Genomic DNA, 144,179 nt, shown 5'->3' with positions numbered 1-144,179 from the left:
GTGTTAATGACTCACTTGGTGAATGTTAGTGAATTCTGTTGTGTCCATATGTTCAATATATCTTTCTTGCATTGTTTAATTATTCCCTAGTGCCTTCACAACCCATACACAAGGGATAAGACCACTAAAAAAAAATTAAATTCCAATAAGTGAGATTCTTTCATTGTTTAGTCACTCTTAATGTTCGTTTTGCTATTTTGCTGTGAAAAACTAAATTTTAATATTAACTATAAAGAATTCTGAATGAGAATCATTTGAATTGCCATTAACTGTAACTGTTTGGTGTTTTTTTTTCTTTTTCTGAATATAAAAACCAGACTGTCTCTAATTAACTTCCAAAGTACTCCTTTTTACACAAAGGCTATCCCAGGGGAGACTTGGCAGACCTCCCCGTTGAGCTGTTTTTCCACATTCCTGTAAGAAATGCAGAAATGCAGTGGATGATTAGTGTAAAGCCACACCATTTGTTTGCTATGAGACTTCCCTTAGATGTGAATGTTTTCATAAAGATGCTACCCAAGGAAGTGGAACTTCCTGGTCATGCACTGAGGTCTGGAGGGTGAGGTTGTGAATATTTGTTGAGATGAGCACAGAGGAATGCAGGGTACTTGAAGAGATGTCAATACCTGGGTAATACCAGGGTATTTGTAGGAACTGCTTGCAAAAGTAAGTTAGTACAGAGGATTACCTTCATCACGCAAGTAATTAATTTTCCTCTCTTAATTCTTACTGCCTGGGATGCTTTCTCCTGTTTGTTCTGTCCTCTGTCCATTTCACTGTCAGATCTTGGGGTAGTTAATGTGTACTGTAGGCACAGGTTAATCAAACATAGTCTTGAGTTTGAAAGCTGACCCAAGCATCTGCATAAATATAGCTTCAGAAAAAGAGATAGGTCACCTACAGGAACCACAGCTGTGGTTGAATTGCTGTAGTGATATGTTTAAGTTACTATATGTTGCTACATCATATGACGATTAAAGTCATTTTCGAAAGTGACAGTACTGAAGTAGTGAGAACTGCATCTGGCGAAACAAGATGTTTAGGAGAGGAGCATAGGTAGAAATATGAGCTAGAATTGCAAGATTAAAAAATAAAATAAAATTCAGTGATATGCCCTTAACTGGTTACCTGTATGTTCAGTTAGTTGGCCGCTGTTTTCCTTGTCTAATGTTTGCATTCACTCTTCCTTGGGCTTAGCATCACCTTCTGCCATTACTGAGGTTGGCATCCAAGCCTGAGAATCAGTGAGCTTGGCAATTCTGTAGTTTTTGCTGTTCAAAATGTATTCGTTGATGCTGAACTGATAGTCTTGGGAAGACCTGTTTAATTCTCATACGCAGCGGGAGTGCTGAGTGATTACACCAAATGGATCTGAGTCTTGATGTCTGACCAGCTGGTTGATTTTAGTCAGCTAACCCAGGAAAGCAAGTTCACTTACCAGTGAACAGGATTGAAGTTAAAAATGGTTGACAGTAATCATGTTGATGTTTTTAGTATTTTTAGTACAGTTCACAAGACACACCAAGCAGTTAAGAAGTTTTGCCTTTCTGGTATCCAAATTATTGTTCCCCCATTACTTATCGTATCCGAGACATGCAGCTGGTACCACTGTTAATACCACTCTTGAATTGCGTGTGTTCAGTTTTGTAGAATTAAATATTTTGTTTCCTACGGAGAAAATTGTTTTATAAATAAACTCAACTGATTTGTTTATGTGGGAGATAGACTATACAATTCTAATGCTTTTTGTATCTTTCCTAAGGAGACAAAATGTCTTATTTTGTATATTTTTGTATGAATGTTTTTCCACTGATGTCTTCTTTTTGTCTAATGCTTCAGTACAAAGCTGTGTTAAAAATATAGTTCAAAGAAAAATGATATTAAACTAATCCTTTGAGTCAATTAAATAATACTGTTCTCAGTAGAACATCCATTAGCGTACAAGTGATGTTACTGCTAATACAGCATGAATTCATTACAGCCAGGGGTAGCCCAATGAATTCCAGATGAATTCACAATAGCTGGATTCTTAAAATGCTACCAGGTTTACTTCAGGTTTTCTGTTTCCATGCATAATTAATAACAGAACCCCGCACTGCTACCTGCTCCTATATAAAAAATAAAAGTTGGATTATCATTTACATAAAATCAAACTGAATATTTGAATAGGTGAGTCTGAGTCATGGGATTAACCATCTGAAATACCAGTTTTGATGCCAGCTGAAGGCATTAATTTTATCTAATAAAAATTTGTTTGTTTATCTCTGTCAGCACAAACCCAAACAGACAAAATGATCCAAACTGTTTTAATACAACAGATCAATAGCTTATGTGAAAAATAATTTGTTTTGTATTTTGTGATATTGAAGTGTGAAATTGGCTACCAAGCTATACTTCAAAGAAGTATATTGTTTGTGAAAATAAAAAGCATCTTCAGAGATACTAATCCCAGGTAGGTACCTAGCAACTTCTTTTCTGTAGGAGTGGCAAAATCAGGTCCAGTTGGTACTTCTTTTAAAGAAAGAAAATAATTCCGTTTCACCCTGTGACAGTTTGTACTGATAGACTATTAATAATTTTTAGAAATATTTTATGATTTTTGGAAACTTCAGTGAATCATAGAATAGCTTAGGTTGGAGGAGACCTTAAACGTCATCGAGCTTCAGCCCCCTACCATAAGCAGGGCTAACACCTGCTAGCTCAGGCTGCCTGGGGCTGCACCCAACCTGGCCTTGAGTACCTCCAGGGATGGGACATCCACAACCTCTCTGACCAGGCTGAGCCAGTGCCTGCCCACCCTCTGAGTGAAGAATTTCTTCCTGACATCAAATTTAAGTCTACTTTCTTTTAGTTTAATGCCATTCACTCTTGTCCTATCAAATATCAGACCGTGTAAAAAGCTGGTCCCCCTCCTGCTTGTGAGCTCCCTTCGAGTACTGGCTGCAGTGAGGTTTCCATGTAGCCTTCTCTTCTCCAAGCTGAACAAGCCCAACTCCTTCAACTTTTCCTCATAGGAGGAGTGCTCCAGCATTATGATCATCTTCATGGCCCTCCTCTGGACCCAGCTCTGTTTCTTCCCTGAACTGGGGACCCCAGACCTGGACACAGTACTCCAGCTGGGGCCTCACAACGGCAGAGTAGAAAGGGACAATCACCTCTCGCCCTCTACTGGCCACCTCTCTTTTGATGCAGCCCAGGATACAATTGGCATTCTGGGCTGCAAACATACACCGATGGCTCGTGTCCAGCTTTTCATCCACCAGGACCATCAAGTTCTTCTCCACAGGCCTCTCTCAGTGAGTTCTTTTCCCAGTTTGTACACACATCTGGGATTGCCTCAACCCAAATGCAGCACCTTGCACTTGGCCTTGTTAAACCTCATTTGTTTATCATTTTTCAAGGACGTCCAGATCCTCTGGATGGTGTCCCTCTCTTGTATTTTGTCAGCATTTCATGTAGCACGTTACACATCTCACTAGATTCTCCTGCTGTTTTTGGACCCATATATCATCATGCACTTTTAATTACATTATCCCAGCTTGTTACTGGCCATTACCAGAAACAGACTTCCACCTCTGGCTTATGTATTTACATTTGCAGATTTCACTTTCAGATTTCATATTCACATTTGCAGATATCAGCCATTACCACACGGTTCGCACAATAGCTTAATAGACCAGATGTGTGTTTTGTGCACACTTTGTCAGAAGGCACTGCATCAAGGACATGGAAAAAATAGTCTCCAATACCTATTTAATGTGTCAATTATGTGATGATGTAAATCAAATCATGATCCCACGAGGGCTGTTTCTTTTTCTGCAGTGTGGAGAAGATGCACTCATAACATGAATCAGAAAGCAAGCTGCAACTTAAGATTCTTTTTTTTTTCTCTCTTTTTTTTGGTGGTGGTGCTGCTTACTCGTATAATACAGGTATCCTTCTACCATATTTGTGAAACTAGCCATTTTTAACTTCCAGCTCTTGTCCCAGCTGAACTTTGTAGCACTGGAGTCAGATGTGTCAGATTTATGCCAGCGCTCTTTTCTTAAACTTTACTTATCACTGACAGCCAGGAAAGTTTGCCAAGGTCCCCTCAGCTCTATCTGACAACAGCTTAGGGAAGGGAATGAGGGTGAATATAAGACATAGGTAAGGTATGAATTGACAGAGGACAATTCCTGCTTTTCCTAAAAGCACATTTGCTACAGTTTATAACTCATGGTGGAGAGAGAACTGGACACTTTTTCCTTTCACAAGTATAATATAAATAGAAGTGCCACATGAATGTCTGTGAAGTAGTGCTAAATGACAAAGACTTTGTATTAACATTCTTATCCCTAGGACTCAGTGTTTTCTTTTCTGGTAGAACATACAGACTATAAGCAGATTTCATTTTTCTTCTGTAAAAGAGACCAGAAGACTTATTTTTAATGTGAAACATGTTAAGAAGTGCCATAAAGTCATATTGCTTCATAAAAGCGACAGGATGAGATTTGGGTTAAATGAGCAGAAGCAAATGTGGCCACGTTGGCTCTTTGTATTAGTAGGCACCAGTTCTCATGTACTTGGCTTACCAGAGTTTGGAGAAGTTATCTCCATCCAAGTAAACCACTGCCTGGCTTGAGCGAGAAGTACTCTTCCTGGAAGAAGTATACGAAGTAATAGAGCTAAATACCCACTTGGTTCTCAGGTTGGATATTAGGAAGATTTTCTTCTCTTAAAAGAGAGGTCAGGCACTGGAATGGACTGTCCAAGGGAGGTGGTGGAGTCACCATCCCTGGAGGTGTTCAAGAAACGTTTAGATGTTGTACTAAGGGGGCAGGGGGTTGTGTGGAAATATTAGTGGTAGGTGAAGGCTGTTGGACAGGATGATCTTGGAGGATTTCTCCAAACTTGATGATTCTATGATTCAGTATGCAAGAAAAGATAGTTCCTGCTTTTTACTGCCCTTGTTTGGGTTGTACCACCTTGTGTGAAAGCTCAGGACAGAGCTGGGTGGTGTACTGATGCAGGGCTGTCAAACATCAAGAATATTGCATTAGGATTTGCTGCTGACACATCTGTATCAGTAACAGCAACGTTCCTTTAGCATCTATTTAAGCACTTCTTTTATGCAGGTGTTTCCTTGATTCCCTTGAGAAAAAAGGCAATGCACTGGCTTGTTTAGAAGAAATTATTGTGGCTAATGTGTACTGGTGCTGACAGAACGAATACTCCATAATGTTATTCCTTAGTCCTGCCATGTACTTTGTGCTCTCCACATTCAGGAGACTTTTGGAGACTGGTAACTTTTAAAAAAAGTCATGAGAGAGGGGTGGTGCGGAAGCAGTGACTAAATAAACTTATGTAAATTAGCAACATAAAGGAGGCAAAGAAAGAAATAGAGAAGAGAGAAGGACCCCTCCCAAAAACAAACAAACAAACAAAAAACAGTCCACTAATTCATGAAGTTTTAGGCCTGATATTGCTGAACACAAGTGCAATTGGACTAGTAGATTTGTACCTCAGCAGAGCTGCACTGCAAGTAACACACTATAAAAGACCACAGAATGTCTTTTCTCAAGATGAAACAGTGTTATATCGTTAGAGTTTGTTGCTGTCCCTGTATGGCTGTTTTGGAGTCTGTCTATAAGAAAAGAGAAATACTGCTGCACAGCACATTCCTTCACAATACTGCTGAAAACGTTTCTTGTTTTAATGTAGAAACCCCTCAGAATTAACTACTGGATGCATCATTTGAAAAACCTGTGAGCTAATGATATTCTGGCTTGGGACTTTTTCAGTCAAAACCACATGCACATTAAATTTTCTTGTGAACATTGGACCGCAGAGAGGATTAAACACTCACAAAAATCACTCCGGCAAACACAAAGATAGAAGAAGGCAAAGGCATCTGGGGTTTGCGCCTTTTTCCTGTCAGGCTGGAGGAATGAACTACAGGCTGTTGATTTAATTGCGCTAAGTGCTACAGGCCCTCTGCCACGCTCCCCACGCTCTATGACGAGCAGCTGTGCTGCTGGCTGGGAGGCCAGCCCCACTGTGGCCTGCCTGTGCTCCCTGGGGCTGGGGCCGCAGGGTCAGGCCAGAGGGCCTTTCAAAGCTGCAGACTTCACCGCCTGGAGGAATGGCCTCGTTTCCTTTAATTTTATACCCGCTGTAAAATCAATTCCAAATAATGATATCTAACCTATTATTGACACTTTATCCTGTGGGGAATAGCGGGTTTTGACTGTTATAAGCAACCACTGATTTTCCCCAGGCCCTCAGGGCCTCCTGTTGCGTCTGAGGCAAATGTTGCTAATAAACGCCTCCTTCAAAGTGACTTTTCCAGCTGAATCGGAGGGATTCCAGTCACCCATTTGATGGAACTTTAACCAGAAACGTGTTAGACAAATTAAATACGGGTTAGCCTCTTGCTCTGGACTATATCAAGAGGCTATAAATGCAAAATGTTTGTGTCACAGAAGACTGTGCTCTGTAATTAACTATTGTAACTCTCCTTACAAATCAAAAGCAGCCTAACGTGAAGAGTTCAATATGTCAAGACATGGGTACTAGAATGGCCTAAAGAAAGAAGAGGGAAAGGTAAACAAGAGTTTGCCTATATGTGTATTGCCATTAGCTAATATTGTGAGGCTTGGACTTCTCAAATGGTTACAGACAAGCAAAGAGCTCAAGTGCTTTAATGTGCAGACTCACATTTGATATCTAGTTAATCTTACTGAGTCAAAAATGGAAGTTTTCAGACTTATCCACTTGGAAAGTAATGAAAAACTGGAAAGGTTTTGCAACTGGATGTATTGTTTTTTTCTCTCATTTGGGCTGCTCCTGAAATATTTACACTTCAGTTTAAAATCTGGCAAGTTAAAAATGGCAAGGCCACTGTCGGCAGCTGTGATGGAGTTAAGAAGGCTGAGGCTGACTCTGTTTTCAGATTTCAATTTGGAAAGAAAGACTTTCTGAAGTGGGTACTTAGTAGCTTTGTTCTGGTTCTAGTCAGGAGTTTAGTGTGTCAAAACATGGAAGAAAAAGGATTTGATGAGCAAATAGAATTGTAGAAATGGCCTGGGTTGAAAAGGACCTCAAAGATCACAGTTTCAACCCCCCTGCCATAGGCTGGGTCACCAGCTGCTAGACCAGGCTGCCCAGAGCCACACCCAGCCTTGCCTTGGATGCCTCCAGGGATGGGGCATCCACAACCTCTCTGGGCAACCTGTTCCAGTGCATCACCACTCTGAGTGAAAAACTTCCTCCTAATATCTAACCTAAATCTCTTATTTAGTTTAAAGCCATTCACTCTTGTCCTGTGAATATCAACACTTGTAAATGGTCATTCCCCCTCCTGTTTATATGCTCCTTTAATGTAGTGGAAGGCCACAGTGAGGTCTCCCTAGAGCCTTCTCCAAGATAAACAAACCCAGTAGTTCCCTCAACCTTTCTTCAGAGGAGAGATGCCCTCTGATCACCTTGGTGGCCCACTAATACTGAGCCTGATGTTTTAACTGGACCTGAAATATAATTTTAATCCAAGTACAATGAAAGATTTCTTGGAACATTTGCTTAAGAACTTCTGTCTTAAATTCTTTATTCATGCTATTTGCAAATGTGTTATTATTTCTGCATCCGCACTTGCCAGACGCCTAGCAAGCATTTGATGTTGATTTCTTAAGCATAAGTTTCTTGGAAGACCTCTGAAATTGCAAGTTTTGAAGATATTCATACACATGTATTTCATCAGCAATTAATGTGATATTTGTGCAGAAAAACTATTTATCAAAGACAATACTTTGCTTATTGTATAGCAGCTGCTGAGTCACAGCCTGATTGAGCACCTGGAGAAAAGACCCAGTCAGTTCTGGGAGCACAGGTGAAGGCAATTCATTTGTGCAACTGGAAGGAGTGGAGTCAGGCTCAACCCCTCTTAGACCCCATTTAAGAGCTGACAGCAATGGAGGAAGGATCTCTTGTTGGAGGTTCCTTTGTGGAATTTTTCCCTGCAAGCCTTGATCCTCAGAGACAGGTGACCCTTCCATTTTTTCCTTTCTTTATAACATCTTGTTGTGCTGGTTCTGTTGCCATTATACCATTTCTCTTATCTGTTTTTCTTAACTTATAAGTAAAAGCTGACAAAATAGTACATTCTCTATAAGTATAATTTGTTGTTTTTTTGTGTTGTTTTTATTTTTCTATAAGCATGATATTTAAGCTTCCTTCATTATTATATCCGCAACAACTGCATCCAGAAAGAAATAAAGAGCTGTTTAATAACTTGTGTGCACGTAGCTGTAATTCTAAATGGAGTAAATAATCTCTGGCTCTCTCACTTTGTTGTACTGATTGCTTCAGATAGTCCTTTGTGATTATCTAAATCTTTGTGTTGTACGCGGCAGGGGTGCTGATTTGTGACTGTTGTTTCAGAAAGTAGTTACCTTATCAAGAGCAGTAATGCACTTACTGTTTCTGTCATGTGCTGCGTTAGTCTTCAGACCTTCTCACTTGCTAAAATGGAGGGTGAAAAAGAGTGACTTTATTTAATCTCCATTCTTTTTGATAACACTTTTTCTATGTTACTCACATAGTTGTTTGGTCAAAGGGAGCTCAATCTATTGACTTTGTAGATTCAAGCTGACCACAAGTATAGCAAGCTGAAGAAATATTCCTTTTCTCAGAAGTACAAAAGGAGTATTTTTTTCAATTAGATAACATCTAGGCGTATAATACCATGGCTCTTTGTTTGGAAGCAATAAAGGAGCAATAAATATAAAATCAAGGCAAGACCTAAGCTGAAAATACTCCTGTTGTTAGGTCATGATTTTTAGACTTTGTTTGTTAGTGCTGATATCTTCAATGGGCAGAGCAAGGAGAGAAAGCACCTGAGAAAAGATAATTACTGTGAAAGGCACACCTGCTGTTTTGCTAAATCTTTCTGGATGTAAACATCAGAATATTTGATGTGGATTTGATATTGGACTGGTAGGTCTTGCAAGATGGGGAGTGATGAAGAACTGTGTATTTCCATCTGCCCTCTTCACATCGTAGGCTTACAACTAATTAATCAGTTGTAATTTCCAGATGGCCTTCTAAATTTGCCTAAGGATGTGCAAACTCCAGCAAGGGTGCATGACAGAGCTCTGTTATCAAAGCCTCTGTTGAAAGAAACACAATGTATTGCTTCCTACTGTATGCAGAAGGCTGAGAAACTAGGACCTATAGCTTCAGAGACATGCCAAGTAATGACATTTGCCATGAAACAAGGTTCTCTGTGATGTGTATACTTTTCATAAATCAGGTATTTTAAAACACCCAGAAAAAAGGAAACAGACCTTTCAATATCATGGTAGTACTAGGAAAGTGTTTATCTTTTTGTCTCCACACTGCACCATGTTGGGGACAATTTTGAATGAAATGGATATTCATTGCTTTAATAATTGACCACTTGGGTTTTATCACAAGTGTGATAGTGTGCTGTTAAAAAGTAAAAATGTTAAATCCTATGCTGTAGTGCAGTTGTAGCTATTTGAAAATTGAACATGAGTACCTATAAACTTTGTCTTCGTTCATACACTCAATGGTGGACGTTACAGTCAAATGTATTTTGATGTATATTGACCAGAACCTAGTATTCATGGAAATTCTTTAATGTCATGTCATACTTGACTTTTTCATTTGATGATACCTATTTAGTCACTCTGAACAGCATTTTTTTTCCCCCTCCATTTTAGAAGGATGGATTTATATGCTGAAGGCAATAAACTAAGTTGTTTTTTTTGTAGTAATTATTGCCATGCAAAATGTATGTCATTAAATCTTGAGTCATGTGCCTCTTTTGCTTCAGGGTTCATTATGAAGTTAAGGGTGAGCCTGGACAATTGAGAAAAAGATTGTTTATCATAAACCTTTTAAATCTTAACCAACTAATGGTGTTAAATCCAACTTTTATTAAACTCAGCACCATGGAAAATTTAGGTGAGATGTAGCTGGGGATGTTTATTATGAGTAAAAGGGTTTGTGTGAATTTCTATCTGAAAATTAGATGTGGGAGATACTGACTCCCACAGATATGTTTGCACAAGCCCCTGCAAAGAGAAGTCACCAACTCTGAGGAACTCTATTGCATAGTCTGAATATTTCTATTATCTTCTTGTACTTGATATGTTTTTCATGCCATGACTTTTAGGGACATACATTTATTGCTTGATAAAGTTATGAGAAGAAAGAAAATAGGAGGAATTCTGGAAATTTGTTCTTCCTGTAGCTGTGAACTCGTGAGTAATAAGTGCGTTGAGTTCTGTTGTTATTTTTGGTTTATTGGTTTCTGTAACCAAAAACTCTTTAAAGAACTGTTGATTTTAGAGTAAATCTACTGCTGAGAAGTAATTTTTCTTGTGTTGTTTAAAGTGAGATAAAGTGAGATCTGGTAAAACTGAGCTTTGCTAAACTGGTGGAATATTTGAAACTGTAATGCTGACATACAGTGCAGCATGATCCAGGGAAGTGAGCGTTTTAGATCTACATACTCAAGGTATTATAAGACTTTTCTGCACCCATACATATAAACACAGACTTACCAGGTGAGTAATATCAGAAGTCAGTGCCTAGCTGCCATGCAGATAGCACTGATGTGGTGTCAGTTCCTAAAGAAACACATTTGTGCTGATGCTGTAATTGTAGCAAATCTGATGTAGTGGTAAACTTGGTGGGAGCACTGTGTCCTGTTCTGGGCTCCTCGGTTTAAGAAAGACAGGGATCTAGAGAAGCCAATGGAGGGCTATAAGTATGGTGAGGGGCCTGGAGCATCTCCCTTAGATGAAAAGGTTGAGAGACTTAGGACTGTTTGACCTGGAGAAGATTGAGAGGGGATCTTATCAATGCTTATAAGTATCTAATGGTTGGGAGCCAAGTGGATGAGGTCATGCTTTTCCCAGTGGCACCCACCAACAGGACAGGAGGCAATGGGAGCAAATTGGAACAGAGGAATTTCTATACAAACGTGGGAATGTTACCCTCACAGGAAGGAATTTCTGAGCACCGGAACAGTCTGTTGTTGCATAGTCTCCTTTTCTGGATCTCCAGAAACCTTATATCAAACCTTATATCAGCGTGTTTCTGTGCAGCGTACTGTAGGGAGCCTCCTTTAGCAGTGGGGTTGGACTCAATCTCCAGAGGTCCCTTCTGTCCCCTACAAGTCTGTGATTCTGTGAAACCTGCACTCTGTGAATGAGAAACAATGGAATAAAGGTTATGAACACTTGTTTGCTGTTTCTCGGCTCTTATCCAAGCCTGAACTTCCTGCCCTTATGGAGTGGTAGACCTGACCTAACTGATAAAACTTTGAGTTAATTTTCTATTTAGTGTAAAAGACAAAGTGTGGAGGGGCTGAGAGCCAGACACTCTTCTGATGAGTCCGCAGACTAATTTAATAAATTAATCTAGGTAAACTGTCTGGTAAGTTAGCCCTATGTGTCTTGTAACAGTGGCTTCCTTTTAGGACAAAGTACTCAGCATGTACTGGCTGGAATATTCAACCAGTCTATTTGTTTTAACAGAGAAATTTACTTTTTACTCTCTAGTTTTGGTGTATGTCTTCTGAAATAGCTGTCAATTTTTAAACCAAATGATATGCTTCATGAGGGCTTTTGAGGAATAAAAATTGGCTTAAGATCTTATGGCTGTCTAAGGCAGTATTACAGATTATGAGAAAATTATGCACATTGACACACAGCTGGTAACACTGTTCCTCAAAAACAGTAGTAATAACTAAATGCTGGTATATATAAAATGATATATTTGCATGTTTTGTTCTACAGTTGTTGTGCTGGCCTGTCTGTGTTATTACTTTCTATCCATAACTATCATTAGTAGGAAAATAAAAGTTAATTCACGGTCATCTAATACTTCTTTGCATGGTATACAATATAAAAATGAATTTCCTGGGCAGCTGATACTTATCTGACAAGAGTTTGTATCTTAAATGTGTTTTCTTAATGTAGGCTGTGCCTGTAATAAGAACCTATGTATTGAAGTTAAATTGAATCTAAATAGCTGGATGAATTTCTATGCATATTTTCTTCTATAGTTCTCAATAGAGTATTTTTTTGTTTAAAATGTGATCTGCACTTATAATGTTGTTAGATTAAATGTCAGTATCAGACCGGGTGAGTAAATGGAAAACATTTTTGTTCATTTTTTGTTTTATTTGTAATGTTTTGAGAGGGCATTCTGCATCAGACCTGGCTGTGGGAAAGTTGCTTACTTTTTCTGGTTATATATGGTGAAATCCTGACTTCTTTTGGATCAGAATTGTTAAGCATGTGATAAAAATCTAAGTATGTTATGTACCTTCAGTCTTATTCAAACCTCTTTTGCGTTTCAACCTGGCATTTTGTCTGGTGTTTTTTTTTTGTTTTTTTTTTTTTTGTAGCTCTTATATTGTGCTACATTGATGCTGGTAACATTGTTCTGCCCAAAAATCTTGACAGTTCATGGGGAAATGTAAACGCTAAAAGTGTATGTTTTTCTTGAGCATGCATGGTTATACTGACCCCACTGATGTAACTGACGGAACTGACGTTGGACCTAGTGTAGGTGAAGGTGTTTGTTATGGAATTTGATTGTTTTTGTTGATTTATTCTGTGAATAAAAAAGAATAGGTTTTTATTTTCTTGATCTTTCACTTCATTAGCTCTTAGATCTATGCAGCTGAGATAGGAAAATTATAGTGCAGGGCAGTGGAATTTTCTAGATAGTGAAATGTTAATCACACTTTTCCTAAAGAATTAAAACAAGAAAATGATGTATTGAATCATCTGGGATAGCCACTGTGGATACTGATAGAGCATTAGTACTATTGCTTATAAAATATATAAATATATATATTTAAGTTCTTCATATGTAGGTGGATTTCATGGAATAAAGCTTGCAAATAAATTTTGGCTGATCAGGCCTGCAGAACTAATTTTATTCCTCAAATTAAAATACTACAATGAGACATTCTTGTGAACCATAATAATATGCTACAGTGAGTGTAGTATCTTTCCTTGTAGTATTTTTCAGAGAGCTGGAAACTTTCCTATTGCTTTTTTTCCTCTTGCTTTTTATGTTATTATTTATCGATATTTTCCTTTAATTTTTTTTTCTTTTTTTTACAAATGAGACATAAGACAGAAATATGCCCAGAGGAAGGACAGCAGCTAGTAAGGAGACAAAACTGATTAAGAAACTAAGTAAATATTTAAGACCATGATGCTGAAGAATAACCATGACAAATAAAACCTGTAGTAGAACAGTCAACTAATCTGTGGAAATAAAACTGAAGGGAAAAGAAGAATAGAAGAAAACTATTCCTGTCTTACTCATGGATTTATAAATCATGCAATCACCAGTGTGTTCACCTGTTTATTTCCAGGCCTCAGTGTCTGCTTGTACTGTAGAAAAAAAAACTAAACTCCATCTAAAGACTTTCTTATCCAAAATCTTTAGCAGAGGAGTCCTACTGTTCACATATGATTTCAATTGCTATGGTCTCCAACAGATGGGCCATAAAGCTGTGCAGTACTCAAATCTTTATAACTAAAAATAACAAAAAGAGATGATTATGCTGTGCAGTACAATTCTGTTCCAGTGTGTCTTGATACTTAAATATAGTGCTTATGTGAGCCAAGTCTTTGTTAGTGGCTGTTGCAGCTGCCTCATAACTCAGCATGACTGAAGTTCTATCCCGAGCTTGAGGCGTCTCTAGTCACTGTCCCTGCTCATCCCCTTTGACCCATCCAACTGCTCTTGTCTGCTTGAGAAAGTGTCTACTCTGGCTGCCCTGCCTCTGTCTTCTTCTGGTTTCTCCTATACCACCCTATTTATTTCCTAAGCACATCTTACAACCGGATCCTCTCTGGTTTGTCTCCTTGTGTGGGGCACAAAACCCACAGATTCTGAACTTCTGTGTCTCAACTTTGGTTAATTTCTCAACAAGGAAATACAGTTGTCCCTGTTGGCTCAGACTGAAATCTTTTGTCATTCTCCATTAGCTTCCGTTCTTAAATGCTTTACCTCCAACTTGGCTCAACATCTCAGCTCCTCTTCTCTTCTGCAGTTATTGTACAAGCCACACTGCTCTATCATTGCTCTGCTATTTCTACCAAATATATCTCATGGATATGAGGATATTTTTTGCTGTTAGATTGCCAAGTAAGCATCTTGTAATTTCCACTAAGCTGTCCTTCATGTTTAGAAAGATCTCTACTTGCGTTAGCAAAGTTACTTCAAAGTTCTTCATTAGCCTCTGATATTTCTACTTTGTCATGATGTCTATGGAAGTACTGGGAAAAAAAGGTATGCAGGTGATACAGTGAAACAAGTGGTCATGTTGCTGTCTAATTTTAGTTACTTTTCTTGGAGTTTCTATTGTCTGCGTATTTGGGGGCAGCACCTGTATACTTCCAGTTTATTTGGCAACTGGACTCCTCAATCTTAACCATGTTTTAAGTAACACAAATAATTATTTAGTGCTAAAGTTGTGATGCTGAGTATATGCAACAGGGGTTACAAAACCTAACCTAGGGTATCGAGTAGACTGTATAGTATAGAGACATTTATTTTCACCTGTATAAAAATTCAGTGCATGCTTAAGTCTTTCTGTATTCCATGACATCAGGCTTTTATGTTATATCTCATTGGATATTGCTTTTTCTCCAGCCTTATAATGTGTACAGTTGGGGATACTCCCTAGAGATTGCGGAGTATTGCTTTCAGGTTCTTTTCTAATGTCTTTCATTTGCTTTTCATAGTATTTTAATTCATTGACTTGACTCTACCTCTGTTTTTTTCTTCATCCTTTTAAGGAAATGTCTGCACTACTCTTGTTGTTAAGTTAGTAAGCCAGTCGGACAATGAACTTTGCCAGATCTTCCTTACTGATTTAAAGAACAGAAATCTCCCCATCCTCCAGGGCATGCACTTTTTTTTGAATGTATAATAACCTTATTTACATTGTTCTTTCTTGCTTCTGGCCAAGGAAACCTCTTATTCTCCCAGATGGAGTACCATGAATGCTGGAGCACAGTGTATCTTTTTAGTTGGCTGGCCTTTTGGAGATCTAGGAGTTTATAATCACAAGGGTTTTCTGAATGATTAACGGGCAGTGCATCTGTCCTTTGGACTCCTTTGAGTGACAAAGAGCTGCTCTATTTAAATGCATCTGGGTTTCCTCCATCTGCACAAGATTATTCCCACTGAACTTCCTGTATTTTTCTCATCTACTTCATTTCAGCAAGAATGGAATGTGAAAGGAAGTGAAATTTGGAATAGATTTACAATTAACCTAACAGCTTTGTTGTTGTATTTGACATGTTTAGGCATAGTATTCCCCCAGAATGAAAGTTTTGATCCGGGAAGACATGCTAACGTGGACAGGAACAGCAGTGGTGTTTAAGAGAGACTGAAACTGTAATTTCTTGTGAAAAATAAAGAAAGAACAAAACTCTAGGAATAAATCCAGTGTGGTGCACTACTGCATTCCTACTACGTAACCCTTGACACAAGGTGGGCTTTCTTCCATTTCTTTGAAGGCTTCAGCTCTATTTAAATTTGGTCTATCCGATTCTTGCTTTCATGAGGGGACAATAGTAATAAAAGGACTTCATTCCAGAAACAAAGGTCTGCTACCAAAATTATTGTGAAAAAAATCTCTTTACCTAGGAAAATGTAATTTATTCTTACGTTGTCATCTAATGACACCAAGAGATTTTAAGAAAAACAGGCATTTGGTGTCTTCACAGATTTGCTAAAGTCAACATATGCTCTGTCCTCACATCATCAATGATCTCTGAAAATGCAATAGGAAAAAGATTTCCAACACTTATAATACGTAAGAGCACAGAAAGCTGTATTTTATGTAAAACATAATGAAGAGGTCCTGAGTCCCAACACTGACAAAAATCCCAGAAATTTGTCTACTGGGGCATATTAAAAAAAAGACTGTTTGGTCTGCATATATGCTCACACAATACTTCAGTCTTCCATCATTTTCAGGGACATTTACCATTACTAGTTGCAAGTTTATTGCTGTTTTATCATGAGAATTAATGTAATCGTGTAGCTAGTCCTAAAATCTATGAGTAATAGCAGAAAAGCTATTTGGAACTGACAACAGGCATTTTGGGCTAAATCTGAGGCTTTGTTAAGCTTACTCATCAAACAACAAGGGAAATCTTGCATTTCAACAGTTATGGCTCTGTATACTGTTGGCTATGGAATATGAAGGGTATGCAGTTATTAATCAAATGTATACAATTTTCCAGTAATGCTTGTCTTGAAACCAGCTGATGGGCGAAATGAAAGACTGCAACACGGTACTTCTTGTGCAGCAATGGGATCACAAATATTAGTAATTCCAATGTCATTCTTTGTGCAGAGATTCAGGAAATAAGATATTGCTAGATTATAGAACAAAGTACATGTGGAATTGCATCTGATCAAATAAAAGGACAGTGTGGTTCTGTTTTTTATGCTTTGGGGGTTTTATCTTATTACGTGAATTCTTCTAACCCATGAGGCTTAGCATCAGTCCTGTCCACATTCTGACAGACACTGTGCTTCTCCCATTGTAAGAGAGATGAGTATAAAATATGGACTTTGGTCTTAATATTGCAATTCTCATTTTAATGTCTTCACTATTTTTATGTCAAGAGTTTTAAGGAGACACCTGAAATGCTATATGCTGTTTGCTCTTTAGTCAAATATTCTGCCTTTACTGGTAAAAGGATACCCTGATGTTTTATTGATCTTCTTCCTTACATTCAGTTGAGTGATTAACCTGTGTACTTTGTGGTTGGACATCTGGGGCAACATTTATGATGAGAAAGCCGTAAATTTTACCTTTTATTAGCTGCCCCTTTTACAAACAGATTCTTATCTGGAGATGTAACCCGCACAGGTCACAGAGACATAAATATTTTGGCAAGATTTGCTATCTCGCATTACTCCCAGTTTTTGGTCCACCTCCTTCTCTCTCCAAATATTTGTGCCATCCCAAGCTTTTGTCTTTTATTGTACGGGTCCCACTGTGGTTTGGATCTGGGACGTGGAATTCCCTTCTTCATTTTTTCTCCGCTGCTATTATCTGCCATTGTATCTGGAATGAAGCTTATTACATAACATTGTGTTACCAGGAACTCCTAAATTCTACATGATAGAATGCATTTGTTTGCTTATTGAAGTAAGCAAATTTAGCATCATTCAGCAGACCTGGCTCCCTGTGTATGTTATTGTAAGACTCTGATTCCTTTTAGAATTCTACTAGCTTAGGAATTTTGAGTTCTTACCCACGTTAGTCTGAAACATAAGTATTGATCTGTGATTCCATGGTGAGTCTGCATTTCCTAACTCAAAGGGAGGGTTGCTTGAATAAAGTATTATGCCATGCTTTCAAGTGCTGGCTGCCTACTCCATTTGCTCTTTCTTTTATTGCTCTTGATTTTTGACCTCACACCAGTGCCGTTCTCTTTAAGATTGACTCAGTTACGTATCAAATGATCTCCTTAGGTGTTCTGTACAACTTGTTGCTCTAGTTGCAGACTGACCAAGTACCATCCCTTTGTGCTTGTGCACATTTTTGGCTGCATTTTACTGCTCACTCTTGCGCTGTTGTTACCTCTAACTTCTGTCTCCTCTTCCACGTGTCAGACAGTACAAAGAGAAGTGGTGAGTGTTACTAATCCAGCTCTTCTTCAGTCAGAAGAGCAACTGATTACAGACTGAACATGCTTAAATGTGTGACTGGAATGTCCTGTGTGTGCCAACATTAGTATGATATTTGTGGTTTTCCACTACTGAAAAGGTTGTATACATGGAAAAGTAACCATATGAAAAAAAAACAAAAAAAGGATAGAATTTTATTGTACAAACAGGAAGACTGGAGAAACCCTGTTTAGGAAGCAACAAGAACAGTCTGTTTAACGCACCTGTGAATCTCATTTTGTTCTGATGGCCAGGTGGATTTGTTTTTCTCCCAGCCTCCATATAATTAGCCCTTTTTTTCCAAAGGTAAAAGTCCTTTCTTCATACTGAGAAAATCAGTTTGCCTTCTGTCTTCACTGTCAGCCCACACTGCTTGCTTGCTTTCAAGATTAACTTCTCTTCAGCAAACAGTTTCCATTGCTCATATATATGCTATTAATCTACACTAACAGGAGCCAAAACAAACACATTTCCTACCTAGGAGGTATTGGAGTGGTATGGCCAATCTGACCTTTATCTTTGCACAGAATTCCTGAGGTAATATTGTGCTAACCCTGATTTCAAGGTGGAAGTGTTGTGTTTAAGTGCACACCAAAAAAAGTGCTTTCATTCTTCCATTATCTTACTATGTACATTGTGATGACATTCATTTTGAATTTTAAATGTGACATCATATTTTTAAATTGTTTTTTATCAAGGAGAACAAGTAGTAGACATTGTATTGGAAATGTATTGGAGGCCCATAATTTACTTTGTACCTGGGTGAGATTGCCAGATGGTTCAAAGTGAAACTTAAGTATACCGAAAGAGAGTTCTGCTGTTTCTGCTACTGTTTCTAGTGAAGCAATGTAACATGAAGTGCACAATCAAAAACCATCTCATGTCAAAGGTACGATGTTAGTAGTCCCAGGTGTGTTAATTCAGAGAAGAATGTTTGAAATGTATTGTATCACTGCAATCTGGAGTGAGGTACACTTCCTTAATGAAAAAGGCATTATGATTTTTTCAACTTGGTAATTCCCTGAGGGCAATATTGGAGGTGAAAGTTGCATGCCCCAGCTAAAAGGCTGTTTTGTTGTCATGGTCAGGTGAAAAACAAGAATTGAAAAGCTATATGGAAAACTGGGGTTTGTGTTCTGTGTCTAGAAATGGAACCCTTTACCCTGTTATGAGCCTTCAATGTGCTCTTGTGGCCAAGAAGGCCAATGGCATCCTGGGGCTTATTAAAAAGAGTGTGGCCGGCAGGATGGGAGAGGTAATCCTCCCCCTCTACTCTGCCCTGATGAAGCCAAATCTGGAGTATTTAGTTCTGTTCTGGGCTCCTCAGTTCAAGAAAGACAGGGATCTAGTGAGCCCAGTGGAGGGCTGCAAATATGATGAGGGGCCTGGAGCATCCCCCTTAGATGAAAAGGCTGAGAGACCTAGGACTGTTTGACCTGGAGAAGATTGAGAGGGGATCTTATCAATGCTTATAAGTATCTAATGGGCACAAATTGGAACAGAAGAATTTCCATATGAACACAAGAAAGAAATCCTTCTCTGTGAGAGTAACAGAGCACTGGAACAGTCTGTTGTACAATTTCCTTTTCTGGAGATATTCAAAACTTACCTGGGCACTTTTCTGTGCAACATACTGTAGGGAGCCTGCTTTAGCAGAGGGGTTGGACTCAATCTCCAGAGATCATTACCAGCCTCTGCGTTCTCTTTTTCTAATCACTTTTCTGGTTTTATTCGGTTGATATGAATTATACTTTAAGTATTCTCTTACAGAATTTGATTTTGCTGTGCTTCTGTATCTGCTGAAATTAATTAGTGCTTCCCTTATGAAGTAACCATTAAGTTTTAGTGAAGTTTTGTAATTGATTCTCCTTACAGGATTACCATAATACAAATAGTACTTCCTACAGTCCTTATTAGTGTCTGGTGCTCATTGTGATGTTGTGGGCAGGTATTGTTTTTTTTCTGGTGGGTTTTTTCTGCTCTCAGGAGTGGCCTGATTATCAGGCACTGAAGTGCTGTCCTAGAGGTGTTAAAGAATAATACTTGATGGAGACTGTGGGTTGCACTCACTATGTTTTGCTGCTTGGTTCCATCTTTTGGGAGCTCAAGAAGAGCCTGTGGGCTACTACAGCACTATGGTTTTTGTCTTTCCTCTCTATAGCTCTTTTAGCGATGTTCTTTTGGCTTTTCTTCCAAGAAATTTTTCTTCCAAGAAATTGATGAATAAATTAAATCTGTCTGGTGCTTTCTCTTGATGAGAATGTATAGAGGTCTTGTAGTGGTTGTGGGTAATACCTGTTAAGTATGTAAGCTTGAGGATGTTGAGGGATTTTACATGGTGATATTTAAGGTTATTGTGTTTTGCGTTGGTTTGAAAGATTCTATGAACTCCAATTTATTTGTTAACACTTTCAGAACTTACGATTGCCTCATTTCATCCAAGTAGTGCTCTTTACATTCTTCCCATTTCTTTTTGCATAAACGAAATAAGTGATCTATCTTTGGTCTGTTAGTATAACATATACTTTTATAGTTTTAAATCCAACCACTTTAGATACGACGCACTTGAAGAGGATATCTTGTTTTCTTCTGTGATCTTTCAGGATTTTAAATCCCATTAACTTCCACTACAGAGCATAGAAAGAGATCATATACTCCAGCTATTCATAGAAAATACCTGCTGGTGTGGTGCTACATCTCTGGATGGTTGTCCAAGTCTCATAAGCATTTTATAGGGCATCGTCTGTAGACCCTAAAAACAGGCAAATCAGTATGGATTTTTTTATCTGTATTTCTATTGATATAAAAAGCCTAAATAATGGCTGTTGAACTTGTTCTCCCATTAAGTGGCATTGGAAATATTGTCAACATAGCTCCAAAGAGTAGGAAGAATAAATATGAAAGTACATGTACTTTGATTTTATTTCATGTACATTTACATACAGCAGTATGTTTTTGAGTTTAAATTTGATTTTAGACTCTATAAAGTGACAGTGGTATTCAAGAATTCAGTGGAGATCCTGTGATATAAAAAAGTCAGGAACCACTGTTCATTCACTCAATCAGGACACATATATGTAGGCAGTATTTAAAAATAATGTATATACTCTTTCCTTTAAAAATACTTGCACATTGTGCATTATATCCAATAATTTCCACAGGTAGACACTTAGCTATTTCTCTTCTTCTACATGGAGATTTGGGGTTTATTAACTTTATGAACTTTATGGAAAAATTATTGCTTTTTAGAAGGATTATTCAATTACCCACTTCAGGCAAAATGCAATAAATCTTACAGTATGCTAAAGCCAAGCATTAATCATCAGACCCTGCACACATGATGGCTCTGTTCTTCTCAATGTCCAACAGGCTTAAGCCAATATTCCTTGTCTTCATTCCTCAGAGGTATAAGTAATGAATTTTTATTATTTTTCAGCATTTATTTCTTTACTAAACTTCGTCTTCATCTTCTGAATTTGCAATAACCCCTTGTTGTTCTTACTGATTTTGCTTGCAGTTTTAGTTCTTTGAGTTTTCTGTATTCTTTTGTATAAATACACAGACAAAGGCAAAGTATTACCTATTTTCCTATAAGCTCTTATATTTCTAAAGTGTTTGTCTTCTTTTGATATTCTACCTTTTCTAGTAAACTAAAGCTATGTCTGTGACAGAATGAGATACCCCTACAGTACTTTCCTTGAATACATGAATTTTTGTAGGAGTTTGCTGGTTATGAGACACTTCACGTTTGGAGTCAGTTTCAATACTGCCGTTGTTTAAAAAATTAATAGCACTAATGCTGTTTTCTGTTTCAATGCTGTTTTAATTGTGGCAAGAATTTATGAAACTCCAACTTTCAAGTAACTGTAGCGAATAAGTGAAAATCCAGCATTTAAGTTTTTGCTTACAAATATTTTCAATGTAAGTGCTAATCCAGGAATACAGTTCTTTATTGTTTATGCTTTTTTTTGTGTGTTAATGTATAGCAAATATGTTGTGTCTAGAAAGGGAGAATAAATATTTAAGCTTGAGTAAGAAAACTGTTTTCTAAACTTCGTGTGAAGCTTTTTTCACATATTTTAATGAATTTTGCACAGCTAGGAATGCTCCTGGCAGTTACACTGAAATGGCTTGTTCCTCTTCGGTGTCTGTGTTGGAAAAACTGCTTGCAAAGTCAGTGCAAGCAACTTTTTGTTTATTTATACTAGTTATCTTACAGACTGGAAGGATCCAGTTACATTATATCATTGCATTCTGTTGAATGTCAGCAGTAATAAGAAGCTAAGAAAATATTTTTCAAGGATGTAAGTGAAAACCTTCTTCGTGATGAGAAAATAGAAGTATTCACACTGCGAAAAGAAACTAGGGTGCGTTGTCTCAATTAATATCTTTTTTTGGTCCTCTAGCCAGGCACTTTTAATCACTTTTCAGTAGATGGTGCCAGAGTCAAGGTAACCTTTAACTCTATTTGAAGGACTTTGTTGTGTTTGTCAGTGATGTTAAAATGTAACTTCAAAATACTGTAAAAATGTCTTTAGTGGATACAGATGTGAAAAAATGTTTTTACTGTCAGGGACCTCTTTTGGAGAACATACAGATATTTATTTCATCTGCTTTAAACAGTTGATAGCTGAGCATGGAGAGCAAGGGGCTGGTATGTCACCATTTACAAAGATGCTGGTACTGAGCCATCTTTACCTGACTTCTCCAAATGTTACATGGGAGAGCGCTACTGATGGAAGAAGAAGGAAATAAAAATTATAAAAAATGAGACTGAAAGAAAAGCATCTCAGGGAGGTAAAACTCCCTAGGTGTTCTTGGCTTTGAACATCTCACAGTATTCTGTGGCAACTAATAATATTTATTTCTAACAATTACACAAAATCCTCCTGGTTTGTAGAAAAAATTTCCTGCCTTGCAAGAGGAAGGACAGATTAGCAGCCCTGTGTATTGAGTTGGAGATTGAAGCTCCCCTAATTATGGAAAAAATGGTTTTTGTATTTGATGTGTACACTTCACTTAACAATGTAATAGCTATAAAATGTGCTATAATGGTGAAATATTTTATTTCCTGAGATTTGGAGAGACTGTGATTTAGGATAGTGGTTTATGGAAAAAAAAATACATGAGGATTAAAAAGAATAGGAAATGAAAATTTTCAATGTTTAAGTATATTTCAAGTGAATTTAAGAACAAGCATACTTTGGAGGCCTAAGGTGAGAAGTACAAACAATTGCAGCAGTAGTCAGGGGGCACAACTTTGATATGGTCTTGTGAAGAAAGTACAACTAGTTGTGTTTTTATAACTATGTATTTAAGAGGAAAAGAGCTGAAAATTCAGAAAATTTGGTTTGTCTTGAATCCCACAGTACTGCATGTGGGAGATGTTTAAATGTATTCTTCTACTTAACCTTGTGCTCTAGTTTTCTCCACGGCAGCTGGACCCTGTGGTTTTTGTAGTTGCCCTTTTTCTGTTCCCTCTGATATCACCAAATGATTCAGGTTTACAGGGCAGATATTTTAAATTTACCTGCCAGCTAGCTCCTGGCTTGGCTTCACTTTTGGAACATCTGGGGTCCTCAGGATGAAGCCTCTTGAAATGGCATTCTTAAGGCTAGTGCCCGGTCCAGCTCTTCCGGAAGAAATAACTACATCCCTGTGAGAAATGTTTCTTTCAGGAGAAGTGTGCAATCTGTCAGATATCCTCTAGGATCTTTTCTAACCAGCTCAAATTAGGAATGTTTCTACAAATATGTTCTACTATTATGAACTTCCTGTTCTTCATCTATAGTGCATCCATAGTGTTGTCTATACTACTAGTCTTATTTTGGAATTTCCTTAGGTATTTGTTTGCTTCTGTCCCTGTGCAACATACAGCTCCGCCTTTAGGCTTGCTCAATATTAGACTGAAGATCCTGAATGGGAAGCAGATCTGGATGCAGCACTACAGGTGCAATAGTTCTCATTGAGCTTATCTTGCTGTCATATTCAGATGAGGCATTCATTAGCTTTGGTAAAAGTAACTTTCAAATTATTTTTTTGATGTTAACATCAAAAGGGTTTTTTTAAAACTTTAAAACCAGTTGAGGGAAGATAAATTTTGTTTTATACGTGAGAAGGTCAGTACTTACTTCACAGGGAAGCATAAATATTTTTAGCATTCATCTGCCCTGAAAGGCTCTTCACAGATGGAGAGAAGCAGTGTCAATAGCATTTGCTTCAACGTGTTGGCTTTCTGCCGTGCTTGATTACTATTTGTCTGTTTATATAACCTTGGTTCATATCATTAAGGCTGTAAACTTCTGCTTTCCAGTATTTGGACTGAACTAATGCAGGACAAGCAAGGTCTTTCAGATATGCTACATCTTCAGTTAGGTTCACGCATCCTGACAGCACAGGTGAGCTATCTAGGATCCTTTCAGTGTAGTTCCCACAAATTTAGTGCTGTTTGTTCTGCAGTATCTCATCTATTGCTCTATGGTAACAATCATTTCAAGAGTCTCCTAAATACTGCCATATTGTTGTTCTAGGTACTGCCTTCAGGATGGGACGAAAGGGATTTATGGATGAATATCTGTGGTCCAGTTTTTATCTAGAACAGGCAATTGTCTTTTGTTACCCACTTGGAAATACAATTAAATGAATGGCCTAGTTTAATATACATTGTGATTGAAATTTCAGCCTGGGAATTGATTAATGAAATGAGTTACTCGGGCATTATTCTGTCACTAGTGAACTAGGTCAACCGTCTTCAACGTAACCTGGGATGTCTGGAAGATCTCATCACATACTAACCACCCAGCTTCAGTCAGAATTATGTTTATATCTGACTCCCACTAAAAGGCCTATTCAAATAGGTTAGGTGCTTCTGATTTCACAGCTTTTTGGTCAAATAAACTAAAGCTGTATTTATTTCTGCGTATTGGCCCTGAGTGTCCAAATAAGAACTTAGTGCGAGGTACTCAGCTACTATTCAGTATCTTTCCATTCTGACACCTAAAACACTAAGACAAGTCATGCATTCATCCAGGCATATATGTAGCTGCCTAGAGAAAAGAAATAAATAAATTTAGCCACAATTACATTAAATAGCTGGTAAAAGGTGAAACCAGCTTTGGCCAGTAAAATACTGATGTTGGCTGTCACAGCAGTGCCCTTTTAACCCTTCCTGCAGTTTAGTGGAGTATGAAAAGTGGAATATTCTTTAATAGAAATTACTTTTTACGTATATTTTCATACCCACTCTGTGCTTTGCAAAGAAATGACTAACCCTAGGAGGGAAGTGGCTGATCCATGCTGTGCAGCAGTTCCTGGAATAGAACTCTCTTTCCTGAATGCCATTGTGTCGGCTACAAGGCAGCTTGGAGTTGCTGTTCTAGGCATAACCTGAAAGATTTACATGAATTTATAAACAGAACATCCATATGTTTATGGATATTAATATTTCAGACCATTTGTCTGTCTGAAGGGATTTGTATACAACACTCCACATGACTTTGCTTTCAGGCTGCTCTTCTATTATTATTGTATATTTTTTCAGAACATTCAAGGGGAAGGAAGAATATGTGGCCTTTTGCCGATAGTTAAAGCATATATTACTTTCCAACTTCCTATTTCAGCAGACTTCTATTTAAAGAGAAGAGAAATCTCTCCACACTAACACTGTAAGTTGCAATAAGGAAATAGTATGGCTGTTCAAGTATGTTGAGTCCAGTGCTGGTTTTGCATAGTTAGTTCCCAAGAGCCTAGAAGAGTGTTCCACTAGAAGGGACCACCCAGCTCACTGACTGCAGTCTCCAGTCGCTTGCAATCACTCAGGAGCTGAAGTATTTCTAGTATGTTCAAACAAAATTTTAACTCTAGTCAAAGGTCAGCAGGCAAGAACTATGGTATCTTGTAGGAAGAACATGAGGCCTAGCAGGAAGAAATCAAGCAACACAGATGATTATGTATGTTTCGTCTTGCACTGTGGCATGTGGCCATGTATTTTTTTTTTGTCAAAGTTTTGTGGATAAAATTGGTTGGGCTACAGGAAAAGTGACTGAGGAGACATAATTTCCTAAAACTCCTTTAGTTTCCAACCTTTGAAGATGCAGTACTCTGATGGAAAATATTTGAGGACTGGTTAAACTTGTGCCTGTTGTGACTGAAGATAAAAGATATTTAATAATATGTTCCTGCTGTTGCTCAGCACATTACTGCTCGCATGAAAGCATGTGAAATCCTCTCCTCAGACAGTAGAGGTAACCTAGCCCAATGGGATGGGAAATAGGGTGTCACTGGTTATGATTCAATTGTAACAGAGTGCCTGAGGTTATTCTAGCAGACAGTGTGTACAGTTTCAAGATCTGAAAGGGCTTTGGGTGATTTGAAACATGCAATTGCTAAATGCTGGATTTGATTTGTTTGCTGAAAGCTCAGAGGAAAGAGCATAACTTTAAAAGGAGTGCTAATTCCTTAGACAGGAACAGTTGCCATCTCACCAGAGGCACATGTGTGTAAGATTAGCTGATCTGTAATATGAAAGAAGAATGTTGAAACAAACAGGATCTCTGCTGACCTCCTGTATGAGGGCTAAGACTGGGCACTAACTTTTTGGGTGGTAAAGAAGTTTCCATGAAACGTAGGACCTTCTCTAATAATCTACATTTGTATCATTTCTGGTCATATGAGGTTGGCTCACTAGCAAGGTCAAAGAACAATGTCCCAGCTTCTTCATTGCTACTCTGTTTATTCCCACTTCTTTATGTAATGTTATTTTGGTATCTAAAAATGAGAGCCCTTCCCATGCAGTGTGACTTCAAGTAGAACTGGTATGAAGCAGATTGGAATGAAAGTGTAAAAGGCGCTAATCTTATTATCCGTGTCACTGCCATGTTTGTTTGATGGCAGCTCTAATTGAGTCAAGTGATGCAGAAACAGTATTTAATGCAGTGTCAAAGATGGCTGTGTAACATGTGCTCATTTCATCAGAACATGCACTCATCTCAGTGGAATGATGATTCATCAAGGAAGTGATGAGAACAAAGTCACAGCTCTGACAAAAAGATGAGAAATTGTGGTTTCATGGATGTCCATTGCTGCTTCAAAATCCAACATGTTTAGCCATCATTTAAAAATCTTTGTTTACTGTTTCAAAAGATACAATCTACAGATATTCAGTGGGGGGTTCAATTTTCCCCACATCATGATAAGCTTTTAGATTAATTACCTGCATTTATTTTCCATGGAAATGAAAAATAAAATGTTTGAGGGATATATATACTAATATAGGATTAAAAAAAGTTTTTATTAAAAAATGTTAATTAAAAAGTTTTTAAAATGTTAGTTAATGTTAGTTAAAAAGTTTTAATTAAAAAATTAAATGTAGATATGGGCAAACTTATTCTGACTTACTTTAAATCTATGTGAATATTGCAAGTGTAAAATTGTGACCACACGTGTTTTATTAACACTTTGCATACAAGACTGGTGTGTATGTGAGTCAGAAGTCAGATGCGTGTATGAAGCGAAAATAGAACCAGTTGAAAAAGACTGGAAAGAAGAGAGAAAAAGGTCCAAAATAATATCCTGTGTGTTTGTAGCTAACTAGATAATATGAAATTAGTTATCTAGACCATCTTGCCTTTGTCCAGCATTTGTGAATACTTTCTACAGTGGTTTTAGGTATGAAAAATAAACTTATTTCAAAAATTACTGAATTATTATTTTAGTAAAAATACTTTAGAGAAGGCTTTTATGATACAGGCAGCAGTACTATAATGGACTTCTGGTAGATGGAGAAACGTGAAAAGGAGACATTAAGCCTGTCAGAACTGTGACAGTTTTTCTATTTTTGTTGCAATAGAAATGTAAGCATTCTCTGTAAACCAAGAAAAAAGTGAATGTCAATTATCTTTGAAGGATAGATTGTGTGTCTATTAGTTTTTGGTTTAAACATACATTGCTTCCTCAAAGTGTGTATATGTAGGAAGAAATATTTCAGATGGCATCTTCTTTAGGTTGTGCATTACTTGAATACTTCTCAATTTTGAGCGTCATGTCTTTTTGATGTGTTCTTTAAGTTATTTAACTTAACATCTCTGAAAAAGACTTACAAACCCAGTTTTTCAGATTATTGCAGCTTGGATTTTGGATGACTTTTGCTGGTTCTCATACCATATGCACTTTGAAGTACTTTCAGTGCCCAGAAATCTACTGAACTCAATTGTTTCATCTCAGCTCCTAAAATGGTCTCTAAAGACTAGTCTTTAGCATGGCTTAAGCTACATTTTCATTACAGCAATGCTTAGTACGTGGTTTGAGTGTTTCCTCATGACATAATTGCTGTCATGTTTTGCAAGCGATCATGGAGCAGGCTTTGGGAAGCCCTTGAAACTGTGAAACAGAACATCAGGGGATGTTCTGTAAAATCACCAAGAAAGGAGGAAAAAAATATCAATGTTAACAGAAGGGGGGGAAAAAAAACAGACAACAGTAGTCAAGACTTGAACTCCATTCTTTTTTTTCTCCAGTACATAAACGAAAACTGTTGTTAAATGAGCAAAAATAGCTTTGCTCATTTATTTTTTAGTTTCTGAAGGTCAGATGGTCTCTTAGTTTTGTTTGTTCTTTCCAAGGCTGTTAAGTAGCTAGCTGAATAATGAAAATGATCGATATTCCTTACAAGGAGTGCAAGCACCTTGAAAATGGTTCCTTAGATTTTTCTAGAATTGTGTAAGTTGAAGTGAAGACTCATTTTGATAAGTGGTCTTCATTTGAGGCTATCTTCTGAGGTGTGCAGCTTACAGTGCTGTAGTGGCTTCAAATATACCCATATTTGCCAAAATCATTTCAGTAGCGACCCTAGCAGAGAAATGAGAGCTCCTAGGAAGCATGCACTGCCCCTTTGCATTTATTTCTTAAGAAAAATATTCTTTAACCATCAGGCATAGATAGAGTCATCTCGGGGACTTTGGTCACCTTACTGGCTGAGGGCAAGTGAGTGGTAGATTTCTGCAGAACCTACTACAACCCAAAGCAAATCACCCTATTAGCATGTTTACCACGTTTTGATGGAAAGTGCTGACATTTTAAAGCTTTCCAAATAGGGAATTTTAAAGAAAAGGAAGAACTTTTAGAGGAAGGGCTACCAGCCAGAAACAGTGATAAAGGTAAAAATGTCTTTCATTGTTTCCTTCCCCTCCAGCATAAAGCAAAGGCAGTGACTGTGATGATAATAAAGGCAAACAGTAAATGAAAGAAGGAGCACTTCAACATAATCTAGATAACAGGAAAATTTTAAATGGACAATTTAACATGAGAGTCTGCATGGAATTATTTTTCATTAAACAATCAAAGCTTGTGGTAATGCAAATCAAATCCATTTTTAGCTGCAGGAAATTTTGACAATTTCAGAGGAATAAAAAATGAGAATAATAATATCATGATGGTAATTCACAGTAATTACAGAAGAGCATAATTGCACAACACAAGCACTAATCAAAGCTTAGAAGAGTACTTTGGCAGTCATTAGGATTTCAGAGCTGTTAGCATTTACCTTTGTCATTGGGCACCACACAACAAGAATTATTAATTTCTTGTCAATCTACAGCGTAATTTCCCTGATCAGGTATCAGTTCATAATAACCAACCACAAAGATTGGTTTATCTGACACTAATTTTTGTGAAGCATTTTAGTAAGAAAGCTTTGCTGGTGATTGCTTTGGATGCAGCAATGCTCTTGTGAACTTGTGCTATTTCTCCAAGTTTTTGGGCTGCCCTATTTGTGTACTACTTTCATCAATTTCGTTTGGATATGCTGGCTTGAAAAACCTCCAAAGCATTGTCTGTACTTTTCTCTTGGTTATCTTACAAGTATAATTTTCTGAACTTTACACATCTGGGAGTGTTAGGAACCAAAGTATTATTGAACTGTGCATATATCTTGTGCTGCTGCATAGCTCATAGTTTGTGCTCATTATAATTTACATTCTGATGTGCAGCTTGTCCTAAATTCTTCTGTGCATAGAATTCATGCTGTCTGTTTGCTCTTTTTTGTATGCTTTGATTCATGCTTGCCTTGACTGCCTTGCATGAAGAGAAGAACATTTCACAGTTGACATCATATAGAGATGGAGGTGAACGAAACATCTGAAGTAATCAAATTTGAATTTAAGACAGAGGAATATGTTTCTGGAAAACATACTGTAACCATGGAGAGGTGATCATCAATAAAGAGGAAAGGAGCTGGTTTCCCAGAATCCTCAAGGGAGAAATAAAAGCATGATTAGATAGTTTAAACTGAGAGCAAGTAATTGAAAATTGTCATTTGGATAAAGGATGTCCTGTAGTGACTAAGGTCATGAAGGGTGTATTCCGTTTTTTTTTTCTTGGGTAAAGACTTGAAATAATGGAATTAACTAGAACCCAAACAGCTAAAGCAGAGTTTTTAAGCTGTTACTGCTGATTAGTAGTTGGGATGTGCACACTGTTCTCTTACACTCAATAGAAGAGCAGTGTGCAATAAAAGAAACAGAACAAAGCAAGACCCTAAACATGAAGTGCCAAGTCTCTCTATCTTCTTATGTATATATTAAGTAATTCTATTTTTGTATTGACATTTATGAGTTTAAAGGATGTAGATATATAGCAGTAGTCAATAGTAGAAAACATTGGCTGGTAGATAAAATCATATTTCAGTTTGGATTTCAGCAAAGATACAACTTATCATGCTGGTGAGATCATTTCCCAGTGTCAGAAAGATGAGGCATTTGAGTATCTTCTGTTTCTCAACTGACTCACAGTCACAGAGCTTTTCTTTTGCTTGTGGCAAGATTGTTTTTCTGTTAGCAACTTATTTTTTAACACACCGTTCTGACACCTTGACAGTTCATGTGCTAAATCAAACTTTACAATCACTGGCAGGCAGTTATTAGATGTATTGCACTTAATTAACTTTGCACCTAATTACAAGCAATGCTGGCCGATTACAAAGGGCATAAATATATTAGTGCCCTAGCTGTCACATCGTGAACATGGCTGTTTGAACAAGTCAAGCAAAAGCAATTACCACATTGTGTGCATGGTGAACTGCAGCAGAGTGCAGGAAGAGGAATGAACTGTTTTACTATTCGTCAGAATTTAGTTTTGCCCTTTGAGTTTCAGGTGACCCAAATGAGCAAAGGTTATGAAAAAGATTTTCTTTCATCTGTGTAAATACTTCAGGATTGTTTTGTGTGTAGGGGGAAAGCAACAGTTACATGGTAGGAGATGACTTAGTTTTTCTTAGGTATCTATTTATTGCATCTATGGATGATAAAGTACGAGATTTATAGCATTAAGGGAAACAAAAAAAACCCCTCAACTGTCTATAGATGATAAGCAAAATTTGTTACTCAGAATTGCACTGTGCAACTGTTACTGAAGCAGTAGTTGCTAAAATGAGAACAGAATTTGGTGCCATCTATGGACAAATAGGTTGTAAAGAATAAATGCTGGTGCTTGTCTGGTGTTCTGCAGGAATCTGTCTTCCATTAGCACAGGAAGAAAACATCTCTGCTTGAAGAGTAAGCTAGAAATGCACAGCAAGTTTCTGAATTTCATAACTGACTTTGTAAGTAGTCTGTATGATATGTTTTCTTCTGCATAAAGTATATTTTCTAACCCCCACATGCTGGTTCTCATAGAAGTGTATACAAAGCATGCTACAAGTGTCAATTAATTGTTTCACATACAGCAATTAGAAGGATGTTACCTTCATTTTACAAGAAACCTGGTTAAGGAGGAAAAATGTTTAAATGTATTTAATTCCTTTAGACTTATTCTTTTGCTGAGCAGGCAAATATAGCCTCTGAATTAGGAGTGTTTTGGAACAAAACTAAAGAAAAATGCTTGATTTCCTTTTCAACAAAATTTGGTTCAAGACTTTGTTTATTTGTCAATGCACAGAACCCATCTTAATTACAGTCATAGGAATTTCATGGTCAGCAGTCTGTACCATCTGGTTTGTACAAGGTATTAAATACTTTGCACGAAACAGTGCCTGGGTCACAGGAACCAATTTCATTGGCAGAAATAAAAATCATTAAACTTGATTTTGCTACAGGCAAATGGAGGAAAACGGAAGGAATCACAATGTGGTGCTGAGTTAGTGGCTGTAGGGCCTGCATGCTGTTATTTAGAAGCTCTGAATAAAGTGAGCTGTGAAAATGTATGTAAACCTTTCACAGCCTGGAACAACTATTCATTGTCATTCACTTCTAAATAGGCTGTGTTTTTTCTGATAACTCACGGAAAAAGTAGGTGGCCTTTAACAAAAGCTTTGGATGCCTTTGTGATTGTATGTACATTTAAAAAAAAAAAGTCAATTGACTCTTTTATGTGCAACAGCAAAAGTAAGAAGTGGGGAGATAATGTGTTTTCAAATACAGCATTACATCACTGCTGAAAACATTGATGAATGTGTTAAGAACTTGGGTGGCCAGCAATTTTTACCCAGTTTAAAATTAAAGACATTACTGTAGTAAAATAAACTTGTGCAGGAGAATGGCCTGATGGAGTGATCTCAGGGAAGTACATGCTGTCAGTCAGGTTGCCTGTGCAAGGGCACTTTGGCTGTTAGGCCACACCTTACAAAATAGTCAGGAGCCCAGCTAAATAAGTTAAATCATTGAAGGGTTTGTGTAAAGCTCTGTGATTAGCCTGCAAGGGCAGTATACATGCTACTATGCTTTTCACTGACAAGGAACTGCAGGGTACAAGGAATTAATATGAAAGAATCTCGACTTTATTCTTGCATCGTACAAAGAGAGTTCTGTTCCACACACAGTGTATTGAGTTGTCAATTTCTTACTTGAATGTAGTAGAGCAAGCAAAGTATCAGTAGTATTTAAAAGTAAACCTAAAATCATGCTCCATCCATTTGAGCAAAATCAGCCAAGGAGAATTTGTTATAGTAGAGAATTACCATTTCTTATGTGCTTGATGTCTTTTTTTTTTGATGGTTACTCCTTTGTTGCTATGTGGCTGCTATTTTTTTTTCCTATTGCTTTTATTTAAAATATTCATAGATCAGTTAATATATTATTATTTGTTTTGCATTCTGATGTATTATAGTCCCATGGTGGGGGGTGGAGGGGGAAGTACATGCAAGAATATAAATATTTTTTTAAATAAGCAGGATATCACTCTGTGTGAAGGGGCTACCTCTCCCTGGACAAGCTGAGGGTTGCAGTGAGAGGCACTGCTCAGCAGGACTGGGAGCCAGGTCTCTGGAGAGTGCAGGGGTCCTTCTGTTTCTCAGAACAGAGATTCAGAGCACTGCTGGTATCTGGTGCTCTCACAAGGTAGGGACTTCCAATCCTAGTGGTGATACCTCATCACTTGCAACAAAACTGCTCATTAAGAGCTGGCAATGTGTAAGCGTTGAACAGTTGCTGTATCTTATTCCTGCCTTCCACTCCATTCACAAATGAGGGTATTAATAATATACTAACAGTAACAGTTAACAGTATAATAGGAAAAAGCTAGGAAGCCACTTATGGCAATCAGTTTCCCTGTTGTGTAGTATTTTACTGGCTACTGTTGAGTCTTCAGCTTTTCTGTATGTTTTGTATTTGTCTTAATGGAATGTTGACAGAACTGAGCTAGCTAGTTTTTATTCTCTAGATTGAAATTCCTCAGCTGTGGTTTAGAAAGACTTAGAGCCTTACTGCTTTCTGAAGTCATCAGGCCTTCTACAATACAAGAACGTTATCTTTGCTGGCTTTTTTTTTTTGTCTAAAAAAAATCCTGGAAATTACAGTGATATATGAAGAAAAATGTTTAAATGCCCCCTGACTAGGTTTTACATTTAAGTCTACTTTGTTCATGGAACTGTGTGGCTTATAGTCTGACTCTTATCATCTCTTGTAATGACTCTTTCCATCTGAGTGCATCGTGCTGTAGGAAGCTAATTGACTTTGACTTTTCTGCTGCTGTTCCCAGTGGGATAATACCAGTTGTAATTCTTTTATTGATTGTTTAGAGCAATTAGCAGGAAACAAATTTCTCCGAAGAACGTATAATTTGGTTTTGTTGCTGTTTACCATTAAAACTGAACAATTTGTTATCTGAAAAAAAATAAGAAACACATTCCATCTGTTTATTAGCTGAAGTGCGACAGGTTACCTCATCATTAATGTCATCAGTAATTAGTGCTCTTGTGCTGCCACCATCTGTACCAGTGGTTGGCAATCTGTCAGCAGCTTCAAATGCCAGGGCTGATTGTATTTATCTGTGCCAAACTATGGGCAGACTGAGTGTGATCCTGAAATTTGTAAACAGTAGATGGCTAATGTAATTTAACTAGGCAGTTTTGTTATATGTGTGACAGCAGCCTTGGGAAGGACATGAAGGTTTAAACCTCCAGGGCAATTCCCAATCATTGGGTCTCCAGTTCTAGGCTTGGGATGTCACTCCTGATTAATCAGGCCTCTGATGGCCAGAACTGGTTTTTGTTTCCACTTGGGATGAGGGTCTGGAAAGGTGCTGTGGTCAGAGTGGTGGGTCCTGTGCTCGCATTCCATCAGCATCACTGGCCTCCATGTCAACCAGCTGATAAACCATGATGCATTTCATAGAAGCCTAATTTAATTGGGTAGGCTTCTTAGTTGTTATGTAGTTAGGAACTTCTTATTCTATTCCAGACTGGATTGTTTTACCATGGGTAAAGTTTCCTAAAAAATAAAAAAATAATAAAATAACAATGGGTAACAGAAGTAGTTCTCTAACATTTAGGTACTAACTTTTAGTCTTTTACTGAATTTTGTTCTGTTATTTTTGATCTAAAAAATATATTACATTTGATCTTGAGTTATTTGGGTGGGAAATAAGATCTGAAAAATTCTGATTGCTTCTGAGTGTCAGAGGCTCTCAAGGTCATATATAGTGATTTGAAGACTTGTGTAAAAATAAATTTGGAGAGCTGATTTCCATGCTTAAACTTGCATCACAATAAGTGAATAGACGTATAAGTAGTTAGTGAATTACTTGATAAGTAATTTTTCATTGGTACTCACCTGTTCTGTGCAGTTGATCATACCAATATATACAAGTTCAGGTAGAAATTAAACACTTCCATAGCCTCCATTAAGATATTACTTCAGGTATCAAATGAAGAAATATCAAGACTAGTGAACATCTGTGAATAGTGCTCATTACTAATACCTAGGCATCCAGTTGACATTGTTAGCAAAATCAATTTCATATTTGAAAATTTCATACTAGTATACAACAAACTGATAGATGTGCATGAAGCATAAGTTTGGGGAGTGATCTCATTCTGATGTGAGGACGCATCTGCTATTGAAAACTTTGGATCTCAGTCTAGAGTGAGAGGAATGGTTGTTCATATTTATTCAGAAAATGTAGTTGCACACAGTCTGATCCAAAGCATTGTATTGAACCTATTTTCAATAGGTTACTGAGTAAATCTACTTCATATAAAATTTTACAGGATATGCTGTCTTCAGAGACCACAAGAAGCAGTTTCCAGATATAGGGCTGAATTCTGCTGGAGGTCACTGAAATTGTTGGGAAGACTTATACAGACCTCTTTCAGTGTTAAAACATGGTTGAGGTTGGAAGGCAAAAGTTCAGTGGAAATAAATTGGGGAGGTGAGTTATGGTTCTCAGTTGTGTCCAAGAAGTTTCTACAAACAAGCATTCAGTCATGAGTTGCCTGTGTCACTCTTCTGAGGTATTTCTAAGTGACTGTCCAAACATCAATATGATTTAGCTGTTCTCAGATGTACAAACAATCCTGTGTTTTTTTCTCCTCTGAAGTAAAAAAGCTTAGTGCTGTCATTGTCTCCACAAGGGATGACAGTCATGAGCTGAAATGCAGGAGGCTGAAGTCGTGATAGGTACTCATAAATATCCTGTGTAGGTTTTGAGGGCCAGTTCTGCTACATGATGGAATTGAAGATGTTAAATGAGCGGTCCTTTTAGACCTTACTCTCTGCTCTCATCTTTGTGTTACTCACACTGTAAGGAATATTACTTCATTTTTTTAGAAAAAGATCAGGAAGATAGGGATGTAAATTAGAGGAAGCATTAATGGGTGGGGGTGAAGAAGAAATTACAGTATTCTGCATTTACATTCTTGAATCACTCAGCTCCAGTCACAGAAATTCTGTGATTTGTGTAATCTGAAAACAAAAGATTTTTATCGCTTTTGTATTTTATAAAAGTTACACTTATCAGCTATGAAAATGCCAGAGCCTTGTTTTAGCTAAAATGTGTTCACAAGATAAAACTGTAAAAAAAACTTTCTGTGATTGTTTGATTGATTGATATAATCAGAATACTATGTCTCTGAAATTGAGTCCTTTTTTTTACTAAGGCCAAATTTTTCTTTCTTTTTTTTTTCACAATGCCCACTGAATTGGGATAGATGGAAAAAAATGAGCTCATTACATAGTTTTTCAGTTAGAAGAGTGTAATGTAATCATATTAGACTATTATAAACTGTTTTTTGATTGTAAATAATATACATTCAAACAATGAATAATCCTTTCTAGACAAAGATAAATTAAGAGAAGTCATCTTAGACTCGTCTCTGTGATCCTTGCTGGCCAAATCGTTATATACTTGTCAAATTGTAGTTCAGGAAAGATGGGTTAAATGTCAATGGAGATAGCAGAAATATATAGTTCTTACTATTTTTATTTTATGCTTGTTTGTTTGCTTTCTGATGGTACAACTAAAGCTTGAAGCAATCAGAAATCATTCAAAACACACTTGAAAACCAACTTAATTTTAGTAGGAGATTGACTAAACTGTAGGAATGGGAATGTCTTATCATAGACTCTGATATCTTAAAGTTGTCCATTTTGTGGAAGTGCAAAATAAAACTTAACAAAAATTCCACTTCCTCTAACAAATGGGTGAAGGAATGTCATATAGCTTCACTAAGGGATCAAGAGAGTTTTCAGACCTTTCACATTTGTTTTATAGTGGGACAGTTTCATGCAGCTTTTGGCATGCTTCTCTCCACTCTGAGAAATGTAGCACTTCTGAACTTTCAAATAGTTCAGTTTGAATTTCAACTGCTTCTTTCTTTGCTCAATGGATGCTTTACACAGTACAGCGAGTCAAGAGGAATATAAAGTAGCAGTGTTGTTGAGATTCATATAATGTGCTACCAAAGATAGGACTCTTGAAATGTGTGAGACTCACACTGTATGAATTTTTCTTTAGGGAGTGTAGCAGGGTGGGCAACACTCTGTCTTTGTGAGTGCTCTGAATCATCACATCACCAAATAGATGTTAAGAGAAATATCAGAAATATCTGTAGACAGCAGGATTACTTGCCAAATTGCTAGTTATTAGAACATTTGGGACACATTCTAGTGACTAATTCTGGATATGTTCCCCTGCTCTTACAAGGCTAAGCATATTATCTAGGACTGCTAGGCTCTTATGAAAATTGCCTAACAATTTTTCAATAATGAACATCCACTCCAGACTTTGTAGCCTCTTTTCCTTCCCAACCTTTCTCCTTGCTCTTCACAGCTTTTCTTCATTCTATGCTGTATTTGATTGCATCTTCAGACTTACAGTGTCAATAATCAAGCTTGGAGATTTTTTTTGAGATGTGCTGATGCTGACATTTTCAATGAGTAAAGCTGTCCAGAATGCTTCAATATAACCCTCTTCTGGCAGTGCTGTGAGCACTGTGTCAGTGGTGGGTATCAAATCTGAGCTAATGCATGGTTCTTGATGGTATTTAGAGGGATGGAAAAAATAAAATGGATTTGCCCCACTATATTGCAGCCAATTTCAAATACAAATAAAGGGATCATGAATCTGAATCCCTCATCCATCATAACTTGGGGGCAGAGGATAGCTGGGGCGAAGCCAGGCCCATGTGGTCTAAGTCACGAGCTAAGAAAAAGTGAAGTGGTTAGGAGTGGTTATTGACAGAAATCCACTGAAGGCAGTAGTTACATATTTGCTCTACTGGTATAATCCTACAGCAAAGTTATTTTTCAACTCCTTCGATCTCAGAATGTGAAACGTCACTGTCTGAAGCTTCAGTTTCTTTCTTCCCTTTCTATCACAACCCATTCCATGATGAAGTAGAGAAACAAGTTATGTCCCACACTGAAGAAGAAAACGTCTAGAAAAAACATAAAATTTCTTTCAGCCTTTTTCTTCTGGAAAAGATTAACAGGGACACTAGATGTGTCACTTTGTTTCTGTCACCACTAATATTGACATGTGGGCTGAGGAAATTGCTGTCTCTATGTATTTATATACATATATCTGCAAATGTTTGGATTGTGGTTCAGTCTTGGGTACAGATCACACTTCGTTAAAAGGAGTTACGCTGAAAATATGCTTATTTTATATAAATCAAAGCTGAATCTTGTTGCAGAATGAACTTGCTTCAGTGTCCTGATGGAACTGAATTGACAATAATCAGGCAATCACTCTGCTAATTTAAATTTAGATCGCCACATGCACTCCTCAGTGATAAAAAAGAATGCTTTATTTTGGTTCATCCTCTGAGACAGAATGAGTTTGGAAAATCAGTTTGTGGTGAACAGTTTGACAAGTGCAGGTCTTGAGTGGCCATCACCGAATTCTTTGCACAAATGTGCATGCTTACTTTTGAATGTTAAGTTTAAAAATTCAGTATGGACCCTTTTCTACTCTGAAAATAGAAAAGTTTTGAGACTTTTTTTGGGGGGAATTTTAATCTCACATAGGAAAAGAAGGTAACTATTCCAAAAATGATGCATAGACTACATTGCAAACAGGAATGGAAATTGCCTAGAGAGCTTTTATGCTTCAAGTATGCTGCGTGATTATTTTTATATTCAGCCATGAAGATATTCTGTAGTAGTATTCCACTTCTTCTTATTTTACAGTATTGAATGAAGACTAAGACATTAAAGGCAGGGTGTAAGAAAAAAAAATCTCAGTATGAGCAGCTAATGAAAACCTTATTAAAAAGCCATGCGTGTCAGACTGTTCCTCCTGTAATATATGTTTGTAATAACAGTTCTAAATTCTGGAGGGACCTGTAAGTTATGAAGAAAATTAGTCAAGCAAAAAAAAAAAAATTATTTGGAAACTTGAGTGCTGCTGAGCCCCTTAGCATGCAAACTGTACATCTGCATAAAATAAACCTGTGCTCTGCTGATAGCTTTTATTGTTCCCCATGTATGCATCAATTTGTTTGCTCAGTTGAGCTTACTTGAGTAAATGTCTCCCTGTAAAATCATAAAACTGTTTACGGTTTCCATGAGTAGTTCAGTTCTACATTTTGCCTCTTTACTTAACAAGACAGGTAGCGTCACCAAGGAGATGGTTATTCTCTTACCTATAATAGGAATCCTATATACCTATAATTACCTATAATAGGAATACTCTCTTACCTATAATAAGAATCCATCCAAGATGGTTACTCTCTTACCTATAATAGGAATATAATAGAAATCTTAATGTATTTGCCCCATTTGAGGAATAGAATAACTGGAGTAGAGAGGGGGAATGCAAGTCTTTGATCAAATACTACCTGTGTGACCTAATGTAGGATACCTGCTTGAGCAGGGGAGTTGGGTTCAATCTCTTGAAGATCCTTCCAACCCAACCCTTGCAATTCTGTGATGGTGTGAAATATTCCAAAGGGGAAGCTGTAGTGTGGAAATAAGTCAGAAGATTCCAACATCAAGTGTCAGGCTGCACAAAAAAATAAAATTAAGAAGGAAAGTAAAGTGATAATGAACTTCAGTGAAAGGAAACATTTGCCTACAGAGGCAGAAACGAAAGCGGTAGGAATAGATTCTGAAGTTTTAAAAGAAACAGAACTTATTGATTTTGCAAAAAATACACAAAAGTCGTTCCCTTCAATGTGACAGAGCATCTGAAATTACTAGCTTGAAGCTCTTAGGTTAATGTAAAGAAATGAAAGGAGAACTGTGTGCTCAGTAAAGTTTTGAGATGGGATGAACGTATCTTAACTGGAAAGCCTTGGGCTCTTTCTTAGTTTTACTGTCTGAAAAAAGTTGCTGATCTCAGGTGTGAGGAAACCTGATGATAGTAAGCTGGTGGAAATTATGAAGCTATAGAAGTGAAAGAATGTGAAAAGTTCAGTACTTCTTGCCTTTGAGAATATAGAATAGTAGAAGGCAGGAAGGAAGAGGTGATTAAGACTGCAAAAGATGATGGTTTGTCAGGAAAAAAATAGCTTGCATTCCCCTAGATGACATGTTTTCCATGGTGAATGCAATGCCTACCAGATGCTTGTAAATGTGGTCTAGAACTGTTGTCCTGGACTTCAGCCATAGACTTTTAAGTAAATACTGTTTTGAAAGCATGGCATTACGGAATCTGATTGCACAGAGCTAGCTTTGCAATAAGTAGAGTTTAAGGGATGTACTCTGGGGGAAGAGTATGATTTTATGTACTGAATGATCTTTCCTCTTTTGTCCAATGAATAAATCTTCAGACTGACTAGCAGGTCCAGAGGCAAGGAAGATGCTAGGCTGCTGCTAGAGAGATGATTTGATATGTAGATCGCTCTTCACTGCACACATCATCAGAAAATAGGAGAGAGAATGGTAGGATAGCACATCAGAACAGTGGGGACTTTTTCGGTAGAGTAGATATAGTGTGCACCTCACACCTCACAAATTAGCATTAATTTGTTTGTCCATAAAGAACAAGAATAAGGAAGAGCCCTTATGTGTCCTCTGTATGTGGTATTAGGGTGTATGCTAGTTATAAAATGTGAAAATTACATATTTTTTTACTCCTGAGACAAGTAGAATAAATAAAGGAAATCTGCTCCAACACCATACTAGTTCTTTTCAGCGTTGTACAAAACCCTATTATACATCAAACAATTAGGATTGTGCTTAATGAGAGAAGAGATTCAGGTTAAGGAAGGAATGGCATAGTGGTTTCGTTTGCATTCCCTTAACAACTGTAGGGTATGGAGAAACATGCAAGTTATTGTGTTCAAATGGCTGTTAATGTTATTAGTGACTGCTGATCTGTAATAAGGAAGTAATACCTTGGAAATTTGTAATAAAATGGTACATTACTTTCTCTTTTGGGGAGAATTTTAAGCTATTAGATGGGATGTGAGGTTTGAAAACAGTTTAAATGGATAGTAGTCCAGGTACAGCAAAAGACAAAATACTTTAAAATAGTGATTCTCACTTTTTTTAGCCAGAATATGTTTTCTACTATTCTCGTGTTATAGTTCTGCTCTTTCCCTCTACCAGACTTCCACCAGACATTCCAGCCAGTGTTGATCTTGTTGATGTGTCTGGGGAGTGGAGGGTGAAGACCCTCTGCTTAGTGGGGTCATATCTGAGATGTGCCAAGGCATTCTGGAAGAAATAGTTAGCTTGAGGTGGAATATGTAGCGGTACAAATGCAAGAACTTTCAGTCTTCACTTGCCCTCCATAATATCTACAATAGATTCATAGGTACATTAGGTTGGAAAGGACCTACAAGATCATCTAGTCCAACCATCCTCCTATCACCATCCCTACCCACTGAACTACTAAATCAAATCCCTTAGCACCTCATCTAAACGCTTCTTGAACAGCGCTAGGGATGGTGCCTCAACCACCTCCCTAGGCAGGCCATTCCAGTGCCTGACCACTCTTTCAGAGAAAAAAATGTTTCCTCAGGTCTAATCTAAATCTTCCCCGGCGTTACTTGAGGGAAATTTGACGTGATGTTTTTTGTAAGTTAAATCTTCATTTTTTCAGTCCTAAAAATCGTAAGGACTGGCAACAGACTTAACATTTAAGAACTGAAAGTGGTCTCAAAAGAATAATGTGCTTTGACATATTTCTTTGTTCTTTTGAAGTAAATAAAAATTTGTCCAAATGAATTTCCAGAAGAATTTCTCGCCTGCTGACAAATCATGAATAAGAATAAAAGAATAGAGTGCGGAAAGGAAGAAGGGGTCATTAGGGTCGATCTATGGTTGAGAAACAAAAGCCAGTTTCAGGGACTCTTGAAGCTTGCTGAAATGTTTGGTTTCTGTTTCAAAGTGTTCATTAAGCCAAAAATGTTACAGTAGACTGTATGAACTTCTGCAAAGTGCTTCATGCACTCATTTTGTTTCTGTCTTAAATAACTGATTATCTTCCAGTTTTGTCTAGAACTCTCTGCTGATCCTTTTTATCTGCTAGTAGAAAGCATGTTTCCTTGCAAGTGTAACTTGAATCATACAAGGGCAAGCTGATCTTTCTGCTTGCTTCAGGAACACAAACAGCTAAATCATGTTGCCTAGGGCTTGATCCAGTCTCATCTTGAAAGTTTCCAGGGGCAGGGCAACAACCTCAACTCTGGACAGCCTGTTCCAGTGTCTCACCACCCTCTCTGTAAAAGACTTCTTCCTTATATCCTCTCTTATCTGCTGTCTCTGATCTTGAAGCCATTTCCCCTTGGTCTATCAACACAGATCCTGCTAAGATTCTGTACCCTTCTTTCCTGTAGCTCCCCTGTAGATATTGAAGGATCGTTATTAGGTCACCTTGGAGCCTTTTCTTCTCTAGGCTGAAGAGCCACAGCTCTCTCAGCCTGTCGTCATAGGAGAGATACTCCATTCTGTGGATCTTCTCTGAATGCACTCTAACAGGTCCATGTTTCTCATGTGCTGAGTACTTCACATCTGGATGCAGTACTCCAGATGAGGTCTCACCAGCACAGAGTAGGGGGGGCAAGATCACCTCCCTTGACCTGCTGGCCTTTCTTCTTTGGATGCACCAAGGATATGGTTGGCTTTCTGGGCTATGAGGGCCCATTGATAACTCATGTCCAGCTTCTCTAAGGTCTGGTATGCCAGTCACCTATAAAATGCTGCAGACTGAAACCACTGCTTTTGTAACTCTTTTGACTTCAGTAATTTTCAGGAAGAGAATTTGGTGTTACATTTTAACTATTATAGAGTGATCTTTGCAACTTCCCAGGTTTGCAAATCCCGTAGCCTTTTTTTACAGAGTAATGGAGATTAATTTTAGAAGCAGAAGGCTTAACGGATCCCAAGACATTTTTCTTAACCATTATTTTACTTTGAGTAAGTAGGCTCTCTGGCTAGCTTTCACTTGTGGGGAATTATTTCACAGACATCTTAACAACTAAACCCAATTTAAATTATGAGGCAGTGGGATGTGTCTTCAAGCCCAATAAGTTTACTAGTATTTCCTCTCTGAAAGAAAAAAATCTCAGCATCTTTAAGAACTTGCAGTTGCTAGCGGCTTTCCTGGTGACGGGCAGAAAGCAGGATGTTTTGTTGGAAACTGAGACACATTCTGGGAAGTCTGCAAACCCATTGTTAATTAGATGACTAAGTCTCTTTCCTGGCATGGCTACTTGAAGATGGGCTGTAGACTTTTCTGCCTGAAAGAGATTTCCAGGAGCAGAGAAGGACTGCTGGTTCCTCCCTTGTGGTTTTTAGTAGTCCTTCAGTGCTGGGGAAGTGTGTAACTGGGGTCTGTATCTGTTATGCCCTCCCTGGATGTCCTCACCAGAGGGCTTGCAGAGCTAGGTAATCGTTGCTTTGGAGGTGGTTTAGCTAGTGGGGACTCAGGAATTTCTTGATGTTGCAAGAATTCAGGTGGTCTCTAATTAGCTGCAATTGAGCTGATTGATATTTTGGAGCAAAATGTTGATAAAATTGACAATGTATTTCCTTTTGAAGTAGGATCTCCACTCTCATTTTATTTAAAATAAATATATCCATATCATTTTAAAATAAATTATTCCTGCAACTGTTAAGTTAAAAAATAATAATCTTGCAGTTATTATGTATTTTTTTCCCATGTTCAAAATATTCTCCTCTGTAGGCATCTAGGAATTATGGAAATTAATGCCCCCCCGAACCAAAATGGGAGGCTGATAAATGACGCACAAAAAAATAAATAAAACGAGGAGGAGGAAGTAGATATGAAAATCTGTAAATGAAAGATTTCTTTTTAAGAGAGAAAGCAAAAAGGTAGGAACTTCAAAAAGGGTTAAAAGCTTGAAATCTAGTGAAGTACAAACAGGAAAAACTGTGGAAATGGTTAATGAAATTGCTTTCCGACTTTTCTACCATTTTATCTTGGAAAGGGGAAATATAAAATCAGTGTGTTTCTAAGGCTGAGATTTTAATGTCTCTTTCACAGTCCCATTTCGGTGCTATGGAAGAGAGATCCCAATTTTTATTTCTTTTTTAGACATGTGCCTTGAAATGGAATATGCCCTTTAATGGTAAATAGAGAATCAGCAATGTACTTTATTCTTTTCAGCTTTCTCAGCAAAGAAGATTGGCCTCTTTACATTGGAAGACCTTTTTTGGTGCTGTATGCGTTTCAGAGCACTCACCTTCTTTGTATAAGCTTGGAGAAATACATCAGTGAGTACCATGATTTTCATGTCATATTATTATTTAATCAGAAATAATTAAATGTGAATTCACAGTTCAGTTTAAACAAATCTATGGTTATTACTAATCCAGAATTAATAGAAGATTAATTCAACACTTATTAGCTTTTGTATGTTAACAGATGAAATCGTGTTTTGCATATGAAGTATAGTTCTGCTCATAATTAAATGTTTGCCCTCTCTAATACTTTATCAGTAGAGTGAAGAATAGCTTTATGATGAGCCAAATTAGAGTAGAAGTGTACTATACTAATTCAGTCTTTCTCAAACCTTCCTATTCCCAGTGCAGGAACACACTGCTGAGTGCAAGGGCCATCCTACTACATTTTCAGTATCAGAAAATAATTTATTAATAATAATAAAATAATAAATTATTTATGCTGTACAGGATACATTCCACTGACTTTCTGGTAATGCTAAAATTTAAAAGCCCCTTAGGTTGATTTTAAGCCTGCCTACATGGCATAAAAGGAATGTCTTAAAATTATGTGTGTATATTTAATTTCTATATGGCCTGATCCAATTAACTTAAATCAATTTGGCATATTTGCATTAATTAAAAAGAGAAGGCTGGTTTGGGTACTTGAGACCTCAGGCAGAATGATTGTCCTGAAAGTCTGAGTACGATCATAGGCTTTTGTTTTTCATGACATCCTCTAAGTTGTAGTTACCATAAAGTGTAAGAGGCCTACCTCAACTGTGACATTTTTTCTTCATCTCCACTATTGATAGTTTTGCAACATACTCCACATATTATTCTTCAGAATATTAGAACAGGAACAGTGCATACCAAAAATGTGAAAAATTTTAATGCCCTGTGCAGCATGATCTTTTTCTGTCATTCATTATCTTGTTATCATGATGAAAAAAAATGTTGGGCTCTTCAGATAATGATCAGTTTAAAGCTCTTAAAGTGCCGGTTTTTATCAGTATTAATTGCTTCCAGTGGGGCTAAGTATTAATAAAGGTAAGTCTTCACATCTTCTGGGACTAATGATAGCAAGTAGAAAAGAAAGAGAAGTAGAATGAAAATTGTTCATATTATTGTTAATCTTGCTTAATCATACTACTTGTGTTCTGAATCTAACAGCACTCTTCTCTGTTTATGACTTTGTTACTTTTTAGTATTGTAAACATTACCTAGCTCAGAGGACAATCTTCCTTTATCCATCCTCACTTTTTTGTGTATACATGAAAGCTACAAAGTGCTGCTTGGTTTTGATGCAGTTTTCAAGTGGAAGCCATACTTATGAAGATAAACTATCTAAAAGCAGTTTACTGTCCTATTCAAGGGACAAAACCACAGCTGAATGGCCTGAGGTCAATTTTTCCATAGTGAGTTTACAGTGACAGATAAGGGAGAACATGGGATATGCAGTACCTGAGGAGGAGGTACTAAAGGGGCGAGTTGTAAAACTTGGAAATTTATTTATGCATTTGTGTTCAGTCTGTCATACAAAAGGAATTTTAAAAAATGATGTTCTTTAGAAGCCTTTGTGTGGCCTTATTTGTTGCTGTTAATACTGTAATTAATTACAGTGCTGTTAGGTACTATATAAGATAGTGCAGTTGTATACCCACGATGTAGGCAAAGGTTTAGACTCTCCTATTCAGTTTGTCTTTATGTGCAAGTAAACTTTCCAAGTATTTCTTCTCTCAACCAATTCTGATAATTGTCATTTAGTCTTGAGCATCTCTCCCAGTTTGCTTTTGGGACTGTTATATTGGATTGTGTCAAACTTTGTAATGCAACATCAGTTTACATTGCAAACCCTTCTCCTGTTTACCAGGCCAATTGTTAATGAGGGAAAGTAAACTGTGTTAGCATTTGTTCTTGAGTCTTTGCTTTTCAGTTCACGGTGTTGTAGGTGCCTGTAAATTGTCATTTTTCTAAATGCTTTCTCAGGTAAATTAAATTGTTTATACTTTATTTTCCCAAACTTTATTTTTTTTCCCTTTTTTGTTTGATCTTCTCCAGTTTTCTGTATCTTCACTGAATGAAGACTGGAAATAGGGTAGAAGTCCATGCTCTGAGCAGGAATAAAAAAATAGGAAATATAAGAAACCAGAAAAAAAGTCATGTTTTAATGAGGAACCTCTGTAATTATTATTTTTATGAAGGAAAATTAATGGTAAAGAGATGGTCTACAAACAGACCTGGTGATGTCACTTGAGTCTAGTGATGATACCTCTCATTGTAGGAGGGCTTTTGAAATCACCAGAGGTCCAGACCACATTTAAACATAGCAGCATGAATGAAGGAAAAGTTCTTATCTGTCACAGGTTAATTAGCTGGAACCTACTGTTTCACAAATCAGATCTCTCCCTGCTGTTCAGAGAATCTTAACAAAAATAAGTCTGTGACTGAAATAATTTATATGTCTATGTATGTATCTATACATAGATCACACCACCGCCCACTCCCTATGATCCCCTTCCATTCTGTAAGGATCACAACTGATTTAAATAGGGAAAACATGCATCTATACTAAACAGAATTTGTGAAGTTGGATACCATGCTCATTCATCTGTATTTAGGTCATGTGACATTAAAAGTTTTCTTAAGTGCTCTGATATTTTGAAAGTCAGTTTAATGACTGCTCACTATAAAAGTTAAAGCATTTATATATAATGTATGATTAACAATATGACTTCCAAATGTTCACATGTAATGCATGTCAGAATTCCATTGAAAAACCAAATGAACAATCTCAAGGTTAGAGGTTTAGAAGATCCATGTGTTGTAAATCTCAAAGTATCAGCTGGTTTCTATGTGTGACCAGAGCAGTGTAATCTGTGCTTCATTCTGTCCATCACTTTCTTGAATCTGGCCAGAGTAATGATCAGATGTGACTTTTGCCAAATCGAGTTGGTGTCTGATCCACATATAGATCTGCAAAATTGATCATGTTTTGTTTTTTCTCATGACATATTTCCTACTGGCCTTATTTTTGTAAAGGATATATCAATGACAGGCAAATAAGGAATGACCTTTTCTAAAATTCAGCTGAGCTTGCTCTCATATTAATGTCAGTAAAATGAAAATGTCTAGACGCCAAATGAGATTGTTGACCATTGCACTCATACAGGCTGAGGTAGCCTTTTGCAAAACATATTAAATCTAAATACTCTCCACAGATAAAGCAGCTTTATACCTAACTAGAATGAAGAGTAGAAGTGATTGGTCACGGATGCCAAGAATGCCTTACTTTTGTCATAAGTCTCTTGAGTGGGCTAGTTGCTCTCTTTGCAGCACTTCAGCACAAATTTCTACCTCCTACATGTCTTTCCTGTCCTGTTTTCTGTGAACTTGTTTTTCTGTTCTTATCCACCTCTGGTGCTTTCTTCACAAATTGTTAGTTTTTTTAATTAGCAGAACTGTAGATTGAATTTACCATGTATGCAGGGATTGAGTAATCCAAAACTGTTTGCCTGTCCCTTCTGGCTCACCTGTTGCTTCCCCAGAGGCCATGGTGCATGGGCAGAGGGTAAGGCTAAAGGCAAGGAGAACTGCTGCCCTCTGGTCTGTTTGTATTTGTGAGTTGGCACTCTGAAATTATGCACCTGTTCAGTCAAACAAAAAATCAAAATCAAGACCATTCCATGTATACAATATAGAAACAAAGCCTAGCTGAGCCACTCAGATGTCTCAGAGTGGACTTTTCTGTTTGCAGATGTATCTGGTTATGTTGGAAAAACAGCTTCAGGCACTAGAATTTTGAATACATTCTTGAAATCCGTTGATCATGACTTTTCAAAGAATTGCAATATTCATTGAAAAGGGTTTTGTTGTTCATTTTTTCTTTTTTTTTTGGGGGGGGAGGGACATACTGAAGTGTTGTACTCTTCAATTCTGCAGTTAATCAGCTTCCTGGAAACTTTGCGACTACTCTGTTTAGAATCACAGAATCATAAGATGACCCACTGTGGGTCCCTCCCAGCTTAGCATCTTGAACTCTGACAGTTTGGGGATGCAACCACTGCCCTGGGGAGCCTGTTCCATGCCCACTACTCTCTGGTGCAGTTCATAACACCCCACCTGACCCTTCCTTGTTGCAGCTTAATGTCATTCCTTCAAGTCCTGTTGCTGTCACCAAGGAGCAGAGTTCAGTACTTCCTCTCAGCCGCCATGAGGCCTCCCCTCAGTTTCAATCTTGTCAGGGCTGAGCTCAACAAAGAACCTCAGCCATTCCTAATATGCATTACTCTTTAAACTCTTCTCCATTGTCATAGCCCTCCTTTTGATGCTCTCTAGTAGCTTCTTGCCCTTCTTATATTACGGTGCCCAAATGTGCACCCAGTGCTCAAGATAAGGCCAAACTAGTGCAGAGCAAAGTGGGACAATCCCTTGCCAAGCTGGCAGTGCTGGGCCTGGTGCACCTTTGGATGTGATTAGATTCATGTAAGTTTCTTAGGGATATTCCCTTTAAATAGAACGAAAGACCCAAAGAAGGCATTTGAGTATCACATTTAGAAGTTAAATTTTTTATATACAAAAATAAAATCTTGTATAAAATTTTATTTAATAGAACATTGTTTTTTGGTGAAGATGTCCAACAAGGCTAAGTGATGCTTGAAGAAGATTTTATTCTACTTATTTGCTTATATTGTGGTTGGAATAAAATGCTTTTGTTAGTTTAATAACAAAGATGAGAAGAGGTCAAGCACTGGGAGATTCATTTAAAACTATCTCAGAAGAATTAGTCACAGGAGAGCAACCTTAGGGTGTCTGGCATGTTTCAGCATTTTGTTTCATTGTAACCAAAATATTGAACATGTATTCATAAAACACCATGAGTTTTTTTCTTTTAAGTTTCATGTTTGTTTGTTTGTTTTTTTAAACTTGTAGTGGGTCAGAATTAATGGTGGCAATTAACTTCACTAGTGACCTGAAACACCTGAAATATATTCTTTTTAAACGCTGGTAAATTCCTTTTTTTAAAAAAGAGATCTTCTGACAGCATCAAGATAAAGCATGAAATAGCACTTGTGAATTATTTATCTACGCTTGTATTAAAAACTATAGTAAACCTTGAGTTTTTTTAAAACCACTACAAAATGTATTTGTTATCATAGGTGAAGCTTTATATATATTTAAGAGGAAATATTCTGTACAATGATACTGATGTTCATCTGAAAGCTATATGTGAGATTATAGCCATTGTATTTTTTACAGAAATGTAACGGAAGCTGAATCAGATTTTTTGGTAATATTATCACTCACTATTTCCTGATAAGTCTGTCTTCATTTGGAGAGAGGAAGAGACATCACAATCCTTTTTTTGTTGTTGTTTTTAAGTAGCATTTTGTATTAACTATTTGCTTCCTTTCTGTATTTTAAAGTAGAGTAGGTGAATAATTTGTTGGCATTATTCATATGAAGTTAGTGGGTGTGTGTATAGAGGACATATCTCTGTACAAAGCTTTTTTATTTGTGAACAACTTTGAGAGCATTTTCATAGTATAAAATTTTGCTACTGGAGATCTTGTATCTGTTTATGTCGCAATTTAAAATCTGCAGTCAAGTTATTTTTTTTATTTTTTTAGTATTTAGAGGTTATGATCAATATTAATTCAGACTAAGCACAAATAAATGTCACAGACCTAAGATGAACTGAGTGTCTTTGTCCCACATGGATGGGTGAAATAAGCTACTAACTTATGGAACTAACTTATATTGCATAGATTCAGACTTTGATTCTGTAAGTGATAATACAAAATCTTTACTGATGAACACAAAAACACAGCTGTGATCTGGATCAGGTACAGGAATACAATTGCACTTCAGTTAGTAAACGTGCTGGCTTATCCACAGTCTTTAAGCCATCTTTATGCTTTTAGGTACTCTTGAAAAGCATACAAACACCCCAATGCTCCTTTGAGTATGGAGTGAACTTCTGTCCAATCAGGAGTTGGCATTGTGTAGCTACAGCAATTTTTGAGCCTGCAGTACATCCATGAAGTATAGCTTAATGTGTGGTCCTTAATTAAAGTGGGAAACAAGTGCCTGAGAAGGCTACTCTGTTAGTAGACAACTTATTCCTCAGTGAGTAGATACAACCATGGACATATTTATTATTTATCTCCGGTAATAGGGGAGATACTATGTTCTGTCTCTGGCTGACACGTACCAGTGACCTTCTGCTAGCTCACCAGAAAGCAGAATAACAGATTTTGAAGGTAGAAGAGAGAAGTCCACTCAGTTAAGAATCTCATATGAGAGGTTGTGAGAGTGAGCCTCTATAAGCAGCTTATTCAGGTGGTCTATGTCCTACAAAATAAGTATTTTTCTTTGCACATAAAGGGAGTCTCAATGATAGGTGTACTTTGGTGATGAAAGTGCTCTGTTCTCCCTTTCCCCCACCCCCCTTCCAAATGACAGCTTCACATGTCATCAAGGTCACAGCAACACTTCACCTTTCTAAGAAAGATTAATAGTGTGCCATGAAGTTTCCTTTTCCCTGTGTGTGTATGTCTGTATCCATCCGAGGAGCCTTTAAAACCTTATCTTCCCAACAGGCTTTTTTTTTAATACAGCAGTAGGAGCTTGCCCCAGTGACCTGACCCTAGTACCTATTTGCTTTCCACAGTTGTAGTGGTTTGTTTTCTGAGTGTATGCAGCGCTGCATTTCAGAGATGACTGCCCTTTAATTATTTTGGTGCTGTTTGTGGGGAAAAAAAGCATAAAAGTAAAGTATATGCTGAGTTTTTATTGAAAAAAGTAACTGATAATCAAACTCGTTGCTTCAAGAAGTCAGTTACAGGTTTTAAGAGGAGTTGAGGCAGAACACCAGTGGATGTCTATGACAAACGCATTACTGCACTGTTGGGCTGTCTTGGTATAAATGGGAAACAAATGCGTCTTCCTTTTGTTTCCCTCTTCATTACTTCTACAGTGTTTTCTAGTTAACTGTGGCTGGAAAGAAATGATTCACCTCTCCGTTTTCCAGCCATGGAAGCATCAATGGATTCTTTCCCTTCTGTGGGTGCTGCTAACACATGGAATTGCTTGTTTCTACTTTGTATCTATAGTGGGTTGGATTCCGGCATGTCTACAAAGCCATGCTGTTTATTTAAAGGTGCTGTTTACATTGTTCCACTAGAACTTGGACATTATGGTCCATTTTGGTTTATCTAAAAAGCCTTATCTTCTCATCTGTCTGTGCAATTGACTTGAAATGGTTGAAAATTGAAATATAAATACTTTTATTTGTCTTCCTTTTGCTGCTGCCATTTCACTGAACTGTGTTTTTAAAGGAATTGTGAGATTTTTTCACACATTTCTGTGTAGTTCCACAGGTATGTGTTTTTATTTAAATACACTTGCAGTCAAATGTTGTGTTTATCCCGACAGAGCTTGTTTTAGGGCAGTTCTGTAGTGCAAGAAAAGTGCTACTGCAGCACCTGCAAAATGAGAGCCCAGCTCTGATTTCAGAAGTTTATGATCATTTGTTGGTGGCTTCTTGTTCTCAAGTGCAGCACATACTCCACCCTATCATCCTGAATGAAGTTATTGCACAGGCTCCATAGAACAGTATACTTAAAGGTAGATCCAGATAACTTTAAAATATATATATATATTTTTAATTAAGCTCACTATTACTGATGGTGGCCTGATCCTAATCCTAGAAATCTTTTTCTCTTTATTTGCCCTCTAAACCCGGAGTTAACATTAATATGTGTTGAGCAGGGGGGTTGTACTGCCTTGTCATGTGTTTGTGCAGGACCAGTGTGGTAGCCTCTATCTGCACTGTCCCAGGTCTTCTAGCCTTCCTCTCTCAGCAGTGTCTCATGCTTTGATTATTGAAGTAATTTCCTCAAAGAGGAAAAAATGCAGACAGTAGCTTGTGTGCGAGCAACCTCTGATGCTTTGAGTATTTGCAGTTTGTAACAGAAATTAGTCTTCCATCACAATCTCCTCAGACTGAGCCAGTGTAGTTATACCATAGCCCTCATGGAGATGCTCCATAGATTGGTTGCCTGTGCCCTGCAGAGGCCTGAACGCTCACAGTGTGCAACTGGGTAGAGCAAAGCAGGGGCTGAGCAGAACATCAAAGGGTCCTTTTTGTGAGAATATGGACAACACTATAAAACTAACCTTGTGTTAACCCACTGAGGAACAGAGAGCAAGAATTCTGAATGCCAAAACATAAGGAGGTGCATGAAAGGGAAAACTTATACAAAAGTAGACTGACTGAATAAAACTATTTATCTTTAAGCCACACAAGTCATGGTAATTAAATTAGGCCAGGCTGGCTATAAAGCTACAAAAAGCAGGCTGTAACTAATTTAGAAAGAGACAGAAGACTTGAAAAGAAAACAGATTGACGGGCCTCTATTTTTTTATCTAATCAAGGCAACACAACTTAAAGAGGAAAAGAAAAAAATAGCCTTGATTTATCAAGACTTTCTCTCAAGCCATTAGGATAGACAAAAACACGTAGTCACATATTTGATGTGTGAAGGTTTTCATGTTGTCATTAGTGTTAAATGAGGGGTACGTGCATATAGATTTTATTCCTGAGAGAGACAGAATAATTGGAAGCCTTAAAGTTTAGAAAGTGGTGGAAAGTATAAGAAAGTTTAAAGCTGACTGGAGCTTTATCGTTACGGATTCATTTCACTTAATCATTCAGATCATCCTTATCATCTGCTTCTATGTGAACAAAAATCCTACACACTTGCAAAAAGAAGTCAATTGATTTCATTTCAAACCACTTCTTTGTGAAAACCACCTGCTAGTTCTGATTAAAACAAACCTTTGGAAACATTTTTTAATTTTTTGCTTTGAATTTTAGTTTGTTAGGGTGTACAGAGTGCAAATGACATAATTGGAAAAACGTAAGGATTAGGAGTTTATTTACAGGTGTGAATCCAGGCTCATTAAACAAGGTTTAAAATAATATTTTTGTTAATTTCTACAGCAGTTTTCAGTCCCCAAGTGATTAGGAAAATTAGCATTCCTAGGCTGTCTGAAGGGTGATAAGGACTGTGTGAACGAAATGGGGGAAGGGAGTAGACAAAAGGCCCAGCTTGGTTTGTGTTCATGTTTAATAGCAAACAACCCTTTCCCACCCTGCTTCTCTTTTATGCCTGTTTTTATTTTAAGTAACTTCTAAAGGTTTTCTGGCAGCTGATGATGCTCAGCCACCACACTCATCTGAAATAAGATACGAACTTTGCCCTGCGAAGAAAATATTTGAGGTTTGCAGCATAATTAAATGGTTGCAAATTCTCTGTGAAAATGGAAATTCTGTCCCATTCCTACTGATAGGTCCTTGAGGGTGAAGCTTTGACCCTGGTAAAGTTAATGGAAACTCCATTCTCTTTCATTAACATAAGTCATCCTTCATAATCGTACTTGCAACGATGAAGTGGATAGCAAAGCAGAATCTGGCTAGCTGGATATTGCTGTTCAGTAACACTTCTAGACACCAAGAGAGAGGCTTTAAGAGGTACTCAGAACAGATAAGCAAAAATGCATCTGGTCAGCAGGAGGAGAGAAGCAGCATGAAACATTTCTCTTTGCAGAACCTGATAGAGACACACAAAAGAGCTGTCCTTTGGAAAGGGCTCCAAGAGGAAGGAAGTGCTCTCATCACTGCAGTGAAGTGTGTTACAGAGGACATACACAGTCTGAACTGCCTTGTTCCAGCTTCAAGGCTGAGTTGGCTCCAACCAGTAGCATTTAATTCTGCTTTAGGAAAGAAGGGAAATAAGAAACCCAAAGACTATGACTGGAATTGAAGGACCAGACTGCATGTAGAATGTGACTAAGAAAAAACTAAGAAAAATTCAGGGAAGTAATTATTAAAAGAGCTAGAATGAGCAGGAAAATGTATACTTCTGAGAAAGTTGGAAAGTGAAAATCTTAATTCTGAATGAGTTGTGGATTGGCAAAAGAGTATCCATTTTCTTTACCTTTCTCTCAATCTAGTCTTCTTTCTTTTGAAATAAGAAATTGATTTAAAAGAATGAATCAAAAGACTTTGTATCTAAATTAGGATTTGGGGTCCCCAGCAGCAGTAGTTCCCATGAGGGCTAAATATATGTTTTTGTGATAACTGCTCATTCTTGTGTTGCATCTTTCATCAATAATTATCTATATATTTCAGACATGAACGATATCTCTGGTGGTAGAGAAAGATTGCAGATTAAGGACATGACAGTGGAAGCCCTCATCCTTCAAGCTGAAGAGCACTCAAAGCTTCTCATCACTAGGCAGAAATTTTTACAAGCAGTTACAAAATGAATTAACAGAACGTAGGAGTGTTGGCCTGGAACTTGTCCCAAACACAAGCTCAGAGATTCTCAATGTTTTTGTACCAGAACTTGTTGGCAAGACTTTCTCATCCCCCCCTGCCTGTCTCCTCCTTCATCTTCTTCCTACCAATCACTTCCTGCTGCTGACTCCACACTGCTTTGTACCTCTGCTTCCTCTCTGCATATCTGCTGTCTCTGGCAAAGGCACCAGGGGTGGCCTCCCAGCCCCCCAAGCCAAGCTCTGAGCTCCTTCACATCTCTGAAAGCGCACAGCTATTAACACTGCAAGATGCTTTGTCCTCATCTATCACTAGAAGTCATTGGGGCATAAAGAATGGCTAGCAGACTGGATCAGCTCCAAGGACGCTGATGTTTCCTCTGATTTGTGCAATACTGAATTAATATTGTTATGTTGTGGAGGTCTATATCAAGCCCTTTTCATTCTCATTTGTTTTCCTTTGAGAACGGAGCATATTTGAGGACAGATACTTGTATGTGGTACTTGTAACCAGATGAGAAGCAGACATAGAGCTGCTCTATCTTCTGACTGAGCTTTCAGTTTTGCCTTGGTGTACCTTGATTTTAGGAATCTTAAAGCCACTTATGATTGTTAAATGTAGGTCAGACGTGCTGCTGTACTCCTCTACTTCACTTCTTAAGTAGCCTGTTTGTGTGTCTAATGTTTATGGAATGCTGTGGAACTCTTAATATATTAGAAAGTGCCAGTGGAGATGGGCTGAGACACTGAGATCAGACAGAACTGTTACCTCCATAGGCAGATGACCATGACTACCCAGAGAGCAACACAGAGCTGGACTGTTCAAGATAAGCCACATGAACAGTCTGAACTCCTTGATTTCAGTGTAGCCATTTACTGCTCTGTGCTGTGTTTCACATGAAGCCAATAGGAACCAAAGGACTGAATTAAACCTCCTTGTTTTGACAGATAGGCTGTTACTCTGTAGCTTATTGATAAAAAGGGACCTTCCAACCTGTTATAGACTCTGGATCTGCAGAATATGACTGTAACATCTCATGTTCTATTGTGTTGTTTTTTTGTTTGTTTTTAATTGCCTGTCCTATTTAACTAGAAGCTGTAGTTTCTATTTTATGCATAAGATAAATTGGAGATGGCATAGAGCAATGGAAGAGCAAAAGCCTTTAGAAACACTCTTCAAAATTAGAGTTTATGAAATACTTTCCAAACATCTGCATGAGCAGTACTATATCAGCCTTCCAGCTGACTGCTTTAAAAAGTGTCCTTTAATCTAAACCATGTTCCTTTGGATTTCCTAATGTAATTAATTCTTCTTTTTATATTTTGCCAGTGAGAAATGGACTAGTGGTAGTTATCATTGAATCCTTTCCACTGTTTCTTTCAGTTTTGGCATGATGTTGTAGGCTTTCATTGCATGGGGATCTCCTCAAACAAAGGAAAATTGGGAAACTGTCAGATCAGATTTCATATATTACTCTTGGCATTACATTCACTAAAATGAGTACACAGTGAATTTTGAAAGCCTCTGATCTTTTATAACCATTTCCATTCTTGTACATACATTTTAAGTTCCTCATCTGCAGACATTGGGAATATGATTATTAAAGGTGGGGTAATTTGGATATTTTCTTTCTGTAAAGATATTTAGAGTGATTCATTATGCCATTAATCATTACCAATATTTCATTAACCTTTCTGCCACATTTCTCATTGTTTCATTAATATTGTCTTGGAGTTTGTTCTTTTTTTCAAATTTCTGCTATGGTTATGTAATACTGTGAAGCTTATGATCGAAGTTCTTAGATGTAGGAATAGGATAATTTAATTTTTTTTCATCACCTTCAGTTTTTAAGCCAGATTAATGCTTCCTTTCATTATTCCTTTTACTTTGTGGTTTTCTAAAGTGTTATTTTATCTCCAAGAATCTTTGGTTTAATACAAGTACATGCTTTTGTAAATGAAAAAAAAGGTTGAAAGCTATTTTAACAAAAAAGATATCGCACTTTTGTATATCTCTGACACATGTGGTGGGGTAAATCAGTGGTTTTTGTGACTACTTTGAAGGGCAAAGTTAAGACTTCTCAAGCATTGAACAGAAAGTGTGCTTAAGGGAATGAACACTAACAATGAATTAGAGTTTTGAGCTCCTCCTAGGACTTCTTAGCACAGTAAAAGACAGATAAAAGGCAAAAAAGCTTTTTTTTTTCCTCCTAAACTGCTGTGTTAATCTGAAAGCCTAACAATCATACACTAGCACCTGAATTTTTATCATCTTATGGACTGGGATACATGTGATTTCTCTGCACCATAGTGTTTTTCATGGATGCAAAGAAGCCAGTCCAACTGAAGATATGTTTACCTTGTGAGGCTTGACAAAATTCTCAAACTGTATTCTTGTAGTGATTCCTTTGGCCAACTCAATAGGCTAAACAAGGGATTTCAAGAGCTGAAAGAATGTGTCCTGACAACCTGGGCTATGGTCTAGATTAAGTGAAAAGCTAACCTTGCTGGAGAACGTTAACAGACAGAAATCCCTTGTTATTGTGGGATCGTAGCTCACCTGTTTGAGAAAGCAATTGCACATGACTTCTTTAGGAAAGAAGAATAAGTTTTCTGGAACAATTTGCTGAGATGATAGATTATTCAGATGTCTTTTCAGAATTCAAACAAAACAATCATATTCAAAGCTTATGATGTAAACAACTTGCACTCACTTCCAAGTCCACTCCCTTATTTCTGTTGTGCTTACAAACACTTTGATTATAAATGGATGTTGTAAGTCTGCCTCAAACTTTTGATTGTACTTGTGTTCTTATCCTATTGCCCATAGACAAGTCAACGCATAATATCTGTGCCCGTTTGTTGTGAATACAGTGAACAGCTTGATTGCTGCAGTCACTGTTTGTAAAATCATTTCCTTGTATTCTGTCTGTCCTATTTATGAATTTAGTAACTTCCTTAGCATGGTTGTTTGTATTCCATTTTTTAATTCCTTCCAGGTTTCAGTGGCTGCCTACTTGCTTATTTATATGAATCTGTTCCCCAATACTCTATGAAACAGTTTGTTTTTCTGCACTTTGTTTCTGTTGTGCTAGTCAAGATCCATTTGTTTTTTCTAGCTGAGATGGTAGCCCATCCTTGTCGTCATTCCAAATGTTGGTCTTCTACCTCTGTGTGCCTTTTGACTGATCTTGCTATCAGTGTCGTATCCCAATCTCATGAAATTTCAGATAGCATATTCAGCTAGTGTGTCAGTGCGGCTTTTTTTCTCTCTGTATATCATGTTTAACTGATTTTAAATATTTCCCCTTTGTTGTATACTGCTCTATGTGAGGCACGAGTAGAATTTTCTTCATTTTCTATCTCCAGCACAGTAAGCCTTTTTACCTGATTCCTGTTTCTTATCAGATGACTCTTTCTTCTCTACATACTGAAATGAGGTAAGCTGGTGTTATCCTTCCAAGGTTAAAAAAAAAAAAAAGCAAAACGAAACAAACAAACAACAAAACCTTCTCTAACACACTTGTACCTCAAGAGTATGGTTGGGTTGAGCTGGAACTTGTCAGAAACAAATTCTTCCCAAGCCATCAGGGAATAATTCCTCATGGATTCTTGTCTTAGCTTAGAGTCTCTTTCTTACTTCAGAGAAATCCCAAAATTAGCTCAGCTATTTTTTTTTCCTGCAAAGGAAGATGTGTAATGTCTCTGAGAGCAGAACATTGAGACATTTTCCCTTAATGAGGTCTGTGGAGAGTGTTGCCTTTGCTGGTTTTAACAACAAGCATGTTATTAAACTATGCAATTCATTAACTAGTTTTATCTTTCTTTCAAAGAAGACAGTAAAAAAAAAAAAGAACAAAAAATCTGATCAGTTTGTCCATCCAACAGTATCTAAAAAGAAACTGTTCATCAGCCATGTCATTCTCTTTTGTAACAACGACGACAAACAAAGAGAACTCATGCATTAACTTTTTGATTCTCAAAGAAGAAAGTCTACGATCTATTAAATATTTTAGATTTAGAAAATTTATATTGAACAAAAGTAAATGCTCAGAGAGGGCTTCCATGGTATGCATATGTCATCTTTAGCACTCTCCATTAAATTTTTGCATCTGAAAAGCAGGTTTTGGAAGCAAATATCAGAACAGTAAATAAAGAGCAGTGCACTGAAGTGAATGAGAAATGTGAGATTGTCAGTGAGTATAGCCTGAAGGGAAAGTACTCCTTAGTAGGTAGAAAGGAAGGTGTTTTAGGTGGGAGTTCCTGTGTTTGACAGAACCCTAAACTTTAAGTGATTTGAGCGGAAAATCTGTGAGGTTGGCTCAGAGTGGTTCACCTTGTGACCAAGCACGTTAGGGAAGCTGCTATACAGCATCAAGTTCAGCATGGAGATTATTACACCACTTAACCCTATCCTTAGGTCATGCCCTCCTAGATCCATTTGCTGTCACTTGGTTTCCTTCGGCTTCCAAAAGCCCTTGAGATAGTCTGAAAATAAAGGACCTGTTTTACTTCAAATCATTTAGCATGGACCTAGTTTTGATCTTGTAACCTTTATATCAAAGCAACGCAACACAAGAGCATTGCAACATTACTGTGGTACTGAGTAAGCAGCTTCGTGTGACACTGGTAACCCTAGCATCTGAGATACCATTTCCTATTATCAAGACTTCAATCGTGTTGCTAGCTGGTAGAGTCAATAATTTCAGCTCCTGGAAGTGAGTATGATTCTCACAGAATAATGACTGAACTTAATTCTGTCTCATAGTTAACATATCTTGAGATTCGTTCACCTAAAAGAAAAGTAAGGTGAAGGCATTAGGCTGGACAATAAGGCACACGAGGAGGCATGGCAAGCACATGTCACAGTCCAGTTGTTTGAAGGCCAGTGATGATCTCTCACCTTACTCCAGGGGCCTGACAGAGAATTTGTAATTTGGCCTTAGGCAAAAAGTCATAATCATGGTTCCACTATATATAAAACTGAACCCGTAGGTCTTGTTTAACTAGGAGGATTGAACTGTTTTTAATTTGTAGATGCATGAATCATTGTGATTGTCTTCATGATTGTCTTCATTGACTGAAGACAGTATGCCACATGTTGTACATTAACGTATTATCTTACTAGCTGAATTAATTGATTAGTCTTTCTGAAGTGAATAATGAATGTAAATAAAGCTTTTCTTTAAGTAAAATATTGGCTTATTTTGCCATGATTAATGTGAACTATTGCTAGAGGTGGTCTTAATAGAAGCCTCATAGTGTCCTTAAGCTGTAACTCTTGGGGCCAGCTTCTTTCTTACAATGTCTCTCTGAGTGAGGGTGCTGTGTGCCCTGTTTAGAGAGTAGCTTATACAGCAACCTGAGTCTGTGGATCTGGTGGGAACTTTGGCAGGTAAAGGAATGCTTTGGAAATCTGTGGGAATGCTGATGACATGACAGTGATTTATAATATTGCTTTAGAAAAATAAATACCTGTCTAATACAGCAGAACCTGTCAGGATAGATAAAACAAAGATTGGCTGTTAACCACACTGTACAGTTTTCTAACCCCCTGATCCTGCTGGTTAGCTGAGGCCTTTATATCCTCTGAATCTTCGTATTTATTTATTACAGATGGGTACTAGGGAGCCACAGGAAAAGCCTTCACTGTTCTGACATCATCTCTGCCTTATGATAGTCTTAGAGCACTTTTTTTCCCTCCCCTAGCAGAAGAGATTCTCTCCAGCCCTACAAAGTTTTACCTTCTCTTACAAGTGGCAAAGAAAAAAAAATATTGATCTAGCTGGGATAACCGAGGCATAAATTTCCAGAAAGATGCATATTGAACAAGAGAGGCTTAAATCACACTTGCAATTGCCAGCATGATTTTAGCTGCTGTGTGAGGAGCTCTAGCAGTATTCTCAGCTCAGGTATTGTTTTGCTCAGGAGACTAAATGTAACTGTCTAATACATCAGAATGAGACAGTTTTGTGTGATTTGGCTTCTCTTCTCCAATGTATTCATCAAAACATCAGGAGCAAAAGGAAAGCCAGCCTGGAGATAGTGTGATTTGGAGCTGAGAGAAAGCTTGCACAATGGGGATTCTCCCTGGCACATGGCTATAGTCTTTTGCACCACTCTGTGAGTGGAGACAGTGTAGGCTCGGTTTCCAGATCCAGTTGGACATGCTATCATGATGAAACAGGATATAGCTAAGGAAATTAGTCAAGTAGTAGATTCTGTTATGCTGTGAAGGCAGTAGTTTGCAGAGTCACAGTCCTAATGCCCTGATTTCTCCCTTTGAACCTGATACAAGCATGATCCTGCTTTTTAAATGTGAATATTATCTGTCTAATTCTCACTGACTTAAAAAGGCCTACTCCAGAACTTCACAATGTGCACCTGATTTAAAAAAACCCTGCAGTTTATTTACAGAACCATGTCTTGTCAAGTGAGACATTTGAAAACAGATCCTTTGTCATCACAGAGATAAGAGTTCAAGGTTGAAAGGGTATGTTAGCCTATGACAATGTTTTTTTGTTTTCCCAAAGGGAAAGCATGCTTCATCTAGATTTGCAAGTTACTAATGTAGTAGGTGCATTTGCAAAATGTTTCTCTGTGCATATACTTCTTACAAAAGTGAACATTTATACATCTTTCTTGCCACTTATTATAAGACACTTGTCATTCTGTTGGGAAATGTCACCTCTGTGGGTCTGGGATTTCATTCCTTACCCACTTAAGTCTGAGAACTTAATGCAACGTTTGCTGAAAATATCAGGAGCACCTGGAATTATATTGACATGTGGAATTGCACCAAGTACCAAATACTAGTAAACAGAAATTTATTCAAGCTGTATTATTTTTTTTCCAAATAGTCACTGGTACAGTCTGACTGCATATATCAAATTTATTTCATTGTTAACCACTGTCTTTTGTCATGAAAATACACAAAATTTAAACTCATCCTGTAGATTCTTTTTAAATAAAAGAACTAAGTGCTGAAAAATCCAAAATAGAGAACTTTTTACATGTGAGGAAACAAGTGTGTACAATGATTTTGAGAACTGATTGGCATTCCATAATGAATAGCATGTGAATAAATTCTCACAAGCCAAAATCTTATTAAAAGGACACTGAGAAGCATAAATCTTGCTTATTAAAAAGAGAACAATAAGATAAGTGCTAGAGTTAATCAAGTTTGTGGTTCAGCTGCACATGCCCTGAATTTAGATTAGATGTTGAAATGCATAACTATGATTTTAATTTTATTATTGTAACTATTTTCACGCATTAAGAGGTTATAAATATAAGATTATAATCTCTTCCATCACAAGAGAACGCTTCTTGCTGTATTATTAAGACTACAGATCTGACTACATTTTACACAGAACATGAATTGTCCTTTGTGTGTTCCTGGCAACAGTAGGTTAAGTCTCTAGATAACCACTTCAGACTGGCTGCATACTTCATTATTTTTTCCCCTTTACAGTTGTTAAAACTTTATAGAGCCTCAAAACATATCCAGATGGACAGTAACTGTGACTGCCACTTATGAAACCAGTATAATCTAGCACAGTACACAGACTAGGGTAAGTGTGGAAGGAAAACAAGTTCTGAATAGAGGACCTCCTTGGAATATTGGATCAGCCATCAGACACACCAATTCTGTTTAGACAGGCCTGTTATACACACCCAAATGTTCCACAAAACAAAGCCAACCCCCAGCCTTTCACCACTTTCCTCCTAAACACACTGCCCAAGGGTGGTCTTCACCCTTCTTGATGCAGTATTTGTGCCTACATCTTTATTCACAAAATGAAGCTCTCGTTTCCATAGTTTTTTGGTAAAGCTGAGATACATAAACCATTTTCTTCCTCTTAGAGGAATATCGTATCTTGGCAGTTTTGAGTTTGACCTTTCCAAATATGCAACAGCAAAAGATGAACAAATAGATTACTGTTCTGATGTGTTGCCATGCTTTTGCCGGTGGAATCCCCTACACACCTCCTTCAGCCTGCTTGCATGAAACTAGGATTATCACAAATACTGTAAGCAGAAAATTTGGTCAAGATAAAAGCAAAATTATTTGCAAATATAATCTTTGTTCACTTGCTGGATGATGGCTTCTAAGCACATGAAAGTATCAGTGTATAGCAACTTCTATAGATTTCTTTCGTCATGGCTGCAAAAATAAAACTTTTTTTTTTGTATACAGTATACAAGTACCTCAACAGGATCATTCTGGATGAAATCCAGAAATGAGAAAAAAACAAGTTTACATGATCTTTACAGCAACTAAATCTACAGCTTCATTCCTTACTCTAGCTAGAGTGGGTGCTTATTTCAACAAACTGACACCTATGTCTATTTATCTGTGCATTGGTGGAGACACATTTCAGTGCAGCAAGCATTCTCAATTACTTTTTTATTAGTTGAATTCCACAAATTTCCAACTTATAACTATTAAGAAAATTGTTTGGGAAATCACAGTTTGAGTTGTATACCGGTTGCTTTTGGAGATGTTTTTAAATGCATTGTGTAAAAAAGGCAGTATATTTTAACACATGATATTAGAGGTGTGTTTTAATTTTTGCAAAAAAAGTTCACTTGTCATATGTCTTAATAGAGCCTTCTTTTCTTTTCCAAGAAATTTTCTAAGGATGCTAAGGGGCTTTTTTTTTTTTTTTTTTGTGTGTGTGTGTGTGTGTTATTGATTGTGAAGTATTTAATTAAGCTATGACTATTGCCATGTGTTACAAAATTAAATGCTGTTGTTCAGCTATATTTCCAACTAAATTAATGAAATACAGAAAAAGTTAGATAAAACCTAAATAATCTTTGAACCTTTTAACCATCTGTATCTATATAATCCTATCCCATCACATAAGGAATTTATCGTTAAAGGTTTTTTCCCAAAGAAAATTAATAAATTATAGATATTTATTGATATAGATATTCCAAAATTGTGTATGTGGATATGGATATATTCTGATATTTCAGTTTGTTTGTCTATTTGTTCCATGTTGAAAACAAAGCTCTTATCTCTGTACTTCAGCTCACCTCCATTTCATACCAGAGGTGAACATACAACTTGAGCAGTTAGCTGCATGTGTGTATCAAGAACCAGGTCATAAACAAAAGCACATTTGGCCTTTAATAGGCTAAGCATATTAGCAGAATATTAACCACAAACCCAGCCTAGGTTAAAAAAAAAAGAAAAAAAATCCTTTATCTTGGTCATGGCATATGACAAGGTTTCATGCCTCTCACACTTTCTGGTATGTCTGGTGCCATACTCCTCAGGAATCTGATTTCATTCAGATACCTGCTTCTTAAAGCCCTGATGGTCAGAGGAAGGGCTATTTACTGACACATTGCTGGGTTACAACCTTTATCACGTGATTTTCTCTCACAGTAGTTCATTAAATAGAGAACACTCAATCAAGCTTCTGTTTCCAGAACAGAATTACAAGAATATTCATGCAGCCAACATTTGGACTTTGTGATTTCCCCATTTATCAGCAGAGTTTATTTAAACGTTGAATACACCACTCAAGTTGGTTAAGAACTAATTAGAGATTCTAGGGTACATTAGAAAATATGCTGTGTTGTTAATCAACGCTGTCATTAACCAGTGCTGTTTTAAACATCAGTACATTAAAAAAAAAAAGTGATAGAAGTGACTTAAAATTACTCACTTCACACCTTGTGGCTGTATCTACTTTACACCTTTTAATTTTTCAGCCTTCTGCCTTTGAATTTAGAGGAACCATAACACCATAGAGTTTAATTGTCCTGATATATTTCCTTCAGAAATTCTCCAAACTCTCCTTTAGGGAATTATGTCTGAGTAATACTTGGGAAGGGAGTGACTGAAGCCCTTCAGGACAAAAGAGACAACAAAGACTTGGCTCCTCCTCCCTGTATGCCTCCTGGTTTTACAAATCTTAACTTTGAGCAGAAAATAGGATGCATTTTGTTTAGCTGGAGGGAATGCTTTTCTAAATTTAATGGAGTCATTCGTTAACCTGGGGAGCTAGATTAAATATAAACAATATTATTGTTCTAGATAAACCAGTTTAAAACTTAGCAGTCTCCGCTGATTTTGCTGAAATTGCTTAAATTTAATTCATAGAAATTGGAACTGGAGATGGTCTACATAATGAACTATGTGTAACATCATTAAAAACAATGTAAAAAGGCTTGACTTGACAGAATATAACTGAAGAAAAATAGCATATTTCAATATGCAAATACTGTTCTTTAACAAGGTTCTACACCAGAAAAATGTGACTCCAATGTAATAATTAGTGTATTTTTTGTAGAAGGAGAGGGAGCTAAGATTAGTGAAAAGATGAGTTAGTTTTGTCTCCATCAGCACATTGTAAAAATACAAAAATGGAAAACAGAGGGAGAGAATGTTTCCTGAACCATTTCTCTGAACTCTATCTCCTCCTATCTTTTCTTTTCAAGCCCATTTGGACAAACATCAGTCAGTCTTGTTACTTTAGTCCTTGTCGCTGATATTCTGTGGGTTTCCACTTTATTTCTGTGTAACCTGAAAAAATCACATTTGCATCACAAGCTGACCAAAATGTTCTTTAATTACTTCCCAGGAGCTTTGCTTCATTTTGTGAGTGGGTACCACTTTGTTGTTACAGTGAGGAGCTTGTCAACGCTCCCATTAGAGATGTCTAATTTTACAGGATACTGTAACCCAGCCAACATGTGTGGAGCTACAATTCATTTTACAAGTTTTCAGGAAAGATGCCAGTTATTTAACATGCTTCTACTTAAATAACTTGCTTTTTTTTTTTCCTTTTTCTTTTTCTTTTTCTTTTTACTCAGATGTGATGGAAATAATCACAAACCACAGCAGACCTAAAACGTGCCAGGTCTTTTCTTGTCAAGGTGGCCCTTTACTCTTGGCTCTTCGCTGCCTTTCTCAGACACTGTCTTTCAGGCTTGAATTTCTGTCACTTCTAATACCTTCCTTGGGAGCTCACTGTTCAGCTGCTTTTTGTGTGATGTCTTTATTTGTCTCACTTTTAATCCTTACTCGACCCTGTGGATTCTGTTCCCAAAATCGAGTCATCAAATATTTGATGACATGTTAGAAATGTGGAAGCTTTCAAAATAAGATATTGAGGGACACCTGCTGCTTTAGCGGGCACCACAAACTATCTGTAGCCCCATGTTGTATCTATTATAATGAGTAGACACTTAGTAATTGGTTGTCAATTTATTTAGCCCAGGGATGGCTTCTGCCAGTGGGTAGGGAGAACATGTTAGGTTCTTGTGAGCAGTGCTGTGTCCACCACCCAGAGTTGTCCCTTCCTTCACAGGAAGGGTAAGAAGACTACATACACAAAGCATTCAGAAATTTTCAGAGAGGTTGGATCAGGTTCAGATAAAATTCTGGCTTTCTCACTTTTTACACATGAAAAATCTGTGAATGATTTGAAAATTGTCAGTAATGCCTTCTGCATTTGTTCTGCCCAGGGGGATTTTAAAAATTCAGATTGGAGCAGCTGAGGGTGACAGAAAGTTCAGCCCTTATCAGTCACCCTTTTCTGAGGCAGTTTCATAAAAGCAGTAAAGTGAATGCAGGAACAAAAACTGGGGATTGCTTGATAGCTGTTAAGTCCAAAACAAGGTTAAAAAAAAAAAAAAAAAAAAAAAAGCAGACATGGCTAGTACATGTTACATCGTTTGTGTTTCAAATAAAAGGAAACAGTCGATATGAAGACTGTGGGTGAGGTAGGTGGATACATTACTCTGGAGATACAAGGTCAAACACGAAAATACGTGTCCAGGGAATTGCCAATGAGACCTAGCCCACTTGGAGAAGGTGAAAACACAATGGTGAGGGGCCTAATGATAATCCTTGGACAAATGCAGCTCTCCTCGAGCCTGGCGTGAACTCAGAAATCTTCTGCTGAGCTGGGACCGCTTTGCCTTGCCATTAAGTGAAACTGGAGCAGATTTGAGCCCTGTATCATAGCTCACTTATCCCCAAGGTGAACACGTGCATCTGTTTTAATATTCAAGTGTTTTCTTGTATGCTTTGATATTTTCTTGCTGGTTACCTTAGGGGCATTTAAACAGGGTGAACCTTTTTACCTCAAAGACCATAAAAAGGGAAGAGCTAACAAGGAAATATGAGGTGTTACAGCAGAGGTGATGAGGTGTCTTTATTGGACCTCTGCAAAGTACTTTGTACACTGAGGATAAAATCTCTGTTTCATCAATTTCTTGGAGAAGGCGGGAAATGGAGCTTTTCCCAGTGATAACCCATGCTGTCTGCATACCTGTAGGCAGCCTGTGATATGTGTCATGTTGAGTGCCCAGGAAGGGGTCTGAATCCCTGGCTGCAAACAAGTAGGAATCCTTCAGCTACAGGTTTTAGCCATCTTTATGCTCTAGTAATGGTAGATCAGTCTTAATAAGGAAAAAGCTCTGCACCGGTTTCAATTACCTTCTGAATGGTGTAATGACATCAACTGCTGTACTGCAAATATTGAAATTTCTCACCAGTGGGACGGCACTGGCATATTCTTCACAGCCAATTTTTATACATGATGGATGCGTTAGCTTCTTCTCTTGCCAAGGAAAGCCTAAGATCTTGGCTTTCAGACTCCTGAAATTTGGCATGGCCAGATAGTGTAGCACTGAAGTCTCAGTGAGAAGCACACTGCAGCCTCTGTGGTATACCCTTGGAGACAATACCAGAGAGATTCCCCTTTTTCAAGGCTGCAGTATCAAAGGCAAAGGTGACTTTTTCTGCTCAGCTGATGCACCTCAGTTCTGCCCAGGGGATGCCCACTGCCTTCCCTAAGAAAAGATTTCTCTGAGACTTCAGCCTGTAGAACATTGTTCATATGTTTTGTGTGCAAAACTTTTTGGGCCTTATTTGACAGTTTTTGCCCTAAGAAAGAAATGATTCAGTACTATCACAAGGAAAATAATGAAACATAATCAACTTGGGAATCAGTTTTTGGAGCTGGAGGGAAGAAGGAACACTTAACCACATTTGGGAATTTCAAAGATTTGATCAGCTCATGAGAAAAATTACATCATTCCAAGGCCAGATTTTATTAAAAAAATAATAAATTAGAATGTAAAGGAGTTAAGATTATGAATTAAGTTGTAACTTTGAAAAAATATGAGAAAGTTTACTAGACTTTTTAAAAGGATACCTGTAATAACAGGATGATGAGTACGAGGTACAGAAGTATGGCTAAAACTCTGACAGCTTCTTTCAGGGTTTTGTTATCCTGTGAATACTGGCTATGTTGCTGGTTTTGTAATTAAAAACTAACTTCTGCTGGGATTGGAGCTTTCACCTCTTCTGAATTATAGTCCTAACCCACTTGAATGAATAGCATGGATAAGAGCTTGACACTAGTCCCTGCAATTCATTATGTTCTATATTATCCAGTTTTTATAAAATCATACAGTTATTTTCATATGTTTTCTCTAAAGTGGTAGGGGAAAATTAGATCCCAGAGCATGAAATATTTGTTGGATAAATAGCAGTTAACTGTGAACTAAAGTGGCTGAAGTCCTGCCGAGGGGGGGCTTTGACCATGAGCAGAATGTTAAGCCAGGTTTGCAAGCAGTTTCTGCTATTGTTGGTGCTTCTTGGTCTTCTGATTTGCTTTGCAATAATCTTTTAGTGCTAATCTGAATTATACATAGCATAAAAAAAAAAGTAAATAGAATAACAATGTAAGAGAAGTAAAATAAAAAAAAAAAAACAAAAAATCAGGTGGAAACAAAAAAGAATAAAAACCCAGAAGTTGCTGTATATCAGCAATATACATGTTGAGGGTACCAACTTAAAGTAAAAATATAGGCATGATATATATCAGTGTTGTACCTGTAGACATACTCCAGGATGATGTTGTAATGTTTGAACAAGGCCTGCTAATAAAATCAGTGTGGATAGAGGCAATGGTAAATCAGGTAAATCAAGACTTGAGTCCCCGTCACTGTCCTGTGTGTGATATGAAGTATGAGTGATGGGCAGGAGATTTGTCCTGTTTGTCACACTGCTCACTCTAGAACATATGTGGCATTTGTCCACATTGATGGCTGTAACTCTGAAGTGTGCAGATGAAAGGGCCATGGAAAACTTTCCTTGTTCTTTCTTTTTGAAGTGAGTGTAGATATATGTAAGATAAAATGTACTGAGCATTTGTATTACATTGTTTGAAACTAGGTATTCTATTTCCCAAAGATAATGCAACAGTTAATTTTCTGCTTTAGTTACAGTGCTTTTCTTCAGCATCAGTTGCTACTAAATAAGCCATCATTTTTTCAAGGGCATAAGTTGCAACAGGCAGCAATAACAATTACATATTGTTTTCAAATAAGATGCCATTTTCCTTTCTGTCAGACAGCAATGTTTTTTTAATGCGTAACATTTGTTTAATAAAACTCACAGATGCTTCCTTGACAGTTGCAAAGGAAGAAAAGAGAGGAAAACAAAACTAAAGAAAAGGCAGAAAATATAAAGAGCAAATGAAAGATTTAGCTTCCATCACAACTATTCACATTGTGTACAAGAAAAAATGGATACTGTTGTTCAACCAGATATCTGCTGAACAGAGTTTGCATAGCAGGGATGTCCTATAGCTTGATTCCATGCTTTACTGCAGCATTACTTTGATTCTCTGCAAATAAAGGAATACAGGGAGTAGCCGCGTGTTATCAGGAGGCACAAACTTCATGAAGATCACAGCATTTTGGCTTTTGTGTTTCATAAGGCAATTCAGCTGATCAAGACAGATTTTCCTTTTGATTACTCAAGGCTGCCATATCTCTGTGATCTGCCTATCCTTTCTAGTTAACTGAGCTCGCTAATTTCTAATTTCTTCCCTTTCTCTGGAGTAAGAGGTAACGCGTTAAAATTTTTCACCAATTGACTGTTGTTTTTTATTTTTTTATTTTTTGGTAGACTGAAAGAAGTTGTATCCGGCTCTCAAGTTTTCTGATCTTGAAACAAACACAAAAGGAAATTTCACTATGATTCCAGAGCTCTTTTAAGCGTAACCAACACATCTCAGCTATTAGCTTCACAGCTGTAAAAGGATGTGGGTCCAAGAGAGTAGTTTCCCTCTGCTCCCCCAGCAGGCTGCAGAACTCTTGTGAGATCTTTGTCTCCCAACTTGTGCAGCAACCTAAGCCTTTCAAGTGTGTACTATGAAACACTATGGGAAATAGTAGAAGAGGTTTATGGTGCAAAGGGGGTCAGTGTGGTGAAAGCAAACATTCACAGTGAGTGGAAAAGCCAACATGAACTGAAGAGGACAGTCAGTAGTCCTGGCTGTTTGTTGCTCCATGTCTCTTTCTGAGTCCTTCAGGATATCTGGAATGTGGTGGTCAGACACAAACTGTGAAATGAATCTGTAAGCAAGGTCTAATAGGTGATGCCTTGAAGGAGGAGCTGGTTGACTGTGAGCATTGTGATTGAAGTGGCTGGACAAAACACAGGAGTCTCTATATCCTGTGTTGAAAAGATAAATGGATATTTGTATGGGCATTTGTGAAGCAATCCTACTTAGATATAGCAGGTGTTCTGCCTAGGTCTGAGAAGAATCTCTCCAGGGAAGATGGTGTCATGCTTGTTGTTTCAGGATTTGCTCCAGCAGGACGGAGCACTCAGCTGTAAACAGCTCCTTACATGGAGTTGAGTGTCTAAATCTTATATTAAACAGGTTCAGTGAATTTTCCTTATAACAGTCCTTAAATTTCAACAAACATCTATACAATACGGTATCTTCTATGATCCAATGAATATTGCAGTGAAAACACTGTTTCCCAAACTTAGGTGATCTGCTAAAGTTTGCAAGTCCAATTTGTGTCACAGCATGACAAGAGACCATTATAATTTTTAATTAAAAACAGTATCCTTACATAATGTCTTTAGCTCATTCAGATGGCTGTCAGAAAGCAACATGAGTCAGGTTCCATAGGGAATGGGGCATCACATCCTGACTTTGGTGCATAGACACTTTTATTTCAGTCATCACACTGCAAAAAGCAGTGGGCAGGCATTGCCTAGTAATAGATGGCAGGCTGGAGAGGGAGCTGTTCCCAATTCACAGAGCTGCCATGTTTTACCAGATCAGCCTATAACTTGTGATAATATTGTGCTCAAAATCTCCACTGGAAAAGGGATTCCCCAGACAGCTACAGATAAGGAGATACTTTCTCATTACCCACCAGAAGCTGTGAGTGAACTTGCTGTGAAAAAATCAAAACAAAGCCCAGAAACGCATCTAGTTTGTGTGCCACAGCAAGTGCGTGTATTTTTCTTTTCTCCTGAAGGAAAGAGATAAATGCATTGCTTTTGTGTCTCATTTCCTGACTGTACCTATTAGAGCTAGATATTAGAAATAACTAAATAACTGTAAAACAAGAGGAGACTGCATTTTTTATTTTCTTTAGCAGAATTTCAAAGAAGATATATCGAGTAATAATCAGATTCTAGCTTGCAGAACTGTCAAAATCATGTCCTTGAAAGTCTGAAGAATTGTTAAGGGATCATTTTCTGGGGATGAGACAGAAAAATATCAGCCAGATTCACTATCCCCTGATGGCTTAATGTTATTTTAAGCTGTAGAATTCCCATTATTTTTAATGGACATATGAACAGCTTTTAATACAGGACAGCTGCATGTTCCATGTAGATTTCCACGTACAATGTACTTGCATCATTGCAAATGTCTGAGCAATAACTCATGCCCCATTCCTGCACTTCTACAGCCAACCCAGGCTGTTTCCCAGGCATGTCTTTCCTGAAGCTTTGCTGAAGCAACTGTGATTCTTTAGACCCTGGGACTCCATCACTCACTTTCCTTAGAAGATTGTACCACAGTTTAGTAGATATTGCTAAGACATTGTTTTACTTCCAGCACTCATCCAAAATTTTATTTACATTTATTTAATTCTGTTCTTTTCAAATTCTTATTTTTTCATTGGGTATGAAGGCATTCCTTTTTTATCCCAGATAAGGTCAAACTTTTATTTGCAATTGGAACACTGTATTATTCCTTAGCTGGAGGGAGCTCATCTGAAACAGGTATAGGTAATTACGTGCTGTGCTTAGGGGTCTGCTAAAACTTTCTGCTTGATTAACTATCCCTGCTGGGATGAGAATTGATGTGAGGCATGAAAGCATCCAGTGCCATGCAGAGACGTGACCCCCCAGCAGCTTGTGGGGCTGCCGATCTCCTTGTACCCCAGCAGAGACTTGGTGCAATGTGACTATTCAAAGTTACTAGAAAAGGAAGGAATGGGCTGTATTCTGATTTCATATTGGCTGAAACCAAGAGCTGTTCTAACAAGTCCAAGAAATGAGGTGGGTCTGTGCAGCCAAAGTAACAGGCAGCTCAATCAGACAAGGGTATGCTGCTTGCTTTTACTTATTTAATTAATTTCCCACTAGTGATATACTCAAAAACCAATCAGTGACAGGTCTCCAGTAGCCCTTCCCAGCTGTTTTGGGCTGTATCCCCCAAAGCTTGCCTTCCATAATACTAGCCTTAGGTACTTTAAAGTTAATAGACTCATTTGAGCAAATGGCTTATTTGAAATCTATGTTGGCAAAACGTGAGCATAAACGTTGCTCATGCCAAGCTATAAACACATTTATACAGTGCAGTAAATCAGTGCTGCTGCCTTTTCTTGGAGCAACCAGGCCAATTATGTTGCATGTACAGGACAAGAGGATGGAAGTGGTTCAGCTGATTGTGGATCCAGTAGCAGGGACTGCAGCCATATCACTCCACTGGTTCTCATTTTGGTATTGCCCGTGTGGACCAATTTTGGCCAACTTGCTCTAAGCTTCTCATGTATAAAGATATTTTGGAAATTATCTGAAAAAAAGTGATGGAAGTGTAAGAAAGGGTCCAAGGCAGGTAATAGGCCACTGTTTCACTGTCTGACAAACTTGCATAAATGTTTTTTTCCTGGAAAGGCTGTTCAAGTATGGGCTAGGCTGGGAACAACAAGGAGTTTTCCTATAGACCCTATTCAGCACCATACTGCTTGTATTTAAGCTTGTGTGTGATCATTTGCATCTATTGAAATGTTTGTGGGTTGACTGTCATTCTTTTGACCCCAGATCCCATCCTCTCTGAGCAAAAAGATCACAGAGAAAAAGATAAAACTCTCATGGATGAGTTGTGGACTGGAAAGCAATGCCTGTCTGGCTGTCTCTGTAGGATGTGTCAGTTCTGTTATTGCCCTCAACGTGGTACGACATGGCATTTAATCTTTCAACGGGAGTATTTGTATTTTCTTAGTATTTTGCCTGCTTCTCCTAGTACACAAAACATACCCTCTTGCTTTTATAGCTATAATTTCTCATCAGCTTTATTTGTCTTTGACGTTTTGAAGACACTTAGAAAGGCACCTCAGAAACTCCCCTATCTACCCTTTTCAATTATGGTGCATTGTTACAGTGTCTGTTACATTAAGTTTGTGTGGTCCTCACTACCTACAGGGTTTGGAACGTTTCATTCTTTGCACATCCATTATAATTGCCAAATTTCTTGGATGGAGTAGCAGTAGATTTCATTGCTGATACATCTGCTTTTTAAAGCTGCCAAAGACTTTATACAGTACCAGTCTGGTGTAGCTCCAAATTTGTTTTTTTTTCAGACTCACATTTAGCCTTTGCCAAACAAAGACTGCATAGACATTTACAATAAATAACTTGTAAAATAATAACGACATTAGAAATGGCTTTAGAGATTTCAGAAAAAATCTTTGCATGGAAAATAATAATTTACAGTATGTACATTTACTAATTTCCACCATAATTGCTACATCTGCTTTACTGACACTAATTAATTAAGACTAATTTAATTAGTTGTGCTCTCTGGGGAAGGTGTTGTTGGTTTTTGCAGCTTATGATCAAGGCAGAGCTGAGGAACACAGTGCTCCTAGCAGTACCTTACATGAAGCCCTTCAATTCCATACCCATGTGTAGGCCAGATTGGGCCAGGAAACTGCAGCACACAGGACCTGATCTCAGTATTCCTGAATTGCTGAGATCTAGAAACTGATAAAATAAAACTTGTAGTGGGGAAGTTACATTCCACATGGTGAGCTAAATAAACCCCAAACCTAGAAATACACATGCAGATACTATGCCCTAACTTTCCCTTCAGTACCCTCAGTGAGACTCCCTCCTCTATCTATTTGATCATTTAAAGTTATTTAAACTTGCTTGGGTAAAACACAGCTGCAATGGGACAGATCTGTTGTTCTGGATCAGTGGCACTGCCACCAGGTCTTCCTTGCACATTACTCCTGTGTACGGCTGGATGCTGTATTCTACACAGATGGGCAATAAAGCATGCAAATGCTCCTACAATTTACCCCAGAGTTGCTGAGGTGTTTACACAGACAACTTTCCATCTATTCCTCATGCTCCATATCCTACAGAGGTGTTTTCTCTTGTTCCCAAAATATTATTCCTCAGTAATTAAATTTTAGTAAAACAGCTATATCTTTGAGAACTGGAGGTTCTTTATCTTCTAATAGGCTCTTTGTAGTCAAGAAATAAAAAGATTCTAGTATTTCCCATGCCATAATATTGCCTACTATTTTCTTATCGATCTGATATGTTTGTCAATTCTACCTTATTCTCTGATTTGAGCTTGGACATGAAATCTTTGTGAACAATCAATTTACAAGCAAAAACTGTACTTTTCCCCTTGAATGCTATTTCCAGGAACACTCCTATTAATGAGAAGCCCTTCTATAATTGCACAGCTTGCGAGTCCTACTCTCAGCCTGGCATTGCTGACTGCTGCACCATTTCACCAGCCATGAACGTGGTTCTCCTGATTGTTTCCTGTGGCAGGATGTCGCATGCATTTACCATATCCCTGGCAACAGGGGGGCTGCCGTATGGCCACTTCAGAAGAAAGAAATAAAGTGAATCCAAATAAGCCATAGTCCCTGCAAAAAGGAGGAAGAAGAAAAGAAAGAAAGAAACAGCCTCAGAGCGGGGTCTGGGAACATCAGGCACTGGTTTGACAACAACAAGGCAATGAACTGAAATCCTAAAGAATGCTTGTCTACTTTCCAGCTGCAGCAATAGCCATTTCTTTGCTAATTACTATCCCTTTTGTGGAGGTGGTGCCGTTAGCAGTATTATGGCAGTGATGCTGCTGTACTCATGGCAGTCTGCAGGTGAGCATGAGGCAAAGCTTACACAGTGTGGTTAGGGACATGCTTTGGGATCAGCCACCAGGTGGGTTTCAGGAATGAGACTAAATGCCTGGGTTTACTTTCTGTTGCTTGCAAAAATCTTAACTCTTGATTTTGGCAAAAAAAAAAAAAAATAGTACTGCTTGTAGCTCTCTATAAAAGGCTCCTTGTAAAAATCCTCCAGCGGCTTATGAGGAGCAGCTCAGTTGTTTTCCCAGCTCTGACATCTATCCTGCTTCTGCTGCTCAGTCAGGTGGAGAGTTTCTCTGAACAAAGCCAGGTACAGGGCTTTGTAAATTTCCCTCTAGCCCTTCAGGCTGTGGATATTCATCTCACTTTCTGCTGTCAGCAGATCTGTGTTTGAAAGGCATAACCAGAGGCTTGTTTAAAGCACAGCAGAACCCCTCTCTCCGTGCTCTGTCGCTCTGTCCTGCCTGCAGAGCAAGCTATCAGCAAACACTTGCATTACTTGATTGCAGGTGATTATAAGAAACAAGAAATATTTGGTTTATTTGAATGTATTCTGTCTCAGTCCTTACCCAGGGTGCCACTTCTACTTGGAACTATTTTTCACCGCTGTTATCTGAAGCCAGCAGATTACAACAAAAAGGGCTGATTATGCAAAAACAAAGTGACATTGGGCTGTCAAAGCAAAATCTCCTCACCACAAATCACAGCCTGGGCCCTGTGCCCACAGCTGCCTGGCAGAGCAGCAGGAATGCCTTTGTGGGGCCTGCACAGGGACTCGTGCTGCCCAGCGGCACATCCCAGTGGGAACACAGATCCCACCCCACTAGTCCCTGGGCTGGGTGTTAGGGCAGGTCAGCACCTTCACACTGCCTTCACATGGCCTTTGTATATCACTCACTTCTCGATCTGAAAAGGCATGGGAGAGAGTTGAGGAGCACGGGTAGAATATCTACAGCATTAATGTAAACAGTCTGGAGCGAAGCATTGCCCTTTGAAACATGTTTGATTTGTAATAGAAGCCATATTCCTCTGCAGTGCTAAATAAACTGTAGCACAGCAAAAACCATGAGGTTTTGCAGAGTTTGAATTTTGTACATTGGCTCTGTTTCATAGGTCATGTTTTTATATATATATATAAAAGAACATGATTAAGTGGATTCTTTTTCTTTACATGAACATAAGCATGCTGCTGATAGCCATAAGTTTCATTTTACACTGTGTCAAAGGTAGCTGTCTTCAGTCCTTCACCATATATCCCAGTTTAGTGCTGTCACTTCCACTTTTAATTTCAGTACAAATTATTATTCAAAAACTGCCACAGAACCAGGGCAGGATTAAGCTCACCTAACACTAACTTGGGCACTTGTTAACTTGCTTGTTTTGCCTTTCTCTACTGAATGGAGAGTAAAATATTTCTTCCCTGTGCAAATGTTATCTTCTTATCATGGGGAGCTCTCTAGACACACTTGTTTTTCTGCTTATTTCATTGGAGGGATGTAGCTAATTCTTGATTCTTAATCAGCTGAAGCTGGCTCATTATGGTCTATAACATCTTAATCTGATGTTTTAATGAGTTATTTGCTGAAAATCCTTCCCCCAACATAGTATAAGACTGTTTAAAAATGTGTAAAACTCTTCCCTATTGCAGGATAAGGTTTTAATTTTAATTTTGACATCCTTAGTAACAAAAACTACAATTTCTGAAAGGCTGCTATTATAGTCAGCATAAAGTCAGCAGTCACTGTTGAGCTGGGGTTTGGTTTTACGTAGAGGTTATTTCTAGAATGAAGAAGTGGCTTTCCTAAATTAGTAACATGCCCAAATTACAAGTTGGAGATTTGAACTTCCAAAAATCTCCTCCTTGGCATTCAGTCATCTCCCTTCTTTTTCTCTACTCATTTTTTTTTCAGAACTGGCAATTTCTATACTAGCTGTGCTACTTAAGGCCAATGGCATCAGTAGGAATACTGCCATCCATAAGGGGAAAAAAGAAAGACTTGAACTTCAGGGAAGCCCTGCTATGAAAGGGAAAAGGAAAGATCATTGCCCTGGGGTAAAGTAAATGACATGAAAAGAGCTGGGAAATGCAATTCAAAGCCAAGATACTCATACTCTTGGGCAAAATGGGAGCTCTGGAAGGTCATAGAAAATTGAGTTCATGGAAAAGGTGGTTATATATATATATCTTAAAAAATGGAGAATGAATGAGTTTTGCTAAACTGCAAAATAAATACTAGAATTTCCTCCTGGAAAATTCTAAGGAAAGCAGAAAAACAAAAATCCAAAATGATTTTGGTGCTGCTACATAAGCGTTCACTGCAGAGGGTGGGTTCAATGTACCTGCACTACTACTGAGAAGCACTATGTTACTGCAGAAGGCTTCTCCTTACCTCTCTGCTATCTGTCTGTGGTTTCCAGTTGGATGGGAGTGCATGGCTGCACGAGAGCTTAGAGCTGGCCTGGGCAGAGGCAAGAAAGTTCATCCAACCCACTTACACTGATAGTTTCCTCTCTGTTGGAGCTCCAGGAGCACTTCTGTGGGCATCCACATCCTGCAGACTGCTCATGTGGATGTGATCTCTCTTTTGTTGGCCAGTTTCATCTGCTTCTCTTCTTCAGAAAGTATCAGGCAACTGCTCTGGGATGTTGGAGACCTCATGCTGTGGTCCTGTCTGGACTGCTTGCTCTTGTAAATTGTTGTGAATTATGCAATCAGAAACCCATGTCTTCTGCAGTTAGGCAATTAAGTTTATATTTACATCTCATAATTGCAAACTGCAAAAAATGAGTTTGTTTTAAAATGGAATGGAAATTGTCAGTATCTTAAAACCTTTTCTGAATCTGACAATCTTTTCTGAAGCTTCACTGTCTTCAAAAAGCACTTGTTCTTTGTAATTATGTGAAGAGCGAACTGTTTTTCTAAGCAAATGCCACGTAAGATTGAAGTTTGTGTTCTTTAATTGCCTGTTAGTAAAGAAAGGGCACTAGGACATCTGATAGAGAAAACAAACCACATTATGATCTTATATGCTGTGATTCACCAGGGCCAGAAGGAAATAATGGCCTGGGGGTTTAAGCTAAAGAAGAAAATGAAAAGTATGTGGAACTCATGGCAGATGCACCATGTTATGAGTAAGCGTCATGCTGAAGGATGCTGCCATCCAGACAGATCTGAGAACATAAATGCAGTAGTGCGTTACAAAAGCACTGCCAAGTGTGAGCTCAAAAAAAAAGAAGTCCCACCCAGTAGCTTGTAGGCCTGGAAATACCTGTTTTTCTATGACCCCTGAAATTAAGTCTGACTGGTGACTTGGAAGAAGTAGCAGCAGATCTAAAGTCTCGCATTCTTTATTCCTAGAGTTATTTGCTGAATACAGTAAATACTGGATACTTTTCCAGTAGTGTCTGACTGCTTTCCATGCCCAATTTCCTTTAAAAAAAGATGATCTTTTCACTTCCAGTTTTCCCTGTCTCCTGCAAGACTCACAGATCACTGTCACCTTGTTCCTGGCCAACACCAACCACTTTCTGTTTTTCAAGCAGAGATACAGCAGAGTCACTCAGTGAACACATTTGCCTTCCGGCAGCCTGGTAACAGGTTTCTTGTAAACAGGCGGCATTGTCTGCATCCTCCTCAGAGTCTTGTATTACACACAGGCATTAAAGAGAAATGTGATGCTTGCTGTATATTTTCTCTACTTTGTCATCTATGGTATGACGCACTAGAGCTGCTCCTTTGTCTATTTCAGCTATGAGTTGTGGGATGAAATTTGTTTAGAATCTTTTCAGGAGCTTGGATGCACTTTCCTTAAAACTGATGGAAGCTCATGTCTCCTGCTTTGCTGTGAAAGTTTCAGTTGTAAATCACAAATGTGGGAGGTCTCCTAAAATGGGGAGGGAGGATGTACAAAGTGCTCCTATTTGTTTCAACTTATTTGTCTCTGCCTTTTTTTTCTATTAAGAAAAATCAATATTCTCTTATACCTGTTCAGCACTAGATCTCAAACCAAATCATTTCTCAAAAACAAGTTGCTATTTATGATCTGGTATGACCGTTGCCTAAGTAACCCCCAGTCCTGTTCCTCCCCCTCCCCATGCAGCCCTTCTTGTGATGGATCCCATATGGGATGCTGCTGGCAGAGCAAGGCTTAACACCGCGGTCCACTGAATGGGCCTTTACAGCACTGCCATCCTTTTCTGTGTGTCAGCAGACCTGGGAGCTGTAAAGGATAGGGGATTGAATTGTTTTGCCCATACAAAGCCCTTATCAGTGACGTGTGTCTTAGCTGTTACAGTTAACAACTGTAACTCCTAGTTACTGAACAAGAAGTGTTCTAACTTAACTGTCCTAACACGCACTGAATTTCCTAAACTCTTCCTTTTTAATATTTTTCTAAATTAAAAACAAAATGAACAACAACAACAACAAAATGTCAGTGAAAGAAAAATAAAGAAATGACTGAAAATTTGACAGAAAGAAGGCAGAATTGTAGGTAGAATACCTCCCTGTTTATATACTGGGACCTTAACAAGGTTTATTCAATATTTTTACTATGGAATAGCTTTGTAGAGAGCAATATGAAGTAAAACAGGAAGAAAGTGGAAGCTTAGACTCAGTCATGTGCAAAGGTATGCACAAAACACAGGGCTCCAGGAGTGATGTTTTCTCTTGAGGATTTTTCAGTACATCTGTTGTTGGCAAAGGTGAAAAAAGACAGGAAAGCTCAGACTACAATTGTGACTAGCATGTGTCTCAACACAAACTATTTCTAAGGAGATACATGATATTTGACTGTGGAATGAGCTGTGCAACCAGTATTCTTTTAAATTCAGAAAAATGTGAAATCCACAAAGCCAAAGAAACTACTGCTGACTTTATACTGTTGCTGACTTTAATATGTCAGCATAGATCAGCACAAATGATAATAGTGATAGCACCTTTATTGTGAGATGAGTTTTTTGCTTCACATTCTGAAATTATTTTTTGTAGAATTGAGACATGGGTTGGTTGGTGGCAGTCAGCTGCAGTTAGGTTATACTACAATGATTACGTAATCTTCTTGATACCTTTCGGCTTAGTAGGTGCAGGATGAAGAGCAGTACAGTAGGTAGACCTTTGAGGCAGGGACCTGCTAAGTTCAGGAGGGTGAAGAGCAGCACAACATAGCACTGTACAGATGTTACTTCTGTAGAGACTCCACTTCCATGTCCACATCTCTGATGCAGAGAACTGGACCAGATTCTTCCACCTCATGGCTGAGTCAACCTGTTGAAAGGAAAATATGCATGAATTTGCTTCTTGCAAACAGTCTCTTGCTAATAGGAAACAATTTGTGATGTCTCTGGCTCTAGAGAAGTGCCAGGCATGATTAGTGTTGTTTAACAGAGCATCTGGCTTGCCTCTTGAATGAGAAAGGTCAGAGACTAGAGATCTATGTTGCAAGCTAATTGCTGAAATTATTTGTCTGGTTTGTATTAGATGCTTGGCTCCTGCTATACAAGTAAGAAGTGCAGAGTGCCCTCAGTGCAGTATTTTAAGTGCTTATAGTACAAGAAACTATTCACTGATCATCTCATTATAGGCTTAGCTGTTTACATCTGGACAGATTTTCATCTTTGATCTCATAAGAAAAATGAATTGAAGTTTAGGACATGTTTATTTGCTTTTGTAAAAACCTGGATCCAAGCAAAACACAGTTATATCTGAGAAATAACGAGAGGTTCGAAATGTACAAAATACCTTTGACTGGCTCTAGGTACCAAAACAGAGATTTCCATGGTTAAAAATTCAAGAGCGCTGACTCCTGGTTTCCATTTGACTCCCATTGCAAACCTAATTTCTGTGCTACTAAACTAAACAATATACTTCTACCTGTGGACACATGAATTAGCTATATGTTTGTTGTTTGGTTTTATTTATTTATTTGCCCTTCTAGTTTTTCAAAAAACTACAAGCAGTGTAGCCTCAAAATTTCATGAGCAGAGAAATCTCTGCTCCCATCTATTGGTGAGCAGGAGAGAAATGCCCAGAAAACTAGTCAATCTGTTCAGTTGTTCACCTAGATGGACATATAATCCAGATAGGTAGAACCTCATTGATACCATCTGTTGGTTACTGAAAAAAAAAGGTCTTTCACTCCTCCAGTGGCATTTTGGGAAATTAACCGTATGAATCATAGAATCATATAATCCTTAGCACTGGAAGGGATCTCTGAAGGTCATCTAGTCTAGCTCCCCTGCAATGAACAGCAACACCACAGGTAGATCAGGTTGGCCAGGGCCTTATCCAGCCTCCCCTTTGAAGTGTCCAGGGACAGGGCATCAACCACAACAATAGGTAACCTGTTCCAGTGCTTCACTACCTTCATTGTAAAATATTTTTTCCTTGTATCTAACTGTATCAGTTACAATTAAATGATTGACAATGTCCTACCACTCTTCCTGACCTTTTATGCTGGGAGGACTTATCTGTAAGAGCTCTGGCAAAGGATTTTGCAAGTAGATAATGATGGAGAAATATGATTCTGATGGAGCTGAACAAAAGGAAGTTTTTTTCACTCAATCCATTGGTAATAGCAGGACAACTGAGATATCTTCACTGAAAACTCCTTTACTGAGCCAGGAAACAGAAATAAACCTTTAGATAGGACTTTAGGAAGCTAATTTAGAATAAGTGGAATACTAATTAGTCTGCCTGAGCAGAATTAAGAGCTCTGGAACCGTAGTGTCCAAATACCTCTAAACTATAGGGAAATTTAGCAGATAGAGAAAGAAAAATGATTCTCAAAAGGAATGCATGCCTACAGGAAATTCTCAGCATCAACTGGCAATGAAGTCAAGGGACAATTGCCAAAGGAACTGAGTGAAGTAGATGATTTTATTTATTCTGAATGGTTTCCCCGAAGTTAATTATATCTTTGCTTTGCCATTAATGAAGACCTCTTTGTTCAGAGAGTTTCATGCTTGCAAGCAGTGAACTCCTGCCTGAAGGTGCTTAGAAAACATTGTGGTTTGGAAGTGAGACAGTGCTGTATACTAGTTTTGAAGGAGGAGACAGGGCCACAACGCTAGCAGGAGCTCTAGCTGGATATCCAGCAGTTATATGTGATGGCAACATCCCAGCTAGATGGAGCAGAAAACAGTCAAAAGAAAGTAAATTACTGGATTCATATGGAAGGGCTGAATTTCTGAGCTCATCGGCTTCTTCACTTGAATTTTCTCAGCATCTTAATCTTAAATGAAGCCTCACTGCTTTTGTTGGAAACAACATTCAGTTCTTGCCATACTCTCATCGGTGGTCATTGCTATTCTGAGATCATTAGGAAGAAGTGCAAGCATGGTAAGGAATGTAAAAGAGCTTTGTAGGGAAAAGATGCTGCTGAATAAATCAATACTGGGATGAATACAATTCTGAGACAGAATATTATTCAGCAGAATGGTTTATCACCAAAAAGTGGCATGCTGCATTTGAACTAAGATTTTCTAAAGAAAAGTGCATCTGCAGACAGCTGACTGATGAGTTCACATTATAAAAGCCTGTTCAGGAGTTCATCCACTGAAAGGGCATTTATAGGCTTTACTTTCTCACGGTCCTCCTCTGGAAAGAGTTACTCTGCTTGTAGGAGTTGCACAGCCCATGCATATCCTCCCATTGTTTCAAGTTAAGAGAACATCAGCTGTTTTTTCTATTGTGAACAGGGGCAACGATGAAGGGCTAATTGGTTCTGTTTGGTTAAACGTTTGTTTTATGAGGCCAGACTATTGCATGCACCCATGCCGGACAATGGGACAACAGTCTGAGTCTGTGATCTCAGTTAGACAATGAGCATTTAGGTTTCTTCTGAGGGATTTGGTAAAAAAGAAATTCCTTGCTTCTTTTTCCACACAATTAAAAAAAAAAAAATAGGTAATTCGTAGTGGATAATGTTAATCCATACTTTGGAATGAATTTCTGTCTGACAAAAACTCCTTTGCATCTGTAGTACAAACTAAGTTTACTAGACGCTTGCTATCAGTCTGAGGAAGAAAGTTTATGACACATTTTTAGGGATGTGAGGTATTCATTAGTTTGTTAATATTAGGTACAGGCAAGGATGCATAAAGGCCATTGCTAGCAAATCAAAATTGCAGTCTTGCTAAAGAAAATCCACATATTTCTACCACTTGATGACACTACTGTGTCAAAACACCTTGGTATTTTAATGACGAAAATTAAAGTAGCCCAATGACTGTTGCAGTGTGGACAAAAGCCTATTCAGAGTAATACTACCCCTGGAAAAGAGGAGTGGGAATGTGGCTCAGGCCACCTCTGAGCACCTGTATCTGAGGTTGATGATTCTGAGGATTAAGTCTTGCTCTTAATGAAGAGCCCCAGAAAGAACATAAGTTTTTCAGAACAGTGAAAACAGAGGATACTTTACCAATATGCTGTCATGAGACAGTGTTATTGGTTAACAGAAATTTTTCTTTAGCTTGAAAGGGAAGTGATTAGTGATCTATACAGCCGGGTGTTTGAAGACAGTAGTTTTTAATTTCTGTAGATGTACGTCACTGGAGGAGTAGGTGCTTTGTTGTTTTGTTTTGTTTTGCAGGGGTAAAATTTAATAAACTTAGAAAAATGTTAGAAAACAAAGGACAGGGTTGGAGGGTTATTTTATGTAACACGTTTCATGAAGCCCCTTTTCTGGGAAGGAACTTCGTGCATCTTGGTTCGTTATACAAGGTTCCTCTAATATATCATTTTTTTTCCTCCTGTGCAGTATACAAATCTGGTCATTTATTCAACAGAGACTTCACAATATTTGTCATGTAATTTATCACTTCTGTTCACAAATGCTTGTGTCCCTTTAGAAATGAAATAAGCCTTAACATCAGCTGAATACATTCATTGATAAATATACTGTTTTTACCAGATTCTTTCAATTCCTTGTGCCATGCTGTGCATAAGCATTTTAGCTGTTGACAGGTACTTGGTTAAATCCAAACTGAATGAAAAGTTTGAAAAAGTAGAAAGAGATAAGATGATTATTTAAGTCTACTAGCAGTTGACATTGAAAATAATAACTACACTAAGTAACTTCATTTCACTAAATTTGATATATAGCTATTTGAAAAAAAATAGCATAGCAATTGCACACAAATACAGTATGATGTGAAACACCACTGCTTTCTACAAATACAGGTCACTTCTCTTTGCAAACTTGCATATGAGATCAAGTTTATATTTCTGCTGATTAACTGTAAGGACTACCCTGTCCTTACCACTATTGAAAGGAAAAAGAGAATAGCTAGCGACTACTCACCAAACCATCTGAAAACCATGCATCCAAAATGGATGCAACCAAAGGGGCTACATATCTTCCTTCGTAGAGAATCTGGGGATGAACAGAATGCATTGTGAGAGGATTATGAAGTACAAACTAAGTATTGAAACGTTTGATAACATTGTTGACAGTAGGGAGGCAGAGAAGAGCTTGATTTTTATTTTAATTTGTAACTTGAATTTACACCAAATCTAGTTCTAGAGGAGCAGTAGTATTGTTTGAAAACACTCTTTCCTCAAAGGTCTCTGTCTTCCTCTCTTCATAAATAACTTCTGTAAAGGCTTAAAAACATCAGATGGAAGGAAAAAAGTCTGGATTTAAAGCTTGAGCCAAGCAGATTGCACTGAGGTCTGATTTAGAATCAGCTTAAACACTAACCATACTGCTGATGAAGTTTAATTTCTTTGGAGAAGAGAGTGCTTGCAGTAATTAGTACAATTTCTGAGATGTCTGTTTTGGAGATTCCCAGAATAAATTAAAAACTATTAAAGAGGAGACAAGAATCAGCATTTCAAAAGTGTGTGAATAGGCACTCTAAATGCAATGGAAAGTGTTAGGTGAAGCCTAAATCACAGGTAAATCCTACTGCAAGAATCTTAAAATGGTGCTTGCAGCTAGTTATAATAAGTTATTGATGGGGATCTTTGACTTTCTTAAAGAATTTATCCATTAAACCACTGTATCACGTAACAGTTTAAACAGTAGCTCACTCCAGACACTTTGCTCTTTTGAAAAAAGGGAGTGCATCAAACTCTCTCTCTGCACTCACTGGATTGCACCAGTGTGATAAAAGAGAACTTCATCCATCAGAGAGAGGGTGACTCAGCAAAGGAAAACCAGTGATACTTACTGGATTTATGTCAATATATCCAACTACCTAAAAGACACCAGAGAGATGAGGGAAGGCAGCCATTCCAGCAGCTGGGTGCTTTATATAAAAAGGTAGAATGTAGTTACAAGCCTGGAGGCCTTTTGTATAATTGCACAAGTTACAGAATAACAAGATCCACAGAAGATTGCTACATCTCACTTTGCATTTGAGAAAGGCAGGGACTGCAACAAAACAGAACTTCTTAATGGAGTATGAATATATTTATTTATTTATTTATTTATTTATTTATTTTCCAGATTATAGCCTCTAACATTACCCATGTGGTCCACAGTAGTTAGGCTGCAGGTAGTCTAAATTGCAGATTTTCCATAAAACTATGTAATGCTACCCCTGTAGACCATAGCAGAATTTGAGGTTTTTGCCCACTTGCAGACTATGTTGACAGAATTAGTGAAATATTTAGAGATGTATTGGAAAAAATATTTTTTTTTCCAACGGTTGCATAAGTTTCAAACAGAAATGGTATTGCTTAGCCACTAACCACTGGCACACTCTAATAGGTTCCTCACTGAAAGACAACCTAATTAGGTCTGTATGTCTAAATATGAAAAATGGTTCCCACGGGTGGCTTATGGATGGCTGACGGCTTTGCTGCAACTTTATTCATTACATATACGTGAAAGCTAGTGTCAATAAACTATTCCAGATAGTGATGACATGCCTTGTTGATGACTGTCCTGGTCTTGATGAACTTCAAGTCACGTAGCCTTAAACTAGCAGCTGACAAATTCAGCAAGGCTAATTTCAATTTAGCAGTATTAGCTGTCATACTATCCCCACAGAGTGAGAATCACCATGATTTCCATGGAACTTGTTTCAAAAATTTGCTGCGTGGTTTGGGGAGAGCTCTAGAACTAAGTGACTTTTAGTCCGTTCACAATCTCAGGGTACCCCATTTAGCTGCAGTCACATTGGGTAATCCACATCTAACCATTACCTGCTTGTGATATTGGCATAACTGCAAGGGAACTGTGAGACTCCTTCTGAAGAAAATTGTGATCTGATTATTTCTACAGGTGGTTCCAATAACTTTTTAGAAGGTTTTATTTATCCATAGGAGAAACAGGAGGTAGCTTTCCTGAATTTGTCTTGTTCTCAGCTTGATTTTATTTGAATTTCAAATGTTTTTGCTTTCCTGTTTCAAATCAAAATATCTGGACTAATAAAAATAATTAGAGAAAAGTATTTTATCTAACTTCTTGTGGTAGAAGTTAATATTTTCAGAAAACAGCATAAATTTTACAAATGAAGTTGAAATGGCAAAATCTTCTTTCTGTCTACTCATTGCCAATGGAGTCAACCCAGTAATAAATAGAAGGAGGAAAATTAAATCCAGCAGGAAAAACAGATGTGCCTTTTGTCTTGTATTATGCCTGTGGCTTGATACGCAGCTACATTGTGCACTTAACCGAAAAGCAATGAAAGCATTGCAAGAAGTACCATGAATGAGTCAGCATTACCCCCTGAAGATCAGCTATGTTACAGGAATCTTTCTAGTGAAAATACTTTTTTTATTTCTCATAGTCAGCTTTGTTACCAGTGGTCCACATCCAGAAGTTCCCAGTTTGCTGGTATTGAAGTAAAGAGCTACCAAAGGGACTAGTCTGAGGTCATGAGCAAGACCAGTCAACTCCTGACATTTCAGAAGTGCGTAAGCACCACATAGAAGGTAAACTCAGAGCAGTAGCAACTCAAACACCCTGTCTTAACCATGGATTTTGAAGTTAAGAATTGTCTAGAACTGGAAAAAGCATGAAGGCATAAGGTGAAAACAAGAAAAATGGTTGCAATGCAAAGAAAACAGCAGTGAATTATGTACATATCCTACAACATTTTACTATGAAAAATTTTGACACTGCAAAACATTACACATTCTTGAGATACCTATGTTTCTCCTGTCTCTCCATGGTCTCAGGACTCGGTCACTTCTAACTTTTGTAAGTTGAAAGGCAGTCCCCTGAAGGCAGGGTGATGCATTAAAAACACTCTAAGATTGCTCTGCACAGGAATTCCAGCTTAAGTGACAGAAAAAATAGGTTATAAGACTGAGTCTGGTACTCAGTACATTGATCTTGTTCTAATCTTCCCTGTTTGTATTTGCTTTAGACCAATCCTGACCTGACCTGAAATTCCTTGTTCAATTTTTCCTATCGTCATTTGGACATAGGTGTTGCAATGAAATGTTATTAACTAAATAATAATTCAGTCAGTAAACAGTCAGGAACGATAAATTAGCAAATATGTTCAAAGATTTTCAGTTGCTTAGGTTTCAATATTTAACTTATTGCATATGTTTTGAGGAAGTAGCCTGCAATAGTTAAGTCATATTTTTACCAGTGTGTTTGTGGAAAATGGTTGAGTAAGACTGAAAGAAAGTGGTAAGTTTTGGTAAGGTAGAATAATCATTTAGTGGCAACTGCACAATTTGAAAAAAAACCTGATCATTTTTAAGGAAGAGTATAATTTTGGAAATAAATAAACAAATCAATCCCCCAAATCCCCAGCAACTTTAGCAAAGCCTGTCTTCTTGAGATGACTGCATAACTACTGAACACACGTGGAAGGCACAGCCTTTCTCTTTCCCTCCTCCTGAAAGATATTGATTATCTCTCCAATAATGTTTTGTACTATGAATACATCTAGCAACACAGATTCAAGATCAGTTCCTGTGGGTAGGTGATCTCTGATAATGCACTGTTCTTTGTTGCATCCTTCATTAGCCAGAGTCATAAGTTCTTGGCTTCCTTCTGTGACTTTGGAAACATTGGGTTTCCGGTCTGGATTTAAACACCTTTTTTCTACAGAGATTTAACTGGCTGATGATCCATCCTGGTGTTACTATAGAATAGCAAACAGATGGAGTAAGTTTACTTTCTCTGAAAGCAACTGGATAATTTCTGTTATTGGCAAAAGATAAAACCAAAAGGTAAAAATTATATTCAGAAAGTTCACTGTGAACATGGAGTGCTGCAGGAAGTAGCAAGCTTATCAGAGATCTCTGTGTTGCCTATAGTATCAAGTGTTTTGTTCACAGATAGATCAGACAAACAAATTGGCAAGATATGTCATTATAGTCTAGACTGAAAAGGATCCCCTGAGAAATTAATGTCCAAATCTCTAATGTATCACATTTTATGTATTTTATCTACAGTAGTGCAGCTTTTCACATCTCTACTCTAAGAAATATGTAGTTAAAACATGTTGAAAATGGAAGGAAATAAAAGGAACTACTGTGCTCTTTTTTTTTTTTTTAAATCTAACTGCACGCTTTCCCAAATGCAACTTGAAGCCCCATTCAGCAGAATATTTCCACATGTACCCATGTCACTCAGACTGCCTACACACTTCCTGTACTCACCAGAGTTCATCTAAGGCTTTAAACTAGGTGCTGAATTGCTCCACTGTATCAGAGTCATAAGTTAGACTTCATTTTTTTGAGGTGGAGCGTGAAGATCTAGCCGTTCCTCTTGGAATCAACAGAAGATCATAAGAAAAGAGAATGGGGAATTTTGTTCCCCTCTTCTTGTGGGTGTTGCCAGATTCATCACCAGACCTGATAGATCAAAAGTACTCTGGACAATGAGGTGTGACATGGCAGGCAGCTTCTTCATAACTATTTCAAGCATTCTGAGATCATTGGCTTTGCATGCATACGTTGAAAAGACATGCATGAAAATGTCATGCATTGAATTAAAGACATATGAAGGAAATCTCATGTTGCAAGAGATTCCTTAATTCTTTCAAAACAGAAAACAGAAACCAATCCACTTCAGCTGACTGGCGTAGAACATAGGTATTACAAATAGTTTTGAATTGTTTGTATGCTGTGTACATTTGTGGACATTCTTCATGTTGTACAAATATAGCTGCCATTGCATGTGTATCAAAAGAAAAAAGGAAAAAAGTACAATCTCTGAAAAGATTTAATTCCCTCAAATAGGGTTATTTCTTGGAATTTTTTCCCTTTCCTGGAGAAGCATATCAGATAGTTCTAGGAGGGATGCCTTACCTGTGACCCTATGGACATGCAAGGCCTCACCAGGGCAGAGTATCCTTTCATCAAAGAGTGGACAGACAATTCTCAAACTGCAGAGATTTTGTACTGCAATAAAACATGTCATATTGAAGGAATACATATAATGCCTTACTGTTCTGTTCTTGCATTAGCGAAAAGAATCTCTATTGAACAGCAGTGGTAACGTTATCTAAAACTCGTAGTCTTAGCTCTTTACTTTTATGCTTTAGCTTGCTCCTGTGTCACTTGCGTACCCCAATGCCTCCTACCTCACTTTTCTCTCTGAGCTGTGCCAATTCTATCAAAGTGTTGTGGAAACAATAGCCAGATCTAGTCAGCCTGCCTGAAAGCATGTCAGGCAATAGTTCTCTGATAGTCAAACACTGTTTTAAATACAGCTCTTCGCATCCATTGCAGTTGTGCATTTAAGGAGAATTCTTATAAGACTTGTTTTTGCCATTCTTGTGAATTGAAAGCAATGTTGGTGTTCTGCTGGCTTCTGCTGTGTAATTTCAATATGCAGTAATCTCTCCAAGTTGGCTAATTTGGAATCGCTGCACGCTTTGCAGTTTCAAGATAATTTGATCTAAATAGCAGTTTCATGTAAATGTTTTGGCAGTAACAAGAATATCCTCAACATTTCCACTTGCGGATTCAAACCCCAGGAAGGACTTTACATGCTGTTGATAAAAGAGTATGATAGGCTGTTTAAAAATCATTAGTTGTCTGCTCTGAAATTGATATTTTCCTGTTGAAAGATTTAAAACCAAACCTACTTCCAACAGGTTATTCCTGTCTGAATGTGATACTGGCCACATCTGTGCACTGCCTCTTTTCTCCTGTGGGCAAGAGCTGCCCAAGGAAGCTCACAGAGACAGAGCCCTCGCTTGCTTCACCCCACAGCTGTAGGGTATACATGCAGCACAATGTCTGAAGAGTTAAATAATTGGAGGAAGTGAGCAGAGAATGATAACAATAGCTAAAGTGGTCTGAGGAGGTTTTCTGGATGTTTGACTATGCACGCACTGGATACCCAGTCCTCTCTACTTGAATAATGCATGGGAACCAAGAGTTGTTTACTTTAAAATATAAAAATGAGAAATGACCATGTTCTGAAAATAAAACCTATGACTTTGCCATCTCTAGCAAAACCCAGTGTGAGGGATTGGATTGCTGAAGCCAGGGAGGCCTCCTTTTCCTTATTTGTTATCATTTAACAAAATCTGAAGGCATCTTCCCTTGCAGAGAGCAGGAAATAAAGGCCACACAGAGGTTACAGTGCCCATTTTGCTTGTGGTGTTAAACAGCACTGTGCTTTCGGGATCCTGCTCGAGCTGCACTGAGTCACTCAACACCAGGCAAGGGAAACCAGAGAGCATATGGATCCCTTCCAACACAGGATGTTCTATGATTCTATGTAGGGTGGAGTGTTTCTGACCTAGTAACAGATGGAAACACAGTTCTCGTTAGCTGCCAGCCATATCTGAATAGTGCTGTTTTCTGCTACTGGGAAGATTGCCTATGGGCGAATTTCAGAAAGCATAAGGCAGCAGACCAAAAGTTCCAGCCAAAGTGTTCCTGTTAACTGGTGATTGTTTTGGACACCTGAACATGAACATTGTGAATCAGTGTTGTACTTCCAGCCTCTGCTCTGAGCCTGCTTGAAATTAGTGGCCTGAACTCTTACAGCGATAAATGACAATACCCCATTGAGAAGGACTAGTATGGAGGTTGTCTGCATGTTAATAAATGAAACCAGGCTTCTCCTAAAAACAAGAACAGGGCACAAGACATTTATGTAATGCACTGTTCAAACATCAACATCTGGAAGATAGAATACAGCTGCCACTCCTGCCGTGGGACGAGGCAGTTTGGAGGTGTCAATAGCTGAGAAGTCTTTGCCTTATATAGAGCAAAATGTGGCATTACAGACCTTGACAGCAACATTCTCAAAGGCTTTTGTGCTTTCTCTAGGGTTCATCTTTATTCTCCATATATGGACTCCAATATTTTGAGACAACAAGTGCAATTTTTGCTAACCAAAATATAACTAATCTTTTGAACAATTTGTAACATTTAAAGAATGCACATCTCAGATTTATCTTACACAGATCTTATTTATCTATCCAAAATTGATTGTTATGCAGACTGAGGATTTAAATATAAATATATTAAATATAAGAACTTTTAGACAGTATTATAAACAGTGAAAGGACTTTGAAATGGATCTGGCTACAACCTTAGGGCAAACCTCCCAAAATAATACAAGTCCATAGGTAAGTATTGATATGGAAGAACTGTATTTCTTCATGTTAGCTTACTGTAATCAATATGTGGCTTTCCTTCTATGGATCCCATTTCATACCTTGAACCTCTGTGACCTTTGGATGTTTTACCCTCCTCCATTTTCTGCCTTGTTAGTACAGAAGAAACATATGGCATATCAGATACCAAATGGCCAGCAATGCGCTGTTTGCTTTACCACGTATAACTACAGCTAGAGCAATAAGCTAAACACCCTGCTTGTTTTGACCCCCTTACCACCCACACTTTGCAGAGTTCCTGTCTCACTTTTGCAGGTTTGCAGTCGTTTCCCAGCTCGTTGTCTCCAGGTGTGCAGCTGCAACATTCTCAGTAATGCAAGAGAGATGGGAATTGGGCTGTGATGCTGGGCTGAAGTCCCCAGCAGCCTCAAGCTCTGTCCATAGCCACTTCTGCCCAGGTGTTTCACCCTTGCCTAGGTTTAAGTGTCAAGCAAAGAATATGCACCAGGTCAGATTTCAGCCCACAAGGGATATGCAGAAGGGATGAGCATGTCACTGCATTTATTCAGGGGAGCACTGAACTGGTGGAAAAAAACCCCAGAAATTTCCAAAGTCCATTATATTCCTTCTCACATCTTTGGCTTAACTCATGCTGGGGCAAATTCTTTGCAGTTTTAACCTCTCCTGATCCATGCTTTTAATACAGTTGTTAGAGTCAACTGAGGAAGACAGACCTCTCGGAGCACGTTCAGAGGGCCACAAAAATGATCCAATGGAACACGTCTCCTATGAGGACAGGCTGAGATAGCTGGGGCTCTTCCACCTGAAGAAGAGAAGGTTCTGAGATGACTTTATAGTGTCCTTTCAATATATATAAAGGGGAGCTACAGAGAAGAAGGGAACCGACTCTTGAGAAGGGAAACAAGGGGGAATGGGAACAAGGGAAAATGGTTTCAAGCTTAAAGAAGGGAGACTTAGGTTAGATATAAAGAAAAAGTCTTTTACAGTGAGGGTGGTGAGGCACAGGAACAGGTCGCCCAGAGATGTGGTGGATTCCCTGTCCCTGGCGACTTCCAAGGCAGGGCTGGATCCGGCTCTGGGCAACCTGATCTAGCTGTGATGTCCCTGTTCATTGCAGGGGAGTAGGACTGGATGACCTTTGAAGGTCCCTTTTAACTCTAAGGATTCTATGATTCTGTTCTATGATTCCAATATGTTCTCTCCCATTGCTACATTACCAAGAGTGTTCCAAGGAAATCACAATCCTTTTGATGTTAGTTATTTGGGAGCTCTTCTTCCACAGCTTGTATCTCAGTAGAAAACCTAGCAATCTGTTTGTGCTTACTGGAGGAAAAGATACGCCGCCCTGCCAACATAATTACATTGGTCAGTTAGGGAATAACAAGTGAGTACAGATGAAATATTTAGATCTAAATAGTCTGTTTTCATGTGCTGTGATTATCACTAATAAGGCAAGAGCGTGTGGTTCGTGGTTCGTGGTTCGTGGACAGGATGAGGAACCAGGACATCTGGGTTCCTTTTCTAGGCTTGCCACAGTGAATTGAAGGAGTCATCAAGCTTTTTTATACCTCACGGGTTGGAAGCAGATAACAACACTCCGGGGGCTGATTCTTTAAAGCTGTAGTTTACAGATGTGCAGAAGGGAAGAGCAATGCAAGTGCTATGCAGAAACTTTGTCCACCTATAACTTTAAATGTAGATATCCAGAGAGTCTCTCAGGAAATGTGCCCTATCTTGGCTTAAGAAAACTGACAAATTCATAGCAATAACAAAAATAAGAGGAAAATTAGAAACAATTTTTTTGAGCAAAATCCCACATGAAAGTATGTGATCTTAAATTTTGTGATAAGCTTTTTGGGTTTTTCATTCAAGTGTTTGTCTGTTTTTCCCACATTTCAGTTTCCCATTTGCTTTAAAAGGTGACTAGGGTGAATTCACATGCTTTGCTATACAAGGAACAGAACAAGCAGTGTAAATTCTAGTTGGACATGCTGCTTTACATCACCATAATTTCTTTCACATTAATTTCCCTAAAAAGGCATCCTAACCCTCACCATGCACACATCTGTGTATCAATGGATGTGGAATCATTTAAATAACTATATGGTGAGACAAAGCAGCTTGAACAACCAGAAGATTTAGCAACCAAAATTCTTTTCCTATGGCATAAATTTCACCAGTAGTAATTTCAACTTGAAATGGAAAGCACAGCATTACAGTATTTGAGCACAAAGGCCAGATTTCCCCAGTAGCCAGTTAGACCCCATGGTCGCATGAACACAGCAGGAGAAACCTAAAATGATTTTGTTTCCTAGAGATACTAATTCCATTGCTGGAGAAAATGTAATTATATTTATATTAACATTATAATGATAACTTTGCAGGCCAGATTGCGATCTGTCTGTTAGGCCAGATAAAAACACAGCACCAGCAGAGACCTCAGGAATTTCTGTTGCTCTGTGGTTGGGCTGGCAGACCAGCTAGTAATTTCAGCAGTAAAAAAAAAAAAAATAAGAAGTTAATTCTGTGAAAAATTTAGTTAAAATTAATTTTGTTTTAACTGTAAAACATCTCAATTTTATACTGATCATAGCATCACCAAACGAGCTCCATCTAGAGTTTGCAATTTGCAAACTGGGGTTTTGTTCTTAATATCTGAAAAACCTGGTCAACATTGATTTTACCATTCTTCAGCCAGCCATTTATAGTACACTTTACTTCATGCTTTTTCTACATGGCCTTTTCTACACAATCCACTTAAAACATTTTACTCTGAAAAACTCAGATATGAGTGTTAAGAAAGGAAAAGCATCCTCTGTACAACATTTTTAAAGAAATAGTTCTGTGTATTCATTCAGGATATTGTCTTCAGCTCTTCAGTTTTTTCTTCAGCTCTCAAATTGAAGCAGTTTCCATTTTCTAAAATAATTACCTAAAGATATTTGCATTTTTTTGTTAAAATTGTCCAGATTTTCAGACTGAGATTCACTGAAACAATTCCATTTTGTCTTTTATCAAACAGTACTGAAAAAGAAAGAAAAAAATGGAAGAAGGAATGAAATGATTTTTTACTTTTAAATTATATCAGTACCACTACAGGAGTGAAATAAAGGATATAGAAGTGAAAGAACGAACAGTAAAAATACTTAAGTTCAGCATAATACTTCCTACAAAACAAGTTCCCACAAAACCATCCACAGAAATCTCTCAGTGGGAGATTAAGATAGAGTAGAGTGCATATGACCTCAGAAACAAGTGCACGTTTTCAGATGTTGAGCTGAAGATAGGTCCTTTGCGGATCCAGTATCCCTTAGGAGGGCTTCACAGAGGTTAAACAGCAAGAAACTCTCAGGCTGAAAATATAAAGGCGGAGAAATGGTAAGGACTGCTGATAAGAAGTAACGTATGGACTCTGTTTGAAAAATAGGTGGCATTGAGGTTGGTTTGAAAACTGGCTGACTGGCAAAGCTCAGAGAGTTGTGATCAGCCGTGCAGAGTCCAGATGGAGGCTTGTACTTAGTGTTCCTCAGGGGTCAGTGCTGGGCTCAGTCTTGTTCAACATCGTCAGTGACCTTGATGAGGGGATAGCGTCCACTCTCAGCAAGTTTGTCAATAAGAAGCTGGGAGGAATGGCTGGCACACGTCTGCCATTCAGAGGGACCTGGATAAGCTGAAGAATTGGGTAGAAAGGAATCAGATGAGGTTTAACAAGAGCAAGCGTAGAGTTTTGCAGCTAGGGAGTTATTTAACTGTGTGAACCAGTACAGGTTGGTGGATGACACGCTGGAGATGAGCTCTGAGGAGAGGCACCTGCGGCTCCTGGTGGACAACAGGTTGGCCATTAGCCAGCAGTGTGCCCTAGTGGCCAGAAAGGCCAATGGCATTCTGGGGTATCCTGGCCAACAGGATGAGGGAGGTGATGCCCCCACTCTGCTCTGCCTTGGTGAGACCTCACCTGGTGTATTGAGTCCAGTTCTGGGCTCCCTGGTGCAAAAAAGACCAGGATCTCCAGGAAAGAGTCCAGCAGAGAGCCACAAAGATGATAAAGGAGCACCTCTCTTATGAGAGGAAGTCTGTGCAACCTGGATCTGTTCAGCCTTGAAAACAGAAGACTCAGAGGGGATCTGATCCACGTCTGTAGATATCTATAGTGTGGAAGGCAAAGGGATGAGGCCAGACCTTTTTCAGCAGTATGTGGTGATGGGACAAGGGGAAATGACCACAAACTGAAACATAGGAAGTTCCACAATTGTGTGTAAGAACTTCCTCACAGTAAGGCGGATGGAGCACCGGAACAGGCTGCCCAGGGAGGTTGTGGAGTCTCCTCTGGAGATGTTCAAGACTTGACTGGATGCCTAACTGTACAACCTGGTCTAGGGAACTGCTTTGGCAGGGGGATTGGACTTGATGATCTCTAGAGGTCCCTTCCAACCCCTAAAATTCTGTGATTCTGTATTAATCATGTCATTAAAAATCAGTATATGAAAAACAGAGAGAGATAAGGAAGGTCACCAGGAAGCAATGAAACCAACATCCAGAAATAAATACATAAAACTTAACTTTTTAACTAAGTGATTCCTCAGGGAAAAAAAGAAAAAAAAATTAGATTTAGACTCAAATCCATACCACATTTTGCATTTGGATGTCAGCACTACTACCCTCTGAATTGAGTACAGGCTTATATATTCCTTCAAGAATAAACCCATAATAGTGCAAAGTAGGTGTAGAGTCCCATGATACTGTAGCCAAATATACACCTTGTAACCTGGTTTGTTTTGCCCAGCAGGATGACAATGACTGGCACGTTTCACTACCGCAGATCAACTGCACCAAAACAATTTATTAAATGTATTAATGTATTCTCAGCAAACTGTTGCACACACAATCAGTAATCACATATTCTAAGCAAACAATGTATTAGTCTAAGAGTAATCATTATTCCAGAGAGGGGCTGGTAAATTAGGGCAAGTAAGGGTAAATTAGGTTGGGTAAGGTTACACATATTCCAAGGGAGGTAGATTAGTGTAGGAAACATTAGATGACCATTGGCTCCTTGAGACCTCATTTACAGTTACCAAAAACGTGAGGGATTGTTTTATATGTTAATCATCACGTGGTTTTATGGTCTGTGTTTTTGCCAAAGGCAGCACACTTTTATTGATAACTTCTGGTCATAGTTCAAGCCCTTGACACAAGTATTAGGCCATGTATGGTTAGTCATAGATAAGGCAAGGGAGGGGGACGACGACAGAGGCATAGCTATGGCCTTATCTGGCCTGCATGGCTAAGGCCAGTTCACATTATTGCCTCATACCCCTCTCTGGTCACATGCAACCTCCATCCTCCAGCAGGCTGTGCTTGGGCCATACTCCACACACATGCATGATACAATGCAGTTTTAAGAAAACAGTACTGTACAAAAAGACTAATGGATACCTATTATCAACCAAACAATAAAAAGGTCACCGTTGTGATTTTATCTTTTTTCACTGAAAATGGCCACTTCATTATAATAGACCTTGTGACTTTCTCCAGTGTGGTGTGTACACTAACGTGTAGTCAGCACGTATTAACACATTACATGCTTAAGCATTTATAAAAACCAGCAACAAGTACATATAGATATGTACATATATGTGTATATGAAAGAAAAGTTGTTACATGCTGCAAGAAATTTGTACAAGGTTCTTCATTTACTTCTGATGTAAGATGGAAGGCTTCTTCCATCTTACATGTGCACAGTGTGTGTTATTAAGGCAAAATGGCAAAAAGTTTGTGAGATGTGGATAGCAGAACCCCTCCACAACAGAACACAAGTTTAAGCCTGGCACTGCATTTCAGAGAAACCAAAATGAATACAAATTCTGGCTAAGTGATTACTTTTTCAACATGGAGCTGATATATATTCACACAGCAGTTTGAGGCTGTCAGGATTACATACTGTATATTCAGACTAGAGTCTGACATCACTTGACTTGTGGATTTGCTTTTTCTCATTTATCAATATCAATTGCCCCAGTTGCCCCAATTGAGAGAAGCCCTTCATGAAATGAAATTCAAGGACTGTGGAACTGCAACCATTCAGTTGATAAATTAATTTATTGCATAGTGCCAGTTTTCAGAATTTATCCTGGCTGTGTTAGCTTAGTATGTTGTGGTACAGGTACATTATCCCACTGTTTTCAGGAGACACTATCAGTGTGAAATACTGCTAATTCTAATGTTAAGGTCATAGTTCTCTGGCATGAATTGGGGGCTGTAAGCTTGCTTTTTCTTATTTAATTCATTAGGAAAACAACTCCAGAAAGGAAATCTATTTGCAAGCTGGAACAGAACTAAGAAAAACAATTAAAAGTTAAAAAGATCTAAAAAGCCTTAAATTTTTTTAAGTTTGGCTTTTGTTGAGAAAAATTTTCCAGGATAGTCAGAATGTCTGTTTTTTTTAGAGGTTAAGAAAAATTTGTTTGGGTCAACTGAACTTCAACTTATCTGCTGTTTTCTTTTGCATTCTTATACTAAGATAAAACAAATAAAAATCTGGTATGATATCTGTAATTAGGATACCTGCTTGAATTAGTCACTGCTCCACTGCCACAGCCGACTGTTAAGCTAAGAAAGTTAGCTAAGTTAGAATTGTTTCTCCTAATTTAACCATGTGAAAGAGAGGCACCTCTTTTAATATACTATCCCACATACCTTTGCTTTTAATGAGGCAAGAAAATAAAGAAATTAGAACTTTGCTTGTAATCAGTCACTTGCTTGTGGTGCCTCCTCCCGTACCTGGTAAGAAAGTGCTGTCATACCTGGAACTCAGATTTCCGTTAAACTGAAATTTTATCACTCTTCTAGCACACAAAGGAGATGACTGTGGGACACATACTAGGGCAGAAAGAGGCACATAAGAGCCATTGAAAGACCGTGTACTTCATGAACTCCCTGGCCATTGCAGCTGGGCACAGTGGTGAGAGTTCATCAGTCCAGGTGTGGAACACAAATTTGGCTGAGCTTGCTTTTTCCATTTTCGTCAATATTGAAAATACATCCTCTATATGTTACTTCTCTGGCATTCACCACAGAAGGGCCTTCACAAACTGAGTTCAACACCACAGCATTTTTATAAATGCTTCATAGAAGTGCACAGATTTCACAGGCTTACATTGGCTTAAATAGGAAGAATTTTATGTGCTTTACCCACGTTACCTGAGGAAATATAGCTCCCAAATAGAGATTTTTTCCAGAATACTATTATAATATGAGTGGATGAATATTGGCACTGGGTCAAACTCTCTTAAAGGACAGTTAAACTGTTTTAGATATGAAACTTTCACAACTTGCTTGTTCTAAAAGTTTTTAGTTTTGCTGAACTCTTCAAACTCAATTAGAGGATATAGTCAATTTAAAATTCAATATTGTATTAAATATCTTGTATATTATTCATGACCACAGTACCTTCACTGGAATCAGTTTGAACACACAGTGCAAAGGTGAATTTTGAATGCTAACATCTTTATGAAGTTGAGTAAAAATGTTCAAAGCAGTTACACAAATGGTATAGAAAACAGACATTTCACAGTAATATATACATTTATATATTATATACATTTATTTAAAATAGTATTATATACATTTATTTAAAATAAATTACACAAATATTTGAGAAGAATGGCAGAATTCCTCTGCTTATGGGTGGAAACTTGCAGAGCATTAATAATGGCTCATAATTTTACGAAGTACTGGATTACCTTTCTGTTCCTGAAAAGACTACCTTCAGTTCCCAGAATTTTAGAGATGCCTGAATTGGTGAGTGAGAAATAGACCTTTTCTGGCAGTGGAACTTCGTTCTTCATAGCAGTGTTAGATTCTTTCTTTCTTCCTCTTTTTTTGCCATTCAAATTTATCCATATATATTTAAAATAAAGGACAATTATGTCAACAGCATAATTCTGAAATTAATAGAATGAAATCACCATAAAACCATGGATATTAAGATCACTTTTACTTGCTATCAGCTTGTTTTACCGAGAAAGGTTTAAGAGGTCAATTTTTAAGCAATACATTCAACTGATAATAAATATAATAGTAGCTAATAAATTTAATGTATAACTAATAAAAACACCAGTGGCATGGAATACTCTTAGACATAAACATGTCACTGGAACTAGAACATCCTGATCTTACTACACGAGGTCTAAAAGTAATCTTGCATAAAGCATTCAGATTTAAATGTATGGGTCATCTCTACCTAATTTCATTTGGAATTAGTCTTAATAATTAAATAATTTATTTAAACTTAAATAATTATCTGCTTCTAGATTGAACTCAATCCATAGTATGAAAAGTACAAAATACAAGTTGGAAACATACATCAACATTAACAGAATAGTGAACAATGTAAAAATTTAATTTGAATCACAAAATCCATTCATCAACTTAAAATATATATATATTTTGTAGGCTATTTTGAAACATTTTACCCCTGTTTTTTAAGTACCTCACTGGAGATGAGGTAACACCAACCCTGAAGCAGAACTTCAGTGTAAGGGGTAGCATTCTTACCCTGTCTAGAGCACTGGAGATTTCACAGTAGTTTGATTGAAAGAGTCTCATTTCCTTTTCTAGATGTGATAGAAGTAATCTGTGCATTTGGATGATGATAAATTAATCTGAGTACAGTAGAAACTTCCTTTGAAGTTTGCCTGTTGCTAAAAGAAATGAGAGGGTGATTTTTATTTTTAAGTCCAATTGTAGGGTGACTGTTGAGCAGCCAAAAATCAAGTCCAATTCAAAGTAAAGTACAAACTGGACCTATCTCAATGTGGATTGTTTTTGTCTCTTACAGCACCATATTTCAGAGTTGTACCATGTCAGATATACAGCGTTGTTTTTTTTAACCAGAGAACTGATATTCCATTCATATTATAAACCTAACTTATGAAGGAAAATGTATACAGTCCTTTCCAAATTCCCAGTAATTCTGAAATACATATTCATAAACTGCAGTGCCAGTTGTGATTTTCTTGTTCCCTTGAACTTTTTCAAATTATCTGGCCTGCATGAGCTATCTTATTAATTCAAGAACTGCTACATCATTAAGACTTATAATCTAAAATTAATTAAGCATAAAACAATGAATTATTGAACTAATATATTGACATTGCAGACTATCTGAACTAGAATTCTTTCCTTTTTCCTGAACACTGATATCCTTAAAAAGATCTGCTGGGACAATAATTTGCCTTCTATCAAGTCTGTATCTCCTTTAAGTCCTTTATCAGCTACATGAGTGCATATACCTTATTTAAGTTACTTAGAAACATTGAATGCTGGATGCGAGTTGTGTGTTGGGATGTCCTTGATAAATTAGACTATTAGAAAAGCTATCAGAAAAAATGGAAAATGGCTTCAGATGAGCCATCTCACAGCAAACTCTCTTAATATAAAGCCTGAGCGGCTCTTAACGTTCTTAAATTTTGACCTTCAACCCCTTGAAAAGTTCTTTTGCCAAGGTTGAGGGCCAGGAAACAGAAGGGGTTGTGGCTGATTGAGAAGTATTTCCAAAGAGCTAGAAAATGAGGTCACCCTTGGGGAACTATTCAAAGCCTGTATCAGCCATGTCAGTATAGCCTATAAAGCTACCTTCTATACCAAGTTCACCGGTTGTTAGCTGTTTGCTTAGACCAGCTCACAAGAGGCCGAGTTTATGTTCAGTGAAAAAACATGGGAAGGGCTTAGCTTTCTTTGGGTTCCCTCCAAAGGCAGCCTGGACAACCCAGCTCCCCATGAGCTCCTTGGGTAGAAGCTGCCCCACAGTGCAGTGCTAGGAAGGGAAACAGATGCCATCCCCTCAGCTCCTCACCCTACACTTCTGCCCCTCTACGCTGACTAGACAGGGCAAGTGAGAAAACCAGTTAGAACAAACAGTTTCCACTATTCACAGCACATGCTGGGTGCTTTACTACACTACAGCAGCTACATCCTCTCCCTCTGGCTTGTCCAGCCAGCTATAATGTTTCTAACCATATTAGCACTACCCACATGAACATGGAAATACATATACTGGAAAAGCCAAGTGATACCTAGCTGACCCATAAAAACAAAAGAAAACTTGGCTTGTGTGGAACTGCAATGTAATGGCAACAGGACCAACACAATGAGGTGGTGTTACAACAAAAGAAGCAAACAGCATGCTCACCCATCTCCAAGGAGCTAGGCTCTCAGGAAAAACTCCACAAAGGAAGGATATCCAACAGGAGACTACAGTAGTAGTCTAAATGAGGTCTAAGAGGGGTGGAACCAGACTGTTGCTTTCACATGTATTCCCAGGGCTGAGTGGTCCTTTTCTCCAGGTGCTCAATCTGTTTCAGGATATGACTCAGCAGTTACCATATATGCAGCATACTGGAAGAGATTTGTAGTGTTTTGAGTTTCAGAATGTATCTTCCCTGCAGAAGGACTGTTTTCCGTATTTCCATTCATATTGTTATGAATAGGATAAGCTTCCAGAAGTTCACACTGTGCTGAACTGAAATTAATGCTATAAATCAGTTGGCTCTATAATTTCTGAAGATCCAAGTCATGCTGTGTCAGTAATATGTTTGCAAATATTTGTGTATGAGTACACAAAACAGTTATGTATGAAATCAGAACAGTAACATCATGGTCATTTTGCATAAAGAAAGATGACTATAATAATGCTAAAGACAAGGGGAATTAGGTCTCATGAGTATAAATTTTGAGCTAAGGAATTAAATTATATGTGTTTGAAAGAGATCAGTGAGGCATAAATACGTTCAGGAATGTTTAATCCTAAAGGGAATGAGATCTGTCAAAGCAATTTGAAAGGATAATACATTCATTTCTGGTTCTTCAGGCAAAGGAAAGCCAAAGTCCTAAGCATCATCCACTCAGAAGCTATTTTTCATGCTGCCAACTTAGAAGTTATTTTTCATGCTGATGTCGTTATCGAAGTTTGATGCTATAATGAAAAGCAAATCTTGTTCTAGTAAGCAATTATTAACTTGTGATAAGCATTTGTTTTAGATTTAAAGATCAAAGCAAACATACATAAACAATTTGGAATACATACATATCCTCTGCTTTATTCTCTCACTCATGGTTTTACATTCATTCAAGTTCACTGTGTTTCCCACTCATATTAGCGAGTCCAAGAACAACTGGATGAGTGACTGCAATCTGTATGGAAAAGAAAATGGAGTTTATTTAGTTCACAGATAATATGTAATGGATGGAAAAAAAAACAAACATCAAAATAAAAAACAGGCAGAGATTACCTCAGTTAATGAACTAAACTAGGAAATCTGACACTATCTATCTCATTAGAGAGACTATAAAGCACTTTCCTGATTGTGTTATTGTCTTCCCTTCTGAAAATTGCTATCAACTGAAAGATCAAACCATTATTAATAAATTCTTTTCAAAACAAAATGCATCTGACCAATCCTAAGAACAGAGTTCACCGTAAGTAGCATTACTATTCAATCTTTTTGTGTAACGAAAGGGAAGGAAGTTGGCAGTTTTCTACATCAGAGAAAAAAGGACTGTTAATTTTACAGTTTCCACCTAATTTTTCCAGAAGTTAATTCAAAGTGTATCTACACAATTGCTAGGTCATCACTCTCATCAGATTCTGGTGTCCTTACATAAGTAAATTCCACTCGGGTTCTGTGTTGTTGTATGTTTTAATGCTTGAATAAATATGGCCCTTCGTCTTCCATTCAGTTTAAACTTTCAAACTTTTCAATGATAACATAATTTTGAAAGCCTTTACTGAAAAGTTGAGTTTCTAAGCATTTTATGAAGAACTAAAGTCTGCTTTGTTTCATTTGGGAATAGTCTGCTAGATACGTATTCTATATCATAATCTCAAAAGGCAATTCACTGATTATTTTAAAGCATGTATGACAGTAAACATAAACAAGAAAATAAACAGTAGATTTACAGTCATTTTGCAGGCAGTACTTAATGTACCTGTCAAAAATATCTAGGCCTATTCTACATGTAGTAAACTGCTGATAAAAGAATACTTGAACATTTGTAAGAGACCAAGTTCATTTGCCTAAATGCTTGAGAACCGTCTGATAATTAAACAGACCTACACCTTCATGAGCTCTGACTGTGTGGTGGTACCATGGTCACATTAGACTCACTATTGTGTACTTGTATTGATGTTTTCATGTGACATCAAAGACTATTTACAGCTACTGATTGTTTATAGTTCCACAACACAGCAAAGCTGTGATATTGGAAATGCCTACTGGAAATGCCTAAAGCCAACTTTCTTCTGCTCTGTGTGTCTGCTTCATGACCAGGGTTCTTTAGCTCTTAGCTCTGCTCTCCAGAATTCACTACTAACTGGCTAATACAGAAGATACATTCTTCTGTGCCATAGTGTGACAAATTTAGGCAGTTACAAATGCAAATACATCATTCACAGGATTTACAGAAGATCTTGCTAACTTCCCGTTAGTTCACAGCCATTCTTGCCACTTCTCCTGGAAGCTGAATACCATAGCAATCTATCCTCTGACCCTCAAGTTCTTTATAACAATATGTATATTATTATAACAATGTACAATGTGTAGCCACTTTGTTGAACTTTCAGATTCTGCAATTAGGTAGATCAGATTTTCTAGTGAAGATCTAAAGCTGCTTCACCCATCACAGCTGATCCTGTGATGACCATTACGCTACCCATGTGAGTTAGGGTGTATCAGATTGCTCCCTAACATGGAAGACGTTTTCAGAGTACCAGTCCTGACACTAACAGGAGATGGTAAAACTGAGTCATCAAATAGTCATGAATCAGATCACACTGAGAAATAAATTATAGCCAGGAATATCAAATGATCACCTTTTTACATCGTTTTCCCCTATTATATTAAAGATGTCCCACAGTTCTAAGAAGGATCAACTTAGAGCTCTTAATAGTTGCCATCTACAAACTGCATCTACAAAAATACAGGTTATTTCACAACTGATGTAAACAGTGGAGTGAGGCAGAATAGCACAGATGAGGCATTTTACAAAACAACTGGCTCTGCAAACAACCTCTGCTGAGCTGGAGGTTCAGCATGGCCCTTCTGCCTCCACCCCTGAGGAGAACAGCTGTGAAGACTGGTGTCCCCTCGACACTTGGACCAAAACAGCAAGAACAGGTCCCAAAGTCCCCTTTTGGTGACCTTGCCCTGCAGAAATGTAGAGTACCTGCATTGCAGCGCTTGCACTCTGATTGTTAGGTCTCAGAAAAGCCACCAGGAGACTGTACTGGCTGCCTGTAGGCCAGTCAGCAAACTCATACACAGTAGTCCCGTTATGCAGTTTCCTGTGTTATTTTGCCATTGCCTCAATATCTTGTAATTTTACACCATGCCTTTACAGATGTAACATCTCCAAGATTAGATCTACATGTAGGATACTCCCACAGTCTGTGCCAGTGACCCTTCCGGGAGTGTTAATGATTTAATGGTAATGGTAATGGCTACCCACTTCAGAAAGGGTCACGGACGCTGAGGTTTAAGAGGTCATTATTGTTTAAATGTATTTGTTTTGTCTTTCTTCTGAGAAACTTTAAGTCAGAAGAGATTTGCTTAAGCAGGCAGCCCAAACTGACAGCTTTAAGATGGGTGAGAAAGACAGAGTTAATTTAGTGCAAAAGATAAGACATTTCCTTGGGGAAATACTAATTCCAGGCCTATTACCCCTCAGTGTCATTTCATGTTAGCGCACTGCATAGAAAGGGATGTTAAATCTTTTTAATTGAACAATATTTGTCTTTTGCTTACTAAAATAAGTTTTTGCCTGGAGGTTAAGGAGTTTTAAAATTGTTTCTGAACTACATCCAATTTCTGGACAGTTTATCAGAAAGTGCGGAGTGAAGCTAGTCTGTTGCCTTACTAATTTATTACAGACCAGAGAAAGGAGAAGGACATTTCCTTGATGACCCAAATAGAATATTTATAAAAAAAGATGGTTAGGATTGCAAAGTGCAGGCATGTATAGCATGTTAAGATTTGCCAACTGTCACAGACACATCTGTGTGTATGAATACGTGTGCATACATGTCATAATTAAGCATGCCAAGCAGTGAGGTAACTAAACTTGGTGGCTGAAACTAACACAGATTCCCTGTCCCTTTTTTATCACCAAAAGTTCTAAAAGTATCAAAACTACTGATTTTAATCTCCTAAGTTTTTTTTTTAATTTTTTTTGTTTCGTTTTAATTTATAAGTCTCAAAATGACCTTACACAAAGAAGAAAATGAAAATATCTTTTAAACTTTAACATGTTCTGTGCAGGGATATATGCATACTGTGATCTTGCTTTGCTCAGACTTCAACCCATTACAAAAAGAATTGCACACAGCCACAGTCTCGTTCCCATTTTCATCAAACTAAAGAACAAGGTTTGCAGAATGTCTTCACTTTGACTGGCATATGCACTAACCTGAGAGAATGCAAGGAGTGTCCTGGAGGGTACAGCTCTCTTCAGTATGCTTGGCAACTAGAAGTTTTAAAAAGATCTTAAAAATATTCGGCTAGTATATTTAGATGGTCTTCTAATTCAAATGGTGCCATGTTATTTACTTTTTAGGTCTCAATACAAAGGCTTAAATACACTCTGATTGGGAGAGCAGCATATTTAAATTGGCACTCTGCAGTTTGATGCTTCTACAGAGACACCATCAGCGCACACTCTCCAGGTAACTGCACTGCTTGCAGAACACTTGTTTGTTATTTTTTGTTTTGTTTTTCCTTGAAAATCCTTCCAGCCAACTGTACTCCACTTCTCCTCATGCTTACATAACTGCCTCCTCTGATCGTTGCTGAAGAAACAATATTTTCCTTTTCTAATTCAGTCCTTACCATTGTTTTCCCAGCCTCTAGTTCTCAAGGAATATGATTTCTTAATTTAAAAAAAAAGTCTAATTAAGCTATTAATCAAGTTTTCTAAGTGGGTAGAGTGACAAATTAGCCTTGTCTTCCACCAACAATCTGATGGATGGCAAAATAAAGATGCAAAGGCTGTTATTTTAGCTGGAAGCTCTCTACCATATCAGTTGTTTGGCCCGAAGCCAAAAGACCCTAAGAAATGATGAGAGCTACCGATGGGTATATGAAGTATATTCCTTGTGAGGCCTGACATCAAAGGAGTGTGTCTCTATAAGCAAGATCTGTATGCCTTCTGCAAAAACACTCATTTTATCTTCAAACTGGTATGAGGCCTGATGTTCTCATGTTGCAAGAGAAGGGTCGTCTTCTTCTGTGGCCTGACTCTGAAAGTTCTAGCCAGAGTCAGCATCACAATGTAGCAGTCAGAGGTGATGGTTTGTCCCGATTCTAGGAAATCCAGAAGTATCACTTCTTTCCTATCCCAAAAGGCAGTGCCCATCACTTTACCTGCTCAGGGCTGCATCTTGAGCTATTTTTTCTATTGGGAACTCAGATGTTGCCCCTCCATGGACTGCTGCTTTGACTCTGGCTTGTAGTGCTGACTCCACAGCTCATCTCCAGTAATGCTGTAATCCAGGAAACTGCCACCTTCAGTCTCATATTGGTTCAGTAGGTCCTGACAAACGTATGTACAGTGTCCTTTCTGTTCTTGTGTGAGCATTTGTTGGAACCGCCTGGTGCAGACTTCACAATATCCTAATGCTGTTACTATAGTTTCCAATGCATTGCAGGCAATATTCAGCTCCGTACAGTTCACTGGTCATAATCCATCAACTTGCACACATGAGTTGATTGAGATGCTTTTCAGTTTGTGTTGTGACAGATGCGCACGGCCATCCAGAACATGGCTCTCCTCTAATAATTTACTTTTGCTTTTCAGTCTGAACTTAATGTTACGTATAGAACCTTAACTGTGCTAAACTAGAGTATGTAATCAGTCTTGAACTTTCCTATGCGTCAGTAAAATGCCCTGTATTCTTCCCTCTTCTGTAGCCACCTATCCATCAAGTACCTTACTCTAAAAGTGAAAAACAAGTGGCTTTGCACTCATGGAGTTTTTCTTTCTTGACAATTTTCAATGAAGAGCACGCCATTTAATCTGCTGTAATGCTTTTTAGGTTGAGATATAAAGGCAGTTGACATTGCTTTATCAGCTATAGGACTACCCCCAAGCCCTGATGTTTTGGGTGGAACTAATAAAAGAGCTTGAAGTATGTGACGTTCAACCCAAACACTTATGGAAAGAGCAAAAGAGAGCTTAACAATGAAATTTTACCAGGCAACTTCAAAATAACGAATCAGAATTCTGGTTGAGAATCTAATATGAATCTTGCAGTGCCAAAATAACTCAGCTTTCCTCTTCCTTCTGACACAGCTGACATCATTATGTACACATCCTTAAGTAAGCTCATTCTTAGCTGTTATCGATAGTAGGGCTACTTATGAATTGTATCATGTTTTTTATTTGCCATTCACTTGCAGCTCTTCATATGAAGCTGTAAGGATAGCACAGTGGCTGAAGTTTTCTACTTACATGGTATTTTTCCAATAAAAATTAAGCACAAGTATTACAGCAATACAGTTAAATGTTCAAAAGTCATTGCTTCTAACTCAGAAAGACGAGTCCTTGAACAAAGAAGTGTAAATGCTGTTTGGCTGGAAATCAAATGTTATTCGGCAAAAGAGCAGTACTGAAATTGTAAGTGAACCAAATTGTTTACTTATGATTAGCAACATGGCCATTGCCTGGCTACCAGGCATACTGTAAATAAGCTTGTGCAGTCCGTATGATTTAAGATTATTTGGAAGAAAGTCTCAAGAGAGAGGTAAACTAACTCCTTTCTTAGTCACTCAGTCAGTCTGCCTCAGTGAGGTAGTGGCTACAACTGTGTCCTATTTAACCCTTTTTAGTAGACTGAAGAAATGTCTTTTCCTTTCTTTAAATATTTCTCCAATTGCTCTGTATAGCAAGGTCATTTAGAATTACAAGAATTGGATTTTTCAGTTTCCCAATTTTCTCAAACTTTTTCGCAAGCAGTATTAAGAAATGTTGCTCTGTAATTTACACTTTACAACACAGTTCCATGGAGAACTTTAATCAACATTTGTATCTAGAAGAAATACTAGGCATAGACTTATTATACCCTATATTGCCCTTTGGTTGCCAGATGACCAGTTTGTCTCGCTCTGTACATTACTTTTTCATATTCTAGTTTAGTCTTTCAGCTTGAGCTTGGCTGATATCTAGGACAAAATTTTCAAAAGCAAACACTTCTCCTCAGTGCATGTAGTAGACAGTTTAGAGAAAATATGAATATTTTACTGTGACTGCTCACAGTCCTCAACCAGTAGTTTGCATCCAGGATTTGTTGAACTACTCTAAATAACTTTCAGACAACAACAAAAAACTGCTTTAGGTTGTTTCAGTAGGTGGATTGGACCAGCTGACTTCCAAAAGATCCCTTCCAACCTCAACTGTCCTCTGATCTCTTTCTCACAACTCCAGACAGTGCAGTGAATCCTTGCGCTTACAGTTTCTGTCTAAAAGCAGGTATTGACAGTTAACCCTGAGTCAAAGTGTAAATTAAGTGCTCTTTTATTTCTACTTGGACATAATATTTCATCAGTTAGGACTGAAGGATACACATCCAAACTTTGCCATTAAATGCTGCCTAGCAGATTTTGTGAAAAATAACAAGTTTTGTAGGACAAAACTGAAAATAAAAAGACAAGGCATAACTCTGCTATTAAAGACAGATGCAAGCATACAGAATTAACCTTGAAAGAGCTTATACTTTTCCATTCTATCTGTGCAAGTGAAATTGAGATCTAGAGAATGAGTCAAAGTCTATAGGTTGTGCTCAGCTACGGCAGTGGAAATAGAAATTTCAGCCAGAGAAGGGGTTATTTTTGTCTTGATTTGTCCTCTTCTAAATTGTGATACTATTAAGTATGTTTTCAACTTAAATTAGTTTTAGTCTCTTGTGTCAGGAACAGTTTCTGATTTTAGGAAGACATTCATGGGAGCATTAAGATGAAAATTTTGCTCACTGAATGATACATGAAGAAGGTAATGATTTCAGCGCTGCATGTCCTATTTTAGAAGTTTTAACTATCAGGAAAAGATGAGCTGACCTACTTGCAAGTAACAAAAATAGCCAAGGATCTTTAAACAAAATCAATCTCATTGAGTTGAACAGAAATGGAGAAGTATAATTGTTCCATTTGCAGGTTATGCACTGCTCATAGCTTAACCTGGGGACATGCATATCCAGGCACTGGAAGCAGTAAAACAGAACACCCTCACTGTGTATACTGCCAGCACCGATCAGGGATTATTGAAAATCTCAACAGATTGTTTTTCATAGACTTGTAAAATCACCTAAAAGACCTCTAAGATCATCCAGTCCAGCCATCCACCTGTCAACAATATTTCCCACTAAACCATGTCCCTCAGTACATTTAGATGTTTCTTGAACACCTCCAGGGACGGTGACTCCACCACTTCCTTGGGCGGCCTGTGACAGTGCCTGATTCCTCTCTTGGAGAAGAAAAATTTCCTAACATCCAAACTGAATCTCCCCTGGTGCAACTTGAAGCCCTCTAATCCTATTGCTAGTTACATGGGAGAAGAGGCCAACCCACACGTCTCCACAGCCTCCCTTCATGTAGATGTAGAGAGTGATAAGGTCTTGCATGAGCTCTCTATTTTCCAGGCTGAACAATCTCAGCTCCTTCAGCTGCTCCTCACAAGACCTGTGCTCGAAACCTCTCAGCAGCTTTGTTGCCCTTCTCTGAACACACTCCAGAGCCTCCATGTCTTTCTTGCAGTGAGGGGCCCAAAACTGAACACAGTACTCAAGGTGCAGCTTCACCAGGGCTGAGTACAGGATGATCACTTCCTTGCTCCTGCTGGCAACACTATTTCTGATGCAAGCTAGGATACCATTGGTCTTCTTGGCCACCTGGGCACACTGCTAGCTCATGTTCAGCCAAGCGTCAACCATCCCCAGGTCTATTTCTTCTACACAGTCTTCCACCCACAGTGCCTCAGGACTTTGCCTGAGGTTGCCTGAGGTTGTTCTGGCCAAAGTGTTTTTCCCTCATCCACCAGGAGATTCACTCCACTCAATCATAGGAGATCAGGTTGGTCAAGCAGGACCTTGCCTTTCATGAACCCATTCTGGTTGTCCCACACATGCTGTATGATCTCCCTGAAGAGCATACTGGCTGCAGGATCAAATCTACTGGCTACAGGATTGAGTCCAGAGAGTGGTGGTCAGTGGCTCAAGGTCTGGATGGAGATCAGTGATGAGTGGTGTCCCCCATGGGTCAGTGCTCGGGCCAATACTCTATAGTATCTATAATGTCATTGGTGACATTGACAGTGGGGTTGTGTGCACCCTCAGCAAGTTTGCTGATGACACCAAGCTGTGGGGTGAGGTTGACAAGCCAGAGGAATGGGATGCCATCCATAGGCACCTTGACAGGCTTGAGCAGTGGGCCCGAGTGAACCTCATGAAGTTCAACAAATCCAAATGCAAGGTCTTGCCCCTGGGTCGAGGCAACTCCCACTACCAATACAAATCGGGGGATGAAGGGACTCAATGCAGCCCTGCTGAAAAAGACCTGGGAGTACTGGTGGATGGGAAGCTGGACATGAGCCAGCAATGTGCCCTCACAGGCTGCATCAAAAGAAGTGCGGCCAGTGGGTAGAAGGAGGTGATCCTGCACCTCTGCTTTGCACTGGTAAGGCTGCATCTAGATGTGGAGTCCTCAGTGTAGGAGGGACATAGACCCGTTGGAATGGATCCAGGGAAAGGTCACAAAAATGATCCAAAGAATGGAGCACCTCTCCTACAAGGACAGGCTGAGAGAGCTGGGGCTCTTCAGCCTGGAGAAGAGAAGGCTGTGAGATGACTTGATAGCAGCCTTTTTGGATGACACCAAGTTGGGAGGGAGTGTTGATCTGCCAGAGGGTGGAAAGGCACAACAGAGGAACCTGGTTAGACTGAATGAATGGGCCAAAGTAAACTGTATGAGTTTCAATAGGGCCAAGTGTTGGCTCCCTTCCACCTTTATGGATTCTGTAATTCTGTGCTGAGATGATCTGTTCCATAACCGTCCCTGGTACCGAGGTCAGGCTGATAGGCCTGTAGTTCCCCATATCCTCCTTACAACCCTTCTTGTTATGGGAGTCACACTGGCAAGCATCCAGTCCTCTGGGACCTCTCCAATCAACCACAGGTGGCAGAAAGTGGCTTGGCTATCACCTCTGCCAGCTCGCTCATCACCCTCAGGTGGATCCCATTCAGCCCCATGGACTTGTGGCAGTCCAGGTAGAGTAGTAGGTCTTTAACTGTTTCCACCTGAATTGTGGGGAGTTTATTCTGCTCCCCATTTGACAGTTCCAGGTCAGAGGATAGAATACCCTGAGGATAGCTAGTCTTACTTTTAAAGACAATTGTAAAGAAGGCATTGAGAACCTCAAGCCTTTTCCTTCTCCTCAGTGGTCACTTTCCCCACTGCATCCAGTTAAGAATGGAGATTCTCCTTAGCCCTTCTCTTACTGTTAATACACTTGTAAAAAATTTTGTTTTTCTCTTTTACCCCAATGACCAAGTTGAGTTTAAGCTGTGCTTTTGCCTTTCTAATTTTCTCCCTGCACATCCCAACAATTTATTTGTTTTTGCCTTGATTTGCCTGTCCCTTCTTCCATAGGAGGTAGATTCTCTTTTTCTCCTGGAGCCTCTGGAAAAGCTCCCTGGTCATCCATGCCAGTCTTCTTCCCCACCAGCTCATCTTTTGGCACACAGGCAACATAACATATGTTTTAGAACATATTATTTAAATTATAGGCCAAGAAACTTCAGTGAGGATTTTGATAAGCATCACTCTGTGTACACAAAGATATAAACTTGCCATAGAAGATGCAGGCTGACAAATGAGACAAAAAAAAGGTGGATCAGGAAAGAGCAGAGGCTGGAGATTGGTGATGGTTTTTTGAAGAGATGGAATGGAGCAATTATGAGCTTGATTTGGTGTAGAGCAATGTGTAAAGGATCTCTGAGGTCCCATTGAGACCCGAATGAAAGGATGATCTATATGAAGATAAACTGTCTGCAAGATTCCAGAAGTAACAGCAACTAAATCTGAAGTTTGAAGTCTTTTATAATGGTTCACAAAACAGAAAGCATACAATTGCCAGAAGAGTTACATTTCTATTTCTGAACTTACATTGTTTTCATCTGTGGGAAATCTACTTTCTTTCTGCAAAAACTTAATAGCTTGAATTCAAATTACTGCCAGCCTGCATACGTTTGATTCCTGCTTTATTCAAAACCCTTTTTACTTACAATCATTGTTAGAATTCTATGGTTAGACTTAATCTACCTAGTTTATTTTGTTCCATTGCTGGAAATTATCCTAAGGATATCACCCACATTATATTCACACTCTATTTCCTGCACAAAGTCTCGTACACCACTAAGATATGGTTAGCTGTTTTAAAGCTCAATTGAGAGTGTCAAAGCCTTTAATGCAGCATGATAATTTCACTAGATGGCAGTGGAGAGAAATACTAGTTAATACAATCATATAATTTCCTTTTCTTTTTTCTTCCCAAAGGGCAGGGAAACATTCCAGTATGTAGTACAGTTTATTAGTATCATCCATGTTAAGTCCAGATCACAAGACATCAACGTTTTTACCCACACAAGAGTCTAGAGGTTTCTACCTTCCCAGTACAATCTACATGCAAACATTTGCAGAAGCACTGTCACATTATCTTCCAATCCTAACATGGAGGTGCTCTAGTCAAACAGACATAAATAATATATATGTCTGTCATAGAGTTCAACCTGTTGCATAAACCAACCTGATAAAAATAAGTCACTGCCCTCAAGCATCAAGTGGGTTATACAGATTTGTAGGAAAAGCACACTTCAGATTAGCATGTTGGGTTTCCCTAAATGTATGTATTGTCTGTAGATAGTTAGAATTCAGTGTTTGTGGAACTAAGTACACTCAGCAGTAACACTAAACAAAAGACCAACATGACAAAAGAGTGATGCATCGTATCCTCACTCCAGCCTCAGTCACAGGGAAGTTTTATTATTTTATCACTGCTATTAGCATTGTGCTGTAGTTCCCCAGATAACTTCAGTACACAGTGAAACAGTTTGGTACACTGGTACCAAGCTAAAGCTCATCTCAAGCACCCCAGATACTGACAAAATTTACATTGGAGTATTTTATTTCTTTGACTGCACTCCACACCCTTTTATGAAAAAAAATCTCAATCACAAAACTGGGATACCTTATTCCTTGCCCCTTTCTCTCAGACCCACCCACAAATCATAGAATCATAGTTTGGTTTTGAAGTGCCCTCAAAGGACACTGAGCTTCAAGCCCCTGCCATGGGCAGGGTTGCCAATCAGGCACTAGTTCAGGCTACACAGGGCCCTATCCAACCTGGCCTTGAACACCTCCAGGGATGGGGCATCCACGGCTCTGGGCAGCCTATGCCAGGGCTTCACCGCTGCTTGAGTAAAAGATTTTTTACATAACATGTAACCTAAATCTCCCTTCTTTTAGTTTAAATTCACTCCTCCTTGTCCTATCACTATCAGTCTGTATAGAAAATCAGTTTCCCTCCTGCTTGCAAGCTTCCTTCAAGTACTGGAGGGCCACAGTGAGGTCTCCCCAGAGCTGTCTATTCTCCAAGCTAAACAAGCCCAGCTTCCTCAACCTTATTTCACAGCAGAGGTGCTCCAGCCCTTTGATCATCTTAGTGGCCCTCGTCTGGACTCGCTCCGCTAGCTCTGCATCCTCCCTGTACTGGGGGCCCCAGGCCTGGACACAGTACTCCAGATGGGGCCTCACAAGGGCAGAGTAAAGAGGGGCAATGCCCTCCCTTTCCCTGCTGCCACCCCTCTGTTGATGCAGCCAGGCTGCAGTCAGCTTTCTGGGCTGCCAGCGCATGCTGCTGGCTCATGTCCAGCTTTTCATTCACCAGGACCCCTAAGTCCTTCTCTGCATGGCTGCTCTCAGTGAGTTCTTCTCCCAGTCTGTGCATATGTCTGGGATTACCCTGGCCCAAGGGGAACACCTTGCTCTTGGCCTTCTTGAATCTCACTAGGTTCTCCTGGGCCCACTTTTTGAATGTGTCCAGGTCCTTCTGGATGGTATCCCTTCCTTCTTTTGTGTCAACTGTGCCACTCTGCTCCATGTATCAGCAAACTTGATGGGAGTGCAGTTGATCCCATCACTGATGCCATTAATAAAGTTGTGGAAGAGTACCAGTCCCAAGATGGGACCCCTGGGAGACACTGTAACCAGCCTCCATCTGGACACAGAGCCATTGACAACAACCATCTGGCTATTACCATCCAACCTTTATCCACTTAACCTTCAAATCCATATCTCCAATTTAGAGAGAATGATGTAGTATGGGAATATGTCAGTGGTCTTGCACAAGCCCAGGAAGATGACCTCAGTTGCCCTTCCTTAGTCCACCGATGTGTTCACTCTACCGTAGAAGGCCACCACATTGGTCAGGCACATTATGCCCTTTCCTCAGCCCTGGTGAAGCAACACCTTGAGTACTGTGTTCTGTTTTGGGTTCCTTAGTGGAAAAAAAGACATCAAGTCCTTGGAGCGTGTCCAGAGAAGGACAAGGAAGCTGTGAAGAGTCTGGAGCACAAGGCTGATGGAGAGCAGCTGAGGTAATGGGTTGTTCAGTCTGGAGATGAGGACGCTCAGGAGAGACTTTAAGGCACTCCACCATTGCCTGAAAGGAGGTTGTAACAAGGCAGGGGTTGACTTCTTCTCCCAGGTAACAGTGATAGGATGAGAGGCAATGGCATCAAGTTGTGCCAGAGGAGGTTCACATTGGATATTAAGAAAAACTTCTCTGAAAGAGTGGTTGAGCACTGGAACAGGATGCCCAGGGAGGTGGTGCAGTCACTGTCCCTCAATAACTGTGGAGATGTGGCACTGAGGGACATGGTTGAAGTCAGTATCGATGGTAGGTAGACTGGATGATTTTAGGTCTTTTCCAACCATAATGATTCTGTGAAGCTGTCCTGGTTGTCAGTGTTTTTGACCCACAGTCATGCAAGGCCACTCCTGAATTCTTATCCCATATTACACAGTTTTTATAAAATGAACAGGACCACTCCAAATCCTTCACCCTCCCTTTGCCTGCTGTTTCATCCTGCACCCTTCATCCTGCACTCTTTATCTTTGATCCTTCATCCCACCCCTGCCACCATGTCCTTCACAGAGAGGTGATATCTATGGCCATCTGGGCTTGCAGTGGGACATCCCTGAGGGCATCACTGTCTGGGTAAGCCAAGCCCTGAAGTCTTCAGGTGGCTGTCAGAGCTGGCTTGCCCTAACGAGGCTTGACTGTGCTAACGAAGCAATGACCTCCATATGGTGTGAAGCTGGGGCTGCCCAGGCACAGCTGTGCATTGTTTGGAGCTCAGGGCAGGGCCAGCCCCAAAGCCTCTTACACCCCACTGGAGGCTACTAGGAGCTATTGAGGGCTCCTGGGGAGTTCTTCGGGCTTGCTGCTCACAGTAGGAGGCTATGAAGTTTGCAGCCTTTTTGGGGGCTAGTGTAAAGATAGTTTTGGTCTCTACTTTTTTTTTTTTTTTTTTTTTTTTTTTTTTTTTTTTTTTGAGAGAGGCTGGAAGGGTTGCTGCTGCTGAATTCCTCTGATTTGTGGGGTTGGTGCAGTGGCTGTTGCTGCTTCCACCAGGTTCCTACCCTGCTTTTTCTGAGGTTCTAGAGGGTTCTGAAGGTGCTACAGCCCCTTCTGCTTGAAAGGACAGAGGCAAGTAAGATGGGGCCATGCCCCTTAGGCTAGCTCTAGTACTCTTGAGTAAGAAGCAGTGCAAGCAGTTTAGGAGCTGCTGCTGTAGAGTGCCATGCACTGAGGGGTTGTTGGTGCCTCCCTGCCTGTGGCTGGAGGCTGCTTGGCTCCTACAGCTTTTCCTGGGGTTGGTGCAGGACTACTGCTAGGCTCTTACTGCTTCTTGGGGGCAGTATGGTGCTGCAACTGAGTTTTCCCCTGCCTCTTATTTTTTTTTACTCTTTTCCATTCTTTTGTAGGGGAACTGGTGTGTCATGGCCTGAACTGAGGACTTCAAAAAGGTGCACTCAGCAGGAAGAGAAAGGTGAGTGTTCCCCTCTATTCAGCTCTTGTGAGGCCCCATCTGGAGTACTGTGTCTAGGTCTGGGGCCTCCAGCACAAGAAAGATGCAGAGCTCTTGGAACGGGTCCAGAAGACGGCCACTAAAATGATCAGAGGGCTGGAGCACCTTCTATGAAAAACGGTTGAGGGAACTACTGGGCTTCTTTCTCTTGGAGAAGATAAGGTTCTGGGGAGACCTCATTGTGGCCTTCCAGGACTTGAAGGGAGCATATCAACAGGAGGGGGAATGACTGTGTACGTGGGTTAATAGGACAAGGGGGAATGGTTCTAAACTAAGATGTGGAGGTTTAGGTTAGATATTAGGAGGAATTTTTTTACTCAAGAGGATGGTGATGCACTGGAACAGGTTGTACAAAGAGATTGGGGCTGCCCCATCCCTGGAGGCATTTAAGGCAAGGCTGGATGTGGCTCTGGGCAGCCTGCTCTAGCAGTTGGCAACCCTGCCTATGGCAGGAGCATTGAAACTAGATGATCTTTGAGGCCCTTTTCAACCCAGGCCGTTGTGTGATTCTGTGAGGAGGGGAGTGGCTGGCCCAGGAAGCACAGGTGCAAGCAATTCACCTGTGCTTCTCATGAGACTCAGGGCCCACCCCTCCCTGGGCTCATATAAGGGCTAGCCTCTGAAGGGAGAATGTCTCCTGTGTGAAAGATGCTTCCTGAGATGGAGTGGTATATAGCATGAGACCCCTTGGGTGAGTCGACTTTTTCTGTATATGATTATTGATGTTCTTAATAACACTTTGCCTGGTATTGTGAAGAACTTAACAGAAGCAATTCACTGCATCCAGGGACCAGCATCAACCTGATTCTCTTGTAGATGGGAGTAAAAAGGTACAAAAGGGTCTCTTTTTTTTTTTTAATAAAAAACAAGCCTGAAACTTGTTTTTTCAGTCCTGATATATATATCTATATATATATATATCTATATATATATATATATATTTTGTCTCCTGTTGCGGGGTCAGGGCTGTAGCTCTGGGAGCCATTGGTGTTACCCTGCCCTCCTTGCTCTTCTTTGGGCTGGTACACTGAGGCAAAGCATGGTCCAGAGGGGCCCTTTGCCCAACAAATAGAGTTTAGTGAGTGATGTAGTCCCTCCTGCAAGTGGTGATGGAGGTAAGTAGAATGGGGCTATGCTCCTTTGGCTCTGTTGCTGCTAGGCTGAGAAGCAATACAAAAGGTAGTGCAATTAGATATCTGGAATGAGCTTTATTTCACTGTTGTCTACTTATTTTTGTCTCCTGTTGAAGGGTCAGAGCTGCAGCTGAGCCTCTTATAAGCCCTGGCCTGTGAGCAATTGGTGTCTTCCTCCTTGGTCCCCCAGATAGGGTTTAGTGGGTGATGCAGGAAAGCAGAATTGGGCTGAGAAGCAACACAAAAGGCAAGTGCAATGAAATCTCTGGGATGAGATTTATTTCACTGTTGCCTCCTTAATTTGCAACAGGAGACAAAATAAGCGCTGCAGTGAGGCGCAGCTGTGGGTACTCCTCATTCTAGGTGTTGTCTCGGTGCAGGGATTCCCAGTCTGACAACTCCTTTGAAGTGGTTTGCAGTTGTGAAGGTCTTTGTTCCTCACGTCCAGGGCTGGTGTGAGGATCCTGGTAGTGATGTGAGCCCTGCATGTGCTTTGCTTGGGATGGAGCTGGGTGCTTTCTTCAGGTGAGTTTCCATTCTGCAGTTTTGTGGTTTGCTTTCAGTACTGAGTGTGTGCACTGTTGCCTTGAGGCTGTTCTTGTGAGTGGTGGTGCTTCAGCAGTCTTTCCTTGTTGGAGTGTTGTTTTTTGTTTTTTTTTTTATGCTGGGTGCCCTAATTCTGTGAAGAGGGCTATGGCATCTCAGAGGCTTTTTCCTCTTCAGGTCTTTAATGTGAAGAGGAGAGCCAGCTGTGTCCTGCCTTTATGGGCAGCACCATCCTCACAAGTTCATTTAGTGGCAGAAGCTGTACCAAGAAGTGAGTTTTTATTCTTCTGGTAAGAGCTCTGGGCTTTTTGTGTTTTGGCTCTATTGGGATCCAAGTACCTTTAGCCTGGTGTTGGTTCTCTTGTTTTGGTGTCTGTTCATGTGATCTTGTGGGTGCAGAAAGGTGATTGGGTTTGTTTGGAGGACTCTAATGTGAGGGTTAGTGATTGTTTGTTGGTGTTGCGGGATCATAGGGACTTCTGGAGATCATTTAGATGTTGGTATAGCTGATGCTTTTGGGGGGGGGGTGTTGTATTTATTGGGTGCTAGAGGCTGCATTTTGTGCATCTCAAAGAGGTTATTTTTTTGGGTGGGAGGGTGGGTTCTGTCATTTGCTGTTAGTGACCACTTACTGGGGCCCTCCCCCCTGGGTAGGGGCTGAGAAGGAGTCTCTTCTGGGGGTGGCTCCCCCAGTCCTGGGGGGCTGGGGTGAGGTGAGTGGCTCCCCCTCAGCTATGGGGACCCCCTGCAGAGGTGGCTGTGTTTTTTTTTTTTTGTCACTACTTTCATTCCTAGGCTGGAAGGTATGAGGCAGAGCTTGGAGATGTATTCTGTCACTTGTGCTGAGATCTTGTGGTGCTCCTGTTACTGCTGGGCCTGGGGTGATCTTCCTTGCAGAACCATGTTCCCTCTTGGCTACTGTGTGTGTCCTGGCTCTTCTCTAGAGCTGACTGATTGAGGGTGAAGGAATTCTTCCCCTGGTGAGCTTGCTTATCTGATTTAAGGAAGGTCTTGAGCTCTAGTGCCTGCGTGTCTTGAGGTGCTTGAAGAGCTTGTAGGTCCCATCTTTCTTTTAGATGAAGCTGTATGTGATCTGTGACAGCTGTAGTGGAGTTAGGTGTCTCTCCTACAGGTAGGGTACTGCCCTTATGCACCAAAGCCTTATCAATAAGGGAAGAAGAGGTTGCATGGTGATTTCTCTTTTTCCTTAGAAGTGAAGGAGCTGGGACTGGCATTGGTGTGGGTGTGTGGCTGTGGCTGCCCACTATGAGAGCCCACTTAGTCAGGAGAACATATACCATGAAGGAAAATTTAGACCCTTCTGATTATATATTCAAGTACAGTAGCTATTGTGTCTCGATCTGGTTCGCTAGTTGAAGCAACAGTGACCTGAAATTGAAGACTGAGTGCCAACTTGCAAATTAAACTGAAGTTTCATATGTAGATGAGTTCTTTACTAAAACTATTGTAACTTAAGGTCTTGACACTTAAGTACACCATAAGCAGCACAGTAATGCAGAACTTTTGTGAATGAAACCAATTGTCTTAGAAGATACTTAATACTATGGCCTCTTATTCCTGCTTGGGATTGTATTCTTGTCTCCAGCTGGTGTTCTAAAGAAGTATTTTGCTTTGAGTAAAAGTAGCTTACTTTCAGTTTCTGTCTTTCTTCAAAAGCAATAGGAGTTCTAGTGCTCTGTTACTTGCTGTGGACCACAGATGTGAGTTCACAGCTTGTACTGTCATGCTCTACTTGTTTACTATGTGAAGCAGCTGTAACAGTATGTAGAACTGGAAAGCCATCAGTCTGGATGGGAACTGAATGAATTGTGTAAATTTTACTTCTGACTTGCTCTGGGAACTTGCAACTCTTACGTGATTAAGAAACTCATTCAGATGTCTTTCCAGTCTTTGATTTTTTTTTTTCTTTGATGCAATTGCCACTGGGCTTTTATGCACAATATAACGTTTCCCATTTGGTTTTATTTACATTCCTAAAACCAGAGACCTAGCTTTCTGTTGTGTCTCAATTGTAGGTCACAGCCAGGGGATGTACCAGAAAATGAACAAGCTGCATCACCTCCCTGGCAATCCCTGCTGATTAATTACCATAGTAGCTTAATTTTGCAGTATGGATGTTGATTAGCCATTGAAAACCACCAGCATCAAGCTGTCAGAACCAAGAAATGGCTTTAATTATTTTCTCCCTGGAGCAGCAACAGCCATTGCTTAGTTATGGCAAGAGCATGAGTGCATTTGCATGGCTGACTTGTTAGCATGTGTAAATGAATACAGCTTACCTGCACACACCAGCCCTGCTGGTGCTGGAGGTTTGCTCCTGGTTGGTGGAAAGGTAGATGAGCAAGAGCTGGGTTGCCTGAAGACTGGCTTTGTGAGCTTAGTTACTTTCCATGGCTGCTGAAGACTTATTTACATTGTTCATTAAGAACTGAAAATAGAAAATGAATAAATCAGGCCTTGGAAAAACTGCAGAAAAAATCTTCTCTAGAAAGAACAAATTAGCAGCCATGGGAAGCTTGCTAGGAAACCACACTTAGAAGGAAGGGAGTGTACAAGTTCAGTAAAGTGTCTGGCTTGCTGCTAATTAAAGCTCTTTCTCTTAAGTCTTCTCTAGCTGTAGGTTACATGTTTCTTTGGTTGCATATCATCAGTGGTAATGTAAGGATCCAGAGCCCTTTCAGACCTAGGCCTAAAGCCTCTTCTTCATAATAAAAAGCAAGATTACTTGCTCCCTGTCCTATTCTAACAAAGAGCTGTTTTTCTACTATGTGTTCTTCAAACACAGCTACTGAATGCAGTGATAAGATAGGAGCTTAAAAATAAATGGGGAGCAGATCAAGATTGTTCCAATTTCATTTGAGTTTTTACACTGTTCTTTCTTCCTTGACTTCCTTGAACTTCTTATGGCATACTGCTGTTAGTTTAAAGGCTTCCACAAGAGCCTGCAACTAGCTTTGGGTCTTCTTTCAAAAGAGTAGCTACATGCCCTTGAAAGTAACTCTATAATAATGCTGTATCTAGTTGGAAAACAGTCTAAACTCTGCTTATCTAATGACTTTGTGATTCTGTCACAGGCTTTTTATTACTGAAAAAAAGGTTGTAATACAGGTAGAGTTCTTTGATAGCTATTTGTTAACATCTTGCTATTATTCCTCCAGAATAGCTGTGAGTTGTTTAAACAATAGTGAGTCATGAAATACTGTCCGTGCATAGGCATGAGCTGTTTTGATTATAGCAGGTGTGCCTCATGTGTGGTGTATCTCAACCACAAAACTGATGCTTAAGTATGAAGCTTGGTGCCACTGACATCCAATTCACAGCTGAACATATCTTGGAGTTTTGTTAAGAACAGTAATATCGGATGAATGGAGATGAATGATTACCATATTTACTTAGGCTGAAGTAAGAAAGTCTTCAAAGAGATTTATTGTTGTTCCTAGCAGCTGAATATCTCAAGCCTGCTGTTCCTGAGGGAGTCCCAGAGACCTACTTGACAATGGGAGAATTTCACAGCTGTAAGAGATGTGGGTTGTTAAACAATGACTTGAGCTAAAACATATTTTAGTGGACAGACTCTTACAACCCTGAGGTTTTCTAATTTTCTACAGCCCATCTACTTATTGTTGGAAACCTGGGAGCTCCCATGTTGTAACATGAGATAGCAAAAGCCTGTCTTTAATTATGCCAGAAAAGAAAGTTACTTACTTACTGATTCTATTCTGTTTTATGCTGGCAGTGGTGAAGGTGGGCTGAAACAGACAAGATGAGGCGATTCCTGGTGGACCAGAGTGAGGTCTGAGGACCACTTGGAAATGCACAAAAGCAAAGGAAACCTGCAATGAGAATAGTGGATAAGTGGCATGTGCTGATTTCTACAAAACACAAATCAGGAAAGGACAGAGGAATTGTTCTTCAATTCACAAAGTCCTTACCCAGGAGAAGTCTAGCCTGTTGTCAGTGCAGAGGTCAAAGCTTTTGATCACCTAGTGGTGCCAGAAACCAGAGCTGTAAGCTCAGATCCTGTATCACTTCTGTAGAGAAGGAAGTGCTGTGATGGATCTCACGTATCATATCATCCTAGGCATAATGGCAACAGTAATATTAAAGGGTTTCACGATCTGCAGGAGATTATTCCTTCATATTATCACTCACATGACAAAAGTGATGTGAAAACTGTTTATATATACACAAAACAATATTTATCAGGTCACTATTCACTTAACAAACATGTTTTGGACTTGAAAGAAAATTTGTCTTGGACAGTACCCATGAAACATGCCTGAAGGCATGATGACAGGAACAGAGCTGTGGTAAAGCCCTTTTTACAATCTGCATGCACATTTAAAAATCACTTTGAGTTTCTAAGATTTAATTACAGGCTCTGTAATGATCTATATTACCAGACCTTGATTATTTTTTCAAAGTATGCTACATTAACTGACTTATGACAGAGCTGTAGATTTAAATAGCTTTAAAAGTATTATAATTAAAGTTAAATAACCATCAACAACATTAATGAATAATATTTTCTGGTTCGTAGCCCTAGTTTTTATGAACTCTATTGACTTGCTGATTAGTTTGCTGAAAGTAGTCATTTTCTATCATGCAATCATAACTCTGAACGGCTGCATTTGTTGATATAATTCTACACAAAATAGAAATGGTAAAAGACTAAAATACATGCATTTCCAGAAGTGGAGGTCCTGACTTGAAATAATAATAGTAAATGTAACAATAAGCACTGATGTTGTAGAATGTGGTGATAACTGTTCATAGGATGCCCAAAATCCCTCACTAAAGTTCACCTATTCCTAAAATTCATCTGTTGAAATCTTTGAGAGACATCAATTTCTTGAACTGTCTGAATTTTTTATTCTGGGGTATGACATTATGGGGGTTTTTATTTGCATAGAATGTGTTTAGAACATTGTTTAGGAAAACCAAGTTTGTTCCCTGGGAAATTCATCTTTCTTAAACCTCATACTTAATTACAATATGATAAAATACAGTGCAACAATACAGCTCAGTGTGACACAGTGTTGCTTTTAACACAAGTTTATTATTGCCACTCTATTTTAACACACTTTAATAATTTTCAGTGATGATCATGCTGTCGCTGTCTTGCCTGTCACATATGGAATCTTGTTACAAAACACTTCCAAGTCCCACTTTGATTTTTTTTTATGCTGAAGTCTGCCATATAAGTAATAATATAAACAGTGCCAGTCAGTTTCCAGGTACTGTTATGTTTTAAAGACAAAAAAATGCAGTAATTTTGGATCAAAACAATCCATTAATGATGAGTTTGAAGTTACTGTCTCCTCACGCACTAGACCATAGCAGCCAGCCATGCGAGAATGCTTGAAGCCCATCTTCCTTTCTCCTTCCTACTACCTCAGTGACCACAAGAGCAAAAACTTACTTAAAGAAAGAACTTCCCTCTATCTGGTGTAGGGCAAATTTGGGCCAGGTTTTCCTTATGGCAGATGAGCAGCTATTGCACATTCCAGTAACTGACTGCTGACTTTCAGGCATTTTTTTCCCTTAAGTAAAGTGGTTAAGTAAAAATAGACATAGATAATGATGAATTTAATTCCCACCTGAAGCTTTTACCCAATCAGGTCCATAGGGAAATAGATTTTCAGCATGTCCTCAGCTGCAGAAGGAGAGACAGGTGCAAGCTAAAAAAAAAAAAAGCTTGTTATAATCACTCCTCTTCAGCACAGCTGGTTTCACAAGAGCACAGAGGTTTATTTGGACCATGTTTGGAAAATGGGAATTTCCATCTTTTTGTTCCGTTCTTAATATACTATGCAAAAAGGTCACTTGTTCTGGCAGTGGCTAATATGTGACATCTGAGCACACCCTTAACCCGGCTAAATTGCTGTAGTTCAGCAGTATAAATAACTGACACAGCGCTCACCGGCCAAGAAGCCACTCTAAAAATGCTTCTGATTAATTTCCTGTTTCTGAGTTGGTCTTCAAATGCCTCTAGATAACTTCCTGGCAGTGCAATAAGCCCAATTTGCAGAGTGGCATTTCCATAGGTTTTCCTTTGATTCACAAGCCAGAACTTGATGCTTCCTATTTACCACATATACTCACCTCTGCCGGTGGCCTTGGCAGGAGGCTGACTGGAACTGTTCTGGTGTGGTACACTCTGTATTGACACAGCACAGATAAACAGCAGCACCAGAGCCTTCCACCCACCACCTGGGGGGCGGTTTTCCATCATGTACTTACCCCTCTGCCATGACCCCATTTTGTGTAGGAAGACTACTCGTCCTCCTTCTGGCACATAGAAGCTGGATGACACCAATATCCTAATCCATCACTTCCCAGAATAAATTCATGGTTCTTAACTTTTGACGTTCTCATGGTTTGGTTATGATGGCCATTTTTCAGTTATTTCTGTGTGCCCATCTGCATGAATGAGGTAGAAAAGAACCATTTTTCCATTGCTTCAAAGCAGCTCAATAAATTCATAGCAGCATGAAAGCAGAAGGGAGGAGATGGCTGTTCTCTCAAGTCCCAGTGAGCATTCCAATGGAGGTGGACCAGAGACAGCCGCAAACAGCAGTTTACAAGCAGTTCTTGCAGCTCCCATTTCCTGGCTGTTACTTCCATCCAACAAGTAACTGAAAAGCACAGAGGAGAAAAAGGAAAATAATATAGCATTTTTTTGTCAGCTATCAGGCCACACAGTAATAGTGGGGAGATGATGATGGAAAAAAACAAAAAAAAACATTCACATCCCAACCTGCCTGTGCTCCATCTGTTTGCAACAAGATACTTAGTCCCTGTGTAAGCAGAGGGGAAAAAAGATGGGTTATTTTATTGCACGCTCACACAGATTTTGAAAGGAGGAAACCACACAAACTAAAATTAAATATAATTTTCTTTTTTTCCCCATAGACTCAGTCTGGATGAATGCCAAACCGCATTTCTGAGGGGTGAGAAAGGCCCAACATCTGCTTCTGGTGTAACTGTTTGTATCTTCACTCTAGGAAAATTAGGTTTGAAATAATCTCAAATTGTCTGACACCTGTATCCTATTAGAAGTGACACATGGAAACACCTTCAGCATACTGAATTTAGCACCATGTCAACAGTTTAAAGTTAACGGGAAAAAATGGTAAAAATCATTGCTTCCTACTTCTGGCTGAAACAGACCTGGTGTCTTTTCACAGGACCATAGCACCAGCTTGGTCCATAAACGTTATGGGCTTTGAGCCCATAATAACAACACAGCTTGTGTCCCCAGCTGTGATTGGAATTAAGCGAACACCTCAGGGTGACTGGTGCTCTGTATTGGAGCTGAGGCTCATTGGAATGCCCCTAAGGGCTGGGTACCAGCCAGCACGTGGGTGCACAGAAGCTTCAAGGACAGTGTAATGCTATAAGAAGATGGGAAGTATAGTGATAATAGCAAGGAGGCAAAGTCTTTGGATGCAGTAAACAAGGACAAGCCCAACTGCAGCAGCCATGACTGCAAAAAACAAAGGAAAAAAGCCACTTACCCTTAGAAGGCTTCAGTCAGGCAGGGATCTCCAGTGAGATCCTGTTATACCCACTGCCAGCCCTTAAATAAGGTTTGGGAAGAGGTGGATCCTGGCTCCATTCCTTCCAGTCACTTGGGTACATTGCATGCACCTGAGCTCCCCTGAGTTGGCCCTGCCTTCCCACCAGGTGCTCAATCACTGGTTCAGGACATGGCTTCGCATTTCAGCTACAGACTGCTTCTCTGAGGTTTGGCTATGAATCTTAATTTTCACAGCTCACAGCTTCTTTTCATGGTGAACAGGCCATATCTCACTTGCCTCAAGAAACTGAGTCAGTTTGCCACTACATTCTGCCATGGCACAAAGGTTTGCTCATGTTCAGACACAGAGAAGAACCAAATGACTTCAGAAGCCATGCATCTAGTTTTGCTGTCGTGGCCTGTGCTTCCCTCAGAACAGACTACAATGTACATGTAGTGCTATACTTTAAGCTCCCCATGGAATCTCCCATTTGCAAATTCCTCTCATTTAGGAATGGATCCGATGACCTTCTGCCAGATTATTCACTGATAAGAAGACACCAGTTCTACTGAGAGGGACATTGTTAAATTCATCAAACATTAAGACTTTCATAAAAATGATCCTATCTATAAACAGAGAATCTCCAAATACATTCCTTTTTCTTGGGAATTTTGAATCAAGTTTTTTGAGAGGGTCTTTTTAAGTATTTGAGAGTAAGAAGAAATTGATTTCTTTCTTTTCAGATAGCATTGTGTGTCAGCAGTTCTGCTGAAAAAACAGGGAGTGCTGCCCAGAGTCAAGAAAACAGGAAAAAATGCTGTTCTTGATCATTTTTCTCTCACCTTCTGGCCATTCGTTGACACTGTGTGAGCAGTCACTTTTTCACCACAGTAACTGACAAGCAAAAGCAATATTTACAGAAACACAGGCAGGTCACAGAGGTCATTAAGAGCAGGAAAACTGCAACTTAACTTTTGGAAGTGTAAGCAGAAGGACCATAGTACTGTTTGTATGCTGCTGGACATGGCGCAGCGCAGAAGAGGGATCCTGTCTCAACAGCACTGAGACTATGGGTGGTCAGAGAGGGAAGAGACAACTTGGGTAAAGGGAGATGTCTCACTCTGGTGTGCACTGCAAGAAGTAGCATTTCTGGACAATAAAAAGCATGAACAAAGGAGAAAAAATGGGTAATAATGGAAGGAGAGATGGATAACATGGAACCATTTCCTAGGGAGGGAAGCACACTGGACAGTGTTCAATGACAAGAGTATTGCTACAAGTTTAGGTTTTAATTGTTTTTTAAGTCCAGCCAAGTGGACTTCCAAAGTGGAGCAGCTGCGGTGGCGCTGAGCAAAAGATAATGTCTAATCTTAGCATGCACCTACAGCTAAGAATATCAAGGGAAATCTTACAATACAACCTACAATACAATACAACCTAGCTGAGGTGGAGCTTATTCTGAGAAAACATCTCCAGTGGCACAAGATCCATTTTGGATCCCAGGGCCTTTCTTAGAGTTATAACCTTCAGCATACAAGAGGAAACGGATCCCTGCAAGTTTCCCAAGAAAGAAGATGATAAATTGCTGTAAGTGGAATGTGTGTGCATTGGAGGAATACACTCATGGCAAAATTTTGGAAATAACCTTCCAAAGAAGAATGTTAGATAGTAGGACACTTTCCCAAGAAGGATGCTACAAATCACTTGCTTGAGTTAATAAATGACAGCAACAGTCCAAGGGGAACATATGGGACAGGCAATAATACTTTATTATGAATGCCTGATTAGATGATTTCTCTTTCTAAACTATTTTTGCCTCTTACTGAAAAAATGAGAGAAAACAAGGGTGCCTTGTAAACAGCTGCTTTGGGTCCACAAAAACCTTCGAAATGACAAGGTGCCAACATAAATTTAATAAGCCCTCTTTTCCTGTACTCTGGTCATGTCCCAGCTGAGGCTCAACTGGGATACAGATGCAGAGTGCTGCTATATTGCTCCCCTCCAAATATCTGGATAAACTGTCCTCTACCCTCTGGGCAGCTTGGCTTCTGAGACAGACTTCAGCTGTGCACCCTGCTACCCCATTTACCAGACTGTGGGCTCTGCAAAGAGCAGAACCGACAGATACACATTTGGAGTGCAAATATGGGCTGCTGAACAACAAATGAAAATGCCAGCAAAGCCTTCCCATGTATACCAGTTCCTGCCTTTGAACATTCAGAAGTTAGCTTTCTGGTACTTCTGATTTTAAATGTGTGAGCCCTCGTCAAGGCTTAGCAACTTTTCCCCCTCCACGCTATAGCCAGTCTTGGTTATTTTGTGGTTGCTATCATATTTAATACATGAAGCAGAGTAGCAGGTAATAAATTCAGATGAAAATTGCACATTCTCCCATGGGGAAGTAAACCATTCCTAGAAGATGGGCAGTGTAGTCTTAAATCAGCATTTGTGGCTCATTTTCAGGACAAAAATAACACAAGAATCATTTTCTGGAACACAGAAATAGTACTTCCTGCAAGAGCCTGACTAGCAGGTGATAACATCACCTAACCTGAATGAAAACAGCATTGAGGCTGTGTCATCAGAAAGGAAAATGCACCATCTGGAGATGTCTGCAATGGGAGGCATCAGCTTCAGCAAGCTTCATCAGCCATGCCAGCTTTCCTCATGATCACCAAGGGAACTTGCCAAACAGAGGAAATAGATACAGGAGAATGCAAATTTTATCATTATTTCACATACCTCAAAGACAAGAGATTCTTGCTTCAGATGGGCTTCAGGGGAAAAGAGCTGCCTCCTGGCCTCAAAGTGGCCCAAATCTCTGTGAAGTGACACTGGCCAGAATAGCTAGGGCACATATGGTGGTGCCATCCTTGGCCACGTGGGTGGCTTGCAGCGAAGACATAGGTACAGCAGCAGTAGGCCGAGCATCCTCCACTTTGAAATTTCTCTGAAGGTCAGTGTGATACTAAGTAAAATAACATGGGAAAATCCACAATGCTTTTCCCAAGATGAATCCCTCTCTCATATTTCTAAAAATTTGTACTTGCGTATCAACTGTAGTTGTTTTGCTATACGATCATTAACAACTAGGACAAGAGCTAATGGCCTTAAGTTGTGCCAGGGTGGTTCAGGTTGGATATTAGGAAACATTTCTTCTGAGGTAGAGTGATGATGAACTGGCACAGGCTGCCCAAGGAGGTGGTGGAGTCACCATCCCTGGAGTGTTCAAGAAATGTGGAGATGTGGCACTGAGGAACGTGGTCTGAAGCGATCACAGGCATGGGTTGGTGGCTGGACTTGATTACCTGAGTGGTTTTTCCAACCTCAAGTATTCTCTGATTCTATAACTAGAAGAACACGGTGACAAGCAGGAAACAATAGGCTTAAAGATACAACAGACTGTTACACCAGTACTCCAGTATGCTGCGTGGGACTCAAAATCATAATGAGAAATAGAAGGACGTCAAAATCATCTTTTAAACCATAAACAGAACTTCACAGTTAGGTAGACTTCTTGAAAAAAAGGAATCAATTTTCTTTGGAAGTACTTGCTGATAGCAAGTCCTATGAAGTAGGATTCTACAACATATGTATTATGAAACAAATAAAATAATATTTTTTTATTTCCATTCTGGGATATCGACAAAAGAAAGCTGTGAATTTTCCTGATTTGTTGAGTAACAGTGTTACATTTCTCAAGCTTAGCAACTGCTCAGGAAATAACACTGACGAGCCAGGGTCTTGATAGTGCTCACTTCAATCCCCAAAAGACTCACAACAAAGCAGGAGATTAATACTGCCTGCACCACAAACAGAATAGAAGGCAAAAACCCAAATCAGATGCAAATACAAATTTTGTAATATTGAAGAACTAACTGCCTTGCTGTCTCAATCAAGTCCATCATTACTTAACATTATTTATTAATGTTCTGGCATAAGCTGTGAAGAAGGCTGGCCTGCAGGATGATCTGCTTTTAATGTTTGTAGAGCATCCCCGAGGAACAGAAGGAATTTCACAAAAACTCAGTGTGTCCACAAAAGCATCACAGCCTTTAGTAATTACAGCAATAAAACTGTTAATTTAGAGCCTTTGTTACATTATGTTGCTTTTATCATCATATAGTCCATGTATTGCCTTGTTTAATCTCAAGGCTATAACACACTTAAGAAAACAACCTCCCCCAGAAAAACAACCAACCAACCAACAGGGAGTCTGCCATGTGGTATCATAGCTGAGAAATGGAATAAATCAGCTCATCCCAATTGCTCCATTGCCACATCGATGTCAGACCTGAATGAGTTGCTGGGGGTTGCTCGTTAGCATCATGTCTGTTTTTCATGCAAAGTTGTGTTGTGAACCTCATTGCTCTTCAAAATACAATACAGACTGCTCTTTATACAGCTTCTGAATAAAGCCGTTCTCTCATATCATGCAAAAAGTGACCCAAAGCCTGTTTCAGCAGAAAAAACATGGAATTGCTGCCTGCAACCTGCCACCCTTCTTGAAGGGCCCTTCACACAACCAGATGATGTGGGACTGCAGCAACAAAAAACTGCTCAGCTGCTCAGCCCAGTTTGCCCTTCCCCAACGATCCCACCACTGCTGCTCCTTGTACATGAGAGTGCATCTCACGCATGAGCAAGCCACAGCCACGGACCAGATGCATGCAGCTGTGCTGTCACAACTGCTGCCACGCATCCCCCATTCCCTGGTGACCACAAAAATCAGCTGTTCTCAGGGGCAGATATCCCTGCTGGATGTGCTGCTGATGATATGAGGGCTGTGGGGCTGGAGTGCAGGATCTCCCCTGGCCTTGTTAATTGGTTACACAAATAATCCTCTCCGATTTGGAAAAATACAAGAGAAAGTATTGCAGCTAAATTTCACTAGTATGCACAGTAAATCTGAGCAGGCGTTCTACAGACATTTAAGCCTACTTATATTTTGTATTAATAGAAAGTAGACTGTCACTTCTAATTTATTGGCTTAACAAGAAATAGACTGCAAAGGTCAAAGTCATCTTAAATGTTTAAAATCAAGTATTGACTATTCTTCTCAACCCTATTAACTACCTCATACTGCTTTTAAATGCTTTCACAGATGGTCCAAATGCACAAAACCACAATTTAGAGAAAGAACTTTCTAATAGAGTAAAATCTGCCAAGCTGAAGCAAGTTTCCTCATCCCTGGTGCCATGATGCTTTCTGATTTATGGAAATGCTATGCAGTTCATCTCGCTCAAAATTCATCAAATTGGAAAAGTAAAAGGGTTGTTCACTCCGTACTATCAATGGAAAATGACTGTGGAGCAAAATGCAAGCAGACCAAAGTGCAGGAATAATGGACGTTTTCAACAGCATTGACTAATTTTGTGTAATTTGCTTTCTGAAAAGCTCAAATTAAGGCAACCAGTCCTGCTCAGTAACCCAATAAATGCTCGGTTCCACTCAAAGCAGTGCCAGTTTGAACTCACTGAGCTGGAATTTTGAGAGCCGTTCCCTTTGGAGAATAAGCGTGTCTGAGTACAGTTATGCTTTACCAGCCAAACGCATGCTGAGTTTTCATACAGGGTATTCAGCATGTATTTGTTTGGCATAAGTTACTCAGCAATTCTAAAAAACCTGACTGCAACACATTATTGCCAGTGGAAGTTTTTCTCCACTGTACATGCAAATGCAACCTTCTTTTTCTTTTTCCTGAGAAAGTATGTTTTTTTGGCTTTCAGACACAATTTGAGGACAGATTGCTCACATGCTGACTACGTGACCCAATATTGATTTTCATCTTATTTGGATAGCAGCCCTCAAACATGTTACATGTATCAAACAATTACCTTGTCCCTAGCTCTTGAAAGTCTCCAAATACACATATGCACAAGCAGCTCTGTTGATGCATGTTATTCCCTATGTAAATATCATGCAGCTGGGAAAATAGCCTCATTTGTACCTTTTGTGGCAAAAAGATGCTCTGATAAGTCTTTGTGCAGATGAAATTCAGAGTTCAGAATGGTATTTTTACTTATTCTCTGTGTCTCTTAGCAGATTTTTAATTGCCCTCCAAACCAAGGCTAGCATTCCTGAATCAATAATGTTGAAAGCATTGTGAGTTTTGCTGTTGCCCTCAGATGAAATTAAGGACTGAGCTTAAATTCAGCATATAGGCTGCTAAGAATGTCTCCAGCCCTATTTGGTTGAAACCTTAGATGAAGTCCTCTCTTTGCTCTGGCCCTGCTATTTCTAATCTGCATGACTACTACAGCATTCAAAAAGTACTCAGGAAACAGACTTGCACATTTTACAATAAACAGGGTTGTTTTTTTTAGTTTCTAAAGAAATTAAGAAAAATTGCACCCTTCTTTTTGCCCTGTCTCTTATTTTCTAGAATGCATTTTGAACCATTTCAAGTATATTATGATCACTATTTTTCCTGTGCATACTTGCATTCCTAGCACAGACTAGAATCAGAAATCTCTCCTAAGATTTGTTTGTAGGACAGATCAAAATATCTCAAAAATGAATTGAAAGAAAATTATCCACTGAAACGCTAACATCTCTAAATTTCTCACTTTAAGTTCAGTCATAACCACTCACCTAAATTGTGAACAGATCAAAGTGAAGCCTCGGAGCTGTGTTATGGGAGACAGTGAGTCAAGGTTTGCAGATGGTGGTCAAGCATGGAGATTCTTGGAAACACTGCAGACAGAATTGTATCAGTTCCATTTACAAACAGAATCATAGAACCATTGAGGTTGGGAAAGACCACTCAGATCATCTTGTCCAGTCATAACCTTGATCTTTGCGCAGAGCGCTCAACCGTGTCCTTAAGGCCACTTGTGCACCTTGAAAAGCCTATACAATTACTGAAGAAAAACTCCAGCATGAGATTCACCTCCCACATCTCTGTATCTTTCTCTTTACTTTCTGTAGCCTGAAGGTCTAGACACCTTATTTGTTCTAAAACAGAAGGGCTCATTTTTTACATACTGTTGTCTGTATGTACTGTTGACTGTTGTAATGTACTTTTACAGTAGCTTGTTGGGCTTTGCTGGGAGGTAACAGATTGACATTATTCCCGGTCTCGGCCAAGTGCTGTTGCTACAGTGCTCAAGGTCATTCATGGCTTACCTCAGTGTGTGCTGTGTGATCTACAGCAGCGCTCAGCCACGCTGATGTGTTCATTGTTCTCTGAAGGCAGTGACCAATGCTGAGCAGCTGGCTGTTTGATCTTCCCACTGCTTTGCAGGCAGTACCGCACTGCTCAGAAAAATAAAAGGGAAAAAAACACCACTGAAAAGATTTATCAGCAAATGTCATAGAACCACTCTTGACCTCCGTATCTTCTCTTGTTCCCCAAAGGCAACACATGTAAAGTATTTCCTGTCTTTCATGTTACTGACTGGAATGCTTCACGAGGTCCAAATGTACTACCTGCTGTCTGTTTTAGTCATTAGGCATGATTTTCTTTGTCTCTTGATTAGAGCTTCAGCCAACTGTTCACTGTTGTAATGTGTAACTCTTTCATTGTTCCCTCCCTCCCTTGAACAAATAACTAACTAACTAGCCAGGCTGAAAGCTGAAGTTCACTCAAGGCTGCTGTGTCCTACAGTGCCTTTTTTTTTTTCCACATCAGTACATCCCCCTTTGCTATGGACCACCAAAACAGAGTAAATAGCCTCCACCTTTTATTCAAGGGCCAAAGACAAATGTGTTTGAAAAACAATAAAAAGCAACTCCTAGATTTCAAGAGATGTTCAGCTCCCATATCTATCTGCTTGAGCATGATAGTTGGATTTACTAGCTGCAATGTGGCTCTATATTTGTGGATTTATCAGTGTCACTGAAGGTGCATTTTTCTAGAATGAGCCATGAGCAGAGACATGAGCAGGAATTAAGAAATTAAGCTTGTGAAAGATTGCTCACAAAATTGTTACTTGGTATTTTAACTTCTGACCATCTTCAAAGTCAACTGACAACTTCTTAGGAGGGTCATAAAACATACATAAGGACAGTAAAACACCAGCCTGGCTATGTTTTGATCCCAGTAGGCAATACACATGTGCTGGCTATGTCCTCACTCCACTAACATCATGTAATACATGAAAGAAAACCCTGGAATTCTTGATCATACGTATGATAATAAATCTGCAGCAGTGATCTTAGGTCAGAAAAAAAGAAAAAGAAATAAATATTGTGCACAGGCCAAACTGATATCTAATTTGAAAACTAGATCAAATGTACGGAACTTTGCCCTGAAAGTGCCTGTTTTTGCCCTTTGTCTCCTAAATCTCCACTCAGTGCAATATCCCAACCTTTGCACCAACCCTGGCTGCAGATACCTGCAGTGGTCAGTCTGGAGCTAGAGACGTGGCATGGCGCCGCAGCTCCCATCGAACCCTTGTTGTAACTGATAGTTTCTGACAGTGCTGCTGTGCACAAGGGCACTACTGTGAATCTTTTCCTTCCAACCAGCTTTCAATGCTCATAGAGCTGATAGGAAATTAAGACCGGTCACAGTTTCAGCTGGAACCACTGATCCATCTCCACTGCTGATGAAGGAGAGAGTGGCCAGCAGGTCGGATGCAGAGGACTGGTTATGAAGTTACAAGCAGCCCATTCAGCACAAACAGCCAAACTCTCAGCATTACAAGCAGAACAATCTTTGACCATGTTACATCAACAGTTTAACAGCTATTCTATAAATTATAGTGCGGTTCCGTATTTTCTTGTCTGCTGCTTGATATCAGCCACTCAGAGCAAGTTGAAAGATTCCAGGTTACCTCACCAGTCTTCTGCAAACGCAGTTGTGTCACTCTTCTGTGTCCCATCTTGTAACTCACGGACTAGTCTTGTTGTTTTGTTTAGAATTACAAGGCAGAAAACGGACAGAAATACATTCCAAATGCTACGAACATCTGCCAGTTTTCTCTTTCAGTTACAAACCTTGTCCTGAAGGGAGGGAAAACACTGAATGCAATTATTCTACAGCAGCAGGAGTTTCAGCCTTTCCGAGAAAAGTTGCAGGATTCCAGGCATATGTCATTCTTTGGAAGTATGGGATGTTACAACTATTTTTGCCCAGTGACTTCAACAAGAGACAGCAGACTTTAACAGAAAGTGCCTGCTCAAGCCAAGCACCTCTCAGCTCCCTTTTCCCAGCCTTTGCCTGACCATACCCATATACTTGTAAGGTGTGAGCTTTGGCGGAGTACAGGTGTAAATTATTCCATTGGCATTTACTTTCCTTATAGCTCAAAGTAAGAAATTGATTCTCACTAACCATTTTCTTGTTAATTTTGAATAGATAATAAACATATCATCCTGGGGAACCTGTCACAGTAAGAATTACAAATGTCTTTAAAGCAAGAAGGCACTGCCAACAAGACATCTTCCTCTAATTCAGTCTGTCAAAAAATGTCTGAATAAAACAACAGAGCTTGACTGATAGGCAGTTTCTCTACTAATAGAAATTACTCAGTTAACTTCATCATTCACAGAAATCTGCACCACCATTTGTTATTTAGAAAGCTTTACGTACGGTTAAAACAAAAGAAAAAGCAAATAAACTTAAAAGCTCATTTCCAATACTTCAGACTATGGCAAATCATCATCCTCTTCCAAGAGCAGAAAGGCTATGGCAGTTGGAGACATGGCGTTTGGTGCTGGCATTGCCACCAGATTTATTCACACTGTCCCTTAAGCATTGCTTATTTACTTATTTATTTACTTACTCTTGCAAAGTCCAATCAAATCACGTGTCCTTTTCTTTAATACCAGTTTTATTTTCTGTGAATTGTATCTCATGGTTGGTTCCTAATAACAATTTTGATATCACATTCAAATGGGATCTGAAATACCACACAAGATACGTATTGAATACTTCACATGACCATATCTAATTTCAGTAAGCATCTCTACATAGTCCAGATACTGTATTGAAGCAACAGCAAGTCTTCACTGAGACAGGGAATACAGCTTTTCCATACTTTGAGGTTGATTTACCAAATCCTCACGTGTTGAGCCTCAAGCACAGACATTAGTCTTTTTCTTTCTTTTTTTTTTTTTTTTTTTTTGGTCAGTTTAGATAAATTAACTGTGCCATCCATAACTCTGCTATCATACCCCAACCCAATGTAAAGTTTGGAGAGTTTTCAAGGGTCATGGTATAAAAAACACAAACCCTTAACTACTTCCACAACATTCTTAAGTCACAAACTGACTTATCGAGAAAGGGTAGACACTGTGTTTCAACTCTGTCTGCCCATTTTGAACATCTGCATACTTCTGCAAACAAATTTCATGATCACTGTAAGTTACAGCCCAAAATATTCAGTTTAATTTTTTTCAAATTAACAGATATCCGAAGAGCAGAGCTAGGAATGCAACTTAACCCAGCAATGTCCAGGCTTCTTTAAAAACAGACAGACCTACAGAAAACTATGCATCTAAGTCACTCTGCTAATTAATGGGCAAGCAATCGTCACTCCAGATAAACATCTGACAGTCAAGATGGATGGCTGTGAAAAATAACCAAGAGCAGTTCAACAAAACCAAATCAGGCAGAAGACAGAGCAGCAGTTCAACAGAAGAGAAAAGCTATGGAGGATAACTGATAGCGTCAGTTTAATTTAAGCAGGCCTTACAGAGCCATCTGGCTACGTTTTGTTGTAGCTTTTTGGGGGGAACTTGGAACAAAAGTAATACCTATCTTCTATAAACTGCCTATCTTCTTTAAACTACCCATCTACAAGGAGGGTCATAAGAAGGATCTGGGGAACCATAGGCCTACCAGCCTGACCTCAGTGCCAGGGAAGCTTATGGAACAGATTATCTTGAGGGAGATCATGTGGCATGTGCAGGACAACTGTGGGATCAGGCCACAGGGAGGGAATGGCTTCAAGTTAAGCCAGAGGAGATTCAGACTGGACGTTAGGAAATACTTCCTTTTTGAAAGAGTGGTCAGGTGCTGGAATGGGCTGCCCAGAGGGGTGGTGGAGTCACTGACCCTGATGTTCAAAGAACATTTAGAAACTGTACTGAGGGACATGGTTTAGTGAGAACTATTGGTGGACAGTTGGACTGGATGATCTTGTAAGTCTTTTCCAACCTCGTTGATTCTATGATTCTGTAACTTGTATGAATTACTCAGTGCCCACAGGCTAAAATATATTTGCTAAAGGAAAAAAGTATTCCTATTTTTCTTTTGATCACTGAAAGAAATGGGACTGTGCTAAGGGAAAAGCGAGGCTGGCACATTAAAAATCCTTGCTAAGGAAAGCACTGCTGGTCAGATCACACTCGTGTGATTCAGCCAACTGTCTGCAACTGTGCAATTGGAACTGTTTAAATTCAGAGCTTTTCAGAAGGATGAAGCTTTCTCCCTATTCATCTTTGCCACCATATGAAGAATTAAGAGAGTGGCTGGCGATGAAGAACACATTAATCATGTTTATTGTGACAACTATGACTGTTATAAAACAGATACTCTTACAACACATGCTAACCTCCCCTGACACTTTTCTTCCTCATTCAAAACCTGTTGAATATTCAGTTCAAGCCCACTGAGACTTATCTCTAGAAAATCACTAATGCCAGGAAGAAATCTGTTTCAGGTATGCACAACAGAATCTGCTTGTAGTACACTAGTGGTATTTATTGTCTGGATGTATCTTTGTTCTCAAATCTGAAGTCATGCAAGTGTTTCTCAAAAAAAAATGCCTTTGAACTGTCTTCAGGAACAACCATCCGTAAGGCAAAATATCTAACTGATTTAGCTCTAGATTTTATTCTTACCTGAATATTTACTCTTTACAGTGGAAAGTGATATGGAAATTTTTGAACCAAGCTCAGCTCAAATACACTCAATGTGAAATTATTATCAAAGCTAATATTTAAAGTTTTCGAATGTGCTTAGCAAAGACTACAGAAACAATGTCTGTGGAATGATGTGGATGGACAGAAATAGGAATGCTTTGGGAACACTTTGGTCTAGGAAGAATTCCTGACAGGGAGACTTTTCTCCTAAAAGAAACGCCTTGCTGGACATTGTGAAGTGTTATAACCTTCATCTGAAAAGGCATTAATGGAAGAAGGGCCACTCATTACTTTCCCTGGCCGTACAGAAGGCACAAGAGGGCTTGCTGCAGAACACCCAGCCTACAGCCTCCACCCTGGGCTGATGAGTGGCTTTCCTGCTCCATCAATTGCTAAATTTCCAATCTTTTCATACTGCCATAAAACCACATGTCTGTTATGTTAAATGGAAAATAGTTGTGCAACTCGCACATGTTGCACATTCAAACATTTAAGAAATGTTGGTAATTTAATACTGACTGCTGCTGTTGGTCATTCAAAATATCTTCTACAGCCACCACATAATTATATAATTATTTGCCTGCTCAGTCATTGCAGGCAGGAAAGCGAATATAAATTTGGGGAGTGAGAAAGCAAAGCCATTATAGAAAACCAAGTGCTGTAAACTGGGCTCATAAGGCTAAATTACATCTGTGTCTTTGCTGCCATTGCACTTCATGGCCTGGCAGAAAAGTCTGTTGTACCAGAAAAGTGGCAGGGATCTGGACTCCTACCTATTCTTTCCCGGCACTGCTCATGCAGTTGCTGAACCTTTTACAGCTGAGGGTGGAAGCAATGAGACAGTTGCAATCGTAATACACAAGGAGAGTAACAATGTTACCCTGCCCCATGCTCCTTTACAGCTACCAGCTGCATAACCCCATCTTATGCATCAGACATCTGATTTGCTGTAGCTCTCAAATAAGGATAACAGTTTTACTGGATCAGAGTGTACTGTAGTTTTGATGAAGACTTGAAGGGATGGAGACAACTGATGAAAAGATGGTGCAGAGAAGAATCTCTTCCTAAATCCATCAATAGGCTCTATGATAGGAAGTACAGTATATTCAATTTTTCCACCAATATTAGCATAAATATTGCTTTCAGGCAAACCTTCCACAAAAGAGAAAAACAAACGAAAGACATAAGAAAAAAGAAGATATTTAAAAAGAAAAACAGAAAAACAGAAAACGAAGCTTCATGAAGCAAAGACTCTCTGCAAACTGTTGTAGATACACCTTGCTGCTCGAGATACTAGAGCAGAATGTTGGGAAGCAATGAAGCGCTGAAGCAAGGCAACTGAAGAAAATTGTCTCTAAATGTTAAAATCTAATTCTCTCTAGCACGGAGGAAAAGAGTCAGGGATCTAAAGTAAATATTTGAGCCATCTGATCCACATGCAATAGCAGCAAATCATTAGGTGTCTGCTAACTACAGCTTTGAAAGATGCCGCAAGGCAATACTAGATGTCTTTGGTTAGTTTTACAACTGAAGAGCCTGAGAAACCCTTGGATTCTTTAGGAGTCAACAGCTTCAGCAAAGAGCCTCTATATTAATTGCAACCACATCATGTTCTTTTAGTGTATGAGAAACACCACAATCCTTATAAAGACTATAAAACAGCCATTATCATTTGGGAATGCTATTAATCAAGGCATTCTCATGTGTTTTGCCTTCACAGCTCCCTTGCCTAGATTTCAATGTAACAGCTCATTGGGTTTTAACTAAAAGCAGAATGGCCATATAAAGCCACGCAAGAGGCTCAGGGTTATGATTTCCAGCACTCTCAATGCTTAGCCCCAATCCCTCCTACCAAAGGGAGACCCTGACATGTCTGCAGGCATTACTGGCACTAAAGTGGTCAATCCAACAAAAGGGATTGGAAATATCTCCTTTGTTCTGAAAGCACCTTCTATACCAAGGTACTCCCCACACTGCTGCTCTTCTCCACTCCCAGAAAATCAGTGCAACAAGAGGAAAGAAGCTGAACTCTTTTTGCACTATCCCAAATAGGTTGTTTTTATTTAAAGAACATGGCTAAGCTCCTAGGCTGTAGAAAAGAAGTAGGAAAAGAGTTGGATAGTGTCTGGCAGTGCTGGTACAGGCTAAACTACTTTGTACTACTTTGGTTCCTTAGAAATTTATACACAGGTTGTAAGGGACCACAGACTGGACACTTATGAACAGTATCACACTGCAAAAAGCTTCAGATACCACACTGAGCTGTATAAACAGGAACCCAACTTGCAAGGGAAGCTATCTCCACATTCATCTCAGCAGCTGCAGTAAAAGCCCTCAGCTACAGTACTGTGTCCACTTTCACACACCGTACTGCAAAGTACTGTCCCGAGTTGGAAGGGACCTGTAAAAATCATCAGGTCCAACTCCTGGCTCCACACAGGACCAAAGATGTGGTTTAATAGGGAAAAAAGCCAGAAGACAAATAATAATAATAATTTAAAAAAAAGATACTGGACAATACAAACTGAGGAAAGGCTGACTATATCAGGGATTTTCAGCCTGAAGAAGAGTGGACAAGTCAGGGTGGATAAGTCTTGAAGAATCTAAAATGCTGCTCCAAAAAAAAGAACATCCTTATGTTCTCCGTGCCCACAAGGGAGTAAGACCAGCATGGAATACTTACACTCAATACTACGGTAAATCTTTTGGCATTAAGAGCAAGCAGTTACCTAATAAAGCTGTGCTGTTGTCTTCGTTGCTTAAACAAGTTGGGTTTGGTTGATTTGTTTATGTAATGTCAGTACAAATCTACTTTAGGACAGGAAAACAGATTTAATGCCATCTTAAGAACCTTTCTGCATGTCTGACTGTACAACTTCAGCAACCTTCCCTCGTAGATTTCCCACTCACCATTTTAATAGTCTTCTGTATCAGCTTAAACTCATTCACAAATCTCCCAGGAATGCTGTGCGGATGTACTTGCACCTCCAAGACACTCCCTGAGGAAGACAGGAATATTAGCTAATTAGTTGTAAAAAAAAAAAATAGAAAATGTAAACAAACAAACAAACAAAAAACCCACATAAAACAGAGAACAGCAGTGACAATTAGGATTGTTATCTCACTGAGAAGCAAAACATGAGACAGAAAACACACCTGATAAAATAAGGTACTGGCAGGGACTACAGTAATAAATAATTAAGAGTTAGAATGGGGATAGATATTCTGTTAGCACACTGGCAGAAAGCTGCCATTTTCCATTTCTCCATAAAGCTTATTACATACCCTTAGTATACATACCCTTATTATTAGAAGCAAAAAACATTCTGCCACCTTGAATCTCAGCCAATATAACAGGGCTTCTGTTCAGTCCGTGCTGGACTTCTTCAACATTGCACTGGCTGATTTAGTGCTGCAGTACTTTACAGCACCAGTAGGTGAAACATTTTTCTATACACCTAGAAAGCAACATAGTGTTAGAGGATAAATTTGGACTGCCTTCTATATTCATTTTATTTTGTATTTTTATTTTATTTTATTTTTATTTTATTTTATTCTTTCCTTTCCTGATAAGTAAAGTAGGAATTACTTAGTTCAGGATCACTTCTTACAGCCCAGTCTGTTAGAGAAGTCCTTTGAGTCTAGCAGCCCACATCTGGGACACCAGTGCTCACAGAAGCATATAGAAGAGGACAAAAGGACCTCAGTCATCCCCCCACCCAAAAATCAGGCTTGCAGGAAGAGGACAGCTGGGTAAGACAAGCCAGCAATAGCGTGTTTCTTCCATGTGGCTTTATGGGGCAGTTAACTTTTATTACCTGGTAATTACTATGTGAGACTTCAGAAAAGCTCACTCTACAGCCCACATGACAGTGTGCGGGCAGCCGGCTCACAAAGCTCCTGCTGCAAGACTGGTGCTGCAAAAGGAGAAGCTGGTCCATGGGAAAGCTGAGTCCAAGAATATAGCTTAGCTATACATTAATACTACAATTAGAGAGTATAAATACCAGAAAAAAGGAACAAAGAAAAAAGAAGGCAATGAATAGGAAGAAGGTATCAGACACAGACTTAAAACACAGAACAAAAGGTGTAACAATAAGGCTGGGATAGCGGGTGAGCAGGGACTGGGGGCACAGAAAATGCCCATGAACAGAAACACAAAGCCTCACAGCTGAGATGGGAAGGCTAAGGTCCATGCTGCAGAACAGACACTTGCTCATAAAGAGGCCACTGAAGCTGGTCCAACAAGGAGCAAGAATACAGAAGCAAGGTGGCCTTAAAACAGGAGAAATATCGTGGTAAATATGCACAATTGTAAGCAGAAGCAGCATACTCCATCATACAACAGCTGTTGCTTTAAAACATAGGGTACTACTAACAAGAAAATTGTTTGATATATTTTTCTTCATTGTTCATTACTACTTCACGTAGCCATTAACGTAAAATATTTGTGAGCAGAACCTGTTGATACTTGTAGGATCAGTAACAGCATTTTTCTCTGTGGAGGCACTGGATGTTTGTGAAACGTGACTGTTTTGGGGAATCTTGGACTACTTTCTGTAAACTGACGCCAGTTGTCTACTTTACCCACTGACAGAGATGCTTTGATCCTGTATACCTGTTCTAAACTTCGTTTAAACCTTAAAGCTAAAAAGATATCAAACAATCCTAAACCATGTGACAAACAGATGCCAAAGTTTCCTAACTGTTCTGTTCATTCTCTGCAATAAAAAGCAAAAGCTATGGTTGATTTACTGTGCACTCAAACGTTGGGAGAATCCAGGAACATGTGGGATCAGTTTAGGTCAGGATCGAAACCCCATAATTTAGCAAGAGAGCAGCTTCCAAACTAAACTCATGTTTTTTTCAGCCTGCATTTTTTGTGCAGTTACTATGTACCCATACATCATTAAATGTCCTAAGAACTGAAACAACCCTATTCTTTATTGGTAGCAGCTTTTGTTCTCCCCAACTTAGAAATACCCATTGTAGCGTAATTCCACACCAGCAGCCCTTGCATTGGTTCAGTTCTGATCTGCCCCCCAGGTCTGATGGCTGCTGAGCTGTTAACAGACTTTTCTCGTTGCCAGTAAGAAATCTGAATTTTCTGTCTTTCATTCCTGCCTAACATCCACCTCAGCCCAGCTAAGATCCCTGCTGCCCCGTAGAATTGGCCAAGGAGAAGATCTCTGAGATAAGAGTGAGACTCTAGTTCCACCAGGAGTACATGAGGGAGAGGGTAAGCTACAAAATCAGCTAAGATCTCTCTCTCGTGGGCTGCTCTGTCTGTGTAACACAGATAATAATACACTCTTGAAATGTTCTGGTTTCTATACTGTGTGCTCATCCACATGGTGCTGTTAAAGTCTGGTTATTTTCGATCTCACTGCATTAAAACAGCAAAGTAAGAAGTGTGTTGTGCAGGAGACAAATTGGACATGCATCAGAGACCCAACCTGAACATATTTGTTAGAGGAATGGTGCTTTTTGATGAATGCTGAGAGCCAAAAACTTGTCTTTATCACAGAAGTTACTGTCTGCAGGGGGAGGCATGGCTGAGAGCAGTGCTGGGGAAGAGCAGCCAGCTGACTGGTATCTCACTCACACAACACAGGGACATGCTGTGCTCAGGAAGCGGTGGAAGAATGAGCAAAATCACACCACAGACTGAATCAAGGGAGACTTGTGCTTTGCTTTGCACAGTCTACAGCTGTTGCGACACCCACGGACTTATTTGAAACGTAAAACATGAGTTGAAAATGAGTGCTGGAAGGGTTGTTTTGGTTGTTTTCTTTCTTTTTACCATTTGAATGTGTGCAGAAGATAATACTCTGCGTATTGAATGGTTTCCTAAGAAGAAAATTACAGAGGCAGGAAAAGTACCCTGGGACTCATGCAGACAGTGCATTTTCAGTGGAAGGAAACGTTGCCAAGTTGTTATACGCGCTCACAAAATGGTCTCTGGAAACATCTGAGCGGGGAGCACCATGATATTCAGTGGGATGCACTGAAAGGCAGCCAACATGGCAAGTATCCTCGGTGCTTCTCTGACAATAATGAGCTTTATCAAACTTTGGCTAGTGATGTCAAAATATTTTCAGCTTGTAGTCATGAAATGGGCAACAAGCACACTGCTTTGTGCTAACATATGTTAAGTCTCAAGAGATTAAGTACTCATCTGTTTCCAAACTGTGTTAAAGAAAAAAAAACATACCTTTTCTTCCTGACCATGCTTTTGAAGTGCAGTAGCCCGGACACAAGTTACAGCTTCACAGGACTTCTGCTCTCAGATACTTCTCAGTACATAATGGCTTCAGTGTAGACCTGTAGAGGAAATCAGAGTCAGTTTTCAGTGTGTATAGCAAAACTGAGCCTTCAGTTAATGTGGATTTGTTGACATGAGCAGAAGTGCTTTGACAGACTGATAACTGAGAAGTTCAGACTGTTGTAACAGGGACAGCAAAGGACCCATAACTAAAGCAGTTTGTGCTTCCCTGAAATAAGCTGGGCAGAAAAATACCAGATTTCTCCTACATTTTCCAAGCCTGTCTTTGGACCTGGTACAACCAAATACAATGTAAATTATTCACTGATGACAGGCAAAGTTGAAGTAAAGCACAAACCTCTCAGTGATACTGATTCAAAGAAGGAGCAGTGCAACACTTCTGATAGCCCACCACGGTCCTAATAACATTCACGGCATTGCCAGGTATTTTGAGAATGTGGCTTTTCTATCTCAGAACTGAGAAGATCTATAAATTGAATAAGCTGGATCTACCTGTGATTCTTACAGCACTATGGCTGCTTTAAGTAAAAACAAAACAAAACAAAA

The sequence above is a fragment of the Cyrtonyx montezumae genome, unplaced genomic scaffold (genome assembly GCF_038088225.1).
Source record: "Cyrtonyx montezumae isolate F1298 unplaced genomic scaffold, pur_monq_1.0 scaffold_2, whole genome shotgun sequence".
NCBI classification, from domain to species: Eukaryota; Metazoa; Chordata; class Aves; order Galliformes; family Odontophoridae; genus Cyrtonyx; species Cyrtonyx montezumae.
Note: the sequence above shows the minus strand (reverse complement) of the source record.